General features: G+C 39.7%; 6 protein-coding genes across 8 annotated transcripts in view; 3 read left to right on the top strand and 3 right to left on the bottom strand.

The window, feature by feature from the left end:
* PDLIM3 (PDZ and LIM domain 3) overlaps positions 1–2,716 on the top strand; it is a gene marked incomplete at both ends in the record, with an annotated part of 20,050 nt that extends 17,334 nt beyond the window's left edge. For both annotated transcript variants that reach the window (XM_080343750.1, XM_080343751.1), the window contains 3 exons: positions 320–450; positions 1,584–1,695; positions 2,527–2,716. In XM_080343750.1, the coding sequence (XP_080199876.1) occupies positions 320–450; positions 1,584–1,695; positions 2,527–2,716 (433 nt within the window). The remainder of the gene's footprint in view (positions 1–319; positions 451–1,583; positions 1,696–2,526) is intronic.
* An 11,592-nt stretch (positions 2,717–14,308) lies between these two features.
* Positions 14,309–24,377, bottom strand: CFAP96 (cilia and flagella associated protein 96). Its single transcript, XM_080344177.1, has 7 exons — positions 24,242–24,377; positions 22,983–23,202; positions 19,118–19,255; positions 18,954–19,029; positions 18,357–18,536; positions 16,205–16,377; positions 14,309–14,371 (listed from the first exon to the last, which is right to left on the bottom strand). Exons 1-7 carry the CDS (start codon positions 24,336–24,338, stop codon positions 14,323–14,325), a joined length of 933 nt encoding a protein of 310 aa, XP_080200303.1. The 5' UTR covers positions 24,339–24,377; the 3' UTR covers positions 14,309–14,322.
* Positions 24,378–27,066: 2,689 nt separating this feature from the next.
* UFSP2 (UFM1 specific peptidase 2) lies at positions 27,067–39,814 on the top strand. 2 transcript variants are annotated; one of them, XM_080343810.1, is made up of 12 exons: positions 27,067–27,117; positions 28,884–28,962; positions 29,066–29,246; positions 29,324–29,390; positions 29,723–29,874; positions 30,654–30,846; positions 32,308–32,454; positions 32,901–33,065; positions 34,359–34,483; positions 36,598–36,674; positions 37,238–37,362; positions 38,829–39,814. In XM_080343810.1, the coding sequence occupies exons 1-12, from the start codon at positions 27,076–27,078 to the stop codon at positions 38,913–38,915; spliced, it is 1,440 nt and encodes a 479-aa protein (XP_080199936.1). In that variant the 5' UTR covers positions 27,067–27,075; the 3' UTR covers positions 38,916–39,814. The 2 variants fall into 2 exon arrangements, with proteins under 2 accessions (XP_080199936.1, XP_080199935.1); XM_080343809.1 differs by having other exon boundaries at positions 29,717–29,874.
* A 254-nt stretch (positions 39,815–40,068) lies between these two features.
* ANKRD37 (ankyrin repeat domain 37) lies at positions 40,069–42,313 on the bottom strand (the record flags this gene model as incomplete). The annotated part of the gene is made up of 4 exons (XM_080343595.1): positions 42,123–42,313; positions 41,637–41,789; positions 40,838–40,929; positions 40,069–40,297 (listed from the first exon to the last, which is right to left on the bottom strand). The coding sequence occupies exons 1-4, from the start codon at positions 42,147–42,149 to the stop codon at positions 40,069–40,071; spliced, it is 501 nt and encodes a 166-aa protein (XP_080199721.1). The 5' UTR covers positions 42,150–42,313.
* A 4,424-nt stretch (positions 42,314–46,737) lies between these two features.
* On the top strand, positions 46,738–54,960 carry LRP2BP (LRP2 binding protein; the record flags this gene model as incomplete). The annotated part of the gene is made up of 7 exons (XM_080343371.1): positions 46,738–46,842; positions 47,998–48,111; positions 49,502–49,644; positions 49,718–49,823; positions 50,302–50,525; positions 52,897–53,062; positions 54,895–54,960. Exons 2-7 carry the CDS (start codon positions 48,058–48,060, stop codon positions 54,958–54,960), a joined length of 759 nt encoding a protein of 252 aa, XP_080199497.1. The 5' UTR covers positions 46,738–46,842; positions 47,998–48,057.
* A 2,044-nt stretch (positions 54,961–57,004) lies between these two features.
* SNX25 (sorting nexin 25) lies at positions 57,005–141,761 on the bottom strand (the record flags this gene model as incomplete). The annotated part of the gene is made up of 19 exons (XM_080344120.1): positions 141,527–141,761; positions 129,138–129,210; positions 119,945–120,161; positions 107,084–107,256; positions 106,040–106,226; positions 100,675–100,745; positions 90,162–90,352; positions 85,963–86,094; positions 83,735–84,010; positions 79,725–79,880; positions 75,996–76,127; positions 69,656–69,796; positions 68,951–69,064; positions 68,285–68,449; positions 63,480–63,597; positions 62,201–62,267; positions 59,074–59,255; positions 57,841–57,941; positions 57,005–57,079 (listed from the first exon to the last, which is right to left on the bottom strand). Exons 2-19 carry the CDS (start codon positions 129,157–129,159, stop codon positions 57,005–57,007), a joined length of 2,520 nt encoding a protein of 839 aa, XP_080200246.1. The 5' UTR covers positions 129,160–129,210; positions 141,527–141,761.
* Positions 141,762–144,179: the final 2,418 nt, after the last annotated feature.

Genomic DNA, 144,179 nt, shown 5'->3' with positions numbered 1-144,179 from the left:
TGCAACTGTGTTGAGGTTAAACACAGGTACCAGCTTATTTCCCAATGCTGTAAGAGCCAGAACAGTAGTTATTGAAATACTTTCATTAGTTTGTAGATTTATTTTTGTAACAATTGCACAGATATTTTTTCCAGCACTTTTTAGACCTAGAGAAGGCTATATAAAGCGATGCTACCTGGAAAACAGAGCCTTTTGGTAGCTGTCAAAACACATTGTCTTAATGTTTGTTTCCTGAACCACATTCTATGCCTGGTACAGCTATTGCTCCCAAGTTACATTTGCTAAACTGCTTTATCTGCTCTTTGTCCCTATGATACAGTGACCCACCTCCAAACGCAGTGCCTCAGTCTGATGTGTACAGGATGCTGCACGCCAACCAGGAGGAGCCCAGTCAACCTCGCCAGTCTGGCTCCTTTAAGGTGCTCCAGAATTTAGTCTCCGAGGAAGGTGGTTAATAATGACATATCCTACCTGTTCAAAGTATTTCTAAATGTTTGTGGGAAGGGGGAATCTGAGAAGAAAATATGAGAGATGAGAGCTTTAAGAATTTCTGAAAGCTCAAGTAATTCTGAATCTTCTAGATAGCACACCAGCCTCCTAACATTTTTCACCCTTGCTTTTATAGTTAGCAGTCTCCTGTGTGAATAAAATGGTAATGTTAATCACATTTTTCAGAATTTCTTCTCAGATTTTAAGGTTGTTAATGTAAAAGTTGACTTAAACTGAATGATAATTTTTATGTGAGAGAACTTTCAGGACAAGCTGCCTACACTCATGACACCAAGAAAGAAACCACTCTCTTCCACATCCAGGAAAAGAGAAATTTAAACCAACTCCTAAAACAGGTTTCACTTATCCCCTCTTCATTCTAAATAAAAATTGAAGAGGACAATATAATTTACAGTCATATTTCCTTCAAATGAAGACATTTTGAAAATAGCATTAGTAAAGGCTGCAAGTCTGTTATATTTACAGGAAGTGCACATAACGAAATACAACCAAAATTATTCTAAAAGGTAAACATTTAAAATTTTAATTTTTACACCTCAATATTTACCAAAGAGGTGATAAATACATCTAATAATGTATAGATATATATATATAATTGTGGGATTTTGCTTGGCATTTTCTTGTGTTTTGCTAATAATTTTGTATTCATATCATGTTACTAATCTTTCTGAATTTGTTGTATGGTTAGTTATATGAATGCAAATCTAATGATAGGTCTTGACTATGTTATGTTGCTGTATTAAAGCTAAATCCTCCTCCCTCTTCTGCTATATGCAAGACCTACTATCAGAGAATTAGATGATGTCATTGAGACAGAGAGCACTATGTATATATTATATGTACATATGTATTTGTATACATATGTATATATTCTTGCTTTTTGGCTACAGCTACACAATATTTTTTCCAGTTCCAAAGAGGCGGAATCTGGCCCAGTAAACCTGTAGAGAGAAACTCCATTGTTTGTTGATACAAGTGGAAGCCTGTAAATACATCCAGGAGTGTATTTACAGGAAAAGTATTTAACTGCTTTTGTATTAGCCTGCACGTAACAGGATTGTTTTGATTCTCAGAAGGACGCCCCATGGGTACAAGAAGTGTGAAAGCTCCTGTAACAAAGATACCTTCTGCCATGCCTGGTGCCCAGAAAGTGCCACTGTGTGACAAGTGTGGGAGTGGGATTCTGTAAGTTGTGTCTTTTTTAGTTTTAGAAATCTCTAGTTCAAGCACATGTCCTAAGACACCACTGCAGACTACAGGCATGTTTTCTCAGTGGTGGTCTCAGTCTCCATTTGCACTAGTAGAAAAAAGCTTCTAGAGAACAGAGATATAAAAAAATATTGTTCTAAATCCCAAATTATTAACTTGCACCTAAGAGACTTTAGATACAGATTATTTCAGTTTCAACAATGTACCGTCAATGCTTTAATTAAGATTTCTCAGGACCTCTTACAAGTCAATCTTTAACACATACATAATGAAACCAGCAGTTACCCGTGCTGCATTGTTGCAGGCTGTGAATTCTCAAAAGTTTCTTGGTAGTGTAAAGCATCCTTCCCTCAACCCAGCAGGAGTATCCAGAAAGCTCTGTGGGCCTGTTTTAAAGCTACCAGATTTCTATTTGAATGACATCACTAACTTCAGCAAAGAAGATAGATACTGGTGAGCTCAGAGAACAGAGTCACTGAGGAAAATAAATGTGTTTTTAAAACTCATTTTGTCACCATTTTGATCAGTTAGACTGTACTTTCTGTGTTGCGACAAAATGAACATGTTTCTTCAAACTCTTGTTTTCTGATGAACTATGTGATCAACTCTACAGCATTTTATGTCACTTACTCAAACTCAGCTTCCAACCTTAAATTATATAGTAGCTGGCAAAGCCCTGAGATGAACAACCTAAAAGCCTTAAGATAAATACAGAGGAGCTTACTTACTTTGTATCATACTGTAGTTTCTCCTCACTTTCAATTTATATGAATTAATTGTTTTTTTCTTTTCATTGTTTCCATACAGAGGAACAGTGGTGAAGGCACGTGATAAATACCGGCATCCAGAATGTTTTGTGTGCTCTGACTGCGGCCTCAACCTGAAACAAAAAGGCTATTTCTTTGTGGAGGGCCAACTATACTGTGAAGCTCATGCACGAGCTCGCATGAGGCCACCAGAGGGATATGAAACAGTTACCGTTTACCCGAAATGCTAGTCTTACGTTAACACACAAATCTATGCATGCACACAAAAAGCCACTAACAGCTTAGAACTGCAGTACAAGAGTCAGGACTTCTGCCTGATTCCAAAGTAGCAGCTTTTAAACCTTTTCTTCTGGGATTCTGAGGGAGGTGGAAGTCCCTGTTAGGCAGCAGTAGCATATTTATACCAGTAAAATTCTGCTAAAATATTATCTTTGAAGTTGCCAAAATAACTCAATGAAGTATAAGCTAAAACAACTGTACTGGACTAAAGAAACTGAAAAAGCTGAGGTAATACATGATTACTACAGCATATACATAAGTGCTCTAATCAAGACATTATTTTTAACAGAAATTAAGTATCTGTGCAAACACCAAAGCCATCCAAGTGTTACAGGCTGGGCCCTAACAAATGTAGAACTTTTCCACATGATTAGAAAAGCAGATATTTTACATGGATAGTACAAAACAAGCAGTTGTTCCTGCCCGCTTCTACCATCCATTATTCAACCATTAACGTACGCCAAAACCAGATTTTGCTTACTCTGCGTTGAATTTGGGATTATATTGACTTAATTTTCTGGTGCAAAAACTGTGACAAGGAATAAGTACCAATTCATACAATAAAATGGCTTGCATAATAAAGACTGTTCAGTAAGAGGCAAAATAGAAGTTCTACATTGTTTTAATGATTTGCAGTGAAATCAGCTTTCACATCACTTAGCAGGAAATTGTTCTGAGGCATGCACACACATGTATTGGTTTTTGGAGGAAAAAACAAACAAACACACCAACCCATGTTCTAATAGGAACTCGTATGAGAATGAAAGTAAATTTTAAAACTTCTGCAGAAAATGGTACTGGTTTTTTGCATCTTCATCTTTCAATTTCCATAATAGAAACAATGGAGAAATACCTTCATAATATCTTTATTGCTGGTAAATTAAAACTTGGACAACTTTAAAAACAAATGTCAAAATATGAAAAGGAAAGATCTTTTTAAAAAGCCTGGTGAAGTCCTAAGAAAAAAAGGCTGGAAGAAAACATTTTTTAAATCCATTTCTGAAACTCTTTAAGGGCTACATTGCTTTCAGGTAGGTGGCAGCTACGCACCTGAATGACAAACTGAACCACAGCATTTTCAAAAAATATCAATGCAATTCATAAATGATTTATTGGGGTATTCTGAGTCAACTTTAAATAGAAAAATCCACAAAATTTTCTATCAAGTCTACAAGACTAGCAGAAATTAACAACTTGGTGGCAAAAACAATTTTACATACTTTTCTCATTCTACAATGAAAGAAGCTTAAAATGTAAGAAAATGGAATCAAAACAAGAAGCTGTACATACTTTAAATCTATTTTTAAAATTCAGATGAGTCCCAAAGCTTGAAATACAATGCCACATATTCAAAGACTTTTAAAAATGTCTTCAAAGTATTATTTCAGAATTTAAATGTTTTTAAAATGTGTGTCACTGCATTTATAATTTATGTCCGCATATCAAAAGCAGACATAAAGAAAGTGTTGCACCCTTTCAAAGGTTATTTCCCAAATCATTTTTGGACACAAAACATAATTCTGCTCCCCATGTATCACTGAGGATATGTGTAGAATTTATAGCATTTATATTTTTTTCCACTGATAAAGCCCATAATCTGAAAATTCTTTTGAAACTGAGAGTGCATATAATGCCTATTTTTACAAACCTAAAATGTCATTTGTGTTTTAAAATATTTGCTTAATGTTCATTTATTTGTGGAGTAACTAAAGATAAAAATAAATCTACATATGACAAAGATTCTGTATTTCTTTTCAACTGGTATGAAAAATGAGAAAGTGTGAGTGTCAAGTGACTTGATAATAATAGAAGTTTGGCATTTTCAGCCTGACAGAGCAGTATGCTTCAGATTCACCAAATCCCTGGCAAGAATGAAACTCAATTTTTGTATGAGGCATTTGAGTATGTAATCTGGGCAAAATTAGCTTTCTTTTCTAAAATTGAATGAGATCATGTGCTTTCAAAACTGAAGACCCAAAACTGTTATCTCTTTAACAGGCCAAACATACCAATGGTAACTGTGGGTAAACTCTCCATAATGTAAAGATAGGCACCGTTAGGTTAAAATAAAGTAACAGAACATGACCTGTTGCCAAAACTGGGGACAGTGCAGTGGTATTGCATCATCACATGGTGCTATTTTGAGAGGTTTGAGGTTAGACATGACTTTGACAGAATTAGAAGGTAAACCTATCTAACTGCAAGTACCAACCTATGTGAAAACCTTTACAGCAATATAACATAAAGGAAACGAAGATTTTTATTTAATGCAGATTCTAAAATCCTTGATCCTGATAGAGGAGAAAAATAAGAAATCTCATCTTACAGTCCCTTCAGTCTGGGGGACTTGAATATAGAGATTAAAATGCAAGAGAAAAATACAGCGATTCTCTCTATCCCATGCTCACAGCCCAGTTCTTTATCTCAGCAGAGTGTCAGTGGTTCCTGGCACAAATCAGTGTCCAGCTAAAGGACTATCTGCTTTATCTTCTGGCTTAAGAATGGCACAGCCATTATATCATTATAGCTTAATGCTGCTATGCCTCTCAGCTGTGTCCGGACTTTTAATATTTATTACAAGCTGAAGAGAGCCATGGCATTTATTTTTAGATGGAGAGAAAGATAGTAAGTGTGACTTCACATGCTCGTTATCTCAGCTCTTCAGATGTTGATCAACAGGTGTGAAAAGCTTTCCTCAGCTATGCTACTGCTGCATAAACAGAGAGGCTCTTCTGGGAGATGTTAAAAACTTACATGAAACTGTAATTGTCCAAACGAGCAAGGCAAGAATTACATCTGAAAATACACACGTTGATTTATATGGTACTTTTGTATCAATTGTTCCAAGACCAATGCTTTTGGTCTTTTCAGTAATGCTAAAGTGCTGCCAAAAATTTGAAACCTAAAAAGTTCTCTGAAGTATTTAAAAGAAACTATGTTGTTTCCACCAACTCAAAAACATTTTTCAGTTTTTTCAAGCACATTTTGTCACTTAAAAAAAATCAGACTAGCACTTTTGTTCAGGTCAGAAGTATGCTATTGAAAGAAAACCCCCCATCACTCCCAGTTCCTGCATTTTGGTTCACACTACACAACAGCTTTGGAGTACACAAAGTGGTTTACAATGAAATTCAGGTGGAAAATCATCTTTGAGAGGACTACTAATGCACACCAACCACAGATGGGAATCCAGCCCATAGAATCAAACTAAAGCTAAATAGCTCCTCCCTGAAACACAAGTTAGGTAGATGCCAGGTCCTCAGTGCCAACTGATCTGCTTCTACTGCACCACACTGCCTGCTTGAAGCATTTCTTTCAACTTTCATAGTGAAAAAGTTTCTTAACAGAAATTAAATTACTGACTGTTTAAACCCAGAGATACACCCACTATTTGTACCTGGCTTCAGATGTTCCAAAGCTCAGAAGTGTTTGATCAAGAAGTTTGGTTCTAATTTCTATAAACCATATAAAAGGAAATAACTGGGAAGTTGGGTATAGTTCTGACTTGCATTTAAAATACATGCATTTGATTAGAACTCTATTTTGGGGGGACGTTTTCACAAGGACAAGATTATTATTTACCTAGTGGATTCAAATATTTATAATAAAATGGTGGAAATAAAACACATTTATTGACATCAATCCAGCAAACGTTATCTCCAAAGGCAATCATAGTCTGCAGATTTGCCCTTTTGTGTTTCTTTTTTTATATCCTCTCATCCAAGCAAACTATTCAGGTAACTTCTTTTGAAACTGTTAACAAGAAACATCCACAAGCCAATTATTCCTTTTTTCTTAATACATGAAGTTTTAAAATAAAATGCATAAAAGCCTTCAGCCTATCCTCAACACCACCAGCTAAAATCTTTGTCTCCACAGCATATACTTGATAAGTAATATTACCCACACACTGTCCAAGTTCACAAAGCATTTGCTTTCTATATATGGTAAAGCTCACATTTGTGTCAGCACACTGAGTGAATGTTTTTAGTTACATTTGGTCTACCTAATCCTCCCCCTCCTCACCCTAGGGCATGATCCAAAGATCAGTAAAGATTTTAGGAAAGTCTTGCAAGATTGTATATTATATTACTCCGAAAAAAAAAAATGCTCACTGGCACAGGCTAGGACAGTTGTCCAAAATAAACCTTTGAAGAAACATTGTTACATGCAGTTCATGTGCTGACAAAAGTACAGCTGTGCTGGAGTGACCAAGCCAGAAACACAGAACAGAAACAGTGGAGTTGTTAAAAAGTATCGTTTATTACTCAGAAAACCAATCATTCAGTAAACACCCAGAGGGCTCTGAGCAAGAGGAAAAATCTCTTGCAAGTTTTTCAGTCTTGGCTCTTTCAGCAGCCTATAAAATCTAAATATTAATTAGACCAGATACACTAAAGAGATATGACTGGAACAATATGTTCAATGGAAAACAAAACAAAACAAAACAAACCCACAGGTTCCATATTACCACAAAGAGCAGTGTTGTTTATGATTTCACACAAAACCTGTAAGGTGTCAGTAAGACCTTACACTTCCACCACAAGGTACAGAAATATTCAATCCATTTGCAAATAGAAAAGAATCTCAGTTTCCCAGCGCCAGCTTTGCAGCCAGTGCAATTACAAGGCGCCTGCAGGTTGTGCAGACACCCAAAGCACAGGCATGGGTAGTTTCCTTCCAGCAAGAGATCTCAGAGAGAACCTGACTGCACAAATCACAATCAGTCTTTCAGTCTCCTTACAGCTAACATAATCTGTTCAAATACAAATTAGTGACTACACAACTTCAGGGATTTCAGGAGATGCCTTGATCCTAATACAGGATTATAATTCTAAAAACATCCACTTATTTATTTTCTAACTCATAATTCACCCATCCTTTTCCATTCTCACTATGACTTCTAATGAGATGCTTCTCTATGAACACATACATCACACAGCTCTGATAATTCTCTTTCCTACCTAATTCCTATTCACTTCTTATTAACAACCAGCCTTCCTGAACCAAGAGCTACTCTCACCATTGACAGAGTATGAAATGACGCACCGAGATACAGTGCCATCTCTCCTTACAAGTCCACAAAAATGCTAATGAGGTAAGCCCCTTTATTAAGAGTGGAGTTCTAATGACCCTGTGACATACCGGCTGTTCTTTGAAAGTCACACCTAAACACAGATGTAACTTCTTATGTTTGTTGGCAAAAAATGTACCAGCTATTGCCCTGCTCTAGATAGAAGTAAGGATTGAGTAAAATATGCTTCACAGTGGTAGCTTCTGGGCAAATAAAAAGCTGTCAAATCAATCACGGTTCTACTGTGGCATGTAAGGAAAAAAAGCAAAACCTTTGAGGCATTCAGAGTGCAGTGCTGCACTGGATCTCATTGCTATTTCCTAAAGGCCATTTCATGGCAATTAAATTTCCTAAAAACAACCCTTCCTCCTGAACACTGAAAGGGCTCACACTCATGTTCTCACCACAAAACAAAAGATAATACAAGCTTTTGAAAGTACGAAAATCTCTTTTTTTCTCCAAATTCCAAGCTCAGACAAAAATGTTAAGGGTCTAACCTTACATCTTAAGTACCTATAACACAGGATACTGGATAAATGGTAAAAAATAATTAGTAGACTACAACAATATAGTAGTTACACTCATATAGATTCCTACACATAAAATTGGGCAGGTTTGCCATTAATGGTGACAAAATAATTCTCTTTTGATTTTATATCTTAAATGACTCTGCTCTTGATACTTCAGGTGTATCTGAAAGATGTCAATTCACATAAACTGACAGTAGCTCTGACTTAGACATTGTCTCTCAAGTTAGAGAAGCAAACTGACATCTCCAAATATTTAATGTATTCTGGCCCTATGATCAGCCTGTCACATCCCAATGCCTCACATACTTGAGTACTTACTGCTATCGTGTTTTAATAAACCTGTCTAGGTTGCACCTGTTCAAAGGTCTGTAGAACATGTCCACTCATCATCTTCACAATAATCAAGAGGTGACAGCTGTCCCTGTAGCTGATTCTAACATTTCTGTCATATTTAGGGACACAGACAAATTCAATCAGCTGTTCATGTTTAGCCCACATTTCCCCAAGAAGACCCATGGGGCTATAAAGACCTGAGCCATGCAGTCTCAAGACAGGTTGGCATCTGATACTGCAAGTTATGAGAACAATGGACTGTTGCCAGATATGTCTCTCTCCTTTTTTTCTTTTATTTTTAAATAGAAACAGTGAATGCTGTTGCTCACTCTTTCTGTGAAAGCTGTCTTTAAGAAAAAGACAATCAATGCCAAGTATCACTTATGGAAAATCCTAGTAATCCTCAGTAATTTTTGCACCCTCATATTAGAATAGTAATGCCTACCATTCACCTGACATTTTACATTAGATGATGTTGAAGTGTTTTGTGAAATAAATCAGTATTTTTGCAATCTTTTCAAGAGAGGGGAATGTGTTCAGCACCAGGTTTTTTTTTTAAAAAAAAAAAAAGAGAAAGAAAAGCAGAATTCTCCTTATGTCTTCAAGAAGAAACAATTTACCTTCCCCTTCAGTGAATGGCTCTTCCATCCTAAAATTACTATCTCTAAGAGATAAGAGAAAGACTTAACTGAAACCATAAGTTGAAACACTGTTTCACATCCCTGGCTGTTAGCGACCTCTTCCAAAGGTTTCTTTTTTCTGCTTAGCTCAGCAACTCAAGACAAGGGCTGAGCAAGCACAGGCTTTTTCCCAGGCAAAACATTCGCTCAAAATATATCACTTGCCCTTCCCCCAAAGATGAGTGTTTTTATCCAATACACATTTTTCTGAATATTGAAAATGTTTAGATGTTCACAGCTAAATGACTATAGTTGGAAGAGGCAAGAAGTTGTTACATAAAGGATGCTTGCTTTCTGCTCTGCTGAGATGAGACCTGACGTTTTCTCCCATCCCTTTTCTCTATCTGCTTTTGCACAATAAATCCACCAAGGGAGTAACTTCATGACAAACAACTGACTACTTTGTACATATGTTTATCGAAAAATACATTTTCAAATTGATCTTCCTCACTTATTGGAACTTGTTCTACAGTTTATACACTCTTCTTGAGGCCTGGAATAGGTACACTTTGTCAAAAAAAATATTTACTTTCTCTTTTCAAAGTCAGGTTTTACCTCCATATCCAATTCACTTATTCACAAAGCAGAAATTACTTTCCTGTGATGTGACCAAGCAATTACATACTTTTATGCTATGACTTTTTTTTTTTCACCAAAACCTTTAACATGAGATTAGGTATCACACTCACCCATTGTAGCACTCCCATTCCAAAGGGGTCCAGTTGGCAGCCCTCATCTCTTAAGGCAAACAATGGTGACTGAGATGAGTGGGACACCCTAGGTACCACACAAGTATAATGGCATCCACATGGTCCCGTTCAGAAACTAATGCCAAAACCATCTTCTGGGGCACAAACGGTATCTCCACTACCTGTACCTGGAGACTGGGACTGTGCAACAAGGGTTCAGTTGAGAGATTTCTCCCCTGATCCTGCCTTGGTGGCCACAGAAGTCCTGGTCTGGCAAGCTCTCTGAAGAACATCCATGTCCTGAGTCATGGGAGAACACAGGCAGCTGGGAGGTCTTGAAAATTACCCTTGAAATACGTCCTCTCCATCGCACAAGGTGCTGTACATTGTTTCTTTATAGGTTTGTGCTGTCCTTGTTTGTGGGCTTTGTTAAGATGGTTTTTGTTCTTATACATACCAACTGCTCACTGTGTTTTTTTATTTATAAGACTTCCATTAAGTGCATGCCAAGCTCATCCCTAAAGTGTAACTGCTGCATCATATCATCTCCTCTTTGTAATTTTTGCTTTGCAGATTTTGTTTTCTTTTCCAAAATTGCAATTTGATAAACTCAATTTATGAAGCCTGATAAATTCCAAAATATCATCTTTAAAGTGAACATGAGGCTTCTTCTACCAGATTTTTCCTCATTTTTTACTCTCTGTTCACCATTGAAATTTGAGGCTGAATTAAGGATTCTATCAGCTCTTCCAAGTTAGCTCAACTGCCTGAAAATTGTTAAGAATGCTTCTTAAATGTCTTCATATTTTGAATCTGTCATACAAAATTGATACCTTTTGGAAGTAGTTGGTGTTTTTCCTCAAATATTATATTATTCCCCAAACTTAGTAATAGTCTCACAACTAATAGCCTTGTCCTTACTCAGGTAATGGCATGCTGCTGAACAAATCCTGTATCTCAGAATTCGGAGTACTCCTTTCCTCATTTCACTTGTCAGTGCTTCCTGGATTTCCTCTACTCTTTGCTATGCTTCTGGCCATGTTCAGATGCACTGAATTTTTAGCTGCTGCTCTATTATGTCTACTCCTGTCCTTAGTTTTCAGTTTCTTTTCCTTCCACATCTCTTGTGAAGATCTTTGGTTGTTTTTAACAAGAAGCCTTTTGCACTGCAGTTGCAATTTAGATGAGACTTTATCTTAAAAACAGGTAAACAAAATATTATGGAAAAGAGTTCATGAGAGAAGGAAGGACAGCTACACATATCTCCACTGGCTGCTAACACAGAACTAACACAAACTGACTGAATCAATTCTTCATTTGTAGCCAATCACCTCATGGCACACTTGTTTTCTGTGATTTTGTGCAGTGTTCAACTTCCTGGTGCTTCTTTCTGCACTGGAAAATCTTCCTGTACATTCAATAAGAAATCCAAAAAGAACATTCTGTTATTGCTGGAGAAAGAGACAACCTCTTATGGGTAAATTTCCAGATGTGTTTATATAAAATGAAGTGCACAATATAGTTTCTTTCTAAACAAAACAAGGCACTGGTCTTGTTTCAAATAAATATGTACAACAGAATTTAACAATTATCAGATTGTTTTCAGGCCAAGGCTTCCATACCTAATTCTCCATTTATCCCAATTTGTGACTAGATGCTTCTCTCTATTTAGGAAGCTGTTTTATTTTCAGTTTTCAAATAGCTGATCTTTTTATTTAACTGCAAACAAGAGCTGACAATTCCAGAAGGTTTTCGTTGTCCTTACTGGCTTTTCAGGAATCTGGGAAGCTCACAAGAACATACCAAGAACAGTCTCTATAGCAGATACACCCTCTGATGGTGCAAACAGGCAGCAGAATACCACAAAAAACCTTCCAACTTGTTATTTTTCAGAATAGATTTCATTATTGAGAACCTTTCTTCAGTCTTTAAAATGGTAGTATACCACATGATTCACTCTCCACTGACTGAGATTCAAACATAGACTCCTGGTAATACTAATTTGACATGTTGTATAGGTCAATTCCTACACGTATCAGAGGGAGAACTCACTGGTCTTAATGGTTCTGACAAAGATGATGTAATATTCTGAGAATTTTCCACAATTTATACCAGAATCATTAAGGGGCTGAGCCTGAAAATTATTTTTACTTTTACTCAGTTTATTTTTCTTGCATCACTAGTTCATTCTTCTTCCTCTTGCACTGCTTGGCAGCAAAGCCTTCTGTTGTCTTACAGATCTTTCATGGTGTAATAGTGTCTTCCACAACTTATAAACAATTTGTAAGTTATCTTTGATAAAACAGCCCGATGTAAAAAAAAGCCATACTTGATTTGCTAGCATAGCTTAAGGGCAAGCTGAAATGCCTGTTCAAAAATAAAAAATATTAACTATTAAAAAGCCATTCTCAAAACCTTAAGGGCAAATTTCTCCATCAGTGACTCCCACTAAAAGGTTCTAATTCTAGTTCACAGAAGAGTACTGAAGAAACCCCTCTGGAGACAACATTGTCACTAATGTTAAAAAGGATCCATAAAGACCTCAAAAATTGTAAACAGGGAACATATTACAGTGACAGATTTCATGTTCTGTTAATTACAGATTGTGAACATAAGCCCAAACTTCTTTTTCCCCTTATGATGCCACAAAAAATGAAAAAGAAAAAAAAAAATTGGGGTTGGAAGGTAACTAGCTAAAGAGAAGATTTATTTTTGTTGGTGTTGTGTAATACTGCTGGACTAATCCCAGCCATGAAACTCTTCAGCTGTCCCTTGACAGGTGTAAAGTGGTTTCACTAACTTTGTACTTCTGCAAAAACACGTTAGAACTATTTGGAGAGCCTGAAAACCTTGAATATTACAGCTATGCCATTCTTAAGGACTAAGAGTCATGATCCCAACTTAGCCCTTCTATATACATAATTGCAAACTAACCTTGCAAAATGATGTTCAAATGTACCACTATCAATGTTTGTCTCAGCCGGTGGAACTATAATCTTCCAATGCCATAAGCACACACGTAAACTTTTAGCATAAGTGTTGAATGACAAGTCCCATGACTGAAAATTAAAAAACTCAAATGTCTTCAACATCACCCACAACTAAACTATTTAGCCAACTCTATTATAGATTTCACCCACTCACTCTCTGCCCACCTCCCCAAAAAAAGTTAAAATAACTACAAACAATTTGAATGCGAAATATAAAGGCTGAGGCTTAGTTTGTTCTCTTATCAACAAATCCAACCAGATCCTTACCTTTTATGCAGTATTTGGTTTAAAAAATATATAACTTCTACCAATACACTGTCATACAAGCTTTAACTTAAAAACCTGACACAAGTCAAATTTAAAATAAAATTAAACCACTTTGACTTTGGCAGCACTGCTTTCCAAAATAATGTCAATGACAAATGTTAGCAGTTGCTTTTGCAACCAAAGGCTTCCCATGTATGTTGGCCTTACAGGTGCTTTAGGAGAAGCAATGGGGCTTAACAATCTGTGTCTAATTTACAGACTTTATTCACCTGAGCCCCCTAATTAGGTGAGGAGTCTTTCAGTGAGTCTTCTCACATAAATAGAAGTTATTCATAGTGAGCACCTGCTTTTGTACTTCAAGCACAGAAAACACAATGTATATTGTTCATATATATTTTAGGAGCTCCAAATATTTAGGTAGGGAAACCTTTTTTTTTTCCCCCAACAGGATGAAACTACATTCATTGCGATCTCTTTTTAAGCAATGTATGGCAGAATATTAATTTTCAAATGCAAATGATAAAAAACGTATCACAGATAAAACTGTCGGCGGTGATTCCGAGCAGGCAGCTGGCGCCGGCTCCTCAGTGATGGGCGAGTCCCCCCAGGGGCTGTGGCAGCACAAGGGGCGGTGGGGCAGGAGTTCCTGCCGGGACAGCCCCTTCGCGCCCCCTCCACCGCCCCGCGGGCTCTGCAGGGGCTGGGAGGGGGTGGCCGGGGCCACCTCTGAGGGAGACACTGGGCGGGTGAAACGTTAATTCTCGGTGTTCATCATTCACATTTCAAAATCGCAGTCAAGCAACAGAGATGAAAATTTGGACTTAATAAATAAATTATCTTAAATTATTTATTATAGCTTTATATTTAGAAATAAAAGATCGCACCCAGAATAATCAGACTGGATTGCCATATATAGTTGAATGCCACTTTGCATGTTTTTATTTCCTTTGTTGACAGCTCACAGTCTAAAAAATGTACCCTTCACCTTTTCTATTTAATAAAATGTCAGCTGTGGATTCTTGTAGTTGTTTGAATTTAATGATCTGAAATGTAAATGAAGAGAAACGTATTAGATTTTTGTAGAATACCACTGTAAGTTACGAGAGTTTTTGTAAAAATGAAAAACTGTGGTACACACACTCCTGCAAATAGATTTAATTACTTGGATGCTCGGGAAGTTGAATTTATTTCAATACAGCTCTGTGTGAGAACAAGAATCTACACTAGCAAAATCCAATTATAGGATTACGGTCCAAATATCAGAAGATTTCCATTGGAAAGTACATAGAGAACTGTAATTCAGTGGGGAAGCAGATGCAGTGAAAAATGTCTTACCATGTTTCTTAAAATCTGTGAGCCTCATACTTAGAGTAAATTCAGTTCACAGTTCTCATTTTACTAAACCTAGTAATAACCAACCAAAGATAAATACATTCCTTGCAATTATTAGGAAGGAAATAGTAGTGCAGAATTGAAGCACCAGTTTTTATTTCTCTCTGTGGAATTTCTGTTGGATATGTGAGACTTTTCTCTTTAAAAACATTTTTAATGTGTCCATCATAATTGTATCAGTGAGCAGGTGCTGATACTTCACAATCAGTCCCCACCTTTCAGTTTTGAAACCTATTTCACATACAGTTAGGGTTTTTTCCAATAAAAACATTTCATTTGGGAACATGAATTTTTATTCTGTTGATAAAACAGTAATACAAACAATTATACTGATAAGAAGGCTACTCAGGCCAAGCTACCACTCTTTTTTCCTTTTACTAGTTTAATAACACCTGTGCACAACTCATGGCAGGTTGTGTTTTCTTACATCAGTGTTGGTAGTTACTGTGCTTTTTGGTGTACTAAGAAGCTACTTTCAATTCTTTCTTACTTTCCATTAGTAATGAAAAACAAAGTGGAGTAATATGTAGCTTCTGGTTCTGCCTTGTCATTGTAAATAAAAACTTCAAACCACACCTGCAACTTAAAAAAGCGATTATGCAAATGCCAATACATGGTGAAATAAAGGAAATAGAACAGCAATGGGTGAATAAGGGAGGTGCATATCTTGGACTTTACATATGATATGTAAAAGGTAAATCACAATGTGAAGCAGATTCCTCTAAGACAGTTTTTCAAATTTTAATCAAGTATTTCTAAAATATTTCATGCTACTTATGGAGTATGCAAAATAATACGCTTAACTGATCTACATGCAATCTTAGAAGTCTGCATTTGAAAGTGATTTCTCTAAATAACTAAAGAACAGTCTTGATTTTCTGCTTGAATTACAACAGAGCCAAAATCAGAAAATAAATTTAAGTACAAAGGTTATAGCTTAGTAAGATAAAAAAGCAAAGAATTATGTGCTTATCTATCTAGACACATACACTGTGTACTATAGATCTTGTCTAACATTGCACAGTGAGATGTTTGGAGTTAGAAATCCAATCTGAGTGCCATTGTTTCAAAAACTTCCCAGACTTAGGGAATAACACATTTGCCTAATAACACATTTGCCAGCAGAGGGAGCCAATCTTATTCCATAAACTTAAGGGAAGAAAAAAACAGATTTTGTTTTCAATAGGAACTTTCCTGGTCTTTTTATATTTATCAAGTCAGAAAAGAATAAAAAACAATTTTTCAGTGACATCTGAATAGCATGACCTTGAAGGTCTCTATGATATGTATAGCCTTATAACATAACCTGAATTTGCAGAAGAGAGCACAAATAAATTTTGAAAGCCAAGCACCTTATACATTTCTTACCTTTTTGTTAATAATTCATTCCTTCATTTACTCAATTATTTTAGAGAGTAATAAAGAGCTGTGCTACAGACTTGTGGTAGATAGCATACATGAAACATGAACTCAAAGGAGCTTACCTTGTGACATTCAAAGCTATTACGCTTGTAACAGGTCTGCTTTTTGGGCCAGGAGAAGGATGAAAAATTTTTCGTTCTGTACTACTTCTGAAAGGCTGAGTTTTTTTAGTTATATAAGGTTCAGCTGAATGACTTGGGTAAGGATCAAATGTGCCTCCTTTCATGCCTCCTGGCTGAAAAAAAAAAAAGACCTTTTCAAAGTGCCAATCTACAATATAATTGAGATGATTAAATATTTTTCATGCAAAAGCAAGTAAGAATACTGAATAACAGACTACATCATATTATATATTAAAAAAAAATCTTTAAGTCACAATGGCAACTTTAAGGAAAATTTTAGTTATTATTTTGATGAATTCTTAGTTTAAAATGTTCTTATCTAAGTCTAGATTTTGAGGAAAGGATCTTGAAAATGTGACAGAAAAAGTAAAAACATAACTAACTGAAATGAGCTATGTTAAGGCAAAAGAAGGGAATTCCAGTGTCACTATTAGTTTACTAGTACACCTCCATGTTCAGTACTGGTACAGGGATTTTAACGTACAGCAGGGCTCAGGCATTATTATCAACATGCTCTCTGACATACAGGATTGAATACAATATTGGCTTTTCCCGGAATGTTACATCCACTAGTACTACAAGAGGGGCAAATTTTAATTAAAAAACATGCAGATACCTGATTAATTCTTTGCAATCCCCTAGTACAGCTAAACCCCACAGTCTGCTGAGGCTGCATTCCTGAGAAGAGCAGCAGTAAGTGATTCAACCAACAATAAAGCAATTTTCCCTGTAAGAATTTATACAACATAAAGTATGCAGCAGCTTGGGAAGTACAGCTAATTTAAATATACGGGAAAAGCATATATGGTAGTGAAGGATGTGGTGCATGGAGCAGGATCACCAGCACTGTCAGCCAGACGAGGTGCTGACTTGTTAGCAGCTAACATTTCTGAACAGATTTCCATTCTCAAAGATCTCAGCTGCCTCATCTATGAAGCCAAACACCCAATACACTTATTCATGTGTAAGCATTTTTGCTGTCTTTTTCTGAACAATTATATTTTCTTTGCTTTCATCATCTTCCTCAGATGAATTGATGTCAGTCAAGTCAAGGGTGAAGGACATCACAACAGGAAAACAGTGGTTAGCACAGTATTAAATGATTGACAATGGAACTCCAAAAATGAAGAGCTGAAAAGTGACAGATTAAAGGCTGTTACTGTATTGAGTATCTGGAGTCACTGAAGAGAAAGATATTTATGCAGCTTAAACCTATTTCAAAGTGAAATTAAGGTTTCACCTAAGGAGAATGGCATAAACGGAGTATCTCATCTCAAAAAAAATATATCGAGATGGAATGTTTTATGGAACGGGAAAATATCCATTTAGCTTTTACAAAACAATGACACTAAACAACTGGAACTAATGAACTATGTTCCTATATAACCTTCATAGTAACGCCAGTCTTTATTTCTTATGCCCTCTAAGCCCTTCCACGTACATTTATTCCTACCCTTTTCCTCCTTTTCTCATAACTACTGAGGAGTTGGCAAATTCTAAAGTGGATTCCAAATTTGTGTCTGCTGATGAACAAGCAACAGGTAACTCCTGAGTTTATTGTGCAGCCTTTCCCTGAGCAGAGGGACCAACCTGAGCTTTTCTGCTTCTTCCAGCCATCCATTCCCACAACACTTCCGGGAATTCTCTTTTAAATGCTTGTCTATATAGACTGAGAGCAATTAGCAGGTTCAAAAATAATATGAGTGATTGACAAGATTCCAAAATAGGACAGTATTTAATTTTGCTACAGTAATCTAGTCTTACTGTCATTTATTGCATAACCTTCTGCTTTGTATCTCTTTATGGTCTATGCAATCGATTAACTGTATGTTAACCGCACTACACAGATTTTTAAGAGAAACACTTTTTAGGCTACATGAAAGTGGTTAGTAATTGTTGTTCGGTCTAAAAAGATTCCATTGCTTTGTAAACTGAAAACAAAGTAAATGGAATAATATCCTTTCTAATAAAAAGAAGACATTATTAGCAAACCCAAGGATTTATTTCTATCTTATGTACTGCAAGCAAAGCTTTTAACAGGAAATATCTGAACACTTATCTTTTGCCTCCAGTAGCTAAAAGACAAACTAACCTTTTTAGCAGGAGAAGGTGGTATGAAAGGTGCTGCAATTAGCTTCTCTGGAAGTGGTTTCTTCAAAGGTGGCAAAGGTTTGTCACTAAAATAGGGATTCTCATCAAAATACGCCTGGGGATATAGATTTAACTTGAAAGGCCCTCCTTTAAGCAACCGTATATGTTCCTCTCGCGCTTTCTGTAAAACAAAAACTTTGAAAGAAACAATCTTGAGGATTTTTACTCTAGGTTATTCTAAGAGAATAATGGAAAGCATTGGAATTTAGTCTTGGAGAATGTTCACTCTAACTTTCTTCGCTCTTGTTTGATGATGGAGGTATTTTATATACCCACCATGTATAACTGAACATAGCTTCACTGACCAGGAAGCACAACAATCACTATGAAGGTATGGTAGGAAAATGTCAGGAAAAATGCTGTGCATTAAACATGTGTCTAACAGTATTGTATACCTGTATCTTGGGCATATACACATACAGGCTTGAAAATTCTGTCTGCCTGCATCCCAGCTGCTCACACTTGGGTGGGGACAAACCACCAACTTTTAGGTTAACAGCCAATTACACTAATATATAATAAAGACAAATATTTTTACCTTTGCATTTATTCTTTCTACTTCATACTCATCAGCTGCATGAGGATATTGTTCACCTATGGTAAGGTTCGGGTAACTGTAAAAACGAAATGAATTACTTAGATGTTCAAAACTCAAGAAACATTTAATAAAATACTCTGCAAGAAGAAATATTGTGAAGTTACCCATATCCAGTTCCTTTCTTTCCTGGATTAGTATAAAAATTCTTCCCAGGAGGAATGTATTTTTCTCTGCCCCTCAGTTGTGGAGTAAAGTATGGAACTGGACCTCCTATGGTTCCATAATAGGTGCCAAGTCCACATCTAAAAATAGCAAATGAACACATTAATTAATGTTTTGCAAATATTTCAGGCTTTCCATATCTAGAATGCTAAACCCAAGTAAGTAGAAAACCCAAGCAATAAATACATCTCAAGAGTTAAACATAAAACCGGATGGGGTCCACTGTCCATGGCTCTACTACTACAGCAATTCCGTGTGCAGTATTATGGGCAGAAAAGAAACAAGATGACAGCAGAGATGGAGTTTTAAGGAATCGTAATAATATAAATACGCTTAACAAAGGTTGTTTTAATTTCGCACCAACAAGGTGAAGTAACAGTGGTAGAGACAGATTCACAAGCAGAGACTCAGAGGACAGGTTAAACAGGCTTGATGCTTGATGACAAGAGGACAGTCTTTCCTGGAAGTTTACAGAGAACAGTAAGTTAGTGTGATAATGGAGTGGCAGGCAACATTGGGTACCTGTCTGAAAGGGTATTTTTCTGAGAGATGTTGTTAGTAACAGACATTAAGCGCATAATTAGTCAAACAAATGCTAGGAATAATCGCATTTTCAGTATCCTGAGTAGGAATTATGCTAATCCTATATTTGATAACCCTCCAGCTTATGAAGAGGCACGACTGGAACTATCACACCTGAAGGGAATTACCAATCAATAATAGCAAATGAATCAATAATCAAAGAAATTGATTGAGGTGAAAATGCATTGTCTAAGAACAGAAAAGCATTTTCAAAGGGGGGAAATGTTAGTAACAGAACCAGTTTTACAAAATGTTCCTGAAAGGATGAATCAGTTTTGTAAACTGTCCCTGAAAGGATGTTCAAGCATATCGTGTTCGAGTATACTCTTATCTTAACAACCTAGCTTTATCTTAGCCTAAATACGCATAGAGTGAGGAGAAGTACATGCAGTATCTCCGGAGGTTGAGCAAGTCAGCAGTTATCTAGCTATAGAAGTAGTACGCCTGTGCAGTACCCAAAGGTGAAAGGGACAGAAGTGATGAAGACTACTTACTTCATCCTGAAGACCCCCTGAAAGACCACCAGAGGACACTGCACATGATCAAAATAGTTCCAAGATGTTGCAATCAATGCTGAGTAACCGTTACGTATCTTAATGAATATATGAATATGTGTGTGAATGGACTGTATAAATACTGTGTAACTTAAACTGACCAGGGAAGCCAGCTTTGGGTGCGAACCCCTGGTTTCCCAGCGCTGAAATAAAGCACCGCATATAACTACGCCCGTGGTTATGTGTCCTGATTGCTAACAATGTTAGGACTAGTTAACTTTCTGTCTTATCACAGAAGGAAAGTAAAAGGAGGCATAGCTCATATAGAAGAAACACCTCTGCCTACAAAGCTGCAGGAATTTGTAAAGGCTGTTTTTCAAAGACCACTCTTGGAAATCAGTATTTGCTGACAAGCGTATGACGTACTCTCAAAGTATATGATCATACAGCTGCTAAAGGAGAAAAGGACCAAGACAAACTAATGAAATAGCTGAATAGCAATTTGGTCCACTAAGCTGCAGCTACAGTGGTCAAAAAATCTCCAACCAGCCAACCCTCTGTCCCCATGTCCCAAAAACCCAAAACAACAGCAACAACAAAGTAACAGGGGCTACTGTATGAGATCTGGCAACTACTCCAGATAGTTAAGGTAATCTGCTTTGCCTGTACTGTCTCCAGTTATTGTGGGGAGAGAGTAAAGTGTTTCAATGAGTTCCTACTTAAAAGGGCAATTAACAAATACTGACATGACTAGGATGCCAAGATAACCTTGTCATCTTTGCACAGAACACTAACCTGCCTGTTCATTACCCTCTCTTTATTTAGGGACTTCATATATCCATATATAGAAAAAAACAAGCAAACTGACAATGCACAGACAATCTTTATCTTTGTGTTACGCAGCCCTTAAGCTCATTTCATATTCTTTAAATGTCACTTTTGTGTGTAGGCTTTTTACATGCCAGTAACAAAATAACAGATATATGAAGAAAACAAAGGCTCAGGCTTCAAGCCACATATCCAGATTACAGCAACCTTTACATTTGCAGCCAACAACAAACGTGGCTGCAAAGTAAAAAGAAAGATTCCCAAGAGCTGCGTATCATTCAGGCAGCCAAGAATAATAACTCAGTGAACAGCAACAGAGCTCTGCACTAGTTCCTTAGTTATGATGGGAGTTCACTTTGGATGTAAGAAACATATAATCACTCTCCATAATGGCTTCAGGATTCCAGTAAAAGACAACCTAACCACTTTCTCAGCCTCTGCTTTGTACTGCTCAGCCACTACAGATTATGAGGAGGATAAAGATAATAAAAAACCTGTCTTAAAGTTCACATCCAGAAGAATTCAAAAGTCTTACAACAAGAAAAAGAGCACTAGCTGTTGCATCCACAGCCAACAAGTGCATTTGTGGAGGCAGTACATGGAAGAGAGTGCATTAGCAGGTCTTCATTGTAAGCGAGACTCGCACTTTTGGACTCAGAACACAGGAAGTAAGTAAACAGGACTCTCACTGACGCAGATTTGAAATCAGTGCCTAGCTGTTTCTGACAATTAAGCCTTTATAAATAATTCACTGCTATAAAGTAAACCTTTAGTTGAAAGAAAGTTTTGAACACAGGGCTCAAACATTGTCTGTCCCATCTGAAATAGTGCATGAATATCCAACAGAAAGCCTACACACTATGTCTTACATTCCTATTAAAAGCTAAGATGCTTCTGTAACACACACCAGAACATACCTAATCCTTGCATCCTAACATACAGATATAAAATAAACAAGAGGTTACTCTCCAAACTTTCCGAAAGCAAAGCTGCAGAAAGGTATGACTAAATATCACCATGAGACTGCAAGAACTAGGCCCTGTACACAGACTGAATCCTCTTGTCTCATATTGCAACAAGAACAAAACAAGATTGTACAGTTATAAATGTCTAACCAGGCTCTGTCTGGTTTTACATGTGAATTATAATAGTTATATGACATCAATTGCACTAGTGTAATTTTGTCATGCAATTAAGGTGGTGCAAATAGCAAAGATGCATTTATTTTAATATTATCCACATATTCCTCAGCTCTGTAACATCTTCTGATCATCTGACAGGATAACTGGTATTTTTTGTAGCAAAAAGATAATGGATATGGATTTGCTGAGAGGAAAACATGGATAATGGCGCCTTTTCCTAATGTCTGTGCAGTATATACACCATCTCTATTTTTGAAGGCTCAGAAATGGGAGGGAGAAGATATTATATCTGACAAGCTCCAACAGATTTCCTTCTAAATAAAAATGAAATATTCATTTGTTAATTATTCACACCCTTTCCCCATAGCCACCTTCATTTTCATTGAAAATAAAACACTAAAGGGTAAGAAAACTGCTTGCAGGGAAAAAAAAAAAAACACAAACAAAACACACAAACAAGAAAAAAATCACAAACAAATAAACAAAAAAACACCACCAAAAAACCCAAACAAAACCAAAACATAAACAAACAAACAAACAAAACACCCCAAAAAAATCCAGTAATTACAAGCAAGCATCAGGACCTGATTTCTACCTGCATTCAGCCTTACCTGTGTTGCTGCTCACAATTCTTTGCTCAGCACTAATGCTACATTGTATAAAACAATACTGTAGTCTCATTACAGGCTTTATAAGAAACAATCTGTGAAAATCACCTTTAGCATACAGAAAAGAATTTAAAACATTTTCACAACACTTACGGCCATTTGTCTCCATTACTGGGAATGAAAGCTTTGCCCAAATTTTTCTTTGCTTCTGCCAATCTATAGCGTCTCCTTAGCTGAACAGGGTCTGAGTAGGCTTCACCTTCGAAAATCCTCACAAACTCAGGATCAAAATAACCTGCCTGCAGAGCTGACATTGTTTTGGTCCCTCCGGGTAGCATCTGTCTGTTCTTGGTCGTAGCTTCATTAAAAGGGCCTTTAAAAAATAAGCACTGTAAATAACTGTTCAATGTTAAGTGCTTCTCTTGGCCTGCATTAAAAAACCAAGGTCTGGATCTGGGCGGCTCAAAAAATACGCTACAGAGCATTTTACTTGCAAATCATGCTTGTAAATGGTTGTGTCTGAAAGATGATGCTTTGAGAAGGTATTTGTAGCACTTAATTTTAGTTTTCTAACCCCTGCACTTGCTTTAAGGCAATGGAGAGAGACTGGTTACTCCAGACTACAACCCACAGCTAGAGCTGATGCCTATATACATACTACGAGTAATACTTCAGAGGAGCATCTCTCCTTCCCACTGAGCACGGCCGAGCAGAATAGATGAAGTGCCTTTGGTTGGGTTTTGAATGCCCAGCAGCTCGGTGTGGCAGAAGCATATCAGCCAGGGTTCTGGTGGACATGTTCATCACTGACACAACAACACAGAAGAAATGTCTGTATTGAGAAGCCAGGATTATTTTGCTTTATCACTTCAAAGCAGCTACTGGGGGCTAAACTCCATAACCTTACTAATTGCAAAAAATACCTTTCTCCATGGGTATTTCAGCTAAGCAACAAGAAAAGGAGGATATTCTTTAAAAAGACAAGATGGGGAATCTCACGCAAGTCAGCTCAGAACAGAAAAAAAATTGCAACACTAATTTTAAAATACTGACAATGTAATTGCCAATAAAATAAAACCTGCTGAAAGAGCACACAAAAACCACTATTTTTTTCACAAAAGAAGGAAAATACTGGCTACTTGCAGATAATTAATATTAAAAATAAATGTATACACTAAAATATTTTATCAGCCTATTATGCATATGTATTTTTCAGTTTTACTGGATTTTTTGTTTCTTCAACATATTCATTCCAACATATCAAGCCTTTCTCTTAATAGTACAGACTTGAGCAAAAAATATGCATGAAAAAACACTTTCCTCTAGCAAATAAAAAATAAAATTAGAAAATAGTGATTCTGAAAGTAAATGGATACTAGGGCTGGTCTTTATCAGTGATTAAATGTACTTACGCATATAACATGATACATATTTATCTCCGATGGTGACATAACTCATTTCACTGAAGAGGCCAATCCTCTCCATATCACTTTTCCCTTCCACAGGCATGGCTGGATCTGTGTGACAGTGCACTGCACTAAAAAGCGTTGAAGTATCTTTGTTTATTTGTTCTGCTGCAAAAGTCTATAAGCAGTCCACACCTGTAAACAAAAAAGTTTATTTAAGTAAATTTTGGTTAACAGTGTTAGCAATAAATATAATTTGAAGAAAGTAATCTACAATATGATTGACAGCTTTGGTGCTCATAAGACAAATGGACTATTTGGCCTGTAGACACCGTTGTATCTCCTCTATTAAACAAATTCAGAACATGAGCAAGAGAGAAAATCAAACACATTTGCAATAGAACTGGAACAACTTCTTTAATTCATATAGTTCGGGTCAAAATTTTATAACAGGTATCTTCATGAAGAGTACTAAGATGACAGAGTTTCATGGCATTAACAGCTAGTGATAAAACATGCTGAGCAGCCTCCTTCTTCATCTTGTGGGTTGCCTCTAGCAATAGTTTTCAGTCACTTTCTAATAATGGTACAGAAGGTCAGTGTATGGACAAACCTGGGGTAAAGCATAAAAGTGCAATTTTGGAAGCTCTCTAACTACTCCAAGACCTGGTCATGGTAAATATGTCCAATTTCTTCTTGTTTTTAATGCAAATGATTTATGGTAAATATTAGGTTTTCCTCATCATCGCCATCATTGGAGTCTGACAGAACTAAGGAAAATGCCTGGTCAACAAGTGTAAGGAGCTCAAGGGCTTGAATAGAGAGCAAGCTTAGTACAAGGATTATCAGGATCTGATTCCCAGAAGCAGAGATGGGAATTAGAATCAGCTAGAGGATGAACTGCCTTGAGGAGGAAAACAATGATGTATGGTAAGTTCACCAGGAATGGAAATTAAGTTCAAAGAAATTGGTTAACATGCTAGGAAAGCTATTTTTGGAAAGTCATGAAATATAAGAATTATCCCAAAATTCAAGGTTATATGAACAAAGAGCTAAAGTATCTGTGTCCATACAGCTCAAAAGAGAGCAGGGAAGTTAAGACATTAGGGTGGAATACAGATTAAAGACAATATAGATTGAGCCCCATGTTGGTATTAACTATGGGGGCAAAGGCAAGATGGAAGAATGAAAATAACTTGGGCAGCAGAGAACTCTGAGAGATTAATATTACACATTAGCTGCACCTGGCACAGGAGCAGAGAGTAGAAAAGCAGCAGCATAGCAGTTGAAATATACATAATAATACAGATTTTATGTCTCTTATTATATGGAAGGGTTAGCCACATTTTGCTTATGCTCAGCACACAGGATGAACAGCATACAGAAGTTTTAAAAAATTCGGAGCAATATTTTTTGCAACATGCGGAGGTTCGTGCAGCATAAGATGCAGCATACCTTCATTAGGTAAAGTCAGTACTGTTCTTTGATTATTGGCAAATCTACACGTTGAGTAAGGACCCAAAGGGCAGGTAATAACTAATAGCACTGAGACCACAGAAACCTGACCCTTGGAAACAAACTTAAGGGTTCATTGTTATGTAGTTAGTTGGCATTAATGAGGAAGCTAGGAACAATTTATTAAAATTTATCAAATCTATTAAAAAAAAAAATAATAGACCTGGCAATAAATTCCACAGCGCAATGCAAAGATTGCTGATCAACGGATTAATGGGAGGGATTTTTGGACCTCAGCAGTTCAGAGCGACTGAGATGTAACAAGGTGGACGAGCCTGGCCCTGAAGCAGCAGTATGGTGGGGCAGCAGGAAGGCTGGCACCAAGCTAGAGTGTCTCCCAAGGAATCTGTAGGAAAAGTGAGGAAATACCAACACTTTGCCACCAAGCGCTGATGCCAAATAAATTGGATTAAGTACAGCTGTGGTTGCCCAAGCTAAAGAAATCTCAACTCTGCACACTGCCCCACAGCCCAGCAGTGAGTGCAGCTGCACCACAAGGTGTGGAAGGCCAGTCAATCACAGAACAATGGAATTGTTTTGGTTGGAAAAGGTCTTCAAGATCATTGAGTCCAACTGTTAACCTGTCACTGCCAAGTCCACCACTAAACCAAGTCCCTAAGAACTTCATCTACGTGTCTTTTAACCAACTCCAGGGATGGTGACTCCACCACTTCCCTGGACAGCCTGTTCCAATGTCGGACAATCCTTTCTGTGAAGAAACTTTCCCCCACGTCCAACCTAAACCACCCCTGGCACAACTTGAGGCTATTTCCTCTCATTTGTTACTCAGGAGACCAACCCCCTCCATGCTACAACCTCCTTTCAGGTAGTTGTAGACAGCGATAAGGTCTCAGCCTCCCTTTCTCAAGGCTAAACAGCCCCAGCTCCCTCAGCCGCTCCTCATCAGACTTGTGCTCCAGACCCCTCACCAGCCTCGTCGCCCTTCACTGCGCTCTCTCCAGCACCTCAATGTCTTTCTTGTAGTGAGGGGCCCAAAACTGAACCAAGAGGGCACCGAGCGTCTCGTACTTGCCGGAGCCGGTACCTCCCGCGCACGAGCACGCGGAACCGCCGCTCGCCCTCCGTTGATGCCGGTTGCTCAGGAGGTGGGAAAGTCCAACCGGCGGAGGGGGGGCAAGTCTCTCCTATTGTTCCCCCCCGGCTCCCTGCGTTGGTACAGGCCAAGGCAATGTCGACTGTACGGAGCTAAGGCGGGGCGGGGGGGGAGCGGCGCACTAGCGGTTTCAGCTGTCACGTGATTCCCGTGGCCGCCTCTGAGGAGCGGGCAAGCTCTCCTCCAGGTGGGAGCGCGCATGCGCTGGAGGATGCGGGCGGGCCCGGCCCCCGCGGCGGCGCTGACGGACGTGGTGAGTCCGCCCCTCCCGGGGCCTCGGGCGGGGCGCCGCGGGGAGTAGGGGTACCCGCTTGGGCTGGGCTAGCAGCGGGGCTAGAGCTTGACCTAGAGGTTTCCCAGGCCGTTCCTCCCAACACCCGAAGCGCCCGCGGGGACCGGCCTATGGCAGCGGCTGCCGCTGTGGCGAGCGGGGGGGGCTGGGCCCGCCTGGCCGCTCCAGGCGGGTCCTCCGCAGCGGTGTTCGGGCTTACAGCCCCCAAGGACACCCGCGGGGAGGTGTCGGGGCCCCTTGGGCAGCTCAGGGTGCGAGGCCCGGGGCGTGTCAGGCGGGGCTGTGACACCTCCCGTGCTGCCCGGTCCATCCCCCCGTCTCCTGTCCACCTTGGGAGTCTCAGACAGGGCTGCGTGGCTTTTGACAGGGATTTGTCAGATGACGTCATCATCCATGCTGAGCCGCTATCAAAAGGCCAAATCCTGCCTTACTCTTTTTGCAGAGCTGCTATTTTAATTCGTTAACCTTATGTTGTAATCATTCAAATAAAAAACATCTTTTGCATCAAACCAAGTTAACTGTTTTTTCACGATGGCACTTGTGCATCCCCCACTCAAAGACCTTTCGAATGTAGATAACTCCGTTATTTAAAATAATATCCAAAACGTTATGGACACTGCAATCTTGCCTTTTTTGTTTATTGGAGTAAACTTTGGCTCTCCAGAGTTAGGGAAACTTGAGAATCTTTCAGCCAAGGTTGAAAGCGTAGATGCCTATATATTCACTGGACATGCATTATGTATTTCTTTTATAATACTTTTAATGGAAAGAAAATTAGGCCTACATTTTGATTCTTTTATTTCATTAATGACAGCATTGCATCTGGAAGTTTCCCATACTTTGTAAACAAACAGTTATGTGACAAGCCTTTCCAAAAGGGTTTCATGTGATTATTCTTATAGGCGTCTGGTGGGGTTTTTATTTAAATCTGTGAATGATTTCTTTTGTGGACTAGTAGATTAAGCAATACACACCTTCTTCTGGGCTGGCACTTCTTATTCCTCCCTGTACTGGCAAAACTGTTTTTGGAGTGGTGTGTTGAACTTGACTGGGAATTCATCTAGCTGAAAAAGTCTTCTCTCAGTAAAAGGGTGGTTTTCCATCCGCACGAGTTCTCTGATGAAGTTCATGTTAAAATGTCTGAAATGAGCAGCAGTGGGGACACAAGGCAGGGACTTCAGAAGGTGAAGGAAACAGCTGGATGGTCCCTGTGCTGGCATAAGCAGCTCTTCTGTCAAATGTGAAACTCAGTCTGGGTTCTAGAGGTTGTCCCTTCCCCCCCACCCTTTCCCTGAAGCTGTGATTTCCTAATCAAGCTGAGTGCACACTTACGAATGTGCTTACTTAGCTTTCTGTTCTAATGCTCAGAGCGGTCCTTGGTTTACTTGAAGGAGAAGACGACTCATAAGATGGAAAACATATGACATTTGGATAGAAACAATGATGTTGTAACCAAAATATTTCTAAATGATGAAAGTATAGAATTAAGACTGTCTTGTTTAGGTAGGAAATGTGTTTTAAGGACCATTTGTACCAGCACTTGTGTAACTGAGGTACAGGCTCTGCAAATATGTGCTGCTGCACTGCTTGGTTCCCTGTTTATTCACCTTGAGCAGCTGCAGTAACTACTGGTGTGCGCCTACACTGTGGCATAACAGCCAATTGTAACTTCAGAGAAAACATGTTGAAATAACTGTTCATTTTCATGGCTTCTTTTTTCTCCTTAGGTAATTCTAGAAGCTATGGACATAATCTTTAGAATAAGAGGAGGCCTGGATCTTGCATTTCAGCTAGCAACTACTGATGGTGTGTCTGTAAGACAATAATAGATTTCTTAATAAGTATGCCCAACAGCTATAACAAAAGTGAGGGAATTTTCTATGCTAATTGTATCCTTATTGTATTTCAGAGGCATCAACAAAAAAGGCATTAGGATATGTTTTCAGTGATCTTGCAAACAAACTGTCCTCTGATGTTCTTGTATTAAGAATTTGCCACAGTTCAGTCTATGTGTGGCCTAACAATGGTATGAGCACTGTTCCAGAGCTGACTGATGATTCTGCTTGTAAGGAGATAAGACGATTCATACAGTGAGTATATTTAATTATTTTTTTTTTAATAGATCAATTTCATATTATATAAACTTCTCTTTCTGTTGATACTTCAGATTTGATCAAGATGATGAGACAAAACGAAAGCTTGGCAAAAAGAAGGATAAAAAGTTACAAGATACGGTATGTGTCTCACCACACTGATAAATTATATCAGACAACCTATCATTTAAACATTTATAGATCTCTCCTCCCTAGGCTTGTCTGTACACAAATGGACATTGACATGATTTAAAATAATCCTTTTAAAGTTGTTGAGGCTCAGCATGAATGCAAAGTTCCATTTACAGTAGATCAGCACATAGAAGTTTGTCTTTAACATTATGAGGTGTTGTGGTTTTTTTAACCCAAATATTTCATCACTGGGTTTGATACCAAATATCAACAATCTTGCCTTCTTGGTGGATGTGTTGTTGGAGATGTACTATTGGTGTCTTTATTCTCTGCAGCAGCAGATAGTCAATATAGACCTCATGCTGGAAATGACGTCTTCCTTAGCTGCTTTGGCTCCAGTCATTGAAAGGGAAAATAAGGAACACCATTACATTAATATGACGTTACCAGTTGATGTTGTTCTATCTGTTTCTCCAGAAGAAACATGGGGAACGTAAGTGTTATCCTGAACTTGGAATTTTTCAGCTTCATTTCTGCCTTTTTTTTTGTTGAAATAATGAAGTAAAGCTATATCATTAATCAGTGTAATGAAGTGGCATATAGTATTTTTGTAATGGAATTTAACTGCATAAATTATAAACGCTCATGTAGATAGCTGTTAGCTTTAATGATCTTGAGACACAATCCTTTTGCTGTCTACAAAAAAATCTGTTTATCCATGACTGATAGATTTGATAACTTGTAACCATCGCTTAGCAAGGAATTGAGAAAGTTTTGTTCTAAAAATTCTTTTAAGTACATGAATATGTGTAAAAATGAGAGTTGGAGGGTATTTGATGAGCCTCTCAGTACTACGTTAGGGGCTGAAGTTGGGTAGGTGAAGATGGAAAACATTCGTCTTCCTCTGCATTTTTTCCATAGGATTTGACTCTGAAGGATGCTTAATGAGGTGAATAAAATGCAACAAACCCCCGTATAGTCATATATGTAACTTTAATTCCAACAAACTCTAATAATGGTTGTGTTTCTGACCAGGGTACCTGTGCTTTGAAGGGTTAAATCACTAGGGAGTAGTTTCTGTGTATGGACATGGTTTGAGTAAAGCACAGTGAGGTTCTTCTGTCTTTCTCTGTGAGAGTGGAAGCGTGGAAATAATTTCATCAGACCAGGTGCAAATATGCATATAAGTATTGTATAACTATTGGACCTGTGAGAGAAAATGATCCACCGTCACTGTTCTGCTCCTTAAATATTCTCCCTTGTATATTGCAGGGTACAAAATCTCCTGGTGAAAGCAATTCACAGGCAGTTAACTGACATGGAAAGATGTATCATGAAATACATGAAGGGAACATCAATTGTCGTGCCAGAACAATTTCATTTCATGTTACCAGGAAAAAATCACCTTGTAACAATCTCGTATCCTATGGGTATTTCAGATGATCAACTGGAAAGTTACAGAAAGGTAAAGCCAAGAAATACTAACAGAACCTTATGGGTTTTTTTTATAATTACTAATATTGTAACCAAAGCTGTGGTAAAGCTTTTCACTTAGCCAACATAGAATAAATACTAACAGATACTGCTATTTTAAAAATTAATTTTTATTATAACTGACGCAGTACACTGACTGTGGAAGCTTGATTTATTAGAAGTTACTTTATAAAATGTGCAAGATCTAAATTTTGTAAGGGAATAATAGAAGCTTTAAAACTACATAAGATTTGTTTTAGATAGGTTTTATCTAAATTATACTTCTGGCGCTGGATTCTTTGAATTTCTCCTCTTCCGTGGTAGAATATCAGATTACTTGTGGCGTGTTAGTACTATCAAGTTTTAATATGTGTCCTGAAAGGATTAGGCTTGGGGTTTTTTTTGTTTGTTTTGGTTTCTTCCTTGGGGTTGTGTGTTGCTGAGGTTTTGTGTTTGTTTTCTGAGGGCTGCTTTTTGTGGCTTACAGCTGACCAGCCTGAGCTAGCTTTTGTTAGGTTGTTTTTTGCCTTCTGGGCTGGCACAGCTAGAGAAAGGAATATGGGTGAGGTGGATAAGTGTTCAGATATGGCAGTCCTTTCAGATGGAGACGTGTATCTGGCAGATGGCACCTGAGGTCCCATAGTTACACATGCTGAGTGTGGGGAGTGCATCTTCTGCTGCCTTAGAGGTGTAGAAGCCACAGGGATTTTTCATCTTCTGTTTAAAGCATTACTGGGTATATAAAGCCTAATCTATTCCTTGCACTTGCAGAAGCCTCAGGCGATGGCACATTGTCTTTCCTGCTCTCTCCTGTTCACTCCTCTCCACTGATTGCCCAGTGTTACTCTAGGTTCAGTGTTGCATCATCTGCGTAAAATACATTACCTGTGCTACACACATCATCGTCGGTGATCTCATCATTCCTTTCACTCTTAAGCTCTGTGAAGTAACACAATAGATCTCTTTAAATGCGGCTGCTGTGTTGTAAACAGTGCTTCAGAGATTAAAAATACACAATCTGCTTACACCATAAGTTTAGTGTCTTTGTCTCAGTACACGGTATTTGTATGTCTTCAGTAGCATTTAAGATTATAATTTAGAGTGTGTCTGTCTATACTAATGCATAGATAAAACAGTAATCCATTTCTAGTATGCTGTATTTTATCATACTTCCATAAGACACTTGTTGCTCATGATCTCTTCAGCAGGGCTCCAGTGGCAGGTGTTATTTAACAGAACTGCACAAAATAGTGAGCCCATTAGCTGAGAGCTAGGCCTGCACAAGGGGGGAGGTGCCATAGTAAATGTACATGCTGAATGTTTAATTAAGCATATTTTAATATATTGATTTGCTAAACTAATCTCTTAAAATTGTTTTTTACTTACAATGTGATGCTTCTTTTAATCCAAAATATGAATTATGCTCTTTATTTTTATTCTAACTTACATGTAGGAGTTGCATGGGTTATTCAATCTGCCTTGCGACAGGCCATATTTCAAGAGAGCCAATGCTTATCATTTTCCAGATGAACCATATAAAGACGGATATCTTAGAAATCCACATTTACATCTTAATTCACCTGGTATGGAGTCTGGTATGGTACGTGTAAATTGAAACATTTGTGAGGAAGTACTTTTATTTTACTTGAGATTTATTGAAAGAAGTAATTTAGAGAGTATTGTATAGATGAGAACGTGAAGTAACTGACTTGGCCTTTCGAGCAAAAGGGCTTCTTTGCCCCAAACAGCATTGCTTTAGCTATATTTGTCCCAAAGAAATTGCATTTTCCTGGAAAACAGTGTATACATTTTTAGCATGTGTTTAAAGAGTTTCTTAGAACCAAGAAAGAAATGAAAACTATGAACTGAGATATTTAGGAGACAAAAACAGGAGGAGTAATCGTGTGAATAACAACCCTTCATTTCTTCCAAAGATTTGCAATTCCCACCTAAAAGCGCTTGCAGTGCAACTGATAAGTTATGTGTCTTCTCTGAAAATTGATGCGAGTGTGATCAGGTGCATTTGTATTATGTCTTCATGTGCAGGTTTATTTAGTGCATGGTGTATATAGTTATCACCACTATATGCAGGATCGGATTGATGACAGTGGTTGGGGCTGTGCCTATCGGTCTTTGCAGACAATCTGTTCTTGGTTCAAGCACCAAGGTTACATCGATGCCCCTATACCAACGCACAAGGAAATCCAACAGGTACAGAACATTTAAGCAGATTAGTAGTTACGTATATGTGTCCAGAAAAGTTTGTATAGATTACTTTTAAAATACCAAATGCATAGTCTTTGGATTTGCATGTTATTTTTAATTTATATCTTAAGATGAACTACAGCAGCTCTGAATTACTATTTTTAACAAGTTTTATTACAGGAGGTCTTTCTCCAAATGTTTATTAGTGTTGGGTAACATTATCTGTACAAATAAGACTCATTAAAATAGTCTTCTAAATATTTCTCTTGATTAATGTTCTATTAGAAGCTCAGATTATGATATTTTTACGGCTTTTACCAGATGAAAAAAAACAAAGAACCCAATGTGTCATATTAAAATCAGTTTTAATACTGACTTTTGTATTCAGTGACAGCTGGGTTGGTCCCCAGATGCTATGCATTGATTCACTGCTTGCTTTTGCAGAGTTGCTTTTGAGAGTAGTGGGCTCTTCCTTTTTCTTTTTCTATCATGAATTCAAATGCATACCTGAATATGTTCATTTCTGTTAATAGCACTGTAGAAAAGCTGTAGGCTTGGGTAGCTAATTTTGTACTCCTAGCAAGAAATACTGCAATTAATTTTCAGTCTTCTAAAAAGTTGTATTTATTCAATGAACAATTTAAGCAAAGTTTGATTTAGTCCATAAACCAACTTTGATTATACCTAACAGGGATGTGAGCACTGAAGTTGAAAACTGCATTTCCTGAACATTTCTGAGTTCCACACTTAAAAGCAACTGAAGTCCATATGCTCCCATAGTATTTTTAGACATCTAGAAGAGCGTGGTGGCCTTCAGGAAACTTTGTGGGCTTTGTATCCTGAGTGGAAAAGGCCCCTCTCAAGTGCTGCATATAGCATACAAGCCTCAAAATGGGGAAGAGTTTAAAATAAACCACAACCCTCAGTGTATTTCAGTGGCCTCTTCCTCAGCGCAGTATTTTATGGATCCTCTTCAGAGATATGTTGAATGGGACTCCAGGTACCTCAGTCTGTGGAGTGGCCCCTGCAGCACAGGCGATGCAGCCCAGCCTGAGCTCTGCCCGTGGAGCTGGGGTTAACACTGTGCTTCCAGGCACTATTCTGTGGTAGTGTTCAAGTGACGTTTCTGAAACGGAACTGGAATGAATAAATTCAACATCCATTTGTCTGCTTTTGACTGGCTAGCTTCAAAACGTGTTCCCATATATATATAAACCAACTTCGTTCACAAAAAATGGTAGAATTGCCAACTATATGTTGTTGATGTTTGTTTTCCTTGTTCATCATGATATTGTGAAGGCACTGGTTGATGCTGGAGACAAACCTGCAGCGTTTGTTGGGTCACGGCAATGGATTGGTTCAATTGAGGTACAGCTTGTTTTAAATCAGCTTTTTGGAATAACATCAAAAATATTATTTGTCAGGTAAGAATCAGTATCTGTTTAATAGCTCAGTAATTATTAAAAAGACTGAATGCCTTAAAATGCAAATTACCATTATAATATGTGGAAAAATAGGATAATAAAAGAGATAATAAATCTTTTAAGGATTCCTTGTTCATAAACCCTTTGTTCCTGCCTTTGATTGTGCTAAGTGCTTACAAATGAAGATGTTGCTAAGTTGCTTGTGGGCTTGGGGTTCCAGTTTGCAATTGCTGTAAATTGCTTAACGATATGCAAACTGATGTGGAATTCAGCCTGTTCCTTTGCCCCACAAACATAATTTTTGAAGCAGGCACACAGTCTGGCAGTCATAATGAACAGAATGTACACTGGCCATGAATTATTACTTCATCTGCAGAGCTAACCTGTCAGCTCAGGATTGAAGAAAATTGCTGAGCAGCCTGGAAATATTGTTCTCTTTTGTGGATTTGTACGACAGATAAAACAAGGGATATATTTCAGTTCTGACAATGTGATGGTCTCATACACAATAAAGAACCTGATGATGATGTATTTGGGAGAAAAAGAATGAAGTTCAGCATCTATCAGAAGTAAAATTACCAGACTTTTAAGATTTTGGGCAACACTAAGCAGGCTAACAAATCCCTGAACATTTTGTAATAAATACAGTAATGAAATAAAGATACATGCTAATGCTGCATATATGAAAATTCTGGTCTAACAAAATACTACTTATGAGTTGTATTTATTTAAAATAAATTCTACTGTAGATATTCTAAAAGAGCATATGACCATGGTGACAGTGATTCTAAATGGTAGGAAAATGGTTCAGTTCTTCAATATTCTGTCAGGATTTATATAGAAATTTAAATGGGTTTTTTTGTTCCAGAGCTTATATTTGCAGATGATCCACCTATTGTTTATAGCAGCTGCAACAGGCCCTGCCAGTATGATGGTTTTTGTTCCTGCACATAAGACTATAGAGTAGATTCCTTTGTGGACTGAGTAAGGTTGCTCATAGTGCTGCTACAAGGAAGCACCAGTGTTTTTCGGGGTTCTGAAAAGCCAACGTAACTAACAGGCTAAGAAGTGTCATGCATCTTTTTCAGCTGGTCCCTGGCAGTGGACAGCATTTCTGTCTTGGGCTTATTTCCAGCTAGCACCTCTAACTCTGCATGGAAATAAGACTTCACAGCTGCACCAGCAACACGAGTACTGAATCCATTATTGTAAATGCGCCAGTTCTCAGAGTTGCAGTTTTGTGTTCTGTCTGCATTTAATCTGTCTCTCCAGGAACTTGAGAAGCAGGCATACAGGCTTTCTTTGGGTTTTCAAGAGAAATACAAAGACCAGATATTAAATATGTTTGTATTAATTTTCTGCCTAGCTTCTGTCACCACTTTGGGGAGTACTGTCAGTCTTCTAAGGGACATAGGAGTCTCCATCACACATACTGTCTTCAGCTTTGAATCCTGGAGTGTGTGCATATATTACATGCGTGACTTTCTCTTCCTTGTAGACTTTTGTCTGTGTCTGGTCTCCATAGTTGAAAGCAGGGAGGTGATAGCAAACTTAGTTCAGTTTTGCTTTGAACAGATTACTACTGTTATTTGAGATTTGATTTTTAAAGCCAGCTTGGGACTGAGTACTGCAATTGCTTGTGCAATTACAGTGGAAACCTATCTATCTTAAGAGATGTAATTATAAACAACTTTATCAATACCTTATTTTTGTTATATTTCTGATAAAGTTCTGTCACCGCAGGCTCTCCCTTGCTGACAGACGTAGTCCGTCTGTTTTTCAGCCACTTTAAGGAAGCCAATGGGGTTACCAGCTGTCCCCGCTGTGGGAGACAAGCAGCAGTCATGTACAGAAGCTGGTGACTCCAGGTGCTCCAGTGGCAACTAGGCTTACAGCAGACTCATTGGTCTGACCAGAATCTGTAAGTTGCATTAAAAAGAATTTTTTTTAAAAAGAAAACACTTCTTTTCAGATTTTCCCAGGATGTTTACACAAAAAAACTCTGAGCAACTTTCTAATGAGTTACCTATGCACTTAATGAGTATAATGGATAATTAGAGAATTAGCCTAAGCCTAGTGAGGATGACCAACCTATTATTGTTTTTCTTACCTAGCCAGGGTTCTGAACTAGCATTGCAGGGAAGAGAGCTTGCTAATCATTTCAAGACTGAAGGAACTCCAGTTATGATTGGTAAGTGCTCATGTGTTGAAGAACACCAAGGAAAGTGTGTGGCCTCTCTGCGCTGAACTTAATTTCAATTAGAACTCATTCAATTTACTGTACAAGAGTTAATCAAAACTCTAACTGAATTAAAAATTATGCTTTTCCCAAGGGAGACAGGAAAGTGATACAATTTAGTCTGGCTGGTATCTTTTCACTCAATATTAAAGCTGCTAAAAAAAAAGTCCATCTCAATGGTGTTCTTAAAAGCTGCTGTGAGCAAACCATCTCTTTGAAATATTCTTGACTTCATCTGGTGGAAGTGCTGAGGATTTAACCCTCCTTGCTGGCATGGAAAAAATTTGGAAAGTAAATTCTTCAGTTCTAGTGATTAAAATAAGTAATCTTCTCTAGTTGAAGTAAAGATATGTTGTTTAAGAATGTGAAGAAGCTTACATAGGACAGCTTCGGAATCATTTTGATAACCAAGCTAATCTGATAGTAGAAAGTGTTGATGTACTTTTATTTTAGGCTTGCATATTTAGTCAATCTCAGTGAAAATTTTTTAGCAATTTGTGTTCCTCCTATTTTAGGTGGAGGTGTTTTGGCTCACACAATACTAGGCGTGGCTTGGAATGAGATGACAGGGCACATAAAATATTTGATTCTAGACCCACATTACACTGGAGGAGAAGACCTGCATGTTGTTTTGGAAAAGGTGAGACTTGATGCACTTGGATACACACACACACACACACACACATATGCATGTATACACGTATATTTTGGCATTACATAAAATACAGCCAAGTATGAATTGGTCATTCTGTGGCTCTTCAGTTCTGATCCCAGTTAACCTGCATATATGCTTCTTATTGTTAGTTACTCACACTTGGTATATTTGGAGAATATACACTGAGTCAGCAACTACATAAAGTTATTATAGTACAAAGAAATGTTCTTTACTTCCACTGAATTAAACCATCTCCCCTTTTACCCAGTAATATATACAATAAATGTGTTTAGTATTTTGGATGGAACAGAAGAATCTGTTCAGCCTGTAAAATGCTGTTAACTGAAGCAGGGAAGATAACTATTTATTTATTTTCAAATACAAAACATAGACATGCTCACATCAGGCATTAAACTAAGGCAGGTATTGGGTACTGAGCTATTTGGAAAACCTGGGAAAACTCTGATGAACTAAAGGATATGTAATGTTATTTCCCTATTTAAAGCTACTGAAAGGGATGACAGCACATGAGAAAACAGTAAACGTAGTGTCAGAAACTTAAACTCTGAAGGTGGCTAAATCATCCTGTAGGTGTTAAGCAATCCATTTCTTCTCTGTTCTTCATACTAAGTTGCAAATACCAACTTTTATTTTGTATCTTGGATACCCTTGGGTTGGGCCCAACCGGAAAAGCTGTTGAGGAAACATTTTGCTAGTCCCAGAAGGATCAAGGCTTGAAATAAATACAGGAAGAAACAATTTACAGCGGACATGTAGAACCAAAAGCTTTTACAGGTACAGGTTGTTCAGGAGTCGTCCAGGAGGATAAAATAGATGCTGAACTCCCTTTCCTCATCAAAAGTGGGAGGTGAGGGGAAAAACTGAGGTGGACTGTTAAGTTTGTAGCTTTTCTTCTTCAAAAACACCTGATACAGTTATGTGGCATTATGCAAACTTCAGAGCTTTGCTAGACTGTTTTTCTGCTAAATCATCATCAACACCCCACCTTCTGATACTACTTCTGATACTGATGTTTGGCTGTGAAATATCAAGTTACCAAAGGCTGCAAGGATTCTTCAAGACAAGAGAAATGGAAACAGAGAATGGTAGATTCAGAATATTAGTTTCTCTGTAGCAGCAGAAGGTAGTGGGAAGTGGGGAAACAAAGAAGGAGAAAAAAAAAACAAATGGAGAGAGATGCTACTTTTTAGAAATGGGGGCAGGGCAGGGAGAGGGCAGTGAGAGAGAGACTCTGTGAAGTGTTTCCCATTTATGTGTTTCCAGGCATGTAGAGAAGTTTCTGAAAATTGTGTTGCTGCATTCTATACACATTTTAAAAGAATTCATACAGCTTAGATTAAAATCGGTAAAATAAATATATCCAGTAGTCGTAGATAGGAAAATTGGAATTTGTACTGGATTTAAATGCTCTTTTGCTTTTTCTTGGACAGGGCTGGTGTGGATGGAAGGGCCCGGAGTTTTGGAACAAGGACGCCTATTATAATCTTTGCCTACCTCAGCGACCAAAAACTATTTAAATTCCACTCTTATGCTGGAACATGCTAAGCCAGAATACTAGCTGATCTAGATATAACTGTCTTGTTATTTATCAAAATAATGCTTTAAGTCAATCAAAACCCATTTTGAAATATAAATGTTGCTTGAATAATTTGTTTTGTTGTTTGGGTTTTTTTGTTTGTTTGTTTGTTTTTAAATGAAACCTCTAAAAATAAGAGTTATCTGATGTGAATTATATTTCTTACAAATACATTTAGTAGGTAACTAATACTCTCTTCTTTTGGCTAGGACAACTTTATATAGCAATTTTTGTTATGCTAAAATCTTTACAGATTCAATGTCCATTCCTTTTATTTTATATAATTATTTCTTGCCAAAAATGTAACTGTCCTCTACCTTTCAGGTTCCATACAGCCAGTTGTCTTGTGCACTATGAATCTGTTGCTGCAGGTATTGTTGATAACAGCATTTTAGAAGAGGAGTCGGAGAAAAATGGCTAGATGTACTAAATTTTATGAACTCTGTTCTTATATTTACACAGAAAAAAATGTGAGAGAATTGTTACATGCTTATTTATTTATAGCTGTATGAATACATCTATGCTAGGGAAAAAACCCACAACAGTCTTCTGTAAGAAGTAAAAATAAACAAGCTTTCCTCCTTCTCAGAAGGAGACAATGTATCAGCATCCACCTGTCTTCTCAGTGCACAGTCCAATCATATTTCTTCAGACTTCAGATTCCCCTCGATTTCATTTTGGGATTACAAGCTGTTTCTTTTGTCAGCTAGGAGACAAGATCTGCCATATGAAAAAAACAAGAATAAGTCTCTATCTGTGCCATCAAAACATGAAGATAAACCTGTGATGTTGGTAAAGATGTTGTCTTTGTGAACTACACCATTAGTACATCAGTAAAAGTACCTGTGATGCACTGGGTTTGTGGGTTTTTTTTTGTTTCCACCCCGCTCACCCCCCATTTTAAAGTCACCTTTTCAGTGGCCGTCCCCATGTACAATCCTTTTTTGACAAGACCATAACCTTAAATAACCAATGCAAGTTGATCTTTATTGGGAGGCTTCTAAATCCAACTTCTGTCTAACACCAAATTTACTTAAATGCCAAAAGCATTAAACAAATATATATATATTCTGAATTGCAGTAAGCAAGTGGTATTACACACCATCTGATCTTCTCCTCTTCCTGCTTATGCATCTGCCACTTTGTTCCTGTGCAGCTGGCTCCGCTCTCAGCAAGCCACATTTGTCACTTAGTGAGTAGCCAGACTGTCCTCTCAGTTTCATTGTCTGAGTGTGCTCAACTGTTGTGAGGAACTTGGCACATTCCAGAAAACCATAAGCCAGTGCAAGGTCTGCTGCTGTTTGCCCACTGTTGTTGCACAAGCTGAAATACAGAATTAACAATAACCATTCAATTAAAGTGGAATATATATGATGAGCAAGCATTCATCAAGATTAATTAAGTGGTAACTTTAGTCTGAAGTATAAAATTTAGTATGGGCATTCAATAACAAGACAGCTTGTCAAGGATAGCATGGGGCTTTCCTCATACAGAGGGCTGATGTTAAATGGAAGAAGGAATAATTACTTTCAAATAAATTTGTCACTGGACTATGACTGGCTTAGCATATCAGACAGGCAAGAGGAAGGTGAGCACAGCATTACTCAGAATTGAAAAGCAGCAAGGAGAATTAATGCTCAGGAATATTCTCTTAGCAGTTACTATTAAGGTCTTGAACACGGAACTAAACAACAGTGTATGATCTGTGCTGCTTTGGTCTTTATGGCAATTTTTAATACTGCTGTTATTACTATAGACATGGTATACTTACAGTCATAGAATTTGTTCAGGGTGTGCATGCTGTTTAAAATACATACATCCTTTGACACTGTTACTGAAGTGACTAAATGCAGTTCAACTTACTCAATTCTGGCATCACCAGCAACAAGAAGAGCAAGACATTCCAAACTCCCAGCTTTTGCTGCTTTATGAATCGGGGCTTCTCCGAGGCAATCCTAAAAATGCAATTTATATGTAGCAGTTATTTGAAAGAAGGGTAATAGGATGTAGCTATCTTGTTCTCCGCCATGACTGTTTACAGGGTGTTACTCTGTATACTAGTTTGTTGTGAATTGGAGAATTAAATTAAAGGAATATAGCTAGTAAAGTGTACTCAGTAACTGCCATTAAATGTTTAGCATATTCATCACAGCAAAGGAGAAATACTGTCCCATGCACTACACACTGTTTAACCTTTACTTTCTAAAAGATTATTTACACAGAATACACTCTGTACACTGATGAACAGCATCTTTCAGCACTGTTCAGGGGAAGGCTGTGACCAACCAGCTCAGAGGTATAAGCAAATTAAACTTTGCAGCTAGAGGAAGGATCCTTACGTTTACTGGAAGTAGAGGCAAAAATTCAGAGGAAAAAGGAATACTCATTTGTGTAAAAGAATTAAGTTATTTTGACATCTGCATGCAGCACTGTGAGTGTGGAAATTGTATTATACGTATTGAATGAAATCATTAACACAATATGGATAGAATTTCTGGTTCACACTGTAATAAAGTTACACTAAAAGAAGCAACCCCAGATACCTTATGCACTACAACTGTGTATCTAAAGCTTCTCTTAGATAAATTATGTATATAATATTAATTGGATTTACAGATGTGCCACATTAGAAGTGGGAGAAACAAAACTTATGTACTTTTACCTGTTGGTTCAAATTTGCCCCTGTTTGCAGTTGCCAAAGTAGGAAAAAGGCTTCACCACCACAAGCAGCCAAGTGAGCTGGAGACTGACCAGAGGCATCTGCAGGTGCGTTCACACCAGTTCCTGCCTCCAACAGATCGCTGACACTGCCAGACTAGAATAAACAAGATATTACAAAAAAAATCTAAGCCAGGGCTAGTTAAAGGACACTGCACCACAGCAGAAAACATCCCCCTCGGAAATCATTGGAACTTTACGTTCCTTGAGACTGCCCTTCTAAAAAAAAATAAAATGAGAAAAACAATTTTAAAAAAAAAAAAAAAAAAAAGAATCTAAGCACGACTTTTCATCTCTTCACCAGAAATACTGATCGCCCCGGGCAGTGCCCCACCACATCTCGCAGCAGCGCAGGCAAGCTGCAGTGCATGGAGTTCCGTAGCTGGCTCCTGAGACAGAAGCAGCCCGACCCAGCGCAGCGCTCACTCACCTCAGCGCTGCACCCCAGCGCCAGCATCGCCGCCCTGCTGCTGCGCGCTCCTCTCACGGCGGCGGGGCGGCCGCGCTGCGGGGCCCGCCGAGCAGCTGCCACAGAGCGGGAGCCCCCGCCCGCTGCCGGCAGCGGCACGTACACAAACAGCAGCACATGGGCGGAAAGCCGGCCGGCCGGCCCTGACTGGCCTCCCCGGGGTCGCTGCGAGGCCGCCGGCCCGCCCAGCCCCGCCTGTGCCCGGCGGCGCGGTGCCGGCAAGCGGAGCAGGGCTGGCGGCAGGCGGGGCGGCCATGGCGCGCGGGGGGCCCGGCACGTCCCTCACAGGCGGGCAGGGCGGGAACGGCGGCCCCGAGCAGAGCGGCCGGGCCCCGGGGAGGCGCCTGTGGAAAACTCCTCACGCCGTCGTCATCAAGCGGCACACGGTTTCAGTCGAAAGCCAAGCCCTGGGCCATATGTTCATCATTTTATTTGCCTCGTTTGTTCGTTTGAGGGAGCTGGGTCTTTTCAGCTTGGAGAAGAGGACACTGAAGGGTGACCTCATTAATGTTTATAAAAAAGGGTGAGTGTCACAAGGATGGAGCCAGGCTCTTCTTGGTGACAACCAATGGTAAGGGCAGTGGATGCAAACTGGAACACAAGAGGTTCCACTTCAATTTGAGATGAAACTTCTTCACAGTGAGGGTGACAGACACTGGAACAGGCTGCCCAGGGGGCTTGTGGAGTCTCCTACTCTGGAGACATTCAAGACCCACCTGGACACCTTCCTGTGTAACCTCATCTAGGCGTTCCTGCTCCAACAGGGGGATTGGACTGGATGATCTTTCGAGGTCCCTTCCAATCCCTGACATTCTGTGATTCTGTGGATGGCAGCTTCCACAGTGGTTCTGCCAATCTATGTTAACACTGGTTTGGAAAGTACACATCGAGGCAGAGCAAAATATAGAGGATTAACTTAAGAGTTTTTCCCCCAAAAAAAGCCGAAGTCGGCATGAAGAAATCCCTGCTATCTTCCTGCCCAAGCACGGCCAGGAGGTGAAGGAGATGGAGCAAGCGAGACAAGTGTGGCCGCCCATGACCCGCGGGGCTCCTGTTGGGTGCAGGTTACAGCAAGTTCCTCACCTGTCTGAGAGGGGGCTGCTGATCGCAAAGGTCGAGAGAGTCGCCTATTAAACCTCTGTTCAAAGCAGCTTTGCAAAAATTGAATTTTCATTTTCAGTTCCTTGAGCACTGAGTATCAGAGATACAGTCAGACATACTCTATGGCCTTTCCACCTATAGACCAGTCTGTGCTGGAGACAAGAACCAGCCACATTCAAAGACAGTTACCACCAAAAATAAGTGCTTGAAATCTCTTGAACGTGGTGACAGTGACGTTTCATGGCAAAACCAGCTTTTCCCTCACAGAGCTCCAGTACTGGTGTCCGTGGTGGCTGGGGAAGGCAGGGGTGGAGGAGCTGAATGTCCGTGCGCAGATAAACCACACTCCCCATCATGAACTGCTTTCAGTTTTCAAAAACAACTGCAGAACTACATTTTGCATGGACACAGCCTTTGCCCAGATTATGTTTAAAAGCAATTGCCTGTCCTTTCCATGCTATAAAATCCAGTTTAACAGAGGATTCAATTACCAGTTAACACACCTCGCCATTAAAAGCCTCACGTGAAGAGCATCTTAACCCAGTGTCCACGGCATACAAGGGTGTTTCCTTAGCACTGTAGTGTGTCAGATGCCTAGATGTTGCATATGGAAGTTACTCATAATTGCTACTATCATTTTGAAAAAAGGAATCAAAGTCATGTTAAAAAAATCCCATGGTTTTGATAAAACAGAGTTAAGGGAAAAGAAGCTTAACAGTGTTCCTTTAGGGTATATATAGTTCTGAAATAAACACACAAATGTTATGAAAATTACCTCCTGCTTCACCTTTGGGAAAGCAAATATAAATTATTTAGGTAGTGGAATATGAACATACATTATATAATTTTTAAAGGTGCAAAAGTCCAGGTAAATAGGCAACGTATAAATGCAGCAGAATTATTTCAGTAAGTGACAGTCTTCACCTTTCCTTTCATATGGAAGGAAATACACCTGAGTAATTACCAAATGTTTCTTTTTCCTGAAGAGCTAGCCAAGCAAATTAGTTAATAAACAAATAAAACCCCAACTCTTCTACCTGTGCATTGTCAGGGATTAAATAACTCTGCACAGATGCCAGAAATCCACAGTCATTGTTTATGCAGCTATAAAAACTCTTCTGAAAACACACATATCCAGAAGTAGCTTAAGAGTAAAAACTCTTGGATGGCCCCAGAGGTATTTTTTTATTAAAAACCCTCCTCCCCTACATTACCTCAACAATTTGGAGGTTTCAAGCTGCACCCCAGGAATCCTGTGTTTCCAGCCTAACCACATGTGCAAACTCTCACATCCTGCTAGGCACAACTCTCTTCAAATTCTTGCTATTAATTAGTTCTTGAGCTTCATGTCACATTTTGCCCAGCTTGTTAGCACCTGCCAAACTCTTCTGCCTCTGAAGAACCGATACTTGTATTGGCTATAAACACAGCTGCAACAGTTATTTTGTGTGGCCCAGCCCAAGTGCCACTTAAGGTCGAGGCTTCCAGGCCGCAGCTGTTCTGCTACAAAACTGGCTAAAAATTCCTCTGTGCTTCATATCTCAGATTACTCATCTTGCATGGGTACCCAGAAAGTGAAAAACTGGCCCTAATAAATCCATGCAAGCAATCGGACAAGCCCAGGTGTGCTGTTGAATCTCACGCCTTTCAGCATCAAAAGCAGCAACCCAGCCCGGTGTTAATGGCCTTTGCTGAAGGGTATTGCTCTTCACTCTGCCTGTTAAATCAAATAATTCACTGATGCTTTAAAAATAGTTAATTTTCCTGTAGACTTCTTAGGCTGTGTGACCCCCACAAAATGAATCAGAGTGAGTTTTAGGAGTTTTTTGTCACTTAAAGTCAATTGGGACTGTTGGAAAACATCACGCAGAGCCCACAGGTTTAACCGCACCAATGTGCAAGCATTCCTCTGCTGTTTTGACTGTTGCCTCTATCCCTGTTGCTAGAGAAACAGATTGCATAGCCAAAAATGAAAGGATGATAATCATCTGGGGGGAAAAAAACCCCTGGGAATGCAGCTAAAGATTAGTATTTACAGCACTCTCACAGCATTTTGGTGTAATCTCCCTTTTTATATGAGAGACAGCCTGAAGCTGTCAACAGAAGTAGAAACAATGCCTTACATTTCAGGATAAATCAGCTTCAAACAGCATTTTCTCTCAATTATGCTTCTAACTTTTGTAGTATCTATATGGGGAAAACAAACTACATCACAGCAAACAGTTTGTGGTCACTGGCAGTAAGGAAGTCCCGTCTGCCAGACTGAACTTTCATGGCCTGGTGCCTTTTTAATGGAATGGTGCTCAGAGTTTCTGTCATTTTCCCCTATATTTGCTTTCTCACAGCAGAAAGGCTGAGGGAGCTGGGTCTCTTCAGCCTGGAGGAGACTGAGGGGTGACCTCCTTCTCTGGAGACATTCAAAACCCGCCTGGACGCCTTCCTGTGTAACCTCATCTGGGTGTTCCTGCTCCAGTGCAGGCACTGGACTGGATGATCTTTCAAGGTCCTTTCCAATCCCTGACATTCTGTGATGCTGTGATTTCATGTGCAACAGGACAGGCAGCTAATAGGAAAGCCCCTATGGATGCCCAAGCTGCAGCCCGTCCTATCCCGTCATGTATTTTCACATTTTTTGGCACTGGCCAACACTAGAATTTTTATTTCCACAGACTCCCGGCCTAAATGACGCTGTCACTTTGCCGTCTGTCGGAAAATGAACCCCGTTTTCCCACCTTGTCGAAGGCTGTGGGACACCAAGGCCCGGCTGTGGAGCCGTGCTTGTTGCCGCCGCAGCCCGGCGCTCCGGGACAGCAACGGGGACAACTGGGACAACGGCCGCCACCCGCCACCTGGAGGCGGCCGCCGCTTCACTCGGCGGGGCGGCCGTCGGCACGGCCGGGACTCGGGTAGCCCGACACCAGCAGGCCCGAGGCGCCGGCGCCCGGCGGAGGCGGCGGGGCGGACCCGGGATCCCGCCGGCCGGCAGCCCCGGCGGAAGGAGCCCGCTCAGCGCCGGGGCGGGATGGAGCTGCGGAGCGAGCGGCTGCCCCGGGCCTGCAGCGCTCGGCCCGCCCGCGGGCCGCCAGGTACGGAGCCGGCAGCGGGGCCCACCCCGCCCCTCAGCCGCCCCGCGGGCCGGGTCCTGAGGGTCCCCCAGCCCTGTTGCTTCCCAGCTGGCATGGAAAGGGGGTTTGTGGTGCGAAGACCCCCTCTTTTGTTTGGGTTGCCTTTTAAGCTTTTCCATGGAGAACTGAACGTTCACAAGGGTCAGATTTTTATCAAATAGCCCTTTCTTTCAACTTAGTCTTTTAAAAAATACTAAAAAGGGGACACCACCAGCTTCAGACCTTTAGTGTGCTTATTGATGCCGTTCCACCTGTTTCGGGGGGGGGGGGAGGGGAGGCTGGGAAGGGCAAGGAAAAACAAAACAAACCATAAACCCCAGATGTATGTCTATTTTTAAGCAGAGAACTGCAGCCATGCTGCTTTATTTGCAAAAGCAGAAGAGCTGTTGGAGAAGAGAATAGCACGTGGAGATACTCTGGCACGTTTTCTGAAAGGACAACTGTACTACGAAGAGGTTGTTGTTTCCTTCTTTTAAGTAAATACTATAAAGCTGATAATATTTAATACCATTTCAGTGGAAAGAGACACCTTAAAAAAACGCAATGACGGGGTTTTTTTTCACCATGAAAATCGTCAGGTGTTGCCCCTAAATGCATTTTTCCTACACCTTCCCCAAGCATCTAGTGGTGTCTTCCAGTTCCCTCCCAGGTCTCATAAGCAGCAGCCTGTCCCTACAGCTAACTTCCAAGCTGAGCTGGTTTTTAGCCAGCTGACTGCCCAAACACAACACACAGTGTTTTCAGTTATGTGGTACTTGGTCCCTGCCCAAAGATGCAGCTTTCAGTCTTTGTTCGCCAGCTAACTACTGGTTTTGGTGAAACTCATTGAAAAATGTTATCTTGGAGATTTCTGTACCTGCCTACTTAAGCTAAAATTGGTTGCCCCTGTATTTGAAAGTAAATGCTCAGGAAACAGTGTCTGTCTGACAGGTTACTTGAACATCAATTTACTGTGGAAATTAGAATAGCTCAGTTCAAGAAGATACAAAAGAATGTAGTAAACATCCTTTCAAATGTGACGTGCATGGATTCAGTACTGTTTATAGTGCAGAGGTGGCACAGTGTAAATCACTTTCAGGGTTTGCAGCAGGAGCAGAATTAACTCACTCAGGGTTTCTGCTTCCTGGGCCCTGTTCTTTGTAATGTTCTCCTTAATGAATTGCCTGATTTTGGCATGATCAAGACCCCATGGAGCAGAAGACCTGCCTGTTTCTTGATGAGCTGGCTTGGATGTCTGTGTTACATATTGCTGCCCATACATAAAAAATGACAATACATTTAAAAGATGGCATTTTGAGGGAGGGGAAAAAAGGTTATTGAAATGTCTTTTTGTTTCAGAGATGATGTCTGTATACCACTACTTATATGTAAGGGGTTTTAAATATATGTAAAAACAATGAAAGCTAGTGCATCCACCCTATCCAACTTTCTTGGGGTTGTTGACTTACTCGACTTCTGTTTTCTGCCACTTCTGTGGTGGCAATTTTTTGTTATTTGCTCAAGAGGAAAACGCTCCAGGTTGAAAAACTGTAAGAGTACATACTGGAGAGTTAAACTGCCATATATACTCTTTGTTCTGTGCACTTCATTGTTTATTGTGTCTTTCCTAGGGGCTCTATGAAGAGGCATTAATACAATTTGAAAAAATCAAGGATACAGACTTTCAAGCAATGTATCAGCTCGGTGTAATGCACTATGATGGACTAGGCACTAGAGAAAACCCTGTGAGTAATCTAGCTATACACTTTTTACTTTTCATATTAGCTGATAATTACTAAGAGCTTCTTTGTAAACTTGATTAAATATTTAGTTTAAAATAAACATGTCTTTGCTTTGGTTTCATTAAGTACAGATGTTTATTAAGTGTCATTTATTAAGGGTTCTGAGCTGAAGAATTTCTCAAAAAGTAGCTACAATAAAATAGGTTTATCTGAAAAATATGATCATTTGTATTTTAAAATATAACTTATAAGGGTTTGTGGAAACTATGTTTAAAAATTGCTATTAGTTACTTTCTAATAAGCAGTGTGTAGAAATGAAAATGTATAAAAATGGAAACAACTATATTTCAAAGTGTAAAACATCTGTTGCACAAAGACCTTTTTTTAAGGTACTTTCAATTCTCTTAATATGGGTGCTATAGCAGATTGTGCTTCTGCCAGTGGTTGGCAGTAATATTTTTAAATTAGACAAATGAAGAATTACATTTGCAAGAATTTGAAGAATTAAAATTTTATAATTACACTACAAAAAAAAATAAATAAGGACAATAAAGCAAAGAATTGCTGCAATAAGAAGAAAAATAGATGATTTATTGGAGAGCATGACCTTAAAGAGTGGTAAGAGGAAAGAATACAAATAGGGTGAAAGAAAGGGTAGATAACAGGATCGGAGGACAAAAAATTGAACCAAACAGTATATTAGCAGATTGGGCTTGTCTGGGGCTTAGAGGATTGTCAGCAGAGCAGAAAATATTCTGGTGCTTTTTAGAGGTGGTTCATTTGTTCTGTGTGCATGTATAATTACCACACTGGTTTCCTTGCAAGTAAACATTTTAGTAATTTTTTTCTTCTTTTGGGATGTGAATACAAGAAGAACCTTTCATGAAGGACTATCTCTAGTGTATTTTAACAGGGTGTCCATACTAAATCCTAACAGTGTAAATTTTGCTTCCAAAATACTTATGAGGTCCTTGGATGATACACTATACAGCTGCTCATACGATTTCAGATACATTGTGCAAGATGAACAAGTTACAGAAGTCTAAAATTGAAAATGTGGCAAGTTTAGGATGTCACATTCATTTATGTAAGCGAAAGAATATTTTTGACACAATATTTATCAATGAAGAGTAATATAATATCAGATGACCCTTTATAAGGAAATGTTTCACATTAAAAATATATTGGAGTCAAAGATCCAGGGGCTGTCTGGTAACCCAAGATGAGTTGTGCTTTGATATGATGCTGTTCTCCAGACTGTCCTACCAGTATGCCTCAGCCTTTCTTCAAAGTGGAAAAATTACCTGTCTTGCAGAAGTTAGTGGATTCTCAGGTTCTTTAATGACATCCTCTTTGCAATCTGAATGTTATAACTAAAATGTCTCCGTTTTAGGAAAAGGGAGTGGAATACATGCAGAAAATACTCTCTTCTGATTCTCCGAAAGCAAGACACTTGAAGTTTGCAGCTGCATACAATCTTGGCAGAGCATATTATGAAGGATGTGGTGTTAGGCGGTCAACTGAGGAAGCTGAGAGGTAACAGCAGTCAGTAATTCTCCTGACAAATATAAGATGCTGTGTTACTTAAACTTTATTCTCTTTTCCTTAGGTTGTGGCTGATTGCTGCAGACCATGGGAATCCAAAAGCAAGCGTAAAGGCCCAGAGCACTTTAGGACTGTTTTATTGTGTGTCAGTTCCAAAAGATCTGAAGAAGGTAAAGCCCACTCATAGCTCTTGAGTTTCATGAGTCCAAATTAGTTCTGAATTTCACAGAAAGGTTACGGTGATGCATTTGACTCTGAAAGCTGCATTTTAAGTACTGCTAGGCATTATCATCCATTTAAGCCTGTACAAACAGATGGCCAGAATCCCTCATTTTGACTCACTTGACACTGCTCAGGAAGGTTTGGTTTTGGGTTGGTTTGTTTGTTTTTTGTGGGTGTATCAAGGAGAATGATGGAATAGGTTGAAGTTTTGTCAGCTTTGGTAACCTTCAGAAATCAAGCAGGTGTCACTGATTGACAGCTCTGACTGTAAATGAAGCAGGTTCAAAAGCCTTACAAGGATTCCACTTTCTTTTATGTATAAGCACACTTCTTGCAGGATGGGTGATACAAAAACTTTGATGGAAAAAGTATGCAAGAAAGACAGCTGAAGTAAATATATCCTCCAACTTTGTGCCTCTTCTGTAGGCTTTTTTCTGGCATTCTGAAGCATGTGGCAATGGAAATCTGGAATCACAGGGAGCACTTGGTGTTATGTATCTCCATGGACAAGGTGTAAGTCAAAACACCAAAGCTGCTGTGGAGTGTTTGAGAGAAGCAGCAGAATGTGGAAACACCTATGCTCAAGGCCATCTTGTGGAATATTATTACAGTAGAAAATTTTACTCAACAGCTGTTGCATTAGCCAAAAGGTGAAGTTAATTTTGCTTTATTTTTTATTATGGTTCTTCATGTAAGATCATGTAACTTGGATTAAAATGATTAAGAAGTTCATGCTCTTATCTCGCAAAGTCAAGAATTACAAACGCTCATCTTTAAAGAAGGAATAGCAAATCACAGACAAAATTAATACTAAGAAGTTTTTAGTTACTCAGTATAGTTGGACTTTTCTTTCTGATCCTGTGGAGCACAACAGCCTTTAACCAGAATGCCACACGCAACTCTGCCTTCCCATCTCCTCAGTCCATGACCTCCTCCAGGCTCCTGCCTCCACCGTTCCCTTTTAAACCCCTACAAGTATTATTCTGCTCTCCATCTCCCCCATCTTAGTGTCATTTCTACCCTCTGTCTTCTACTCCATCACTTCCTTGCTCTGTGGCTCAACGTGCTTTGGTCCTGTTCCCATGTCCTTTACAGGAAATGCAAGCTTTGATACCAGGTATATATACTGGGTGTTTCTTAGTACATACAACCTGTATATTCAACTGCATAGCAACAGCTCTAGTAATTCAGTAGTTGGACTATGAATGCTGTTTGTTCCACTCATTGCTGAAAAGGCTTGTTTTCTCTCTGAACTGCTGCTTTTCTTTCTCTTGCGCTGTAAGAAGACTGATGGCTATTCAGTCTAGTCCAGCTTGTCTTGCTTGGAATGCATCCCCTCCAGTCAATGCTGCACGGTAGATTATTCAGACAAGTGAACAGCACCCTTCATCAGCTGCAATTGTGACTGCAGAAAACAGCAATGGAATTCCCACACTGCAGCCAGCAGTGACAATTTCTCAACCAAATGATGCTGCCACCGGACTTGAAACAGTTCCACCGAACTGGGATTGCAGTTGGCCTTGAGGCAAAAATCTCATAGCAGTTCAGCTAGTTGTATCAATCACCTTTCCTGCTAAAATTTGCTTGGCCTCCTACGTTCATACCAACTATGTAGGTTGTTCCATTATGTACAAACATACAACCATTATGTGATTATGTACAGTACAACCTTGCCTGATATTTGGAGTCTGGATTAGCTATTCACTTCAAGTAACAATTATTTCATCCCATACAGTTCTACTTACCCATTGCTAAGGTATGTTCTTCAAGTCAGTTGTGTTGCACTAGAGTTGACTGGGTATTGTTATTTGCATCAGCATCCCCTTGTGCGCCTTTTGGAAAGGCAGGCAAAAATGCTATATTGTCAGGGAAGATAAAAGAGTTAACAGGTTATTGTTATTATATTTGAGTGTTCCTGCTAATAAGCTGGGGGTTTTTTTTGGTAGGTTGGTTGGTTTGTTTTTTTTTTCCCCTTTTTTTCTGTTGTGTTAATGTATTTGTTAACAGGACCAAATTAGGTGGGAGAATATTCCTGTCAACACATTCAAGTGATTTAGCAGGCACTGTCCTCCAGAGGGTTACTTCAGAATAATCTTTCATAAACACCGATTTGTAGGGAGTAGCTACAAACTGAAATGACTTGCACTTTTCTTTCCTTTTTTTCTGCAAATATTTGACACAACAGCAAACTAGAATGATGTGTGAAGAAGCATATAATTACTGTTTGGCATCTCAAAAGGATATGAGGCTTGCAGGTGTCTGTTTCAAGACAATAGAAAAAAAATCCATTCACACTTAGAAAATGTTGTACCTAATATTAGGTTATTACAGCCTGGTAGTTAAAACAATGTTCACTGTGTCCCTCTGATTCTTAAAATGGTTCTTAGTAAAAACAACATGCTAAAAATAAGGTGACAGCAAGCAGATGCATACAGAAGAAAGAAAATAATTGAGCTGAACTAGATGTAAGTGGTTGTCGTAAGTGGGTCTTATAACCTGAGGCTCTGGAGTATGTTCAAGATCTTCAGACTACTATGACTTGCCAATATCCTAGTAAGAACATGAAATTTTAGAATCACAAAATCATAGAATGGTTTTGTTTGGTCATCAAAAGATCATCTAGTTCCAACCCCCACACTGTGGGCAGGGACATCTTCCACTAGATGAGGTTGCTCTATTATATTAAGAGCTTTGCCTTTCTTCCACATAAATATTAGTTTCCATGAAATATTTTAATATAAACAATTAGCATAAAATATGCTGCCTTTTATAACTCTCATAACTATATCAAAAGTGACTGCAAAAGTAACATATTTGTTTGCTATTTAATATCACAAGATTCAAATAAGACTAAAATACTGAACAGAAGAATCCTCATCAGGCTGCTGAATACACATAAATTTCAGCTTATTTTGGACAATGATGGAAACGGAAAGCAGGCATTGTCAAGTCATATGTGGCCAACTTAGATGATTGCTCGAAATAACATTATCTGACCTAATGCTGCAAATTCCACAACAGGGCTACAGAAAATGACGACATCGCTACGCTGGCAAAGATCACTGATTGTCTTCCGACATACGTAGCCAAGGGGGCTGCTATGGCTGCTTTCTACCTGGCCAGGTGCCTCCAGCTTGGCCGTGGTACACAGCAAGATCAAGCTGCTGCTGAAAAATACTATTCTAAGGTAAGCTGGGGAAGTCTGTATCTCATGAAATTGAGTGACACCTCAGATTTGAATATTTAAATTTACTGTCTGGTTAAAGACTCCAACATTATGTTAAAAAAAAGAAATCTGTGCAAGAAAATGAAGAGTGATAAAATTACATTGAAAACATCTAAAAATAGCCTTGAAAGGATACCATCTGCCCACTTGCTTAATGAAACAATGCATTCTGCCAAACAAACAAAAAAATCTGTGATAATCATGACAGCGCAGCTTGGTAACCTGCAAGATGAATTAGCTGAACTATTTTAATAAATTTTTTTCCCCAATTGATTTGCCATCTGTCATTCTCTCAAACTGAAAAATCATAACTTATGTTCTACTATAGATTCTCTAACAATTACAGCCTTCATTAACAATACTTAAGTCAGTCATAACTACTTGTCATGCTTATTTTTATGTTTACATTTTTAGATAGCTGAGGATCTAGTGTTACTTGATATACGGGGGGGAAAAATAGGTCACATTTTTTGAAAGTTCTGAAGTTGAAGTAAGATTTATTGCTTGAGGAAGAAGATCAATAATGGCTTGCAGAAGATGAATCTGATAAATAATATCAGTGATGCCTAAAGGTACAGTCAAGGCAAGATGATTATGCCAACTGAAGGGACTGTAGCAAGACTAGATCTGTGCTTCAGTGACATTCTGTGATTTCTGTGCATGTAGACACCATTTGTTTCTGCAAGTAGAATACTTTGATGTCCAGCTTGGTGCAACCCAAATAAATAGAGAGTTATGTAAATGATAAGTTATCAAATAACAGTTTTCATGGCTCCTTACTCAGTGAAGCTGCTGATACAAGAGGCCTGGCAGAGCAGGTGATCCTCTGAATGCGGACACTGCAAACATTTTGTTCTCCTGCTGTGACAAGTGTTCTAGAGGACAGGATGAGGAAGAGACCACAAAAGGAACACAGGCTGGGGTGTTCCAAACACTGTAGCCAGCACTCCAAGATAAGTCTTTGGGAATGGAAGGGCCCACCAGGCTTGTGCTGCTGCATGGCTTTGTGAGAGTACAGCCCTTCCCATCATGTCTAGTGTAAACACTGCAGCTGAACGAAAATTACAGCTTCCACTCATCATTCACTAGTGGTACATCTGAGACTGGTCTAGGATTGTCACTAGCTTAATACAAAGAGAGAAGATTTCCGTTGCCTGGAGCCACGCACCTCTCCATCAGCAACAGAAGCAAAGGGACAGAAAAATACATTAAGCTATCTGACACAGTAACTATAAAACAAGTAAAAGACAAAAGCTGTGAGTGTGTTAGGTTTCTTTTGTATCTGGAAAAGAACTCTCATGTTAACTGTACAATTATATACACTTAAATGCAAGTCATGTTCGCTTTTTTTAATGAACTGCTCAGCTGCATGGTTGGCCTCCCGTTCTTAGATCCGGTCAGTTTTGAAAGAGGCAAGAAAGAGAAGATGGGTGTCCCAGAGGGTATTGAGGTAGATGATGGAAGTGAATGAAAACCATCCAATCTGTACATAAATTCATGTCTCTGACTGTAGTACCAGCACATGCCATACCCACAAATAGAATAAAAAAATAAAACTAAGCCTAACATTACAGTCAAGTATGCTCATTTTAAATACTGCGTTTTTCTTACGTGGCATCAGAAACGGATTTAAAGCTGAATATATTAAGTCTTTAATATTTTAACAAGTCAATTATCTGAGATACTGCCAACAAAACTTAAAGAGCTTATTAATGTTATATTGACAACATACAATTTTATTTTAGCTGTATACTATTAATATGAATAGAACTCCCTATTCTTTGTTTTCAAAGGCATGCCTTCTGGATCCTGGTGTTGCTTCTGACCTTCAACTGGCTGCTAATCTTGGAAGAATTTAGTGTTTCCTTGAACTGCAGTATATAAATGCATTTCCAACAATAAACCATCTTTAATCTCCAGCAATTATAGACTGCTCATCACTTACTGTTTGCTCTTCAACTTTCTATAAATTATTACTTAAAGCAATTTACTGATTCTTTTTTATAAAAAAAAAAACGAAAAAAAAGCAAAAAGCTCACACTCATCCTCGTCCTTTAACTGAGTAGAGGCAAAGGCAGACTTTTAAAAATGCTATTGAAGACTTCAGGTTTATTAAGGACATTTTACCGGGACAGATGTCCTATGTTGTCTTCATGTCATACTGCTATATAGCACATGAATCAAACCGAGACCAAATAAAAATGGTTGTTTTTTAGTATTTAAATGGTTGTTTTTTTAGTATTTAAATTGTAAGCTAAAAGCCTGAACCCAAACTTGTCTAGTCTTCTCATACAACCCACTCACAGATCACAGCCACTCTTAAATCTTCCCTTTGTTAGCAGCGTGTATACTTCCCTTTACATGCTTTTCTAACACACCTTGATCTACTTACGTGTCTTAACACATTTTACTCTTGGACTGCAGAGATTCAAAGTTAGAAATTGGCCTGTATGACACTAAGCTTCAAACTAGAAGATAACTATTTACAGAACTGTGTAAAAAAACATGAGTATGGAAACATCCTACATACATGTCCTCTGCACAAAGCCCATGCTCTTCAATCCTTCTTCATATTGCATTTATACTGCCTCTGCTTGTACTACAAATAGTTGACAACCTTTTGGCTATGAGTGTGTGTCCCTGAGCAATGTTGTGCTCAATCTATTATCCAAAGATACTTTGATTAACCACTAGTAAATTTTGCTGATTGCTATGACAGGTTTGCACACTTTTAAACATCTGTTTACTTGTAAAACTTTGTATGTGCAAAAATCAGCCTGTTTCTTAGGACTCTGGCATGACTTACACTTTTTTGAAACTGTTGGAACAGAAGGCTAGATGTTACTAAAAACATTGATTGAAAGACAGCATAATGGTTTTATGTACCTTAACCTACAGCCAGTCCTTACTGCAAGCAGTTTTTCTAAGAGCACAACTGTACTGAATTTAAAATAATGAGTGTCATCTAGGGATTTTTGATGATGTTTAATTATTTAGATGTGCATTAAGACCATATTTACATATTTTTACATAAATTAAAAAAACCACCAAAGACATAGTTTTCTTTCCTTGTATAAAATAAGGGAAAGATTTGAAGGTTGTTTGAAATTGGAGTATTTGAATAAAACAGCCCTGAGTAATATCAGGGAAGTTATTAGAATGGTTTAATTAAATGTCTACTTAATCATTCATAGAAGCAATTCATAAGCACTAATCTCTGAACTAACATTTAACACAGGCATTCTGTTAGGACATACCAGTTTACAATACATATTTTTGACACAGACTTCAAAGTAACGTAAATATTCCTTACAAACCTAGTGCTGTCAAACTCATTCACTAGTTGTCAGTACAGCTTCATTATCAAGTACTGCAATCCAGTTGTGTTATTTATTGCTTACAAATGCTTCAAACTACAGGAAATCTTTGGTAAAAACAAAATCGATAAAATTCTCACGATAGCTTTACATGTAGTATTGCACGAGAAGCTTTTTCAATACACAAGAAAAAAGGAATGCTCAAATCCTCAGTGAGGAGATTAGAACTGTACAACATTCATTAGTTTACCACTATAAGCAAAATTTCTTTTCATAAATGTTTAAAATATTTTCTGGTTTCTTTCAGATTATATGAACATTTATTTTTCAATCTATATTTGAAACAGAAGAGTAGTCAAATAGAACAATTTAAATAAAAATTGGCAACTATACAGCATTATCTTGTCTACCCTACTACAGCATCAGATCTTTTCAAGTCTGTTTACTTCACAAAAAACTCAAGAGGAAAGAAAAATGCTAAAAATAATCATAGTCCTCAGCCCTCTATGGAAAAGAGGAAAATAAGTTTCATGTCTATTATTGGACATAGACATTTCTCTAGTGGTCCAACTGTGCAGATTCAAACCTAAGTGGCATTAAGCTGCTCTACGTGAGCTCTTAGCTCAGGACACAGTTCAGTTAGCAGCAGTTCCAGCAAAACCTGAAAAACAGAAAGGAGGTAAGATCAGCGTGAGCACCAAACGAGAATTTGTTTTTCCCTTCTGACGCATTCGGAGCATCACACATCGCAGAGCACGCGGGGCCACTCTATGCAGCATTCACACAACTACTTTTCTTTCACCCCAAAGTAAGCACGTGCCCTACAGATGACACGGGGAGTGTCTTCAGGCAAGTACCATGGGCAGCTGCTTTCACATGGGTATTTGCCACCCGGTATAAATTGGTGCTGCTCTGCAGCAGCCGCAGCGGCCACACCAGCATCGGGCACGTGTGGGCTGCAACAGTCACTGGCTGCTGCGGGACTGCACGTGGATCCAGTCCCAACCAACAGCAGGGGAGCGGGACTTCTGGAGAGCGGGCATGTCCAAACTGTGAGGAAGTCCTGATGCTCTCCTTCCCTAGGGCTCCCCAAGGTATGTTTGTTATTCTCAGCTGGATGAAGGAATTAGTTTGCTATTTACAAAGTCAGGCAAGTTGGATGTGGTAGAGGATGTCTCTTGGACAAACGCAATACTGTTTTTAAACTTAAAACAGCTTTTTGTTATTCAAAATTAGTTAAATGATGGAACCCAGTATATTTTGTCTGACTTATTTTAATACGAAAAATGTTACTTGCACACAGAACAACAGTACAAAATAAATCTCTGCAAAAACACACACCCCAAGTTTTAATACTGAGTGAGCAGAACTCAGCAATTAGTAGGATTATAAAGTTAAAAGGCTACTTTTCTGGTTACTCACATAGAGTAGATGCTTGTTAGCTTTTCTTTCTTGTAACGCATTGAACACTTTCACTACACCATGACGGGCATTTTGTTGTCCAACAAGACTCTGCAGAGTATCTGCAACGAACGTTACTTCAGCTTATCTTGTTTCACTCAAGCTGGGCAGAGCCCAGAGCTAACACTGCTACCAACAGCGCTGCCCACGGAGCAGCGAAACAACCACCCGCTCCACGGCCCTTGGTTACGAGATCCACTGTCCCCATCACCAACCTTTCAAAAACACACAGGTAACTCAGGTCACAGGTTGAAAAGATACTCTTATTCTCAAGTAACCCCAGTTAAATAATAGAGTATGCATCTCTGTGACAACATTTTAAGTGTTTTGACATGATACATACTATGTTCATCTCACAGAGCGATGTCTAACCTCATACATTATTAAACCATTCACCTAAATATACCTTCAGCCACAAAGACAGAATTCCTACAACACTTAGAACAGATTTAGGCCAATTGTGTCTCAGTCTTTACAGAAAATACTTCCCACAAGTACAGCAGATAAGAGAATTCGAAGTCAATTATTTAGATTTTGGATTAAATTAGAGAATAAATAGTGATCCAGTGCTTCGTGATTGAAGTGCGTTCAGCAAAACCACAAATGAACTATGGAAGGCTATTCTGGGTAAATAGGTGAGTATATAATAGGGAGAGCAAATGGAGGGTTGTTTACACATCAAATGACAAATATATTGCCCACATACGTTCTGCTATTTTTGCAGTAAAGGCTGATTAAACAACCTAATACAAGGGGTATACAAGATATCTCAGTGAAGCCATAAAATAGCTCATTAAAGTGCATTCTATACAGATAAAAGGGAAATAAAAAGCATTCAACCTATGCTTAAGCACATTTCCAAGGGCTAAAGGGAATGAACTGTGTTTGTTCCCTGTTAGGTGCCTTTGGATTTACAGGTTCTCTGAAGAGTCAGAATTGCATAGCTGGCCTCCAAGGCACGTGCTGAAGATGACACTGCTGGGGCTCGGGAGACGACAACAGGCTAAGGGAAGTGCTGGAAACCCCACTCAGTCCAGGACGCTGAGTAAGGCCCCCAATTATCCTTATTTATGCAAATAACCGTAATTTACAACTCCACGGGGAAAATCTAAGATGCAGCAGAACAGTGTTTGATTAACCAGCTTCCTTACTAGTTATTAAATCTGTGACTAAGCAGAATGAAAGTGATCTCACCTGGAATGTTTTCAAGTAGTTTTTGCTGTGCTCTCTGTTTCGTCTCTTGCTTTTGTTCGTCGCTCTTGGCTCTCGGTGGTGGCGCTAACTTTCCATTTGGCCAAAAAGCATCTCTAAACACCCCAATGTAGTAAACAAGCATTGGTTCACTGAACATCCAGTGTACAGTGTCACGGATTTGCCTGTAAAGAAGCGTAGAAGGGAGCACATTAGAGCTCGTCTTTCCCATTTTATGCAGATTTATTATTTTTACTCCTGAAAGAATAAGAAGTGATGCTCATTTTCATCCCAATTTGTCTAAGCTGATTTCACCAGCATCACAGCAAGTCTTATTCAGCACGGTGTGCTCTAGGATCTGGATCACTGCAGACACCTGACTGAGATGTGGAAAAGGCTACATTTCAATGTAATTCACAAACATACACTACAAATTACAAATACTAGATTGCCAAGTCTTGGGAAACGGGAGAGGTGCCCAAGGATTGGAGGAAAGCAAATGTCACTCCAGTCTTCAAAAAGGGCAAGAAGGAAGACCCGGGTAATTATAGACCGGTCAGCCTCACCTCTGTCCCTGGGAAAGTAATGGAACAGCTTATCCTTGGTGCCATCTCAAGGCATATCAAGGATAAGAGGGTTATTAGGGGCAGTCAGCATGGCTTTACCAAGGGTAGGTCATGCTTGACCAACCTCATAGCCTTTTATGAGAATGTAACAGGGTGGATGGATGATGGCAGAGCTGTGGATGTGGTCTACCTTGACTTCAGTAAAGCCTTTGACACAGTCTCCCACAGCATCCTAGGTGCTAAGTTGAGGAGGTGTGGTCTAGACAATAGAGTAGTGAGGTGGGTTACAAACTGGCTTAAGGAGAGAAGCCAGAGAGTGGTAGTCAATGGTGCGGAGTCTAGTTGGAGACCAGTATCTAGTGGAGTGCCTCAGGGGTCAGTACTGGGGCCAATATTATTCAATATATTCATTAACGATTTAGACGAGGGAATAGAGTGTACTATCAGCAAGTTTGCTGATGACACTAAGGTGGGAGGAGTGGCTGACACGCCAGAAGGCTGTGCTGCCATCCAGCGGGACCTGGACACGCTGGAGAGTTGGGCGGGGAATAACCTAATGAAATTTAACAAGGGAAAGTGTAGAGTCCTGCATCTGGGCAGGAACAACCCCAGGTTCCAGTATAGGTTGGGAAATTCCATATTAGAGAGCAGTGTAGGGGAAAGGGACCTGGGGGTCCTGGTGGACAGCAGGATGACCATGAGCCAGCACTGTGCCCTTGTGGCCAGGAAGGCCAATGGCATCCTGGGGTGTATTACAAGGGGGGTCGTTAGTAGATCAAGAGAGGTCCTCCTTCCCCTCTACTCCGCCCTGGTGAGACCACATCTGGAATATTGTGTCCAGTTCTGGGCCCCTCAGTTCAAGAAGGACAGGGAACTGCTGGAGAGGGTCCAGCGTAGGGCAACCAAGATGATTAAGGGAGTGGAGCACCTCCCTTATGAGGAAAGGCTGAGGGAACTGGGTCTCTTTAGTTTGGAGAAGAGGAGACTGAGGGGTGACCTTATTAATGTTTATATATTTATAAAGGGTGAGTGCCACGAGGATGGAGCCAGGCTCTTCTCGGTGGCAAACAATGATAGGACAAGGGGTAATGGGATCAAGCTGGAACACAAGAGTTTCCACTTAAATTTGAGAAAAAACTTCTTCTCAGTAAGGGTGACAGAGCACTGGAACAGGCTGCCCAGGGGGGGTTGTGGAGTCTCCTAATCTGGAGACATTCAAGACCCACCTGGACACGTTCCTGTGCGACCTCACCTAGGCGTTCCTGCTCCAGCAGGGGGATTGGACTAGATGATCTTTTGAGGTCCCTTCCAATCCCAAACATACTGTGATACTGTGAAATGTGTATATGTGTATGTCCATCCATTTCAAGGATGGACAGTACAAAGGCTCCACTGGGTAAAGCTATAAAAATCAGCTAACTAATTGTAGAGAACTCCTAACAGATGTGCCTGGTGGGATGAAAACAGATGAAGTTTTGTATAACAAAAGCACTGTAAGTTCCCTTACAGATATCAAGGGGTCACTAGGGAAGGGATTACAAATGGAGGCAGCAGCCTCTATGCCAGAGCCTCCAGCACAGAGCCCCGGGCAGATAGCAGGCTCTGGGCAGCGCTGTCCAACTGTGCCAAAACTCTTAAAATCAAATACATGTAAAAATTCAACCAGCTCAGGAAAATCTAGACAGCCGCTTGGCATGCGTGCTGTGCTCACACATACACTCTCTGTCCTCTCTCAGGTGTTATCAGGAGCGTGCAAACAAATGAACCGACGAATTTAAAACTCAGCGAACTGAACTGTTTTAAAAGCCATGCTGGCCTGGGCAAATTTAGTCATTGACTGGCCAAAGGAGCAGCCTGGCCTGTTGGTAGAATACTCTTCCAAAATTTTTCTGACCAGTGACACAGCTTTCCACGTGTGAAAGGTGCGAACAGCCATGCACGCTTTCTCGATAGCCTCAGCCAGGCCTCACTTGGCAGATGCCTTCAAACGATACAGAAAAATACCTTTATGAAAATACATCACTGTTACACCTGTACAGGTTTCATGCTATAAATTAATAGTTCTCATAAAGTTTTTACATTACACTATTTTAGTCACTGTAGATAAATATGTATTTGATGTGAAAGAAATTACTTAAAACTGAAACCTCGGTTCAGATCTGGCAAAAATTCTTCATGAGACTGCAAGATAAAGCACAAACTAACAAAAGCCATTCAGAGCCAGGCCATTCAGAAAAATAGGATAGCAATTAACAATTTTTATATATGTATGTGTATATACATATATGCAAAGCTGCTTCACTAAAAAGAAAGAAGTCTCTTTTTATAATTCTGCCTCCCATAAAATACTGTGTTCTTCCAAAAGCAAAGCCCTCTGTAGGGGACAAAATAAGGAAAAAGATAATTCATGTATCTGTGTATTGTCTAATCAACATAATGTATTTGCAAATTGAGCAGATTATGATATACAACAGAACGTCCAGATAATTGTTTTAACCATTCTGCTCTCAGCCCTTTTTTCACAGAACAACGATGCACGTTCAGTTAAAGTAACAGCTACTTACTTGTTGATAGTTCTTCCAAAAGTGACTTGTACTAGTGCAATTAATGTCTTTCTGACCCACTTGAACACTAGAATAATGAAAAATAACAGAAAGGTTAATAACAAGAGGTTAATAACATTAGGGAACTCGTGACCATATACAAAACCTTCCCAACCTGTCCTCCGCAACCCCCCCAAAACACAACCCACCCCTACAGTAAACATATCTGTTAGAATCCTAAGATTTCACTAATTGTACATGAGTCTCATTTTTCTTCACTGCTTTCCCTGTACTATTCGCTATATGGTTTTTAAATCCTGCAAATTACCTAAACATATCTGTAATATGCATTTGTAGTTTATACTGTAAACTTATATGTTTAAGACTATTTCAAGTTTATTGAACCTTACAACTACCCAAGCCTCTTTCTCTGCTGGAAAAAAGAAAACCCCTCAAAATTCACATCCTTTTCATACCTACTGGTACATTGTTGTACACACAGCAGCAGCATTAAAATTCTGAAAACATGTTCACTCAAATAAACCAAGCAGTTAGCTTTTCAATACAAATAAAGGAAACAAGTGTGCCTCCTAGCAATTATTGGTTCTTTCATGCTGTTCAGCATCAGCACAAGAAAGTCTATATTTGGGAGATACATCTGCCATTTTTGGAAGGTGCTGCATTTTGTAATAGTTACCCTGTAAATAATTTTATAGGGCACCAAGTGTGGCTGCACATTCAAATAGAAAAAAACCCCTGTTTTCTTTATTACCATCATTCAGTTACGTAAAGGAAGAAAAGAAAAATCTGGTACTGAAAGACACCAGAATTCTAGCATCTTCCCCATTATACAAATTTTCCAACTAAAATGAATACATAATACACTTAAAATGGACATTAGAATTATGTTGCTTTGTCAGTGACATGTTCTATGATAAAGCCATCTTTCCTTCCTCATAATTCATACATTCTAACATGCAGCCTATTTACAGAAAACATGCTTTTGTACTTCTGTTTTTTCCAGATTGTTTTTTTAAATGAAAAACTTAAGAACATTGAATGTAAATGCTCTCCACTACCAGTTACATTGTTATTGCCATGTTCTATTGGACTTTAACTTTCGAATAAAAGTTCTAAAGTTATGAGCTACTGAACAGCAGCTCTGTTCCAAACAAACTGGTTATAATAGATTGCAAGAACGTTTCCACTTATTGAAATAGCAGAAAAATCCAAATTACAAAGCGCCCCAGATTTCTTGGCCAACGGATTCCACTAGTAAATAAGCAGGTTTGCAGCTTACTTCCTCGCAGCTCAAAAATCTCTCCAATCAGCATGAAACATGGTTCAGCAAGAGAGTCCCTTTTCCCATCCATCTCCTCTCCGTAGTCCGACAGGTCACTATCCTCTTCTGTTTCTTCCTGGGAAGAGACACAATATGGGTATGCACTGCAGCTCCCCATCCTGATTCCAGAATGGATTTAGGTATTGCCACACTCTCAGGAAAGGGCACTGGAGCCAAAAACTCTGCTGCTGGCAGGATCTGGCAAACGGGAACATCACCAGGCAGTTTGCAAAGGGACTGCACCTCCCACCACACAAGAGCTGGAAGGAGGAGATGGCACTCAGAAGCGTTTGTGATTGCAAAGCCTCCTCCGACACAACACCCGGGAAGGACATGCAGGATGGAGAGTGAGCCAGCTGGAGCTGTTTTCAATGCGAGCAGTGAGGAAGAAAGGGGGAGAATCTGGTTATGGCACAGGGAGCAGCAGGCAGGTGTCTCCCCTGGAGAGCAGACTGTGCTCAGCAGGATCAGGCACCAGCCAGCTGTCCTTGCAGTAAAGCCAGGAACCCAGCCTGGCAGCAGAAGAGGAACTGGCCACTGCAAAGACAAGCACCATTAATGGGTACCAGTCACAGGCAGAAACATCACATGGTGGTACTTAGTGACCTGAGCCTGAGGATACCCAGGCTTGGGACAATGAAGGGAGTTATTCAGAACAGACCCACAGGAGAAGAATGGATTGAACCACCTCAGTTTTGGTAGTACCATTTATTCAAGAATAAAGCGCAGACACCAGGTTGTTTCTCAGTATTGTCAAGATCTGCTTCTGCATCAGGACTATACCACCGAGCATTACTCGTGGCAGCCAGCACATCCCTTTGCTTTCCTGGATCTTCCCCTGCCCACCGGTGCTTAGAGCAAAGCCACACTGAGGGAGACTCGACCCCCACAGAGGCCGGTGCAATGTCCCAGTCTGCTTCATGGATGGTCACAATGGCAAGCGGACAAATTTTCTTTGTTCAACCCTGGTTTTCAAAGAAATCTGTCACCTCTTCCTTTGCCTTCCTTACCATTCCATCATCTAATATTGCTTTCCCCTCACCTTACCATCTAGACTGGAAAACCATGGCTCTCTTTCTCTTGCATTATTTTGGTATCTTTCTTGGCCTTATTCTTATGGTCACAATCTTTAGTCATCCCTTGCCCATCACTTGATCCCTGCTACACAGGGAGTACCCTACAGTATCTCAGCTATACATCAGTTTGTCCTACTCCTTCCTCACAGCCTCCAAATCCCATCTAAAGTGCATCATTGACTTTGGGTACATTTTCAGTCCCTGAATCTTCTCTAGGCACAGCACTGCAGAGTAGTCTATAAATAAATAACCCCACAGCGCCGCGTACTCCAACACTTACAGATCCTGTAGCCCTCACTCCCTGTGTCACATTTGGCATTTTCTCCAGCACTGCTCGAGATGTTTCTTCTCTCCTCATAACCAGAAAAACAAAAGAAAAATCCCCACGGCACTGAAGTGCGCTGTTAGAAGTTAATGCAGACTGCTGTTTACTGACTGCCGCAGCTTGATAACTCCCCAGCTTTTAAAAGTTTCTCCTAATGCTAGGCTAAAGCTGTGACCAAGGGCAGGGAACAAAAAGCCACGCTATACTGACAAGAAATGCCACACAAGGAAACCACAAATCATGACCCATCTTACCACACAGGCACACAAATTCACTGATGATGAACACAGTTTTCTCCAGGGACAGAGTCTAGAGCAAACTTCCTCTGGTCAACAGGCTTCTTGGCCCTTCATCATTTTAATTATTCAAGAAATAAGGTTTTACTTAATTATTCACAGTAGATATCGTTCCATATTTTCATTAAGCGCTTCAGCAACAGAACAGAAAACTGAATTTGCAGGTGAGCTTCCTGAATGTGTAGTTGAGCCCACAAGGTGCAGTTTGATAAAGTCAGATGCAAAGCAGCAATAACTCACCATGCGAATGCAGGAAATAGAACAATTGATATTGATAATACTAAAGAAAAAGATCACAGGGCCATACTGCTGTAGAAAAGGCAAGTGTCATACCATGATGTTTAAGCATTAACATAATTTCTATGACATACATATATAGATAGAGAAGTTATTTTCATCCATGGGAACAGGAAAACCTAGTGGGAGTCTGGTGTTTCAAATTTTAGTCACCACATTTCTGAGAAAAACAGGGATAATCAGATAAGCCCAGAGAAAACCATAAGAACTAAATAAAACACAACCTAACAAAAATTAGGAGACACTGGGACTGCTCAGTTTAAGAAATAAAAGAATAAAAGACGAAAGGAAAGTAGTGACTCCTGATAACCGAGATGATCCTAACCCAAACTGCTCTGCGTTTGCTGCAGACAGGGCAAGAGATTGCTGCCTAAAGAAGGAAGATTCAGGTTAAACAGTAAGGAAAGGTTTCTAACCACAAAGACAGCTGAGAAGTGGGATATGCTGCCTTGCTCAGCTGGAGAACATGGGATACCAGAGACTTAAAAACACATTAGACAAACGCGTGCCAAGAATTTTGCCAGTACAGTTGAGTCTGCGTGGAGCAGGAGAGGAAACCCGACAGCCTCTCTGAGGTCTCTGCTCTATTTTTCTGCTGTTCAGTGAATCCCCCGTCATTTAGAAAATGCAATGAGAAGTGTAAATTATTACACCGCAGTATCTTTTCGTTAATATTTCATAAACCTAAAAGCCCTTCCTCTAGGCGATATCAGCTGCATTTTTTCCTCTGATTTGGTTTTGGTCTTGAGAACTAAATAAGTATGTTCCGAAGCTAGCCCTGTCTAAGGAGCTGTATAGGAGAGATCTGAAATCGCTGCAGTATCAAATCCTGAAAATAGCTCTCAAAGAGTTAATGTTGTTGCTCTAACGCATATTTGAAAAACGTGAGGTGAGAGGTAAAAGGCAAAGAGAAACCTGTATGAGAGGATTCCCCTCCACAAAGTCCAAAATATGAACTAAACCAGGAATTCTTAGTTACAAAGAGGACACAATTGTAACAGCTTTGTAATGCCTGGTTTAATATAACTAGCTCCATTAATGACCTTGTACCAAATGATTTAACCCTAATTTAACTGCTTTAGTAAATTATCCAAAATGTTGTCTCTGGGCAAGACCAAGCTGATCTAAAGCTCACACTGAAAGACAAGGGTAAACGACAAAAATTAGAGCTGATCCCAGAGCACCTCACAATTCCCCTCCCTCCATTTAATTTTATAATTATTTTTAAACCAGGACAAACATTTGCCATACTGATTCAGAGTCTAACAGTTTCCTCTTCTCCCTCCATCTGTATTCTGTTGTCTCACCTTATGTTTAAGCTTGGGGAAGGAAGGGAGAGGAGCAGGAAGGTGAATGTGAACCAGGAAGGTCTTTGCATTTGCACAGTGCCTGGCATAATACAGTCCACCCAAAATGAAGCTCCTGGTCCCACAAGTAACAAGTAAGAAATAGTATTAAATTTAAACTAAGAAGCTATGTTCCGACCCCTCTGCTGCCACATTCTCTGGGAAATTTTGCTGTGCTTCCTTCAGTTTTTCAGTACCGGTTCATTCATTTCTGCTTCATTTCGTTGTTCTCTCTCCTTTCTTACACTTACTACAAACTCCCTTTCCTTCTCCCATATTTCCTATCTTCCTATGCACTCACATAATACAATATATATATGTGCAGCCTGGCTTTTTTCTCAAGTATGTTTTTCAATTACATAGCAAAATACAAATAGCTTCATGGTTTATGTTTTTATGCTACTTATACCGAAGAGTCACTTTTGTGAACACACTTTTATTTTTAGAACTGCAGTACTTCTACCAAAGTGTAACATCAGTTTCTTAAACTTTCTTTGAATTTATTAGCCTGAAATGAGACACATGCATTCAGCATCTAGGTGCAAATACAGTGCATTTTCAAAAATGAAAATATATGGGATTTTCTTAATCCCATGAGATGCAAGACCACCTTTTTTCCCATTAATCAGCTAGAACTGCACAAGTTCTCCAAACTCCATTTATCCCGCAGAAGACCCGTCTGCTGCAGACAACTACAGCATGTAAGAAAATAATTATTCATATAATGTATAACTAAAAAGGGGAATAGTCACAGTTCCTCGGAGTCTGCACATCTGCAGCATGAATGACACAGAACAGAGAGCCATGGAATTGTGGTCACATTTAGCCAATGAGCTATTTTAGTCACTAATCTATTCTTCACTGCATTGTGAAAGACAATGGCTTTTTATGGCTTAGTATCAGATTCTCCAACTGGTTTGCCCACATGGGCTCCCACCTGTATCTGCAAATTCCCTTAGTGAGCCTGTACCATTTTCTGACATTCTTTGTCAAAACTGGCTTTGCTTCAGAAGTTGTCCTAGAAATTATTAAGGACACACAGCTGTTGCCTGCCAAGAGAAGCTTCCTAAAAATAATTATTTTTAACAGATAAAAACCCTCTGAAATATGCATGTCAAGAGCACAAAAAGTAGGAAATTCTGCTATAAAAAATAAGCAATCCCACATCGACTGTAACTGATACGTTACACATTTGCCTATATATATTGAGCAAAGAGCAGGAAACTTTTTTTATTAATAAACACTTTTTAAATTTGTAGACAGCTGTTATTTCTGACTCTTTGTTCACTTACAGTAGATTAAAAATGACCTTTGGAAATGCCTTCCAATATTACCTGCCATTCAAATGCAATATATTAATGTCTCTCCCTGCTTAGTTTGGATAAGTAATTGAATTTGAGACGATTGCTTTTCTACCACTTACCTCCTGATGAGAAAACAAATCACCAGGAAGTCGTTCTAGAAATGAGGAGAGTGAAAAAGACGACTTCTTTCCTTGCACATCAATAACTTTGAGGTGCTCTGGGGAAGGGCTCAAGAAGGCGTAAAGTGCTTCACTCTGGCAGAGTCTTTCATCAGAGAGCAGTTTCTATGAAAGAAAAACAACGACACAAACAACACATCAATTAAGTATTTCTTGTTAAGGAACAAGATGTGTCATGCCATCCAATAAAACCGATTAAGACTTGGCTCAGAGGTAGAGTGAGAAAAAACCCCTCATGTCTCACAAAGATACTTCAAAGACACTTTAGGAAGCTAATTCTTTCTTTCTAAATTTAAAAGTTTTAATTTGTAATAAATTTGTTGTGAAGTGTTGTAGTTAAAAGTTGCAATTACAGGATTCATTATTTACTATTTCTTAATTAATCGAGGTTTAAATTTACTTACCACTAGAGCAATGGTTACTATCAGCCAATGGTTACTATCTCCAGGCCTCTTAGACAACCTTGACATTTATAGTGTCAAACTTTACATCTGACCTATTAGTTCTAGGCTCCCTCTTTAGTCAACAGAGGGAAAACATCCACTCCAGATGAACAACTCAGTTCTCTTGCTTAGATATGTGTTGCCTTTGCCTTGGTTTTCTTACCTGCAGAAAGTTATTAAGCTGGTTCTTGGATTTCTCCATGAATTTCTGGTCTACAGATTTGAAGGGCAGCTTGCTGAGGGAAGGCAACTGAACTTTCTTTAATGATGGAAAACACTGTGTAGGAGAAAGGAGAGCTCACTTAACATACATGTGCAGAAAAACACAGGTGGTTCAGAATGGAAATGAAAATATCCCTTTGTAATTCCACCTCTCTTTCACACCCCTCTCAGCACCTTGCAAAAAAAACAAACCTTCCCTTACCCAGTACGGGCTGACACGTCTAAATCCCTTCCCTTCACACCACCATCATTATTTATCCCTTATCCGAGAGGTTAAAGCACTGTAAAAGGAAACCTTCCCTGTTCCCAAAAGCTGTCTTTTCTAATATCTCCCTGGAAGCCAGAGACAAAATCTAGTTTTTAAAGCAGGCTGTTGCATGACAGTGCAGAACACATACTATTTTGACATTGGGTTAGTCCATTAAAACAGTAATTATGAAGAAAAAAAGAAAGTAACAAGTTCTATAAGCATCTGGTAAGAGGACAGAAATACAAAGACAGAAAACTAGCTCTAAAAGGCTATAACCGAAGGCTGGCATACAAACTGGCAATATTAATGCTTTTACCTAGTTTTCCCCTCTCCAAGCATCATTCTGACAAATATTAGCAATTTGCATCTACTGCCTCCCCTAACTGAGACTCGTACCTCACTGAGTTTTCGGTGCAGGTTTTGAAACTCATTGAGCTTCCTGGGAACGGTCCAGTTCTTAGTTTCAGCTCCACCAACTTCTTGTAAACTCACCATGACAGAGTAGCAGGGCACTTGTTCTCCATTCTCTTCTAAAACCTTGTGGGGAAGAAACCAACAGACGAAGTATTACCTACTTTGGAAGCAAACAGTGGACAGGGAACTGCTGGAGAGGGTCCAGCGTAGGGCAACAAAGATGATTAAGGGAGTGGAGCATCTCCCTTATGAGGAAAGGCTGAGGGAGCTTGGTCTCTTTAGTCTGGAGGAGACTGAGGGGTGACCTTATTAATATTTATAAATATATAAAGGGTGAGTGCCATGAGGATGGACCCAGGCTCTTCTTGGTGGCAAACAATGATAGGACAAGGGGTAATGGGTTCAAACTGGAACACAAGAGGTTCCACTTAAATTTGAGAGGAAACTACTTCTCAGTGAGGGTGACAGAGCACTGGAACAGGCTGCCCAGGAGGGTTGTGGAGTCTCCTTCTCTGGAGACATTCAAAACCCGCCTGGACATGTTCCTGTGTGACCTCACCTACGCGTTCCTGCCCCAGCAGGGGGATTGGACTAGATGATCTTTTGAGGTCCCTTCCAATCCCAAACATACTGTGATACTGTGAACATTTGGGCTGGCAGGTGACTGGCTTGCAAATTCAGTTGTCATCACTGTCCCATGCTTCTCCTGCAGTTTGAAGGCTACACATGGACCAATACTCTTAATAGACTAAATTTTACCCCGAATGCTCTGTCAGTCCTGAATCGGCCCCCCAGCTAGCCACTATTACACTTCACATAGAGCTTTGCAACGCTGTCCACCAGCAATCGAATCTCTCTGACATCTCTTTCAGTTTCTAAGGCACCTACTGCACAGCTTCCTGCTTGTCCACCAGTACTCCATCTCTCTCGCCTGTGTTTTCCTGACTGTTCTCCCACTGTTCCCATCCTTCTTCCCCAGTGCTGGTACCCGGGCTCACCCAGACGCTGGGCACAGCAGCTCCAGTTTCAGAGCAATTTCTCTGCTCACTCGAGCTGCTCTGCGTGCACAGAACATGCGCTATCCACATGGCATTTATTTCTGAGGGGCTCGCAACTTTACAAAAATACTAATAAATCAACAGCAGCCAGAGGAAGGGCGAGCGACTAACCACATCGTGCAAGTGGGATGGGGAAGGTACAGCAAAGAAGTTAAGTGATTTTTCTCGAGACAACAGCAGCAGTGTGACCATATTCTTTCTTAATTTGATGAGCCACCCAGAATTTCACCCTTATGTCCTAAAGATAACAGATTTTTGTTTATTTATTTTAATGAGACGGCTAAACAGATTATGAAAGGCAAATAAGGGACACGCATAAAATACACAGCTTTTTTTGGCAAAGCCAAACTCTCAAACACTTGGTTTAATATATGCGCAAATAACACAAAGGTAATTATAAAATACCACTCTCGCACAATCTTTTTGAGGAAAGTAATAATTTTTAAGCTTTTGGGACTTTTTTTTTTTAAAGAATATTTAACTAATTAAATTACAGTAAGAATAAACTTTAAAATTCATATAATTATGACACATTTTCTGAGAAGCCTGTAAAGGTCTGACAACACTTAATGCTAGTGACAGATAATTTGACGAGCAGCTGCATCACCACCATAAAAGAGACACAGCTAAATGTATCTTCATATTTTATGGCTGTTCAGGGCTGTATGTACATGGATAATATTCCCTGCACTGCACTCCTCCTGAAGCTCCACATGGACACTCAATCTGAGGCCTGGGTTTCACATCTCTCTCTCAAAAAAAAGCTGCAGCAGCACCTGGACAGAATATAAAGCACGAGTTTGAATGGCTGAAAACGTGCCTGGTCCCCAGCTCAGCTGTTTGGGGAACTGCCTTTCTCCTGCTGCAAAAAGAGACACCTGAATAGCCTCAAAAACGTAGGTCAGAGGGACCTGGCACAGAGCAACTGGGATCTCCTGGGACAGGCCCTGTCTACCCCATGCTAGATTGGATTTGTGTTTGTAGGTGACACAAACACCTCCTGGCAGCTGCTTCTGAACAGTGGGAGATCAGAGCTGAAAATGCTGATTTGCATCACCCGTATCATCCTCCATTACACATTTGTCCCCAGGGCAGGGATTCGCATGTGTGTAGGATCACCTGAACTGGAACTGTCAGGAGAAAGTCATCCCCCTGGAAGCACAATCTCAAAATGGGAGGACTTGGTACTCCTGCTGCTTCCAAGTTAGCATCCATGTGCAAAATAATTTAAATTCTAATTACTAGATGGAAACACATTACAAATTCCTTCAAATAACCTCATATAAATATCTGAAAGTCTTCAGGATCTCCTAAAGAATGCAAAAGTTTTCACCAACTTAAGTACTTGTACATTTGTTTTTCAAAATTCAGGAGTCAACTGGAAAACACAGAAAAATGGGATGTTGGGAGGTCTTCTAAACCAGGAGATCTCATCCTTTGCTGTAACAGGCACCATCTCACGCAACTGCTATTCTGAATTAATTCAAACTTGTGAAACAATTGTTATTCCATCCTCGTTACACTAAATGTCTGGTCTAGACCCTCACCCTGGTCCTCGGAAGCTTCCTTTCAATTTCTAAACTCATTTCCCATTTGTTTCAACAACTCTTCACCCCTCCCTTTTGTTTACCCTTATCAATGTGTTTCTATAGACAGTCTTATTCCTCTGTTTCTCCCTTTTGCTAAGCTAAGCAAACGAAAGCGCTTTCACAATCACTTCTCATGGGAGAAGTTCCTCATTCAACCCATTCGAGTCCACCCTTCGCAAACACATGGGCCCAGCACCTGCAGAGCAACTGTAACACTTCCTCATCTCAAATGGAAACTCCTTCCTGATGTATTCCAGGGCCATGTTTGCCTTTTCCACACCTGCAGCCCACTGGAGAGGAACCGCACATCTGGCTGGAAGCAGCAGGAACACTGGTGGCTCCTCAGAAGGTGCTCCAGTGGGTCACAGCAAAGCTCAGAGCTCCTGCAGAAGGCTGAACCTCACACACCACGCTGTGAAATTTCACCGTACTTCTAAGAATCCTGTCCTAAAAATTATCCAATGCTTTGAGAACCATCCTAACCCTCTTGCGGCTCTGCTTCTTCATGAGCATAAACTTAGTGTTTGCACTCTGGTTTGGTTTTCCCAGTCCAAAGGTCCTGTGACAGCCTCAGCCCTGTCTCATAATGCTGCCATGGGCTCTCAGAATCAGCCCCTAGGATGCCATTTCCACAAGGCTTCTCCTCAGCCCTTTTCTAAGCCCCTTTCCTCAGCTTACACATGAGCCTTTCAGGTTATTTGCTGCTAATTACCTGGCAAGGACAGAATCAGCCCTCAAGTACTCAAAGGGGCTCAAGGCTATGGGGGCTTCTTGCACTGGCAGCAACTCCATGGCCTCAAGACAACATAAAGATGAATTATTTCAGAATTTGATGTCTACCAGTATGCCACAGACACGTAGTCCACAAAGGGTAAAGATTTCTACCTTCTTTATATGAGGCACAAAGTTCCGAAGCGGATAGTGATATAAACAAGAATGTTGACACACCTACATCCATTAATAAAAACTGTAAGGCGTACGCCAAACATGAGCACCTCTTACCTGGGTGTGTGCTGTGCTAACAGTAAGAGACATTCAATGAAATATTGCAAAAACAAATGAGGAACAAATATTATCAAATACTTTCCAGGAGAAGCTAAAGCTATTAGCTACAGCAGGTAAAATGTAAACTTAACATTTGCCAAAACTGTAACAATAGTTCAATAAAGTAACAAGCTGCCACAGAAAGCCCTTGAATCACCTGTTAGAAGCACTAAAGACTGGCCCAGACATCCATCAGGAACTATTAAACATTAATAAAAATTAGGCTAGTCATTAAGCCAGTGAAGACCTGCATGATTCACCAGAAACTTCTTTCAGCCAAAGCAGCTCTCTAAAGGAGCCCAACCAAGCTGTGCAGCAGTAAAACTGGGACTAACCAGACTGTTCTTAAAACAAAAAGGTCCCGCAGAAGTCTCTTTTAAACAGAAGGGCCATGCAGAAGGTGTATTGGGCACACCCTTTTCTGCAATTCACAGGAAGCTGATTTTATTAACTTCCACTGACCACAAACATCCTGAATTCCAGTATATTTAAATGAGTAGGACAAACTGTTTTTTCACCTTATTCAAATCTACAACCTCCACTCCTTATGAAAGCAATAGATTTTTAAAAAGACATCCTGTTCTGAAACAGAGGAGGTAGAATAGCTGCTACAATATGAAATGATACAAGTCCAAAACGACTAAAGCAAGTAGAACAGGTTAGGTTATGTAGCTGTAATTTTTTACATCTGCTGGCATGGTGAAACGACTCACAGAAATAGATTTGTTATCACGGGTCCCCTAACTCTGCATGTTCCTACTGTGTTTTTCCACCTTCTTCCAACCAGCCAAAACACTGAGTTTCCAAAGATGTTTTATCAGAAATATCAGTTACCGAAAGACACCTGTAGGTTATTCCATTTGCATTGATTTTTTTTAATATATTTCACACCCACACACAGCTAGTGCACGTACATGATTCAAAACTGTAGAGACTGAAAGATTCAAGCTAAGAGAGTACAAACAACAGTTTTTTCCCCAAGTTTAAAGTAATTCTAGGTTTTTATGCATTATCTATTAACTGGTTTAGTAAATCAGTTTAAAAGGTTGATGACAGGCTATTACAGTTTCAGCTCAAATCCTATAGCAAAATTTACTTTGACTAGGCTTTTCTGCAAGAAACATAGGCCCACTAGGTTGTTCTCTCTCTGAAGTCACAGAGCCACAAGCTAGGATTAGCAACAGCATCTTTAGCAGCTAGGAAGACAATGTCACCTCATGCCTCCCCAAATCAACAATGGCAGCCAGAACATTCCCGAGCAATTAACTAACATGGATAACTGCAACACTGACGTTTTCTCCAGCCTACCCTTTGAAGCACAGAGTTGCAAACAGCACAATTACTGCAAGTCTACATTTAATTATCTAATCCAGTGCTGTTTACAAGCTATAGTTAAGGCAGTAAGTAATTAGAAGCCTCTCCCAACCTCCCTCTTGCTGAGCCCACCCCTGGAGTCTGGTGAGCAGGGGGGGCTCTGGGCAGCTGCTGTTGCACAGTCCTGCCGCACACACACAGCATTGCCGGGTTTCAAAACCAGGCTCCCAAAGCTACATAAAAGTCTTACTAAGAGCCTCACTGCTCTCAACTGTGTCACCCGCAAACACCATTAAACACAAACCAAACCCAGTTGTTTACACATGGAGAATCTGGGTTTAAAAATGGCACCTTAAGGTTTTAAACTGTTGGATTTCTATTTATTTCTTCTTTTACAGACGAGTTTAACTGTTGACAGACCTGCCAATAGCTCACAAGACCTCAAGACACAAGTAAATAAACTCAATAGGATGTAATGTTTTTCCTCCAAGAAAAATTACTTCAAGGAAACTGCTTATTTAAGGAACATTTTCTTAACAGCACAGGAACACAAGCCAGTAGAAATCAAATCAATCTTTAATTCTCTGAAGTGATACTGTCAGGAAGATTGTTTATGGAAGGTGTGAGCCCACAGTTACTACATAACAAGCATTTGTTGGATTCCTTTCATGGCACATGATAATAGAAAGCCATGGGATGGTAACACTTTGTTTCCATTACAACTTTTTTTAAATTCATTCTACAATTGTCTGTTTATGCCCAAACAGAAGAGCAGAACAAGACAGAAAAAAAAAAATAAAAAAAGAAAAATTTAAGTTGAATTTAACTTGTCTCTCAACTTACAGATTTAAAGCACCTTCTTTCTGGGTATTCCAGTCCCTTGAAACTGTACTGCCATTAAGTATAGTAATACAAAACATAAAAAGTTTAAGTACTGCATCTTTGAGACACAGCAGAGACAACTGCACCCAAGTGTGATAACATGGTAATATAACAAGAGACAATTCTTATTAAAAACAATGCCCCTAAGATAGCAAATTACTTTACTCAATGCCAATGCCAGTTCACATACACGTAGGTATTTTTGTAACTCCACTACAACAGTGTCTGAGGACTAGAAATGTTGTTTATGCCTCATAGTAGTCACTGGGGAAACAGAGAAATTCAGAAGAGGTTGGGGTTTCCTTCCTCCCTCAAGCAAATAAGAAATATACACAGTGTACACAAAGGTATAAGGAAAGTATACACAGGTTTTTATTTTTCTCTTCTCGCAAGTTTGAACTGACCCAGAAGATAAAAAGCCACAAAAGCCCATACCTCGCCTGAGACAATGAAGGCTTTCCACATGCCAAGATTCTCACACCACCAGTCTGTTCTTGCAATGTGCAGCTGAAGGTCGCTGTGCTCTCTCTCCATCAGAGTAATTTCATCCTTCAGCTTAGAAACAATCTGCAGAGAAAAATATACTGATTACAACGCGTAAGAAAAAGCTTGTGTAACACAACTAATTGTGTCTTTAGGGACACTATTCAGAAAGGAGAAAAAGCACAAAAGTAAGGAGAGAAAGAATAATTCACATTAAAAAAAAAATCCAAGTCAGAGAATCTGTGATGCCCCTTATGAACTTGTAGGACACACAGTAAGGTCAATCCCGACACTATAATAAAAAACAAGTTAGAAGGATATGCTACTATCACCATAAAAGGCACTTTAGACAGGATTATATATTATACATTATATGTTTTATACAAACTTGTAATTACAATAACTGAAATATGGACTACTGAAGACATTCTCCTTACCATTTTCAGATGTACATGACACAACCAAAGAACCTAGGAATAGATTTCATTTCTGTGACTTAGCTATGATAACAATCACTCAGGAAGTTACCACTTAATTCATTTTCGTTTTGGAAAGGGAACAATTTATTATTGTGGAAAGCACACTTTTAAAAAGATGTTCTTATCAATACATAGCTCACAGTCATAATCTCATAAAGGAGAAACAGTGAACCTCATCACCTCAGCCAGAAATAAGAAAACATAAATACTACCAGCAGACAGTATGACAAGAAAAGGTGGAGGTACACATAAGATGTAACATTAGAAACACAGCAAAAGCAGCTGACACTTTTTTAAAAATTATGATAAGATTTATAAGACTTAGTTGTACAACTTGAACCACAAGTGGTATGTTTAACAAAGCTAAAGAAAATCTTTTTCAGAATTTTTGTAAGATGTGAAATACTATCTATATGACAGCTATGTAACAACCTTCTAGCATATACTTAACCTTCAGAATAATTTTGTCTTTAATTTTATTTACTGTTGACATACTGTTTTCTCTGCAGTCACCTTCCATGGACTTCTGTAAGTGGCATCCAGGAACAATCAATAAATACAGAAGAACTGGTAAGGTTTCATTGTAAGTTAATAGCTTCTATGCTTATAAAACAAATATTGAGACTTAATAAGGATACTGGATCCATTTTATTATTCTGTTTTAAGTAAGTGTACATTTTCAAAGACAAATAATATTTTAGGAGAAAAAAATAATACAAGGAATTCTACTTTAGAATACGTACAATCCCCACCTCCCCAATAGCTTAAGGTACAGAAAGAATATAACTATTATTTCTCAAGAATGCAAAGGGAACATTCAAGTGGTACATCCACGTAAATGCAACAATATATAAATGTTTAGTTATATAGCATAGTACTTTTCATATCAAAGAAGAAAAACCAAAGCTATAATGCTACAGAAACAAATGCACACCCACTTTTGTTTAGTACTTGTTTTGTACTTCTGTTTTTACCCATGGTGCATATTTTAACTGAAAACCTAACTGGTTATAATAGCACCTCTTACAATTTTTCACAGTGAGTTTTATGTTAATTCCTGGTACAGCTCCACTGGAAATGCAAAAGATCTCAACCATTAACAAAAATCCCTCCAGCTTCCACATAATTCCTGATATAGACAGAGGCACTTTTCTATTCAGTAAAGTTCCATTTAATTTCAATAATCGCGTCACACAGTTTTGTTTGAAAATACAGCTTAGAAAGCTAAAGAAAGTGCTCTGGGTGGAGAACATTAAGGTTTCGCCTTGCCACTGAGGATGACAAGACTGGACTCTAGAAGGAATGTGGTCCCTGCACATGTACTGTGGCTGCACAGGATGGCAGGAGATGTCACAGACCCCAGGGAGACAGACACTGAGCTTCAGGCAGGAGACATGCAGCCAAGGTGGCACCACAGTGACAGACCTCCAAAGGTGAAGCCACCTTCTATGGCAGTGGGCCTTGGACTCCAGAGACGCTGCCTGAGACTGCTTGTCGTCTTTTCGCATCATGTTTGCTACTCTTTATATTCCACAGAAAGAACTGAAATAAGACTTCCCCCTACAGAGCATTTTCTTTTAAAACTAGCATCATTCCACAGGCAACTCAAATGAGCAGTTTTCTTCCTTGACTGTCTGGCATCTGAGTCACAGAGTCCTAGAAGCCACTTCAGATGTACATACATGTTTTGTATGAGTCTCATGGCAAAGGGATTTCAAAAAGAGGGAAAAAAAAACAACCCAGGAAAAGCTTGAGGTTAAACATTCTCATACAAAATGTGCAAAATGTGCATTGCATTTATCTTCATATGGCACAAAACTAGAATTTTTAGAAACATTTTTTTACTTCATATGACCAAAAACCAAAAATGTTCACCTGCCACATCCACAGGAGAAAAAAAATAAAGTCCCTGTCACAAGGTGGTATTGCACTGTCTACCCTAAGTGTCCTTTTGAAAGTTCCACAGGTAAATGCTACTGCAGTAATACATGCAAAGGATACATCTGTGCTTTTACCACTCTGAACAGGAGTGTGGTAGATTTATTTTCTGTCAGCTGAGAACACACACAGCAGAGCAGCTGTGAGAGGGACACCCCAGAACAGCTGTGGACACACTTCCAGTTGTCCAGCAACCTCTGGCAGCAGGGGGATGTGGAAGGGACAGAGGGAACACAACCAGCCAGGGTGGCCTCCAACACCACCATCCACATCTTTCTCTTGGATGTAGCTACCCCCAGAGCTGGGGCAGCAGAGAATGAGCAGGGTGGCCACTTCCATCCAGACCAGCACCTTGGCACTCACCGTGAGCACAGGAACAAATGTACAAAGAACCTGGGTGCTGAGCAAAGACTAATGCCCAGGTACATTTTTGCTGTCTCTACCAGGAGGCCGTTTTTAGGGAGACACCTTGACTACTTGATCATCTCACCCACCATCTCCATTTGCAACCAGCCCTATTACACCCAAAAAGCTTGGCCCAGCTACATCTGAACAACAGTCATGCAATATCCTTGTTAGCAATGCAAACCAGTTGGCCTAAGCCAAATGCAAATCACTCGCTTCTACCTGAATATGTTCTTATATTGCTTAACTGTTGCAATTTGCAAAAATACATGGTTTTGGTTTTTTTTAATCCAAGTCCAGAGAGCTGAAGACTCACACCCGTTAGAATTTTTATTCTGATGAAAGTGTGCCCTGCAGATTTCTCCTAGCTCCTTACAAAGGAAATCAGCCACTTCTATAGGTTTGAGGTTCCCCCCCCCCCGCATTTGAGAAAGCCCATCACAGCTGTGGAGATTGTGAAATTGTGCTGTAGTGTTTCAAAGCCAGCAGAGGGAGTAGCAGTTGAGCAGCACAGCCCTCCGCTGCAGTGCTGCAGATGAACAGGGACATGAAACCATCTGCCTTAAAAAACTATCCAGACACAGGTGGGTTGGGATGGAAGGAAGAAATGCTATTTGCCACCAACCCAGGAGCAAGACCACTGGGAGAGATGTCATTATTCTATGGCAAACAAAGCAATATAGATCTTATTTGCAATTTCAGTTGTAATAGCTTTAAAACAAACTAACAAACAACAAAACCAAACCCAAACAACAACTAAAACTAAGCTCTGATTTCATTTTCTATAGTAGGCTGATTGAAATAGCAATCTGTTCTGTCTAAAAAAAAAAAAAAGACTGAAGACACTAAAGGTACTTACCTTTTTGTCTGGTTTTGGTGAATTACATATGGAATTTAGAGCCTGTTTCTTATACTCAAGTTTGTCATTTAGCTGGCGAAGTTTATTTACAGCATAACTGGCCTGTTCATTGATTCTTGTGCTGCATTCTTCAGTAGTTTCTTGACAACCTTGGCTCTAGGAATGGAGGAGGGGAGTAATTGCATCATTAATGTAAAAAAAAGACTTATTTGCTCGATAAGCATTTTATTTATAAGAATACTTATTCTTGATACAGACAAAAATGTAGATATAACAGATTCTAACAGATATTTCAATCATGAGATCCAACATAAAACAAAATCTGTTAAAAACAAACAAACCAACAGACAAAGCCTCATTACCATTTATACTACACCTCTTTGGCAACTCTTACCAACTATGTAAAATGACCTTTAAGCCAAGGCTTTAGTATGAATGAGAGGAAAAATCAAAGTTTATTTCAAAAGCAACAACAGCTTAATCTTTGGAGCCAGGTAGAAAAGCAAATAGTTAACTCTGAGCTGAAAGATATTGAGACTGGGCCAGGGGGGGACAAAACATAAAAAAACAACCAAGCCACCAACCCACAGTTCTAAGAAACAGTCCTGCCTCCCACAAACCTTCACAAAACAGATTTATCAGCCTGCAGAACAATCTAAACCAAGTCCTTTCTCTTCATAAACAGATTATACTGCTGTTTTTAGAAGTGTTAATAAAAATGTGTTAAAAGCACATATGCATTCCCCTAAATAATTTTCTTATATTCATTCAGACTAACCAATAGCTTCTTCCATCTTGTGTACTACAGACATGCAAAAGAAGAAAAGAAAACTTCACACCTTTCAGTGACATTCTCTTTAACATCTTTTGGCATTTGCCTCAGCCCCCTCTTTCTTACTGCACTTGCCCAAATCAGCATGAAGACCTTGTGATCCAGCAAACGCAGCCCTGTGATGTTACTGTTGCCATGTTCAAAGATCTTTGAGGTCTGCTTGTGATTGAGTAAATTTTAATTTATCTGTGGGAGGCTATGAATCTAATCTCATGAACAGAAGCTCTGTGTTATTTAATGATATTCCCACTAAGTAAGCTGTATCTTTATATAATTAACAAAAAGGTAACAGAAGGAAGCCTCACAGTCTATTAATTCTGTGAGTTTTAGAGACAAATCTACTGTAAATTCTGCAATATTTTACATATTAGTTAAAAAAGTCTGAGATACAGCAGCAACAATAATTAATCTCCTTAGTGTGATCCTCATAAGGGACGGCAAGGTAATGCAGAAGGCAGGAGTTCTAGGCTAAGAAATCCATGCCCTTTTCCAGCTCTGCATTTGCCTGCTCTGTGGCTGAGTAAATAACATTAACCCTATGCCTCATCCCTTCTCCTGCCTGTTCTGCATGGACAGTGAACTCCTGAGGTCAGAGGCTGCCTCCAAGCTCAGCTCATGGAAGCTTGCTGCTGTCTCCTGGCACTACAATAATACAAAGAATAATTAGCAACACTGGGTGTTATTGAAAATGCTATCGAACACAGCCATAAAAAATAATAAAACAAAGGTCAAAAAGAATAAAAAAATGCTATTTTCAACACTGAAGAATTAAAAGACTTTTCATATGAAGTCTGGTTCTAGTAATCAGAGGGTTGCAATTAATTACCAGTCAGTAAGGCTCTGCTTCCAGAGGCAGGCTACGTGATTTCTTTGTCATTAACATTTCAGACAGAGCAAAACCCACTGCTGAATCACTAGGTTTACCACAAAGGTGCCAGAATTACAAGATAACAAGTTACCTGTATTCAAATTATCAAACAACCAACCAACACACTCAAAGCTGAGTTCATAAAGGATTGTGCTATTTTCCCCTGCTGGCCGAACTGATCCTGACTTCCATTTCTATGAGCACTGCAGAACGCAGACTTGGGGCTCATTTGACCCTCTTTTCTTCAAAATGCTGAATGCAGGCACTGCTCGCTTCAGTATTTTTATGTCTACTCATGACCTTTCAGAGGAGGTTTGTCCAAGGAGCAAAAAGTGATGACGGATTGGAAGGAAGAAGGAAGAACAAAGAGCTTGTTCCACGTGCAGCAGAACCAGCAGAGTTCAGCCTTGCCCCGATTCCTATCTTCTGATTTGATCTTTGCACGTTTAATCAGGGCTCATCCTTTTGTCCTCCAGTTCATGAGGACAACCTATCCAGTTGTAACAGTGAAATTTATAGAAAATTAACATCGGTAACTCCCACAGTGTCCCAGGAAGCGAGGACATAGACCTCCAAAACACAAACTGAAGTGAAAACAAGTAGTATTTGCTAACAATATGAATCCCTTCAGAAACATCAGATTTATCAGCTGTGATTTCCTACAAACAGGGAGGAAAAAAACCCAGGGATATTAGCCTGTAGTGCATTTTTGCCATCACTTGAAAGCCCACTGGAAGGTTCAGGAAGAAAAATTTCTTTTAATTTATTTTCACCACAAAGACCCTGAAGCATGGCACAGAGCCATTATAATTGCTCTGTTCGAGAGATGCTCTAACAGTATATGCAACTTGAGACATGGTTTGTCATTAAAAATGCAAAACCACTTTAACCATATAAGCAAACCTGGCAATGTGTTAGCCTTTAAGGTTTCACAGCAGATGCAGCCTTCAAGTCTGGCATGTACATATCCAAGGACTCAGAGGAAGGACAGATGATGCTGATGTCAAAAACCTAATTTTTCAGCAGCTATAGTAAATGTTATCTGACAGAGGACAGCTAGCCCTCAAGTGTTGTGTCAGTTTTCTTAGAGAAATGGTTCTCTGTTAGACTCCAAATAAAATATATAAAGAGATTAAAAAGCACAACGTTGTAGACAAAACCAGTAACAGTCTTCTCTCAAAGTCCCAAGGACTGCAAACACAAGGACAGAAAGTCTTTGAAGTACCTACCACCCTCAACACGCAGCTGAGTTAGCAGTGAGAAAAGTAGAAAATGTGTCTTGAATCTTTTATGAAGGAAAAGAATACAGGGAGAAACAAACAATGAAAAATTCAAAAAGCTCTAAAAGTTTGCCTTGGAAGTGATTTACCTATAACAGCTCATCTCTGCAGACTACAGAAACTATAATAGCTCACATACAGAAATGAAAGTCATATTTAAGCAGTAAATACTGCAGCCTTAGGTTCTGGAAAAATTGTTTCTCAATGGCAGAATGTAGATTAGCACCTCTGGATTCTGCTTCTTATTTACACGTTTAGATCCAGTTTTAGACAAATTATTACACATTGTGTTCTGTCCAAGTTCACACGTAAAATGAAGATATTCATGCTGATCTGAAGCAGCAGCCTGACGGAAAGATGCTCACTAGTCTGAGAGATGCTCTTGTCAAAATGTTCTTGGATAAACATAATACAAGTTGCCTTGACATGACTGATTTAGAGAACTCACTGAAAAACCCTGCCCCAAGAGAGCTGCCATTGGGTTATTGCTTATGACATTTTGAATGCTCGGGTTTAGTATTTCCACTTCTAGTGTTATTTCAATCAGTTTTATCTTCCAACATGGCCTATTAATTTATTTAATAAATAAAAAAGCATTACTTTTTCTTCTATTTTGTGCAACTTTTAATACCTATTTAGTACCTAGTTAACGCACAATGTCTAGATAGAAACCTACTGATGTTCCTGTGAGGCTTCCTTCAATGAAAAGCAGAGTGGTTGATCTCATATGAGGTGTGTTTTGTATTCTCTTGATACTAAGGAGCATAACAAAAGACACAGAATACAAAAGGCTTGGAAATCTGAAATATCTACTTGAACTAATTTAAAGTTTAAGCAGTCAGTCACAGAGCTTGTAAACATACAAGGTTTACCTGATTTATTTGTAAATATCATCACTCCTGTAGTTTCATCAGAAAAAAAAAAGAAAAGTAGTCCAAAGCTCAAGGACAGTAGATGCTACTATGCTTTTCTTGGGATTGTCTTCAGATCACCTTAAATAACAGTGAAAGAAACTGTCCATGTGACTCACCACTTCATCTTTGTCCTCAAGAGTTAGCTGAGCAGAACTTCTTTCTTCTTCCTTCTTGACTGATCTTTCGTACAAATCACTGACAATGAAGGAGGGGTAGTATCTGTCCTTTAGAGTTTCGTAAACATCTGCCTGAATTCTGTAGAATACTTCAATGCCTTTATTTCCCACGAGACTTTGCTGTATTTCTTTATAAAGGGATTTTTCCACAGGTATTTCTCTGCTTTCCACAAAAAAATTCTGATAAATTTCACTCACTAACTGAGGTATTTCAGCCTAGGAAGTAAGAAGGGAGAGGGAGAGAGAAAAGTATAATAAAAATATGTTAAAAATATCAGGATGACTCAGAATCCAGGTGCATAATTTGAAGAATAATAAAGCTAATTTCACGCCCAGATGTACGAGAACACATCTGTGAATCTCTTACTGAGATCAAGCACTCGGCTGCGCACCAATGCTAAGCAGTCAGTTGCACAAGATAAATATCGATATTTGTTAGGTGAAGAAACAGCTGTGCTGTAAAATCACCATAGCTCCCACATGCACAGCTTTTAAAAGTATACTCCAGAAGCTGTTATTAAAAGAAAAATAAAGTGCTAGAGCAACACTGCGGTCACCATTTTAAGTTCAGATTGTGGAGTTCAGCTGTATCGGCTCTCCTGTCTTCTGCTGGATAGGATCAATTCACTTTATGTGTGACTGTGATTTTTAAGGGTGAAAAGAATAAAAAAAAAAAGAAAATCGAAAAAGCATACTTGAAGACGTTTACCAGTACATGAGGCCAGGTATTCCCAGTGAGCACAGAACAGTGCACAGGATTGAACTTTGCAGTAATAGAACAGGAGAGAGCCAATGCAGCACAGCCCGTGATCATCATCCCTCTCAATTATCATATCTCTAAACTGACCCAAATTAAAAAGGACCCACTCCCTAAGAATGGCACGATGTGGCTGCCTGCCTTATGTGGCAATACCACAGCCACATGGCTGCATGACGCCCCTTTTCTGTAATCGAAACTGCCCCTGTAGTGGCAGAGAACTCTCACGTTCTGTGGAGCAACAGGAGCACAGAATGGTAGAACCTCTTTAAAAAAATGGGAAGTCTTGAATAAGGCACTCTCTTGAATAAGGCACTCTGTTTTGAAAGCAAGGAGAGAAATCACAGCTGAAAGCTCAGAAAATGACTTATAGCACCTTTTTCAATCATGAGCAGTTTGCAAATCAAAACTAATCCATCCAACTCTCCTCACAGTGCCTGACAAAGCCTTTTTGTGAATGCCTTCTAGCCTGAGCTGGTTGTTCACCATTTCTTCAGATCATGTGAATGGCTCACTACTCATGCTCCACGATTGGCCACTCTGGCCACAGGATATTATTTGTGTTTTTCAATGGACTAGAATACTTTTACATAGAAGAAAATTACAGTGAACAAAAGTTAAGTGATACTTAATAATTAAATTTGTATTTCATGCCAGTGTGAACCCTGGAAATTAATGAAAAAAAGTTTCTACCCAAAATCCACCCCATTGCTCACAAGCAGCAAATTTGTCCTCTACGTTCTTGCTCTGCACCATTGCTCCAGGGTACTTCTTGCAATTTCAAGCGATATTTCCTATCCTTGTTTCAGGGTTATCATTACTACTTTATTTTTGCACAAATTACAGTATAACATTGTTTCTTCCCTCTAGCAGCATTCCCAGAGAAATGTAGCTGCTTATACACCAACAGAACAGGGAGAAGAATTGGTCTTTTAAAGTAAAATTTCTTTTTCTAAAGGATTTTAAAACATATATACACATTTTCTCATGGTTTTGGATTGAATGGGCTACCTGTAATTGGCAAGATGAGAAGTTTATGTACAGACTATCAAACAGCAATGTACTTTTAAGTTTCACATGAACTCATACAACTAAAGCCAATACATTACTGCAAGTTTTTTCTCTGGTGGAGAGGGAAATAATTCTACTACTTTTGCTCATAAAGTATCCTTCCTACAGGTCACGCTGCTACACAAAACAACAGTAAACCATCATCACAACAGCCTACAATTTTTAGTTGCCACATTATGCCCAAACTTTGACAGGAGGAGTTAAAAAAACCCCTAAATTGCTTAACACCCATTCCATGCTATGGCTGTAGATTAAACATCAATACAAAGACATTTCCTAGCAGCGAGATCACAACATGCAGAGATTCCAGTTAATGCACAAGCCACATGGACTTGCAAACCTTGTTAGCGTTCTTCAGATGCTCCACAGACTCCCAAAAACAGATAAGGGCCATCTTGTCCATCCTTTCCATGTAGATTCGGAAGTGCATTCGGTATGAAGGGTTGGCCAAAATCTCTTCGAACTGAAGAATCTGAAGAAAGGAAAATGAAGAGTAAAATCTGGGAAAATACCTAACTCCAGCTTCTCTCCATTCCTTACAGAGAAAAATCTTTTTGCTTGATGTGCCTCCACAGCACCGTGCATCCCACAGACACGTGAACTGCACTAAATTGCACAGACCTTCTACAGTAAGATTTTTTCATTAAAAAAAAAAAAAAAAAATATATATATATAAATGCATCTATGCTCCTACCAGATAGAAAATGTTTCCACATGTTTTCTGTCCAAGAGGTAGGACTACCTTTCAAAGGACTAAGATAGCATTTCAAGTCACTCATGAAATGCCATTGTCAAAAATGTAACTTCCAGTGTTTCTGAAAGGCAGAGGAGCCAAGCTGAAAGCTAACTCATCTATTCTTTGCTTGATTCAAACAAAGAGTAATACCAGTGTGGTTTCCATGCCACAGAGCTTTGATACATATCTCTGTTACTCCCAGGAACACAGAAAAGATGGAGTGTAGTTCTTTACCCTGGCAGCTGGGTCTTTAGTGGCCAGTTCCCATTAAATGAGTGTTATTGAAAAGCATCTATCAGAAATGCAGCCAGAGAGGAGTATGGGCTGTGATATAATGCTCAGGACCCATCCTGAGGTGAGAGAGGAGGGTGTATGTCAAGCAGAAAAGGAAATGAAACACAGACTTCCCACACGCAAGCAGATGCTGTACCCATTAAGCTGATGGATTAAAAAACCATTATCGCTTCCTCATCCTCTACCATTGTTGTCAATCTAGGCCTTTTCTTTGAGACAAACACCTCGAAAGAAAACACTTCCCTGACAAAATGAACAGACCTTCCCATGTTGAACAAAATGAATTACCTTGTCTTTTTTTTGAAAAATAGGACCAATTTTCAAAACACCCTATCAAAACCAAACACCCCGTCCTCTCCAGCTTTTCAGTCTAGCAGCTAAACCAGTTTTCATGTAGCTCATTTAACGCCATTACTTATATCACCAGGAATCTAAGCACATTTGAGTGGTCTTGGTCTCTTGCTTTGTACCTCACAGACACCAACCAACCCACACTGACTTCTTGGAGAAAAAAAACAGGTACCAGGGCTAATGAATCTCAACTTCCTATGACTTTGAATCTTACAGCAAAGATAGTTTGGTATGGAGCAAGACATGTATTCCAACTGAGAGTGAGGCATTAATAATTTCTCTAATATGGACTTTCCAATACCCAATAATAACACAATTCAGGTCAGGTATCAGCATCTCTCTTTCTGGGAAGGTTCCTCGACATACTACCTGTGAGACTCTACTACCAGATTACATTTAGGAAAAACAGTTTGCTGGACTGAAGCTATACAGGAGGAAACCACATACGTATGTACATACACAACTACTGGCACGAGTCACTTCTTCAATGAACCAAGCCAAAGAAGGTTCTTTAAAAACTGTAGCCATGTATGTTTTATCTGAACCAGCTCTCCCAAATTTTGGACAGTGTAAACTGCATCTGCCTCAGCTGAAACATTCATTTTCATCTTTAAAGTTCCTCAGTGACACTCATGTGCCATCCCTCTCTTCATCCTTTCCCATACCAGTATCATCTGGACATGGCTTGCTCTTAGCTTAAGAGCTGTTCAGGCATATGAACATAAACTCCTGCCTTTCAGAGCCCACTGTATAATACTCATTGAACAGCACAGAGAGGCTTGGTGAAGCCAGGCTTATTACAGCAATGGTGATCAAACTGCCAAAGAGAAGAACAGAGATGACAATTTGAAGACCAGTCTATGTTTTGGCCTCATTGTTGTGCATCGTCATACTTTTTATTCAATCATTTTATCAAGGAAAACTATTTCAAATACAAGTGGAAGAGGATCTTTCAGCCTCTTGAACAGAGATCTTCACCATCTCCAGGACTGTCAGCTCTGTAAATGACAGCAGAGGTAATAAATCACTTGCAAAGCAGAGTACGTGCTGTCACTTCTTGAGGGAGAGGTCACCTTGGTCTCTATGGCTCTACCGTCCAAGGTATCCCCCCCCCCCCAATACAGGCTCCCAGCAAGGAAGGTAATTAATTAACAGATCAAACAAATGGTCTGCTGAATAAACACAGACAACAAGAACTCCATTAATTACTGCAGTATGGTGCAGGTACAATTCCTAAGAAAAAGGACTAAAACTACACTGATCATAAAAAGATAAGAAGAGATGCTTTATATATTACACTAATTCAAGCTGCATTTTCTCTGAAAGCAAATCTAACACCCAGGGCAGAGTATAAATCAGTATCAGAGCTAATGACAGAATTCGGATTCAGAGAGTAGCTGAGGTCTGTTTGTTTATAAACAAATTATTATAATTCATATACTGAGGATTTCCCTAGAGAACCCAGATTCAGGATAATGAGGTGAGTGAAACATGTGCAAAGTCTATAGAGTCCCCTGACTTTTATGTATTTATTAAAGAGAAAACTGACACTGTTTTATAATTAGCTTCTGCTGTGAAAGGAAAAGAAAAATATTCCAAAGCACACAATTTTTGTTTCTTAAATCGCTAAGAGGAGAACATTGGTAGCTCCAAATAATCCACCACCTCCACATCCAGCCTTCCTCAACCTCTTTCCTGGAACAGAATTGGGGACAACAGAAAAGAGAAGCAGTTTTCTTATTTTCTACGCTGACATGGGTGTGGATAGGTTCTAGGGCTTCCTCATAGAAATACATCAAAAGCTTAGCAGCAGTGCAGCCCCAGGTCCTGTTGTTTCCACCATCACTACAACAAATGCCTGTGCAAGAAGTCTTTATTCCTATTAACTCAATATGGAGCTGCTCACGGGTATATTTGCATGATATAACCCCAGGTCAGCAGCTTCCACCAAAATCCATCAGGTCATAAAACATGCAACTTTAACATCAAGAATTCCTCTGATTTCAATTACAATAATATCATGTTTTATTATATCTCTGACCAACCCCTGCTCCTCTCCAGTGCAGCTTCATTAATTGATCCCACTCCTGAACAATCTCATGTCACCATGTATCTATCCTGGAAAGTCCGTAATATCTCAGCAGGCACCGAAAGTGGCATCAGTGGCTCATGCGGTGCTGCCATACGCTTCCCTCTTCCCTTTTCTCCTCGGCACCCCTCACTACACCCAGCTCTAGGAAACAGAGCAGGACTGCCCTGGCACAATCTGTGGCACACCACCTGAAATCATGCTCTAAGGACGAGTCAGGGGTAGGAAATTGCTCTCTTTCAGACCTTATTCAAGAAAGACAAAACAAACAGCATGAATGATTTCTCCATCACACAACTTTTTCTTATGTGCCATTAAATTACTGTTATTATAAAGACACATGAAAATTAAAGATCCCTGAATGAAGAATTCTCTTCATGAAAAAGATAAAATCTTCTTTCTAATTTGAATATATCAATTACTGTGCTTTGCCCAAAGGGGACAGAGTAGATCACACAAGGAAATCAGTAAACTTAAAGCTGAGCAAGGATAAGTACCCATGGTTTAATTTTATAGATGCTGGCTAATACAATGGTAGGTTTTTTAATTCCAGACTACACTGACGTTGAAAGCCAGCATTTAGTCAACAGCTTTACCAGAGTTTTTCTTCAGCAATTGCTCTTCATTTTGTCAACTGCCTTCTACAAGTGTTTGCCTCTTGAATAACTCAGTACGTGCAAACCCCACAGGTATTTCCTACAGTAAATACAACAAGGGCCAAAGAAACATTGCACATATTTTAGCCATCTCTTAATTGAAAGCAAGTTGCTGCCTTCAGAAGGGCCACAACCATGTCCTTGTTGACTCCCTACATGCAGTATGTCTGAAAAAATCACCCCTGCTCATGATCCACTCAGTCCCTTATGAAGTTTCACATTTAGTGATATTCCAAGCTGAGTGATCAATGTGTCTTTTTGAGTACTTCAGTGATCTTTTCCCACGATAAACAAACTATGCAGCACTTAATTTGTACTTGCCTCCTGGGTGAAAGGAGGGATAAATGACAGTGAAGCTAATATGATCCAGTTAGAGTGACCTTCAGAGGATGTATGTGGTATTCGATTTGTACCTTCTGACTCTGAGGGCCATCGCCTTCATCAGAAATGCCATCTTCCTGCTGATCATAAGCAGGCCCTCCCAGGAGCCTTATTCTCTTCTCACATTGTTTCTTTGCCACCGTCAGCTGGTTAATGTACCTCTTCACATTCCGAGCCCTCAGTAGGTCAGCCTTCATTGCCGCGGTTTCTTTTCCTTTTGAATCTAAGAATAAAGCACACCAGAGACAGTCATTTACAACATGAAAACATCATCGCACCACTGCCTGTGTGACCTGCCCCATCAAAGCATTAGTCATTCGGGAATCAATTACGTATATAAGCATAGATAACTGGAAAGTTTGTATTTGAAAGAGAATGACAATTCTGAAACATTCTCCAATGATACCTTCAAGGGTTTATACAAAACTGTTGTCCTGTTGTCAGCTGGCAGAGAGTTTTTTCCTAGTAGCCAGTATAGAGCTGTGCTTTGGATTTAGTGTGAGAATAATGTTGATAACAGACTGATGTTTTAGTTGCTACTAAGCAGTCAAGGACTTTTCAGCTTCTCACACCATGGCAGGCACACAAGAATCTGGGAGGGGACGCAGCTGACCCCAGCTGGCCAAAGGGATATTCAATTCCTTATGACATCATGTTCAGTATGTGTTTTAGGGAAGTTGGACACGGGAACCACTGCTCGGGAACTGGCTGGTTATTGGTTGATGGGTGGTGAGCAATTGCATTGTGCATCACTTGTTCTATATATATTCTTTTATTATTATCATTGTTACTATAATTATCATTTTCCCTTTCTGTCCTATTAAACTGTCTTTATCTTAACTCACGGGGTTCACCTTTTCTCCAATTCTCAACCCAATCCCACTGCAGGGGGGAGCGGGATGAGTCTGTGTATGGTGTTTAGCTGCCTGCTGGATTAAACCACAACAGTGATTCAGAAAAAAATCCTTATTCAAAATGTCCAGTGAAATCCAACCTCTCTGGCTCTTTTTCCACAGCTTGCAGCAAGACACAGGCCCAAGACTTGTACTACAGGGTATACATTCATCAGCGGGCATTAGGAAGTTACCTACAGCCATGGCATATGATAACACATGCAGCTGATGGCTTGTGGACCTTACTGAACATAACACGGACTGCCTGGAGTCATGAGGGACTGCACTAAAAACCCTCCAGCCCAGCATCACAAGCTCCCACGCACCCCATTTGCAAATCCACATTTTTTTGAGCCTGATGTGAACAGCACATGATACAGCGTGTGCTCCAGACAACACCACAGACCAAAGCTCACTCAAAAAGGTCAGATGACTAAGAAAAATTTTAAAAAAATAAAGAAATAAAAATCTTATAATGTCACATCAAGATGGCACAGTACTGCTAAATAGTGAAATAACATGAAAATGATAGTCATTTGAATAAGACTTGGTAATAAAAGGTGTAATGTTTGTGTCTTCTACATTCCAGCCTCTTCAGCTAATTACCAGGGCCTACAAAAAGAAGCAGCAGATAAAACAGATTAAAAAACCCTATTGTGTAGAAATCATTATTGTTTTATATCTGCAGGATGCAAGTGATTCACTTTATATACCGTTTTTATTTTCCTTTGTTCAGTAATAATACTCTCACTTTTGCAGGCTGCAGCTAGAGCTCGGTAGCAAAGTACCTGGTTTGTGCTCAGCTCTGGATTAATTCATTGCTCAGGCATAAACGATGGAGATCTCTTCTAGTGTGTTTTCAAAATATCAAATGCTAGTAAAATGATGTAGATGAAAATGGCATTCCATTTTCAAAACAGTTGCTGGAAAGAAACAGACAGCTACATTTGTGAATGCATACACAGAAAAATGAAGTATGATTTTAAATAGCTATTTTAAATGCATTTCTAAAATATTATGGCACCTTCTCCTTTTAGGACTGTTTCATCCTTTTATTTCCCTCTCAAAGATACATGTAGCTACTGTACACGACCATAAGTTTTGTCACTTGTATACTGAAGGACAATGGAAGTTATCTGGAGCTCCCTGAATTTCCACACATAATGTGAGTACAGATATTCTCCCAATATCTTTTCCCAAATTTTTAATTTCACTTTATTCTCTGCATGTATTCATGTATGCTGGTAGGGAACCTTCCTGATTCAAAGACTGTTAGTGTTTTAATGGATAAGTATCATTTCCATCTGAGCTGCCACATAACAGTGAACTACAGAGATGATACTTGCTGAAGCAAAAGATAAAATGAGTTTACCATGGAAAAAAAAAAAGCCATCTGTTTTCCTGGCATGTTATCTCCACAGGGAAGTCAACAGAGCATTTAATTTAGTGTTTCAGTTCCCTGACCGGAGGTACTAGTATTAATGAAAGAAAAAGAAAGGAGAAAACAAAAGGCAGGAAAATACCTTAAGGACAAAATAGCTCTTCCCCTCAATTTAAAACATTTACAGCTAATACAAATACATAGACAGTAGTTTAAAGTGAGGATTAAAACCCAACATTTCCCCTCCTACACTTGACTCTAAGATGATTCTTAAAGGTTCTCAATCCTCTTAATAGTTTAAATACTTTGGGCTCAAAATGCATACCTGAAAACCCACACGTCGAAAGCCCATGATCAGTGCTACATGATGACCATTCAGCCTTCTTAAAACAGAAACACCCTTCTTCATAAACACAAGGCATTCTTGGAGAGTTTTCAAAGTAAGCATGTCTATTTTACCTGAAGTCTTATCACCCTGCAATTGCAGCAGGCCTCTGGGAGAGACTAATGAGCCCTTTATCCCACCTGCTTCCGCTGATTAATTACTTTCTTAACAAAGATCCTTCCAAAACATCTGCCTCACTCGGCTCTTCAGACTCATAAGGAGCCACTCCATGTAAGAAACAGCTGATGAAGCGCAGCTGGCACGGAGCGCGGGTGACGCACTGCAGCGCCCGAGGGACGGCATGGGAGCATGGACAACGCCAAATACGACTGCCCCCGTCCCAAGTGTGAAAGAGAGCCCAGCAGAAGTCAGGAGGAGCATTCTCATGTTATCTGAGGAACGTCAGGAGTATCACTGGTTTTCTCCTAACTCTAACCACCTTCTGAGATTTTTGAGAATTCTCAGAACTAAACGGCTCTGTGGTTGTTGTTGTTTTCTCACATTAAGTCCTATCAAAAAGGTATTTTAAGCTATAAAGAGAACTTATCTTTTTAATCTGTTCTTGCCTGATTACATCACCACTAAAGTACTGAGATATGAAGACCTTTTTTTGCCATTTCTGCATATCAGCAGAGATGTTCACTACATTCATACTGTTGCATAAGCTAAATAAAAACAGAAAGTTACAAAAAAAAAAAAGGTTTGCCTTTATTCACATACCATTCAGCAAGCTCCAATAAAGGGAAAAGGAACAAATACATCCTACTAAGTAAGACATTGTTTCATCACTATGCAAGAAAAGGAAATGCATCCTTTGTATTTTTTTTTTGGTTTTTTTGCTAGTAACAACTTTACAGTTTGTGGATTATATTATTATCACAAACAAATCAACAAAGCCACTCCTCATCAGCCAAACAAGAGAGATGCTTCTTTGGTGCCTCCTCCCCACATGAGTTGCACAATTTCCAAGGACATTTGAGCAAGGACTTCACCTCCAAAGGTGGAGGCTTTTAGCAACTTCTTCCAAAATAATTCTCCTTATCAGCGTGAACTTTGAGAAGACATGCACTGCCAGGGTGGAATTTCAAAACCCAGAGGGGTACTGTTGCACCCTGCCCAAGGGCATCAAAGTGCAACTAGTACCAAAAGCAGAATTTCAAACTCTGCTTATCTATCCACAGCTGCAGATAATTCAGGTCGCACTGGACAATATTAAAATACAAACGGTTCAAATGAGCTCAAACTTGGCAAACTGTAAAAGTAAAGATATCTGTGCAAATCTTTTTTACTCCATCCGCTTTTGCACATCTATAGTGATTTCTGACCAAGCTTCGACATTCTCCTCTGCATTATGCCTAACCACCTGGATTTGAACCATGCCAGAAGTGGCTCCTAGAACCCACAAAAACCATTTCTGAGAATCGATTCCTCAGACCTAATTTTCTTTGCTTGTCTTTTTCAGTAGTTCTGCTACTTGGTCACTAAATACATTGCACTGCAGCATGTATTCACACCATCTGCGTTTCAGTCAGAATGCTGGGCCTTGCAAACAATAGTCATGCCAACAAACCCCACACAAACCTTATTACCACACACCACAGTGAATGATACAATGTAAAAATAATGTAAATGAAGACAAATACAATACATTACGACTGCTTAAAGCACAAACTACATTGTATTGTAGCACTTCCTAAGTTGTTCCTTCTCTTGATAGAAGCAGCATAAAACAAAGAATTCTTAACTGCAAAGTTATATTGCAAAAACCTGATTAAAGCTGGAAGTACAAGTTCTCACTTCTTCACAGCTGCAAGAACTACAGATTCCTGACACATGGCAGCACGTACAACAGCACTGACTCATCCGAGGTGTCTCGGAGGGAGCTGTGTGCACACACAACATCGTCTGCGTTGCTGCAGGACTTTTTGCGAGAGCCGAGTTAAGCACCTGCAGTGCCCACTTAATGCTGCGCTCAAGTATTTAGGGAGCAAACACAGGTTTAACACTTGCATGTAAACAGTAACCCTCACGTCCTATATGTAATTTACCAATCACCACAGACCTCTCTGAACTCTCAGAAACTTGGAATTACACATTTACTGTGTAATTTCCACACAGGCCTGGAAAAGTATTCGTTGAATTCTGCAAGAGCAGGTTAGACTTTGAGAACAACAGTACACGCTGTTCTTCTACTGCCCATAGGACAAGCAAAGGGAAAACCAGCTCTATGGTCGGACAAGTGAACGAGTAAAAAAAAAGTGCCAAATTCCAAACACTTCAGGCAACAGATCTGGTGGAAAGGGACTTCAATGGAGATCATGGGAGAATTTGGGCACTGATCATTAGCAACACATGGTGTAACAGAGCTTCCCACATCACAGCCACAGCTGAACAAAACAAAACACAAAGTGGCAGTACGGTAAATTTGAGTATGGCAGCAAGTATGTACTATATAGTAAAATAACATCCACCACATATAGCCTCTGTCTGTAGGTCCCTGTGTCCCCCTTGATCACTTCTGTCTGACCGGTCAGCTTCTGCTCTTCCCCTTTCACTGACGGGCATCTCCCCAAACCAACTGTGGACAACAAACATTATCATCAGCAGCACACAAAGGATCTCAGGAGGAGAAAGGCAACCTTCCTCTATGGAGCCAATCTGAAAAAAAATCATCACAAATCAAAACAAACGAGCCTGCCCCAATCAGGGTCACAGTAACCTTCACCTGCATCCACGAGGATTCCCTCCACACATATTGCCTGAGCACAACCTGCACACGCAACAGTAGCTATTTAAGCCTGGCCAAAAAGCTATGCAAAAATAATTGTGTGTGTGTGTTTATCCCTGTGTGGAGGATGGAGGGGGAGGAATCATAATATAGTTTGTTAAAATTAAATTAGATGGCACCTGTAATGCACTGGAACGCAGAAGTATCCATTTTACTTCACTCTGAATTGTCATCTTGGCAAAACCCACACATCGCAACCCACACACCTAAGTTAGCTTGGAGCCCCAGTTTCTAAAAGAAAAGTCCCTTTTTACAGTGGAACACTCAAGCCTCTTTTGGAACCACAGTACCTAAAAAGCCTGCCCACAGGCACTTCTGCTTCTGTACCACTCGGCAGCTCCACTTATAAAAGCAAATATCTAGATGCACGGGGGGAATGCTCAGCAGGAAAAATCTTCCACTGCAACACAGCAGATCTCCACATACAGAAATGGCTGCTTATTCCATCTGTCTTGCAATCCCTGCTTGCAAAGGAGCAGTTTTCTTAACAGGGATGCCCTGGGCTCGACTGCAACGTGGTATCTGAAAAGCAGTCCCATCCCATCATTGGAGGGTGGTTTCTGGTCACGCTGTGAAGTCACATATAAGGTAAGAAGGCACAGAAAATAAACCAAACAAATCCCTTTAGAGTGTTGCAAAAGAGAAAAAAAAAAAAATAAAATAAAAAATCTGTTGACAGATTTGCCCTGTTTTACCCCAAGACAAGGCACATGCCTTCATGAGTTTTTGTATTTATTTTAAACAGCAGCTAGTAAAAATAGATCTTTGCTCAAATTCTTGTAGGATCCTGTAATATTGCACTAGTAAGACAAGAAAAAAATGTTTCTGTTAAAATTAGAGCTAGTGTATTTAAACAGTTTCTCATTCATATTACAGCAAATATCAACATGGCAACTTACTTTTGTTTCTATTTCATTATTGTTTTTTGAAGCCTTTTCATTAGAAAAAATTAAGATCTACTCTTGCTTCTAGAAACTCAGGTCCTCTCTCACTCATGCTACAGTGCCCCATCTGCATAATTGTCCTCTTACATACAGCTTTACTAGATCAAAATGCAGCAAACGTTTTCAGATAAGCATTTCTAGTCCTTCAAAATCCCCAACGTATAGATTTTGTAAAAACACAAAAACCAACAACAACAACAACAAAAAAACACCAACCCACAACAAAAAAACACCACCGTAACCTAAACCACCTAAAATTTAGCTCAAATTTGGTTCAGTACTTCCAAGGAATCTTTATCAGAGCGCAAGATGAGGAGAGAGGTTTACAGTTAGGTACATAGAAAGATGTGGTTTTTCCAACCAAATATCAGTTAAAAAAAACCCCAAACAAACAAAAACCCCACAAACAAGACAAATCACCAAACCAAGCCTCCTCCTACAGTCACTGCTGGAGCGAGCCAGTCTGTTTTGGAAGAGGATACATGGGAGGACCCAGTTTGGAGAAGTAACACAGCCAGAGGTACACATCAGACTCAGCACTTCTGTGCAAATGAGGGAAGCAGCGTAATGTCAGCATGCAAGATAAGTGCTTCTATTTACAGCGGCCTGTACTGCTCTGAAATAAACCATCAACACCTCTGAAAACACTCATGCTACATTAGGTTTCTTATTCAGCTTTAGCAATGAGCAAAAGCAATTCTCCTGGCCACAGAAGTTATATTATCTACCCACAACAGGCATCGTACTGTAGATGTCTCAAATTATTTTGTGTCTCAACCTTTTAAGACATTTGACTCTCGGAGTCAAATGCAAAACTTACTGCTTAACATGAATCAGATGCTTGTATGTTTTTGTTTGCTCTCCTATGCTCACATGCCAGAAGATTCAAGTGACAGAAATCTGAAAAGAAAAAAGACCCTATAGCATGACATATTTTATGACAGAGGGTTTAATACAATGAGGTTTAGAAGTACTGCAATGTACTTTATTGCTTTCATTAGAGGGCTTTAACAGCTAAATATTTTGCCAATAGGTGGCACCAACACTAGTTAAATCAAGTGTAAAGAACAGTGTCCTTGCTGAGGGCCAAGCCTTCCACTCTAGTCCCTGTGGGAACCAACTTTAAAAATGTGTATTTTGGTGTCACCAGATAAAATAGTAAAATAAGTCAAGCAACTGTAGCTCATATGAAAAGTCATCAGGCCAAAACCTGGTCCTCAGGCTATTAATCCTTTAATAACAGACACCTAAATCTTTTTATAAACTAAATATTTTTGGTCAGATTTACAGACTTAATTATGTCTCCTCAACCAATAGCGAAGGTATACAACCCTGCTCAGACATACTTATGGTTAGTCATGTACTTGCACAACACTTACATGCTGAGACTGCAGCTAAGTACCCACTGCTGCAGAGTACTGGCCACTCCTGCTGCACTAAGTGTTCCTCACATTTGTTGTATCTTTCTCTATAGAAAACGCTGCCTCAGGAAGCTCCCATGCCTCAAACTGATGACGGCTGAGACCATATTAATGTACATATTATTCTGCACTTGCTCTGCCCTTATAGTCTGAGAGCTGATATCAGGCTCAATAGACTGCTGGCTGGCCAAGGTTCAGCAGCTCCAGCTGAACACCCAGGCACTAAAGCAGCACTTAAATTTTCAGGATGCGACTTTGCCATGGGAAAAAGGAAATAGCTACCAGTAAGATGATGTCTTGCCAGGCTGGAATTGAAGGTAAGAGATGCTCATGAGACAAAAGGCAAGAGCTCACATACCAGCAAGGATGGGGAGACTGTCCTACACACCAAACACCCATGCTCACACACATTATTACAGGTATGCAACAGGTATTAGGGGAACAGATTAAAAAGAGAAAGAATGAGAGTGTGCAGACACACTTCCATTTTACATAAAGCTTACATTTAGTTATTCACCATGAAATCCAACTGTTGTAGGGGTAGCAGTATGCTGTGGCAACCAGAAAGGGAAACATCAAAAGGTGACTTAAGTAATGTGGTGGTCTGTTCTACAAGAGATCAGCAATGTTTGTATCAGCAGTGAGCTGTGCTGGGTGTTTTGTTGGCTTTGTTTTAAGGAAGGTAGCATAGGATTTTCCTTAAACTTTTCTTTCTAAAATTCAGGAACATATTAGACTCATTACCACATTTGCAAAACGTCTCCATCTACTTCAGGAAAAACAAGACACAAAAGAGGCTTCAGAACTAGATTTTAACCCTCTACAGTTTTAATAGCCCTCCTGAAGTTTACTGTAAATAGGCTGAGTCTGAGAAACTTTGGTAGTTAAAAACCTGAGCAGAACGACTCAGATTACAAATCTGCCTTACGTTTGTGTGAATAAGATTATATTGTATGCTTCTGTTGGACATACTGTTCCATACGTGTTAAGCAAAAAGTGTCACCTTTTTCTCCAGGCACAGTGTGAACAACCGCCGGCTATTTAATAAATAAAAGGTTTAGCCAAAATAGCCCCATTGGCTATTATAGCCAGCAGTGGTAGTCAACTCATAAATGAGATACAAATTTGCCATAGGACTACACTAGTAATAAAAGTCAACACCTTAACACAAAAGCTCATCGCACCAGCTAGTAGAATTTCTGTTTTTTAACACAGGTAAAGCCAAGAGCCCATAAAAATGCACAACCAACTTCACCACAGAATAAGGGGAATCATACCTATTTCAGCAGAATAAATAGCAGTAATCTTTTTATATCTATTCTGCAGTACCAGGCACTGGTAGCTTCAGAAAAACATCTTGTGTTCAGGGTTTAGAACAGTGAGTGGATAGTTAATGAGATAAACTCAAGTGAGAGAGAGGAGATTGAGACAGTAATTAGTTGTAGGAACCTGAACTGTACAAAAATATTCCCCAAATCAATTCTTGTCACAACAAAGACCAATGGCAACATAAACAGAAATACAGGCTTACGAAGATTGATTTTTTGTAATGTGTAATATACTCAGAGTTAACTTCCCTGTTCTCTTTTTATTACTTTATTAAGCAGACTTTCCATTAAATTAACTTTCATCTGAGAAATATTAATATCTCTTTCTGTAATGTACACTCGAGCAAAAACCAATGCCTCCCTCTCCTTTTGCCTTGGTTTGACACAAGTAAGTGATCCTATGGGAAGGCACATCTAGCTCTATTTTAGAACATAAAAGGCATATCAGTGTTGACAATCTTGTATTTTCAGAAACCTGAGCATAGAGCCCAAACTCTTCAGAATGACCAAAGCTTTTTCCCCACCCACCACCCTCATGCCATGTTTATTTTCTGTTTCTGGATTATTCATTACACTTGAATCACTTTTAAAAGCTTTTCTTCGTGATACAAGGAGCAAGAAAATGATTTATTTTTTTTTTTAACCTGACAGAGATTACATTATAAGCTAAGAGCAAGATCTTTCAGATTAGTTTGTTTACAAGCAAATTAATTTATATTGTCCAGTGCTTTTTATTTTGCTTTGGTATACCTTAAGTATACCTGTCCAAGCAAAAGTGTGGTCCATAATTTTGCAATCAATATAATCTCCTGAAGATATACCATGGTTTTGATACATTATGAGAACCATAAAAAGCAGTATATATAATAACTTCAAGTACAAATGCAAGATGCATGTGCATTTTAAAAGGCCGATGCTGACTACACATTGCAGAAGGATTTAAGAGCACCCTGTATTGCGACATAAAAACATAATACAATGAAGAGTCAAAATAAAGTCTGACTGACAATTATGCCGTATCATTCCTTCTTCTGTGTTTTGAAAGGAGAACAGACTGAGACTTTAAAGAATAGATTGCATGAAAAAGACAGAGGAAGTGAGATTCTCAGCATACAAATTTGTAATGCCAAAAATCCTGGTTGCAAGCTCTGAAAATGAATGCATCATAGATATGACCTTTCTCATGATCCATCAGCTTAGATGAAGATGAGGTGGGGGGGATAATCACACCATGGGAACTTCTGGAAGAATCAGACAAATTATACAAAACTGAAATACTGAAAACATAGCATTCCTAAAATCTGTCTAAAAATCCCACACACACTGATTGCATATGTATATAAGGAGTTCAAACAGCTTTTTGAAATGAAAACAACAGATGTGACTTAACAAAATGGAACCTTACCTTTCTGCCTCTTCACTTGGGGAATATTGCTGATTGTGGTCGCCTGAACTATTTCCACTACAATCTGATACCTAGTTTTAAAAACAGTGGGGGATAAGGGTGAAGAGGGAGGAGAGAAGAAAAAAAGAAGTTATTAATTTTTTACAATGTATTCTTCATACAGCACACTTAAGAATTAACAAAAATGAAAACACTTCCACCTTGTTGTCACCTGGAAACAGAATAATTTCTCAGTATATCTGCTACCTAAGGAGTAGTGTGCATATGGAGTAGGGAAATATAAAAGTTTATACTGAAACAAAAGGAAAATCTCCAACTAAAAATAATACCACCCCTTCTCTCAACTGCTGGCACTGCATAGTCAGTTCATAATATTCAGTGAACACAATGTAAAGTCACGCTTTTAAGTGAATATAAGTTATCTGTAGGTAACCATGATAGGAGTTCGGTTCAAAAGCAAAGAGCTGTTTGTAAGGTTCTTCTAAGCGAATACCCTCAATACATATATGGAGCATACAGAACTTAAGAAGAAAAACATTATTAAACTAAAATAACTAAAACATTCCAGAAACCACCCAGATTTATCTGTTTAGCACCCAGAACTATACTACATGTAATAGAAGACAGCTAATGCAGTTAGTAAGCTGAGTTTTAAGTAACTATCAGACACTACGCACTGAGCAAAGAAAATTACTCCTAGTTAAATCTTTCATAAACATCAAAGTTCTCATCATAAACTCTGAAACCCCTCTCTGTGCATTTACTTTGGCAGCTACTGATCCTAGATGAAGGCTGAAGCCTCCTACCAAGTCTGCTATTTCCATGACTACTTATTCTCTGTTTAAGCAACTGTCTATGATCTTTAAGATCTATTCTTTCTTCCATGTACACTCTTTCACCAAAATTATTCAATTCGCCCCATTCCTCTTGCCTACTAGAATTCTCTTAGGATTTTGATTGTCCCTGCTTCTTGTATGTACATACAGTTTTACACACATAGCATACACTCGCAGTTCTCCTGTAATCTTTATTCTACTCAACTCCTTCAGTTAACAATTTGAAACCTGAGAACCTGTTTGCAAAGCTTTATTTTTTCTAACTCTATTTCCTTTTGCCATCGCTGTATCTTGGTCCTTTCCACCCACCTCCACAGTTCTTGCCCAGTCCTTCAGAGGAAGAACAGCCCTGTAAGTGAGGGTGGTTATTTTGGTGACCAGAAGTCCACAGTTAATTCTCTGCTCAGACACAGGCTTCTCAAATGACTCTGGGCAGATCACTTGGACTTTCGGTGCCTTGGTTGTGTCATCTGTAAATGCGTTATAAACAGCATTCATTCACCCCACTCAGCCATTGGACGGTAACCGTGAGCATTACAAATTTATCAAATAAGGTATGGACAATCAAGTAAATACTGCACACGGAAGGTAGTTGCCATTTTTACCTTGCAACTTCTTTCCTTCCAAATTTACCCCCATTTGTTCACAGTCACGGTTTTACATGTTTTTACTATCAATACTGTAACACAGCACCTCTTTGTTTTTGTTCCTCATTACATTACCTCAACTAAGAGAGATGGTCTGAGTTACATTCTCAAAGATGCTATTTAGTCTGTTCCTCCTAAGCACGGAGCTCTGGCTGTAACTACTCAATGAGAGTGCGGTATCGTATAGCCTTGCTCCACCAAAACACCAGCCCTGCCTACACTGTCAGATCGTGATCCCCTCTCCCTGAAAGACTGCTCCAAATATTCTAGCTGCTACATATTCTGAGGTGCTGGTGAGTAAACATTTAAGGACATTTTAAATGTGATGTATTAATTTTATTTTCAAGCAGTGAACTGTACTTGATAAACTGGTCCAATCATGGGTTCCCATCCAGATTACTTCTACCTTCCCACTCTTACCTCCTCCCTGTTCTTTGTTATATTCATCCCTTTCCCTCATTTCTTAAGTAAAAGATGACACAGAGCCAGTGATAATGGTCCTTCTTACCATGAACTGTGCAGTGACCTTTGCTGCTATTCTAATAAATACCAGAATAATGTGATCTTGAAAGCAGAATGAGAAGTATCCACCAGTGTATTTCATTATCACTGTTTTTTAACTCATCATGTCTTTTATCTCTAGTCTTCTTCTGACAGAGCAAGCAAATTTATTTTACACCCGTTGTGGAAGAATTCATCTTTTCTTCCTTATTTGTAGCAGATTTCCAATTTATCCACACTACCTTAAATCTAAGGGGAAATGAAGGTGAAATTTCACTGCCTAACTTTTTCTTCTTCAAAGAAATAGGGACAACACATTTTGTGGAGACCTGATAAAACAGGAACAAAACTCTGCCTCCCCCTTCATGACAAGCAACAACAAAGATAAATATTCTGAAGAGTGACTTTGAAGGATGTTTGTAGATAGCCACACAATGGTCCCTTCTCTGCAAGCTTTGTTGATTTCGTTTTTTTCCCCCCCAAACAAATCCAAATTTTCAGAACACAAAGCTATGGGGAAAAAAAAAAAACAACAAAATAACTCCTCAAAAATCAGCAAATGCCTTTTTACGAAAAGAAACATCAGCTCCCCAAACGCCCCTTTTTAAAATTAAAGGGAAGTTTCCACAAAGAAATACAGATAAATTCTTGTAAGAGATATAGTGACCACATGTTTGAGGCCCACTATATTAACAAAATGTACACCCAAAAGTATCTCCAAAATTAATAAGTAGTTCCTGCATCATTTGAATAAGTTTTAAAAATAAAATCCATAAAAGCAATGCAGAAAATCAATACGATATTTCTTCTTAAGGTAATGCTTCTAAGCAAGGAGAGAAATAAGATTTAGAAAATCCGAGTATAATAGATAGTAATTAATCTGCAAAGATAAAGCATGGCAGGGATGTTTCAAAATAAATTATTTTCCCATCAACTGTAGTGCCTTGAGATAAATTTCCCTCAAAGCTAAGCCGACACAGAAAATTGTTACTACTTATATCTGCTCTTTACCAAGATGCTACATGGCAACATTAGGAGTAATGGGAGGATGCTTACAGTTCATTAATGTCTGGCACTGGCTTAGAACAAGTACTGAAAAATGATTTCCAAATAAAAACAAGAATAGGAATTTTCAACAAATAGAATATTACGCAGAATAGCATCTACCTGGGAAACCTGTTCAAGTACAAGTTGCCAGTGATTTATTTTTTGCAGGAAGAGAACACTCCAACAGACTAATTGTGTTTCTCAGTGATAACTGCACAATGACTTATTTGTTTCTTCCTTCCTCTTTAATTCCTTCTATATAGATTTTTCCTGTGGTTGACTGTTGTGAATTACAACCTGTAATATCATTTATTTTGCTCACCTAAAGTATCATCCTATTTTTCCAGCCATACAGAGACCACTGCTTGGTTTCCTTGACATAAATCTGTAAACTTCCCCTCGTACATAACTTGGAGATGACCACAGGTTGGCCCATCTCCCTCTAGGTGCTCCTGTAGTGCTGGAGACCAACCAGAACAGGAATCCCTCCTCCCGCAGGGGAACGCTCTTTAACCATCTTCCCAGAGATCGACTTTGGAGACAGTGTTCTTCCTTCCCCTCTTTGTAAAGAGCTAAACACTATTTCTCTTTGAAAAGAAGATACATTTTCTCAGACATTTTCCATTCAAACACTGATCAGCTCAAACTGATCAACATTACACAGGGTGTAGAGGAACACATTTCAAGATAATGGTAGTGGGACTCCACAGGCTAGAAAGGAAAAACCTAAGTGCAGCCAAAATCACATATTTCATAAAGCAAATTTGCTAGCTGATGTTAAAGAACACAATTTAAAGTGACCTATCAGCTAAAAAGAGAGCACATTGAGCACTAATGTGCCTGAACAACAACAAAAGACGACTTGGCTTTCTTTTGAAACAAGCAGATCCATTAGTGTGATTATGCTAATAAATACGATGTCAATTAGGTTTTAGATGGAGTCTAATAGAGACTAATTTCTGCTCTCAGGAAAGGCACACTGGCCCAGAGTAAAGAGCAAATTATACAGCAGATGAACAATAAGTAGCCAAGCAACAAAATCATTTTACCGTCACCTGAATGCATTTTCCCATCTCAGAAATGCAAGTGGTTTCAGAATCAAAGAGAAGAACAAGAGAAAGTAAGAAGTTATTTATGCAACCCACATACTCCCTCTCTGGAAACCATCACTTGAGCTGATCAAGCCAACTCTATTAGAAGGTCTGGGTCACAAGAGATGACACAGAGTGCACCAAATGGGATCGATGTGATCGTGTCTTTCAGATGTTGCTGCAGCCACCCAGGAAGAAGGAAAGCTGACCTGCAGCAACAATTTGAAGGGAGTCAGAGAAGAGTAAAAAATACCAGTTCTGCTTAGAGGTAAACAGGTTAGAACAAACACTCTGGAAATTACTTCAATAGCTTTGGTCTTCTCAACAAAAAAAACCTCACAGACATCTACGGGGAGCCTACAACAGTAGTATCTCTTCTCCCTGCTTCCCAGTCACTTGTTTCTTATCCTTTCTTTAGCCTCTGATTTCTGATATAAAACAGCTCAGCTATAAAAGAGGTCAAACACAAACACCTTGTACTTGGGCAAGCAGACTTGAGATGCAAGCAGCATCTTAGGTTATGACGAAGATGGAAGGAAAAAGAGATCAGATTTTTGTGAAGTGGGGAATTAGAATCAAAGTGAGCAGGTGCTATTTGCATTGGAAAACAGGACCATCAAACAAATATGTAGGAGCTCAGTGTTTTCTTCTGGTCTTTAAGGAATTCTTCCGAGTTCATTGACATGTTTAAGAAGGATGCAATTGGGAAGCACCTCCCTGCAACAGTCCTGGAAAACCTCTGATCCAGTGGTAAAATGTGCTGGAACTCAACCCCCTCTTTCTGTATCACAGAATCATAGCAAGCTGCTCTGAACACCCAGCGTCCATAGGGTCACTGCAGTTCACAGTCACCACACCACCATGGGCCTCCATGCTTCACAGAGATAATGGACGTAACCACACACTAGTGGAAATTCAGCATATTATTTCATCCAACTCCACAGAGGCAAGCTGTAAAAAAGGCCCAGTATGCCTTCCAACAATACAGTCATCTCCAGCATACGACTAAGCGGAATTTGTTAACATTTTCTGCCATTGAACTAAAAAGCTGACTATATTAGAGATTTAATGAATCTTCTGCCTTATCAACCTTACTGCCTCTGCTTCACCAAAAGAAAAATAAATGTAAAATTGAATTTAAAAAGAAAAAAAAAAAAAAATCACAATTCATTCAAATCTCAGTAATGGGCTGGTAAAAGAAGCATGTTTAGTTTTGAATGAGCTACAGAGGGACATTAAATACCTCAGTTGTTTCAGGAACTCAACATCGGAGCTGCTGTTAATGAGCTTGATGAAGTCCTCATAAGATGGAGCATATGTGTAGTCTTTCTTCTGTTGCTCATTCATCTGTTCTCTGTACTCCAGCTGGCTGAGGAGCATTCGGTTAATATAATCTGGATCACTCAGTAGTTCCACCACTGGTTTCAGTACTGGAGAGGAAAAATATTTTAAAACAAAATCCTTATGCTGAAGAAAAACTGCTGTCCTTCAAAAGAAAATTGCAGATAAAAGGCAAAACTAAATATGCAAGTTGTCAAAAATCCAAAATCAGTCTTCTGGACCACACAGTACATTTGAGATTGCATGTACCTTCTGTTTGTTTATTCTATCACACAAATTCATGTACATCAACAAAACTGAGCTCTATTTGGAAAATTCCAAGTGTTTTTATTCTTTCTACTATGTGCCTTGAAGGCTATGACATTACAGCCACTATAAATGAAAAGTAAACTGAATCACATAATACACTTGAGACTTCATGACTTCTGAATTTGACTTCAGTGACATAAGAAATGACTAGTGTTTTATAATCAGATTCAAGTGTAGCCAATAATATAAAAAGCAAACCAGAAAGCCCTCAATTAAAAAAAACACACTAGATAAATTGAAGTCTGAAAAAATGAATTAAATCTGTTATCATGATTCAGTTATAACCACATCCTTAAGTCTATGGATTCCATGTAACTGAATAAAACATAAAAGGACAGAATTATTCATATAATCACCAAGAATAATGTCATGGAAGATTGGAAAAGTGTTCCTCTATGAAAAAGTGGAAGAATTGAATGAAAAAAATCATGGTTTATCCTGAAAGGTGCTCAATAGCTTGGCATCAAGTTAGGAAAATCACGTAAGTATATGCTTTATTTTGAGAATATATAGTGTGTTACTGATTATCACAGAAATCAAATTTCAGAATTTAAAAATAGAGCATCAAGACATATATAATGAAGTCTGTAATCACTAATATCGTACAGATGCAAATGGTTAATCATCACTGATCTACCTTTTGTTGCAAGTATTTCTGCAAGGACTATGCGCAAGCTGACAGACTGGACATCCTTTGAGGGTAGGAGACAATACACCAGAATTTGGGAACATTTTTGCAGGAATCTTACTTCTTCATCAGAGCTCCTCAAGCACGGGTGCAGCAAAAAAGGTCTTGGTGGATCTTCCTGCCTAAGGTGAGGAGTGCAGGGGAGGTGGGGAAGAGAGAAAAGAAGGAAAGAAGAGAGAAAACTTACATACCACTTATACCATAATTAGTCGTTAATTGATAAAATATCCACAAGCCATTATCAGGTAAGTAACTTCAGTAAAGAAACACTTTAAACCATGTATATTTTTCAAATCCTGCTAATTTTTCATAATTACGTTAAGATACATTTCCAAATTCCTTTGCCCTGTCAATGCTTTCACTTGCCAAAATAGAAATACAGTATTTTAAAATAGAGAGAGCCCAGCAAGTGGGAGGAAAAAAGTTTCTCTGAATAAACAACCTAGTTGTTCCATCACTGAACTTACAGTGAAATCTTGTCCAGTTTTTCAGAATAATCAGACTCTAGCAGCAAATACGTTATCGTAGAGCAAACTAATAACATACCTGAACCTATCATAACCTGTTTGAGAAACTGGTCTACCTGTTCGATACTGAAATTACCATCTTTCCCAGTAAATAACTGGCCTGTTTGACATGACTTCTCCTAGAACAGCAGTTTTCAACTTGCCATCTGCAGGCTGCATCAAATTAGTCTGTGCAAGATACCTATATAGTAACAGACTTGGCATTATCAGCCATCTACACTGTAAGTGCAAAATGAATTTAGAAAAAGATTTAAAAAAAAAAAAAAAACACTCACAGATTTAGAAAAAGGGTGGAATCGTGACAGCAAACAGAGAAAGGTGAATTGACGCCCAAATGGCAAAGAAACTTGGCAAGACAAGTACCCTCGGGAATTTGACAAGTGAGAACCGACCATATTGTTACCAGTGGGGTATATAAAGCATGAAACTGGAAAGCATAAACTGTAGGGGCTCAGTGTGTGTGTGTGCAACCCCACCGCTGGGGCAATACCCCTGTGGGCGGCATGCTCACCCCAGAGGGGATGAGGGGCCCTGGACTTTAAGCTCTGCTCAGTCTCATAGGTCTGAACCTGCATCTTTCAAGTCCCATCCAAGTCACCTCTCAGCTAAATCACACATTTGGTGAGTCACCTCTCAGCCAGATCAAGTAACAACATTTGCTTGGATCTGAGCATCTCAGGCATGCAGAGATCACAGAGCCATTCAGAGCAGAGACAAGAGAACTCGCCTCAAGCTAAGTCTTCTGATCAGCAGGGTGAAGCTGGAACATGCTCATGTTTTATACTAATAAATCACAGATCAAAAAAAAAACCACTAAAGAATAAAGTCAGAGTTTTCCTCCATCATTCTAATTGCTTCAGAGTTCATCTTGCCTGCCTTCAGTGGAGTCAGATCCTTTCCTTTGGCTAATTCTGGTCCAGCTTCAAGGCGAAGCATGAGAATATTCTCAGCCAGAAGTCACTCTCAGCCTGCTGGGGAAGGCATTCACTACCATCCACTAACTGTAAGGGTTGTGCAAGCTGGATACTAATGGATGGAGGAAATTCAAAATTTCTTGCTGGTTTCAATTTGGATTGGTGAAAGAACTAGAATCCTAACTTACAGAAAGTACATCATGCCTGGAGTTCACACAGGTATAGTGTGCTGTGCTTTACTTTATAGTAATGTATTATACTAATACACTCCTTTTCCTGCCATCAAACAGGCAAATAAGTCCTCCTCAATCCTCGCACTTATGATAGGTGTATTTTGAGAAAAGGGCATGACAGAGTCTTTCAGAACCACCAGTGATGGGGTGGTTGTGCCTTTGCTGCAGCATGAAGCAGAAGGTGTGCGCTGAGCACCACTGACCAGTCACAGCAACGTGCAGCTGGATGGGCCACGACAGCACCCAGCTGTGGGGTTTGCAGACTCCCCACAAACAGCTCTTCTGATCACAGCTCTGAAAGAAACAGGCAGCAAACCTCTCCCGCCTTGATTTTGTGCCAAATACCAACCAGTTCATTTCCTCATAGGTGCCAGTGGTTTTCTGAACTTCTCAGAACACGTTTGACTGGACATGCCAAGGGAACTCCTTAGTACAGGCCACAGCAGCACCTTTTCTTTATACAAAACCAGCTGTAGAATCAGAGACACGGTGCTCTAGCAGTTCGTTCAGAGCAGTGTGCTCCAGTCACAGATGTACAGTTTAATGGCAAGGTGACCATGCCAGTGGTTACAGCGAGACAGACACAGAGTCAGCCAAAAGGCACCCCGGTAATCTCCAAAGGCAGCCAGGACTGGTCTGCAGCAGAAGGCTCTGAGGTGTTGCAAAGGTTCAGATGTCACATCTCACCCCAGTGCCTCCTCCCGCAGTCTGTAAAGTCTGCTTCCTTCCCAGAGCTGCTGTCCTGGTTAGAGTCAATCGACTCACAGAGCTGCTGCAAAAGCTCATTGCCTCTGTACATGAAAAAAAGTGATCAAGAACTGTACCCAGTCAAATCCAAAAGTTTTCAGTTACACACAACTATATGGCTGCTACTGACAGGCAGCATTGTGTAACTACTGATTTTTGCCAGCCAGTCCAAGGAGAAAGCAAATATGTTGGAATAGTAACAACACTCTAATAGCTTTAATTGTGTTCTAACAATACAAGTAATTTGTCTCAAGGTGATGCCAATAATTTTTAATTAATTTTCAGAACAACAGGAATGTAAAGATGACAGTTAGTTCTGATTGGACTGAAGACTCTTATTCAATCCCAAATCAAATGTTTTGTTTTCAAATACGGATCATGAAGAGGGTTTAAGTTGTTACAAAACAAATTTCAAAGCACGTCCCTTGGATGTAAACACTTTGTTCTTCTGAGGAGCAGTGTTTTATGAAGATGATGTGTAGTCTTCATTATCAACCAGGTGGTGCAGCTGATGGAGCTCAGAAAGCTGTTTATCTTGTTCTGGTAGGATCTTTTTCTCTCTGGCAGCTGAATACCCAGCTATTTTCCTCAGTGCATTTCCATTTCTCTTGCATAGTCCAGACATATCCTACAGCCTTCTCTCTACACTGCATCAAATGCTCCCCATCACATGCTCTCCCTAAAGGCATTCATTATTTATCCAAAACCAGACACGTCCCAGGCAGACTACTGGCAGACAGAAAGTCTGGGTTGTTCATGTACATTCACATCTCATTGGGGAAGTAAAGTCTTCCTCTTCTGGACAGGTTGGTCCACCCAAAGTCAGCCACTTAGAAACACAGCCAAGAGCATATGCAAGATGCTAGCAAACAGAATGGCTTACACTGAACACCAGCTGGCCAGCAGCAGATTAACCTCTCCCAATGACCGATTACTGTGTATTAACAAGATGGAGTTAGAACTAAAAGCAAGTGGTGACTGCTTTTTTTTGCCCGTGACCATGCAACATCCCCCCCATCCTTTTTGGACACTCTTACCTTATTTGTGGGGCATCCTGCATAATGATTAGATCAATCATTTTATAATATGTGTATATATAATATTTTATAATATGTGTAAAGCACAAAGCAGAGCCATAATACACACATAATTTCACTAAACTGAGATTAGTCTTCTTTGCCTTCCATATCTCTCCACAAGTCTCCTGCAGAATGCCAGTCTGTTTGGGACTGCAAACACCCTGCAGAATTTACTGCACCTATACTATCATCCATGCAGGAGAAGTCATTTCTCATAATCTTTGCCTCCTTATTGTACAAATTTATTCTCAGTCCACAGCCAATACATACAGCTTGGCTGAGTTGGATATATGCCAGGACTTTCCTGATACACACTCAACAGAATACAAACAGAAAATGGAACAGAAATAAACAAGTAGGAAGGCAAATATTTGATTCTTATCCTTCTAATTTGTCTAATAAGTTCCTGCCTACAGGAATGCAAGGGGGGAGTGGAGCTGACAAGCCATTTAAGAAGAGTTTTGGTTTTCTCTGGAGTTATCTCCATTACTTATGAAGACATGACTGTCTAGAGGAGCAGTTCTTACAATTGTTTTCCTAGCTAAACTATACCTATTATGTGATCTAAACAAGCAAAAGAGAAGTCACAGAACCTCACCAGATTTTTACAAAAAAACCAGAGAAATAAAGTCTTCAGGAAATTCAACTCTAAACAAGCCTTGTACATCATTGCAAACGGTTGTGTTAACAAATCTCACAGTTTTCATTGCTGTTTGGCTAAGGGAAATAAAGGGGACACTGAAAGCAGGAGAGGAAGCTTGAGGAGAGATCTAACAGCTACAAGATAAATCCATATGCCAGTGGTAAAACAGACAAGACATCCAGGTTTGTATCTTCCTTTACATTTACACATGAAGCATTACAGTTCTATTTGCCTCAATATAACCATTGATCAGCTTGCAAGGAAAATACATTGTATGCCAATGAAAACTCTGCCCAGAAAACAGCATCTTTTGTATCACAGGCTCCCCATTCACTGATACCCACTAGAAAAAAGGTGCAGTGAGCAATCACAGAAGTATTAATGCCACTGCCCAGCTATCGAACCATGCCTATTCTTAAGGCTTGATATAAAACCTAAATCTTCAACTCTGTCGGAATGTGAAGAATAAGGCACCATTCATTTTGCAGAGACCAACAGCAAAAGCAGAAACTTAACTGCAATCCACATGTATGTACACAAAGCAGAGTACTGCGACATCTGTCCAGTGTCAATAAAGATACTGAGCACTATTAAATAACTCAAATAGTAACACAGGCATTATTTCTCTTCCTATCCAATTTTGAACACATTATTAGGACTGTGTGGCTGGATTTTCCAAACAAAAGGGCACTTACTAATCACAAAAAACTCTTAAGTAAAGCTGTGTGCAGATCTTTATTTAGAGAGCTTTGAAAGCCCAGCCAATTATCCATAAATTCTGAGTACAACTGTGTGCAGTGAACTAATATAAATGTGGTATTCTAGCAAACAGTTCCAAAACAGGCACGATCCAAGCTGTGTAAACCAGGCTCATTTTATCTGCTTTAGGTAACAGAAAAATAATGGCAAGTGACAACTCTAATTCATTTGTGTCTTCTTGAACAATCAAGACTGAAGTAATAGTGACACATATTGGTGTATCAAGATGCAGGTGACTCCAGTGATTTAAAACAGTAGACAGAGCTCATGCTTTACACAGCACGCTTATGGGTCATATCCCTCTTCACTCCTACTTAACCTTGTGTAAGTTTCTTTTCCGTAATTTTCATTTTATGAAATCTTTAAGCCTGATCTGCATTTTTAGCACTATCTAATGCTATTTAACAGCATCAGAACACAAAGGGATCTCCTTCAGCTGCCTCCCAAACCAATGGAAGATCAGGCAGCAGCCTGTGAATATAGACCTATAGGCAGGGCTGCCAAAGCGAGTTCCTTTGTACCTCATCTGCTCCAAGCAGGTGCTTTTCTTTGGGAACAAACCGACACCGACTGTAACTACCACCCACTCCAAAATCACTTCGCGCAATCACTGAGCGTGTATCCTGCTGAACGCCATCAGTACTAAGATTACCCCTTACTGCTGCAAACCTGTGAGTTCATCCAGCACTTTGCAAAGGAAGGCAGAACGGCAGATTTGCTTTGGTGTCCCTGAAGACAAGGAGTTAAAACGTTACCAACATTATAGAAATATAATTATTTCCTTCCCATGCTAAAACTGAGCAATTCTGAGATAGTATCAAGACCTCTTTAACAACAATTCCTCACTTCTTAGGAATGCAGGACCCACTGCAGCTCTGTAATACTGGACTATCATCTATGACTGGGCTCCCAGGCTTTCCAACACAAGGACCTCATGGAAGTATATTTTTTATCTAGGATCTACTTTAAAAAGCTGAAGTTTTAATCAGGACCATCTGGTAACTCCCTGTACAGACTCATTACAGTCAGGAGTATTAAAAGCTCTTGGTAGTTGTGGTTGGCTACACACTCCTGACAGGAAGTATTGTCTTTATACAGTCTCAACTCTGATGATGGCATGGAAGAGCTTTAAAATGAATCTTAAAGGAGTGAAAAAAAAAGTAAAAGCCAATCCCAAAGTTATCGTTTACAATGTCCACGCAACTCGTGACTTTGCAAGTTTGAGGTTGGTGGTACCACTGGTTCAAGGGCAAGAAACCTCAAAATAAGTACCCTGATTAGGAGACATGCACAAGCAGGAACTTAATGATGATGAACAAGATAAATCTGTCTGCTTTGAAAATAGGAAGCAAGCAAATAAATTATATCCCCCCCACACCCCAAAAAAAAACAACAAACAAACCAAGAAACCCAGGAGTCCGTAAAAACATTAACAACAATTCTACAGGAAACTGTAAGGGTTCTTTCTCTTTAAATAAATAAATAAACCACCAAACGTTCCTTTTGGCCTCGCTATTTCTTTAATTACTCTTTCAAGAGAGTGTCTTGCCGAGTTACACTTAAGGCTCAATCAGTGCAATTGTGAGCTGAAGTGCACATGTAACTCACTCTAAATGACTTTCATCAGTACATTCAACACTCACCAGGCTCTTTCATTAAACTGGTTCTGAGAACTACCAGAGCCATATGCAGCCTGCATCTCTTCACCTGCATTGGCCTCAGTTCTCTAGGCTCCTTAACAATGCAGCACAATGAAAAGTGCTTGAACTTTCTAAGAAATAAAAGAAACAACTTTATACCCTTACAAGCCAGCATCATAAACACATCTGAAAAAGTACCTAAAAAAACAAACAAGCTAACAAAAACACACAGAAAAAACCAAAAACCAACCAAACCTCTGAAAACAAGCCACACCAAATCCAAAAAGCACAACAGAAAACAAGGACAAAGCCAACACCACCATTTCCACAACTGTCAATTTTATCAAGATACATCAGCAAGTTTAATAAATCGCTTTACCCAGCATTACTGTGAGGATAACCATATCATGTATACATGTCACAGTTACCTCTTTCAGGAAAAAGTATTTGACAGGTCACGTTGATAACAGACCCACAGAATGTATGAATGGCTTACAAGCTGTGGTATGATCACATCAGCACTAAGAGGTCCTACTGCTTATTGCGGTGTCTGGGTGATACTCAGTCATTAACAGGAAACCCAAACTCCCTGCACTGAAGCTTGAAAGCAACAGTGAGCTTTAGACCAGGTGCTACCCATGAGCTCACTTTAACAATGTGCTCAGACCTCGGCTTTTCGTGACTATTTTGTTCTCAGTACTTTCATGCAGCTGCTCCTATTTCAACAAACCTCTACAATTTCATACTAATCCTCTTGATACTCTTTTCCAGAGGCTGAGTGTGGTAAGCAGTTCTTGGTATTCCTGGTTTGTGGGTGGCAAACAGAATTATAAAAGAAAAACAAGAACTGTGGGAGGTGTTAGTAGCTATCCTGACAACTTATATTCATCTATAGTATTAACCAAGTTAAATCTCAAGTGCCTAAATTCCCTTTGCATCAATCTGCTGTCCATCAGTTTGTGGTGGCAGCATCTTTTATTTTTACTAAGTATCTTATCATACTACATATTGTAATCACAAAAAATACAATAGTTATATATCCTCTACATGCAAAGTCATCCACATGAGCCAAGAAAATTAAGAACTGAGTTTTTTCTCCCAACCCTGTCAGTAACACACAGAAAACAAAAACATGCACAATACAAACTTAAATCCCCATATTGCTTGTCACACTGATCACTCAAAGAGCAATCTCCCTACAGTGTTCCCCCCAACTCAACTTTCCAAGAGTTCTGAGCCCTTAATTAAATGTGGGGTTTGCATCAGGACTGGGAGTAGCCTGCAGCCCCCAAGCATCCATTTTGTTAAGTCATGACTTATGCTGCTGTCCTGGTTTCAGCTGGGATAGAGTCAGTTTTCTTCCTAGCAGCTGGTATAGTGTTGTGTTTTGGATTTAGTATGAAAAGAATGTTGATAATACACTGATATTTTGATTGTTGCCAAGCAATGATTATACCAAGCCAAGGACTTCTCACGGAGGAGGCTGGAGATGCACAAGAAGGCGGGAAGGGACAGAGCGGAATCCAAATTGGCCAAAGGGCTATTCCATACCATACAACATGATGCTCAGTATATAAAGCTGGAGGAAGAAGGGATGGGGCAATGTTTCAACTGATGGTATTTGTCTTCTCAAGTTACTGTTACGCATGATGGAGCCCGGCTGTCCTGGAGATGGCTGAACACCCGCCTGCCCATGGTGAATGAATCCCTTGTTTTGCTTTACTTGCATTTTTAGCTTTTGCTTTACTTATTAAACTGTCTTTATCTCAACCATGGGTTTTATCACTTTTACTGTTCCAATTCTCTGCCCATCCCACCAGCAGGGAATGAGTGAGTAGCTGTGTGGGGCTTAGTTAGAGGGTGGGGTTAAACCGTGACAGTTGCAAATCCAGGCACAGGCACACACACACAAACACTTCTGAGCATCTCACCGGATGTCATGTAGCAGTCAACTTGTCAAAGCAGCCTGCCACACCACATACCCATATCTGCAGAAGCCAATTCTTCCTCTACCTTTGGGATCAAGGTGCCCCAGCTGTAGGTTAAAGACAAAAAGAAAACAGTCCAACCAAAAGACGTAGGGATGGGGGGTGCAGGAAAGGGGGGTGGAAATCAGTGTCACTGTGACCTCTTCTCACTGGTTTGTTCAAAAGGCACAGCTTGTCAGCAAGTTCAAAAAGAGCCAAGGATTAACCATCTTCAAACCCCATTTAACCAACTTATGCAGGCAAATTTCACTTTGCCTACACTGCAGCTTAGAGGCCACCAGCACATGGTGTTATTTATCAAATATTAATAGTTCCATAGTAATATCTGATGTGATTGATTTTAGCCCACAAAGAGTGTAAGGGAACTTGCTCTTCCTTTCATGCAGGCAGATTCACAGAAAGATGCTTACTAGTTGCTTTCACTTATAAGTCCCTCCCATGCTGACTGTGCATTTCATCCCCAGGAATAGCTGCCTCTTGCTTTGAACAAACACATCATGTTACCAGAGCAAGACCACATTCCTGGGCTCAGGTAATTCTAGCCCCTGGAAGGTATACTGCCACCACAGACAACGCTGTACCCACATACCAACGTGAATGCTTCCAGCATTATACACCACCTTACTCAGCTCACAGTCTGTCCTTGATCACATAAAATGGCATTGCCAGTACTCAGTTTGCTTATATTACGCTTAAAGTAGCCAAGGAAAGACACTTGTACAAGATACAAATGAATGAAGGGCTAAATGCTGCTATAAAACAAGAATGGCCAATACTGCCTGTTCTACCCTGCAGGATGCACTTGGCTAAGCTTGTTATCAATGCACTCCTGATTCTGTACAACATAGGGGAAAAGGGCAGCGGCTTCTACCAATAAATCCAATGCTGATTTTTCTTCCATATCCCAAACTCAAACTAGCTAACAGCGGACACAGGGAAATACCACATTCCATTTCTACACTAAGCTAATATTAGGAATGAAACTGTTTCCTATCTAAAATATTCTGCACCACCACAACTTTTGTAACTGAAAAGTGACAGGATCATTTGGAGCCCCAGCTGGACCTCAGGGTATGCCCCAGTGACACATGTCAGATGAAAAGTTGGGAGTTGTCTCTGTGTTGTGCTCTGTGTCACCCCAGACAATTCTGCCCATGGCTAGAGGAGCACCTCTGCCCTTATTTCACTCTGTAGAAGTGTCTGCCAGGTGCAGGAAAGACAGTTGCCATTAAAGAAAGCCAGAGCATAGAATATAAGGGGAAACAGACTTAATTCTACCAGGCTCCTCCCTCCTGATTCCCTGCGTCCCACAGGCCAGCATGAAAGTGGCCTCTCCTCTTTTCATGCTCTCCCTCATTCAGGGAAGCTTTTTTCCTCATCTGTTGGCCATTTATCTTGAGCTGTTTATTACTAAGTGGAGCCTCATGATGACTAAGATAAGACAGAGGGAAAGAGGAGCAAAAGGAAGGGCTGTAGCATCCTTCCTCATTCTGAAAGGTCGCAGTCTATTTTCATTCCTTTGGACATCCCGATCTGTCATATATCACAGGTCAAAATTAGTCAGTGAAAGCAGAAAAGTGATTTCTGTGGCTGATGTGGACCCAGTGACAAAACACATGAACTTCACACTGAAGAAAGAGACATCTCTGTTCTCCTGGGCACAGACAGTTTCTTTCTGTTACTTCAGTGAATTTACCTGTTGTCATATAGGAAAAATGAGACAAAGTGGCTTAGTTGGCAACCCCTCCAGAGGTGGTACAAGAAGTATTTACCACCAGATAAGAGACAAAATGCCCTTTGCTGTCACTCAGCAGCGGAAAACAGATGCAGTGCTCCAACAGGCAACACAACAGGAAAGATACCGTGCCCTGATTACAGTCTCTCTTCCAGTACATTTATTATCCAAAACTAGCTTGATTCATTATTAGAGACAGAGGGAAATACATTAATGCAAAATTAAATGTACTACCATCTTTAAAACTTCAACCTACCTTTGTTTTCTGTTAACAAGATCTCTGTATTCCCTACCTCAGGAAGAAGAATTTTCTGTGTTTGAACTGTAGCAATATAGGAATGAATTGAAGGATTTCCAAGAAACTCTACCTTCCAAACCAGAAGTGACATACTTTGTAGTTCTCAGTCAACAGCTTAAAACGTCAGCAGGTTCTAGCACAGCAAACTCCACAGCAGTAGGCAATTTAGTACAAAACTCAAATTATTCTTAAAACCACAAATTCCCTTAAAAAGAAAACAGTATCACGGTCTTTGGCTGTGCTTCCAGGTTTATTACATGCACGCTGAGATCAACTGGCAGTACAAATTCAATCTGTAGCATATGAGCACAACATCACGTTTCTGCTGACTTTGCCATAGCACACACATTGCATTTAAGCCCTCTCTCCATCTGCCAAGAAAAGGTGAGCCCTGTGCAATTTTCATAAAGCTTCCTGGACTTTTTGAGCAAGTCTGGATGAGCAGCTTGAGGATATACTAGTGCATCACATTTTGCATCATGCTGCTCATCTGCTGTTACGCATCTTAAAACCAGACCTGTCTCCTTGTGAATTCACAGCCTTGTAGCTTGTGAAAAACAATCAACAGGTCCAGTTTCAACCTATACCACATCTGCAATTACTGCTCTGCAGTTTGTTGGGGTTTGTTTGTTTGCGGGGGCATTTTTGGTTGGGTTTGTTTTGGCTTTTTGCTTTGCTGGTGGTGCTTTGTTGTGGTTTTTTTTTGAACATACTATCACATTAATTCTTAATAGGATTCTTCATTACCATGTTAATGCAGTCTGCCTCATCCAGCATTGACTAAGGTGCATTTACCATGCCAAAATGAAAAAGTTAATTGGGAAATACCCAAGAGAATTTATTTTAGTTCTATACAGCAGACATAACAATTCAACAAAGACCTAGAAGAAGCGGTCATAATTCTCAGTAGATGAGGAACCTCATCAAGAATGAGCATGAATAATAATCAATAATTCTACAACAGTAGATTCTACAGCCCCAGCTTCAAACAGGAAAACATTTATACTTAAAAAAAACCTCAAAACATACCATCCTCATCCTTTAACTGTTGAAATCAAACTCTTGCCAAAAGCAAACACTTTACTGCCATAAAAGTGCAAGTAAAATGCTTAAAAATCATGGAGCACAGTTAAGAGCTTTACCTGACCAAGAGATTTCTAGCACATTTCAGGGCTGAAAGAAAGTAATATCTGAAAGTCAATGCAAAATCTATTGCAATGTGCATACACTTTAATTTCCTCTTTTCTTTAATATATCCTTTAGTTTACTTTTTGTGTATATTCCCTACACATTAGTTTACATAAAGCTGGCATCTACTTCAAATACATTAACTCTATTTTCTGCTCCAGAACGCAAAGAAGTGTGAATGGCAATACACAGACTAGTCACTGACAGAAAACTGATCTTTTTTCACTGAAGGAGTGCTAAAATATGTGGACCTAACTGCAGGCAAAACAACTTCACAGCATAAAATGTATAGCCTAAATCTGAATGACCCAAGTGTATTTCAATTAGAATAACTGAAATGCAGGTAAGTGCAGACACAAGCCAAAATTCTATGCACAGTTACACAAATTGTGCATTCAGATGTGGGAAATGCATAGGCTAAGAGTTCCCATTTGCAATTATTAATACAATTTGTATGCAACTCTAGCATTTAGTGGATGGCTGACCTTTTTAAGTGGACAAAGAAAGCCTTGCCAAAAGGAAATTCATGGAATTAGCAAGATAACCTAAACAGAGAAAGAAAGTCTAGCCAGCATTTTTCTCCAGTAGAAAAATCTTGTTACTGCAGGACAGGCCACTTACAAATACCACAAGGCTTTGCCTCCCGGAGGTAGAAGAAATGGGAAACGGAATGGAATTAACCTTGGTGCTATTTTTGGAAAGGTGCAAATAACTATCTTCTTGTTTGTTGACAGTTCTGACAGCACCTCTCCATTCCCTTGCAGGTCCACGCTGCTTGCAGGAACTACTCACACACCTCCTACCATGAGCAAAGGATTCAAGGACGAAATGGAACAGCAGCGAATCCGAACTCTGAAAAAAGGATGACAAGTGTTTCCTTCCACAGGTCTTATAGATGCCCTGAAGCCTGCTTGATCTCTAAAACTGGTCATAAGCCTGAACTTCTTTCTTTATCAGTTGCCTACAAAGGCGTTACACTTTTCATTGCTTTGATACAGCATATCTGAAAGCAAAGAGAGAAGCAGAAAATTCCAATGAAATGCAGAGTTTTGGTTTTACCTGGCATTGGCTCCTTTAAGGTCACAGAAGTGTGAGAGTAAAGCTTTCACTACATCATTGCAGACAACTTTAACTACATCAATGTGACTCAGCCTCTGTCGCAGCTGCTTGGCAACCTCCCAGAAGTCTTCAGATAGCAGCTGGTACAGCCGCCCTTCATCTCTGCTGAGGTGCCCATACCAGGACAGGATGTAATCTCTATAGCTGTGGTCAAACACTGAAAGGAGAAACAAAACAATAAATAGCAAAAACTGCAAAAGGTGACACATCAAGATAGGAAAAACATAGCCATCCACTCTTCTCCTCAAAAATTAGATGAGTAATAGATTTCAAATCTTCTTCTCTGGGTTTTAAGTTCTTGCCAAAGAAAGTAAGGTTAGCAAAGTTCCAGAAATCTGCACCTAACAGGTTACTGTAGGTCACTTTGCAAAGCAAAGCCTGTAAGTGGATTTGCTCAGTCAGGTTACTAGCTATATACTAACCTCCAACTAATACCTGTCTCTCAACAGTGGATTTGGTTATACAAACTATCATATAATCTGACCGTGGCTAGGCTGTTGCAGACTGAAAACAGCCTTTTTTCATAGGAATTCAACAGTCTCTACTCCAAACCCACAGTTAAAGGGGGAGGTGGTACAATTTTTTTATTTAAAAAAGTCATATACAGTACTGATGAACACTGCAGAAAGTACATTATAGGATCAGAAGAGCTAGAGATAAGAAAGAACAAGTGGATTAGTAAGACAGCATGAACTTCAAAAATTACGAGGTATTCCAAACCATATCTACAAGCAATAACCAAGATTACTGTAATTACAAGTCCCATGGCAACACCACCTTCTGCCATTCTGACTTTTATTTTTGACATTTGTCTGCTGCCAGTTTTATTGATGTTTCACTACAGCAGATGTCCCGGGAGGTCTAGGAGGGAGCAGGAGGGCTCAGGGGGCACGCATGAGCCATGTTTAGCAGTTACAACAAGACGGGGAAAAAGTTGGAGTAGAAGGGTCAGTTTGCATCTACCAGAGGGATAACAAAACAAGGAAGGGGAAAATAAGGCACGTGCCTGATGATCTGAACAGCTTCTTTACTAGACATTCTGATTTCCGACTTTTTGTATCAAAAGTACATCTCATTTGTCAGTGTGAGCCTGTGGTGCAAAGTAATTGTGTGACCCCACTAGTTCTTACTTTCCACTTTGATAGAGGTGGTTTGTTTGGCAGCTTAGCAAGCTATAAAAAGCTCCCTGGCACTGCAACAGTGAACTAATAACATACTGACAGCAGAACAACTTAGGCTGAATACTTTTGCCTGCCTGAAATACCAGCAGACATCATCCAATAAAACATTCTGAAAGAAAAGGCTAAAATTTATAAAAGTTTCTAGTCAAGTGCTTCATAAATGAACTTCCTCAGCTTTATAAAGAAAGAAACTGAGTCACTTCATCGAGTATGCTGAAATAGAGAGTTAAATGCCTTTTGCTAAGTCATTTCAAGGCTTTTAAATTAATTATTAATTAAATAAATAAATAGAAGTTTTTTCTGATCCAGAAGAGAAAAAAATATGCAGAGCCACATTGCAGGATGGGTACTTCCAATGTTGAAACATATCCAATTTCATTACTTTTCTAAAATCATATTTTATTGAAAAACTCTCAGCACAAATAATACAAAGTGATAAAAACAGTTACAAAGGTAGTGGTTTTCTGATAAGCAAGCTGAAAAATAATCCCTTGATACACTGAAAAGCAAATGGGAACAGCATTTTAAAACTGAAGTTTATTACTTATCTCAAGTCTCCCATCACAAAACACATTAATTATCTATTTTTCCACAGCTGTCCCCAGGTCCTTCTGCAATCACCTTTTCCTTACAGCTTGGTTACTCTCTTCTGTTGCAACACCTGAAATGCTGTGGAAAGCTGATCACAGCACAGATTCTTCCCTTTTATCTACTGTGTAAGAGACCCATAATTTCTCAAGTGCATTCACAACGCACTGCATTGTGGTATTTGTTATCATCATTACTGGTAAACAATGATTTTTTCAGATTTCCTTACAGACACTCTACCCTTTGCAAGGGTGCAAAGTAGCATATTTCAATGGCATCTTTTGCCTAAGAAGCCAAGTCATGGTATAGACCTACGGATATCAATTGGGTGGACTCTACAAAACAAGAGTACAAGAGTAAAACTTCCATCTCAACCCCTTAGACCACATTCTCTTTCAGAATACATATCTATTCCCACCAATCCTTAATTTATAACTGCATTTTTAGGCAACTCCTCTATAAAATGAGTTCTGTTCCTCGTTCACTCCATAATCACAATCACATCCAATGTTAAGTCTCTGTGCTCTGGTAAAATACAACATTCAAACATATAACAATGCTAATTAGTAAAATACTATGACAGTTCAACTCTTGCAACTTTACTATACTCTCAGTTGAAATACCTGGAGCAAGACCTATTATGGTGGGAAGACTCCTGCTGAGACTCAGCAAGGTGATGGTACGGTTCTTCATCTAGCTGCATCAACATAAAAGAGCCATAAAATCTAGCAGCAGTATCAAACTAGAGACAAAAGATCACCTATCATCACCAAAAATTAAGCCATGCAATTATGACAGACTTCATTTGTGTTTCTCTGCCATTTACACACTTTCAACAGCTTCAATGGATTATCCCACTTTAAACCATATTTTCCTGCACCTGCCTTTATAACTCTCTTGCTTTATATGCTTTCTACAGTTCCCTTGTCACTTTTGAGCCTTGTTACCCTTCCTGCATCACAACAGTTCTCTATAAGAATTGCGTACTTTAGTGCCCAGAATGTATGCTCAAAAGATAGCTTTTATGCCTTAAAAAAAATTATGAAATTTTAAAAGGACACAAGCCACAGACACTAAGCAGACACTGCCTCAGCCACGTGTGTCATCCTGGCAATGATGCGCTGCTGCTGCTTTGGTTACATGCCTATCGATGCAGCTGGTGCCTCTTTCAACACTCTAAAGAAATACAGAAAATAAATGTAAGAATTTTATAGAGCACAGCTTGCTTCCTTCAGTGGAGAAATCTGCTCATAAATCTACTCTCATTATTTTTACACTGTATGTTCTCTAAAACATTGAAAACAACTGCTCAGAAGGCAAAAAAGGAATAAAAAGAAAAGCAGAACACACTTTCAGGACAATAGCTTACTACCACTAGCTCAGCTGCTACAAACACGAAATAAATTCTTCGGATCAAACCAGGTGCAGCAACAACAATGCGTCTGGTGCAGAACTGTAGAAACTTCTACTGGGTTTTCTAAATTAGTTCAGAAGATCCAAGTCCCCAGTTGTTATAAGCTGATTAAAAGTCACTTCTGCACAAACATGAAGCTGAGCCTCTTCCATTACTCTTAAAAGATTGTAAACTGAGAGAGTGTTGGAAATAGAGAGCCATGCTTGTACTGAGGTTAGTGAGGACACCCCTCCAGACCTTTCCTTCATTCCTAACTCCACTAGGTCTACAGCAACTGCTACCCCCTCTTCTTCCACATTCATTCATTCAGAAGTTCAGCAGCACCCCAAGAGCCAGTGGGTCAGAATGGCTTCAAACCTGCCATTTACAGAGTGTCACTTTAGACAGGTTTTATGCTGCTAAGATTCATTACCCAACTTTATGAAAAATAACACAGAAATCTGAGCAACAAGGACTAAATACCTACCCATTTTCACAAAGCACCATTAAAAAAACCAGATAAGAAATATTCTCCCTCTGCAAATGCAGGCACAGACTTCCAAGTTTCAAACAAGAAGTAAATACCTTTTTCTGAAAGCACCAGAGATACCAGAACCACTACATTAAGTTACGGTCAAATCCAAAACTCTCCTGTGACTACAAGAACAACAGAAGAGAAGGTGTAGCAACAACATTGGCTTGAGTTAATCCACACAGCAAGCATTGCAATCCATAAAATAGAAATGCAACATTAATATGAATTGTGTAAAGTGCTGGATCAAGAAACCACCAAACAGTCAAGAAGTATTATTGTAATCCTGTGCTACTACAGCACTCGATTTTACATGCATGATACTGTTATCATAAGCTATACCCAAAAGAAAAATACTTTCAAGAAAAATTTATCAGAAAAATATGACAGACTAAACCAGTGTTACGTACCTGACAAGGAACAGTTCTACAGAAGTAAAGTTAAACACTTAGTTATTTGTTAAAGCTACCGCTTGCCCCACCCTGCCAAAAGCCAATTCAATTTAAAAAAACAAACCAAACAAACCACCATCAACAAAAACCCAACAAGTGCCTTATTTTCGTCCTCAGAAAATCTGCCTCAAGTATTAAAGCCACTATGTTGAAGTCCCTAAAAATTACTAACAAATACTCTGAAGATGGAGCTCTATCATTTCCAATACATCGATTTCTAAATTTGAAGAGATAAAGGCCATTATTCACTTAATTGTATTTTAGATTTTATTATGTTTTAGCTACACAACACAAATCAAGATGAGGTTTTATACTTAACATTATTTATTGAAGTTTCCCATGCTCACTAAATCTTTATTTAGACCATGAATGAACAAATGCTGTGCAAATGCCTGGACTTCAGTGAATGGGAACCTGCCCCAGTCACCACCAACAGTGATTTATAGATTTCAGTTCTCTTGTTAAAGTTTGTGCTTAAAAAACACTAGCACTTCTTTTACTTGCATTTTACAAAATTATTCAAACTCTACAAAACGGACATGTTTAACTGACCAGAGGTTATCATTGTGCATAAATGGACAGCCCCTGTGCAAAGGGATTAGACCCTGACAGTCTCACATTCCACACCATTTATTTTTAATTAAAACTTTCTTGACATTTGCTTCTTTAATAATCATTATGAATGTGCAGGAAAAACATGTAAAGATGTAAAATAAGAGAAAAAAATGTGTTAAAAAGATCTAGGAAACACATTAAAAATATCAGGCAGATTTCTGTTCAAATAGTTCTGCGCATGTACCCTTGGCCAAAAGTTCTTAGCTCCAAATGTTTGAAACCCAGTAGCAGAGAGAACATGAATTCAAATTAAATCTTGCTCATATTTTGGACTCAACTCATTTTTGGAGAACTGTGTGTGGGTAAAAAAAAAAGACAGCTTTTCAAATAGGGGCAGAAGCTACTGCATTCTTTTTTTTTTCTAAATGTCAGTGTGTGGATCTTAAGTTGGGAAACGAGACAGGGAAAAACTCCTGTAAAGGCAAGTCCTGCCTTAAATCCCTGAGTTCTTCTAAAGGGTCAACTAGAACACAGACAGGCAAGATCTGATCCACAGGTACAATCTAATTAAATTCCCAAAATATTTCCAACGAGGTCACCTCAACACAGGGTTGAAGAAAGATAAGCCACTGTGAAAGATGAGGTGGCTCTCTGGCATTAAATATTTTAAGAGCTAGGAAATACAGGATATGAATAAACAGTTTTCACAGCAGAAGAATTTCACCAGTGGAGTTCTGCTGGGATCCATGCTACGGCCCATGCTGTTTTCCTTACTCGTAAATGATCCCGTAAAGCAGGTAAGCAATACAGAGACCAGCCTTCCTGGCACTACTAAAGCAGTAGAGATCAAGTCTGCCTGTGAATAATAATAAAAAGACCACAGAATATGGGACAATAAAAATTAAGGATGAAATCCAGTTCCTGGGAGACTGGCTACACACACAGCAGGTAACCCTGACAGCTACAGCCCTCAGCCCAAACCGTGTGCTGAGCAACAGCAGCACAGGTCTGACGGAACACAGGCTCTCTGAAGGGACACAATCCTAAACTACCACCATATGACATGGGCTGAAAACATGAAGTTATTACATAAGCAACAGGAAGCATTAAAAGGCTAAAAGTATTTGTTAAAGTGGGTCTTTTTTTTTTTTGCATAAGATAAATGAAGGGCAAACAAGAATCAAATCAATTTATCAAGAAAAAGCATGAAAAAATACTGAAAAATCCCCAACATTTCAGTGTTAGTCATTCAAGTACTGAAAAAGGGACTCAGGGGTTTAAAACTAAAACACCTGTTCTTTCTGCCATATTCAACAAGGAAAACCTCTTTATACCATTACACTTGTTCTGGTTTTGAGTATTTAGATTTAATAAAACACACCACACAGTAGAAGGGCCAATCCACAGCTTTCCCTCACCTTGTATCTACAGCTTATGCTAGTACGCTGTAATTAACAATGAAGTAGCACTCTGTATCACCATCCTTTTATATTACTCTCTTGACAATGGGAAACAGGAAAGAAGTTGAGAACTGAGCTGTAAACCCACATAAACACAATTTCCTTCTTGGTGGTGCTTGGTGACCAACATTGTATAGTAGAAGGAAAACTCCCAGCAACTCTGTCACACCGGTTTTTGCCAGACGAGAAGCTGTCCAAAATACAAGCAACTATTATCAGCCAATGACCATCACAGGAAAACTATATAAGCACCATAACATTTTTAAATTTATTGAAACAAGACTGATGGTTGCAACGGAAACAAGCTCAACTCCTTCAGTTAAAACTAAGGATGATCACTCATCTCTGTCCTTCCATCCACATTAACAGACTGTCATGAGAACATCAGGAAAAATGCAGTAAAACTCGTGACAGCTAGTCAAGCGAGACACACCACAGAACCTCAGGAAAGATACTCTAAACTCAGAGAGAAAAGTCCCCACAGACTGGCTGTAACACCAGTAAAACTCGGGCATGACTCGGGGACCAGCCAGCAGGCAATTTGGGAGGGATGCAAGGTAGTCAGCAACTACTAGTATTAACCAAACTAACGGTATTAACCAAAGGGCTGTCTCTTCATAACCAGCCATAGCGTTTCTGAAATTAGGTGATGCTGGCTCCTCTGAAAATGTTACCTTTCATCTCTAAGGTAATGTAAATAAAATCTGATTTAAAAAAAAACACTGCCAAACCCCATCAACTGTGATAATCTGACAACATTACTCAAAACCTAAAGTGGTGGTATGAGACTGAACTGGTCCCCAAGATTAAAACCTCAGGAGAACTGAAAGTCTCTGAACTAAACAAATGAGACTATTTAAAGCATTTTATTGAACAGCCTATTAGATCTAGACAGCAAGAAGCTGGCTAAAACTTCTTGTATCTACAAATACTTTAATCCTCATAAGTTTAGGATTGATTAGCATTGGAGTATGGCAATAACGAAACAGAAATGCAGACAGTATTTTTTATATCGTTAGTAATAAAGTTTTATTTAACCATAAACTTGTAAAACTTGTAAAAATCATTTATAATATGAAGACAACTACAAATTTCTGAACTGCCACAGGACAAGGAACACGTCTTGTCTATTTTCAGGCAGACCAATCATTTTACTCTAATTAAAAAAAAAAAAACAAACATCATTTATTTTTGGTACTCAGTATCTAAAACTTAAGTTGACTTGGACACTTTCTAAAACCAAAAAGTTTGCTCAAGTCTACATGTGGTAGAGTGAGAAGTACAGTCTCATCCTTGTGAAACTGCATAATGGAGGAGAAGCTGGCTTTGTTAGTCACTACAGTCTGGAAGGAATACAACCAAATCTGACAGGTTTGCTCTCCAATATTCAGAGTGAAAATGGAAAGTAAAAGCTACTCTGAAAAGAAATAGGGGAAAGGCAAGTAAGCTGTCACAATAGAAGGTCCTCAACTCAAAAATGAATCACTTCAATATTGGTAACTTACTTTCAGCATTACTGAGCAAGGATGGACTCATGCATCCAAGTGAATGACCTGCAGGATAAATACCTCAGAAGAAGACGGCTCTGTATTTTTTACAGACACGAGGTACTCCTACGCACACGTAACAGGAGGGAAGCGTAACACAACTACTTTTCCCACAGTATTTCACAATACTTGTTGTCTGTCTCCAAATAACCCACTACCTCGAATTCTGTGCCGACTATGTCAAGGCTTCATTTCAAATTCCAAAGCACGCTATCCGAAATATAAACTACGCATGTGAGAGAATACAGCAAATAACTTGGCCGTGCTCATTTCATATGTGTAATATTTAGATGCTACTTTCCTTTTCACCTCATCAGGAATCCTATAATCTGACTGATTCCAGATGAAAATGCTGCCTAAAAACAAATTATGATACAACGGTTCACCTTCACAGAAACATGACATAGTATATAAAGTGTTCTAATTTAATGTGATACTGTGATACTGTAATGTTAGCTACATATCCTGCTAACAGTTATTCATAAAAGTAACTTTAAAAACATCACACATCCCACAAAGTTTTCACAAGACAACCAACCTGTTTAAAGCAACATTAATTTTCATACATACTTTCCATATGTGGGAAAAAAAAAAGTAATAGTGCTGCAAAGAAATCTTAAAGGAAAAAAATATTCAAAATTAGATAGAATATTTACAAAAAGACTGAAACAGCATCAAATTTTATGAATATATTTTAAACGTACACAACTCTTCATATGTTTTCTTCTTTTAATATACAAGCTAGATCTTCCCCCCAAATCGTCTTTAAGTTCCAATCTAGCATAACTTTCAAAGTAATAAAACAAAAACTTTTTTGCTTCAAATTCTGACACTATCCGAAGTTCTACAACATTCTGTACTATCAGGAGTCAGTTAAAAGACATGTGTGTAGTAGTAGTTACTCTTTATTTTAAAGAATTGTAAACAGGATATTTTAAATCCATATGATCATAGTTCACATTTTACAATCTAAATCCCAATGACTGTACTGGTGATCCACAGATTTCATAGACTGTATCAGCCAGAAATACAAACGCTGATTTTAGATTCAGTTTTCATGGCAAGAACTACATTAAATGCAAAGACTGTTTGCAAGAGTCTACAGGATTGATCGGTTGAGGAAAATCCAAAGAAGAATCTTTGAAAAGCTTCCCTTTTGGTTTGTGCGCAAGTACTAAGGACTCTACAGTAATGTATTTCTGTAAAACACAGACACTACAATAACTACATACCAGTTACACTGCAAAAACAACATCACATTACCTACTACAGCAGACCTCTTGTGAAGACAAAGACCTTGCACTTTTATTTTATATCAAGGAAGAAGTCACGGTCATATTCTAATATCCTGGAATATTGTGCAGTTTGCTAAGAGGACAAGAGATATTCAGAATCTAATGCTATTTTGTTCAAGTTAAGACTCACCTTCTTTCAGTGCTTTATCCATGTTGTGAGAAATGACCACTCTCTTTGACTGGACTGAATCAGACCGATTATTCTGAAATGCAAAGAGAACATTCATCATAAGAAGAAGGAATAAACCAAAAATGACAAAAGAAATAAAACTGGAATTCAAGGTGAGAGTACTATATCATTTGGATTTCATACAAACATTGTCACCCCGTATGATTAAAACAGATGAGTGTCAACTGTCCATGAGATTATTATACATTATTCATTAAGCACATATTAATACCCATTGTCGTTTATTGTACGCTGTACAACTTGCTCAATTATCTCAAGTTTGGGTTTTTTGGAAGAAGTGAGCTGTTATCCATTTGCAATTCAATGCACTGAGAACAGGACATGCATTTAATAAAACAACTGGAATTCTTCCATTCAGTATTTTCACAGCTTTAAAGGATCTCAAATAGACAGCCCAATAGCAAATAGAACAACTTCATAGCCAACTGTGATGATGGACTTCATTTAGTGTCATAAACCACTTTTAAAATAAAAGCAAAACTCTTCAGTCTCCTACAGTAATTTTCATTCACATTCTTTTGGGCTTTCTCCTTTCAAAGACACTTCTGGCCACTGCATTTTATGCTGCTGTACTGTAGAAACATCTGTCTATTTTGAAGTATTAGCTCTTATAGTGTTCAAACAGGTAGGTAGACCAAGAAATGTTTTTCAGGGTGTAAACAAAGACCAGCAATTCATGCTGACCTTATACAGAAAGGAGTGTAGTTCAAATCAGAAATAGAAATTGTCCCCAGTGCTACTCTGCTTACTTTGCTCCCCTTGATGGGAGCTCAGAGTCTCCTTGGTGAGGAGACCAAGCTTCAGAAACATCCAACGTTCACCAAATAGAGAACAAGAACAAAGTTTAAACTGTAAGGGGGATTTAAGAAAAAAAAACCACTCTTTAATGTTTTTAAAGGTAGCATGCCATTATGTCAGCCAATTTGCAGGCTAATACTCGGTGTATTTTGGTGTAACATGTTTTCCCGCTACTGCAGATATATGCACATGGAGTCTGGTAAAGCACATCTAACAAGACACGGATGAAGGAGTTTAAGGACTACCACAACAGCAAAATAAAGCTCTTCAGACTCACACGCACCTACCACACAGCATTGCCACAAATACTTTGCAGGCCTTGAGTGCCCCCTTTCCACTCACGCTTATTTTGTTACAGCTTTGGGGCGAGTGCATCAACACCTCCTAGACTTATTCCAGTCACTACCATGGCTGTGGTCTTCTAACCATTTTCTTCCCAACTTGACAACACTATCAATGGCAAAGAGCAGCAAGATTTCAGCGTGTTTGCCTCCATTTGCAGCCTGCTCTTACTACCAGAATGATAGTTGAGGAGGAGTAAAACCAGAGCATTATCTGAATAGTAAACCACTACAGATTTTCATGGCCCCTTTCACTTGAACACGATGCTGGTAAAAGCTAGAGCCGTACCCACCTAAATGGCTGCAGAAAGTATTTTTGCTGTTTAGAGGAACACCTAATAACAATATTTGCAATGCTGCAATACATCACCTCTGACTGCTAATGCTGCCGTGCTTCCTCCACACAAAGCTGTGTTAATGCTAGTCACACAATTACTGGAGGATTTTTCTGCTTTATTTGCAGCAGGAAATTGCATGATTCATAACCACTCCGACTTAAAAAGAGAAGAGACAGACTCACAGAGACATTAAACATCCCAAATACATTTGGGGAGGGGCAAGGGATTCAGAAAGCCCTATTAAGCAAAGTCACTCAGGTCTTTCTGTGAAGAAAGAGCTCCTGAACATGAGGCCACAATCTTGACTGAAGCTCTATGCTCAACAAACTCCATCTTCCTTAACCCCCATGTTACTGTGCGCATCCTACAAGACTAAACTTTCTGTTAAACCCATTCCTATCTTCAGAGAGGTCGGTAACCTCAAGCCCCTAACTTGGGCAATCAACAGTTCCCGTTTGCACCTCGTTTGCAGGAGTGGTTTTGTACAGCCTAAACATCAGTAAGCGCTTTCACGAAACACTACCCAAATTAGTCCTTTCCAAACTCGTTGAAGCACAAGCTGGGATAAGAAAATTATAAAAGCTGAACTCTGCTTCACCTCACTACCTGCCTCTGTTCAGGACTTCTTATCAACTGAGGGAATACAAAACAAATGCCTTCAGATGGGATCCATGGTTGCAAGTAGCTCTCTCTACATCACCACACTACAATGCAATCTACACAGTTCCACAAAGAAGGAAACAATCCTTTTATGTTTCAATCTTGAACACTCATGTTAAGAACATGACAGACTATTGCCTCAGTGAAATGCTGCCTCTTAAATACAAAGATACAAATTCACATTTCAGCTTGCAAGAATATATTTCACTGACAGCATCCTTTATAGTTGGTATGTTTGACTTTGAAAAAGCACCAGCTTTTCATAAAAAAAAGGAGTAGCATCCATGTTTGGCAGGGGAAACTTCAAGTAAAACAAGTGATCAAAAAGAATATAAAAGGTAAGAAGTGAATACCACCACTGGCAATGATGATTTTGCTGCTGCGCAAATGTAATTACTGAAGAGCAAAGGAACATAAACAGTATACCGTATTTTCTGAGAAATTTTCCATACTCATACCGATATTGCATACAAGACCATGAATAAACTGAGAGAGAATTGCAGAACAAGAAATAAACCTTGTTTAAAAACAATATTTCAACTTTGTTTAGAAATAAACTTTCAAGAACAGATGAGACTCTAACATTTGAATAAATGGGAATTTTTAAATGCATTGGAGTGATCTTGGTTGGGTTAGTTCAGGCATAAGAAAAAATAATTCAGAGAAGACCTTACTGATGTCTCCTACTACCAAACAAGAGGGTACAGAGAAAAGGGAACCTGGCTGTTCTTGCAGATGCACAGGACAAGAGGCAAAACTACTTTAATTATGAAGCTGGTCAAATCCCAGAACGGGTGGGCTGAGAGGCTGTGGAGTCTCCATCCTTGGAGATATTCAAAACTCGACCAGAGAAAGCCCTAGCCCACCTTACCTAGTTGGACCCACTCTGGGCAGCAAGGTGGACTAGATCCCCTCCAGACATTCCTTCTAACCTGAACTATTCTGTGATTCTTGAAGATACCTCAGAGAACTGTGAACTTAATTTAGTGACTGATAATGGACCAGATCTTAAATTGCCTGCTTATCAAACTCCTGTTTCAGCCTTACAAACTTGCATTCAGCAGAATGAAGTCTTCACTCTTGTTAGCTTATATCTGCTTTTAAAACATTCTGTTTCTGTGACAACAATAATGATGAACTAACTAAATAAGCGGGCACCACCGAGTTTGATGACAGACGGCAACAAACACCTTAAACCCAACAGTAACATGGTAACATGGGTTTACCAGCACCTGTGATAACCGAAAGATTTCAGAAAATTCACAGTCCAAACTCAGCTCTAACAACAGAATGAAAACTCCAACAGATTTCACTGTAAGATTTTCTTCCCACCCCTGCCTCAAGTCAGATGGAGGGTGTATGCAGAGAACAGGTTCAGCTAGAAAGCCTAGATTTGAATATTTTCACATTTTTCTTCATGTTGCTCATCTAAAGGAAAATGGTGCTACATTTCATGAAACAGTTGGCATAACCCTGACTGAGCCAGAAATGTTCATAAATGGATTTAACAGTCAAAGCTGCAGCTTCTCTAGCTTAGATGTTCTTTCATACTGATTGAAGCCTAGTATGTTCCCATTAGTCCTGACTTGCTCTATCACAGCTCCCAAAAAATGGGCTTCATTCTGCAGAGTTTATTGTTGAAGAATGTCAGAAACCAGGCTGAAACTTCAATAAAGCTTGACAAAATGACTTGAAAGAGCAGGGTGGAGCACATTTGGAAGGCACATGCAAAGAATGAAGTTGCTAACAGGGAGGCCTGTTTCCTGGAACAGCTGAAGTTTTCCCCAGTTTTGACTTTGTTTATAGGCTGAAAAAAAAGAGGATGTGTGCATTTCCTGGAGAATTCTAAATAACAGCCATTGTTTGATACTTTTGAGAATTATTTCAGATGCAGACAACAACAGTCTGAAAGACCCAGGAAAAAAAAGGCAAGGCTGGCATTGAGCCTGAAATTTTGTCTTAGGTTCAACCTCCAACAGAAGCAAAAATGAAGTTAATGCCATTTCTTAGTTTAAACGATTTAAGTAATTTAAAATTAGTTTTGAATAAAACAATAAATGTTAAATGATAAATTAAGGTGTTTCAGCAACTACACTGAATAAACATTAAAGCATTGAGAACACAGGAATACCTTCCACCATCAAGAAATCCATCTGCAACACTCTGTCATCAAATGCAATTCTTAAAACGTAACAGCAGAAAGCCAGGCACATGTTACAGGCACGCCACACACAGACTTACTCTGCTATGCCATTAAAGCCAGAAGCAGAGAAAAATTAGCAATTATTTCTATTACATTAACTCAATTAGAATAAAACTAGAACAGAGCTCGGGACAGACCCCACAATATAAATGGGCATTGTGCATGAGATGCTCAGTTTATTCACTGATCTAAAAGGCAAAGACAACATCTAATTCAGCATACAAGAACCATCCAGTTCCTCACAGCCACTCGCTCCACCTACTGCTGCCCTATTAACTTTCTTCTTTTCTTTGTAAAACATCTATTGACTTCAGATTGGAATTGGATGATAGAGTCACAGCTTCAAATAAAACTCCACTGAACTCTCCATAAATTCAGCTGTAACTGATCTGGATAGAGGTTTTCTTATAGTCTTAAATATTACTTCAAATTATGATGCAAAAATAAGTCTTCTATTCACAGAAGAGTTAGTATTTTTAATTAATACCTATAGTTCTATTTTAGATTACAAAGCATGTATGTATTTGTCACATTAAGCATTAACGTACACATATTAAGGAATACCATAACTACCCATTTAAAAAGAATCAACATACTTAAAGTATGTTAATCCTATTATGTTAAGAATCATTATCTCAATAACATTTTTATAAGATCAGCGTATCTTATTTCCACTAACACAGTGGCTTCTGGAATATGTAAACTGTGTTCATTATATGGGGATCTTCTATCTTCAATGTACCACAATCAAAACTGACAAAACTGTGGTGGTATAGAAACTTTATATTCAGGGCAGAACTTCCTTCACTTGAGATTTCATATAATACTAGACAGATAAGAATATGAAAATGAAACTTTTCTCAGGTAATACTTCCATTCCAAGCAGTACAGCTAAGAAATAATTTGAAATTAAGCATTTCAATTTCTGCTCAGCAAGAAATACAGCATTATTCTCTGGTGGGATCTTTAATGTCACCATCAAAAGGCCTATATGAATTCTCAGGGTATATGCACAGCCCCAGCCTACTGAGCATCTCTACATTCTCCTCTTCTGTTAGAAACAGAGAAGAACCTATGGTCTACACTTCAAGGCCAAAGGAGCCATATGCTGTGAAAACTGAATTGCTGCCAAGCCAGAAAAATCTGCACAGGCTCATTTCTCAGCTGCAGAGGCTCAGCTTGATGACCAGAGAGGAACTCCTGCCTTGCCTATTGCTATCTCCCCCCACCCCCCCCCCATGACTTCTCACCCTACAAATGTAGGGTGTTCTATCTTTAACAGAGCATCGCAAAACATGCAGAATTAAACTTGTTCTCTTTCACTGTGCTCAGGAGGGGAAAAATCATATAGAATTATTGATCATATAACTCTCCCATGGACACAACAAAAACTTGTTCCCCTTACAACTATAGAATTTTTTTTAATCATTTAACAAGGTGGCAGCTTGGGAAATTACATAGTGTATAAAGGCATAACTGCCTTTTTCTTGGGTAAATTTTGCTGCTCTCCTTTGCAGAGCATGAGGAACCAAAACCTGTGGCAGTAAGAAGGAACATGATCAGATTTTTTTTTTCAAAATGTTTCTGCTACGTGTGTACAGTACTTTCAATCCCAAAGCATATCTTGAATGTAAGAGGTTTTCACTCTTGACCTTGCTACAGAGGTTTTGGTTCCACCTTTAAGACTCCCCTGCCAGAGACTTGGACAGCAAGAGCCCCCTGAGCCCACCATCTGTCTTCCTTACTGACTGGCCATGGCTCCGTTATCAGAAGTAAACTGGCTCCCCAGATACATTGTCTGTCATAAAACACTTTAGAAAAGCGAGGAGCAGTCTCTACAAATGTAAAAGTAGCCTGATCCACGGCAAAATATAAAATGTCAATCTACCACAATGTTGAGAAAATTAAATGTCAAGCACAATACAATGCAGAGCTGAAGACGACACAGGATACAAAAGAAAGAAACAGAAAGGGTTGCATGACAAAACAATAAAACTCTAAATATACATGGTGGACAAAAAACTGCATAGAAAACTAAGTCTGCTCATCACTAAGGAGTTATGGGACAAATACGTGAGACACTGAATCTGAAAAACATTTCATTTCCTGAGATCCGTCTCCTGTGAGAATAAAGTTATCACTTCAAAGTTACACCCGCAGGTAATCAACACATACAGTCCTCATAGAACTTCATTTCTGAAAAAGGTTATAAATCCATAAGGATAACAGATATTCCACAGATCTCTAAAGATAAACTGTAGCAGAAACGTCCAGACTACAGGCCCCAAAGTGTTGCAGGCCCCCCACTGAACTGAGCATTTGAGATTCATGCAACATTACCTTAAAATTTTTAAATATCCCTGAAATTGGAAGGCAATGCTATAACATCTGTTGATTATTTTAATTTCAAGACCTGCCTAACAGTTAATTCACCCACATCATCAGAAGCTGTTAACAAGCCTATGTAAGAAATAACACTAAAACTAGAAGTATTAGACTCTCAGTTCTGTTAAAAACAAAACTTAAACACATCCTCTCCTTTTTAATCCAGAAACAAGTGATAAATTAAAAGAATGGCAGTAGATCAGACTATTTGGTTGCAAGCCCATGAGGACCTAAAACAAGCACAGCAGAAGAGCAGCAAGCAGAGACTGTAATGACTGGCAGCACTAACAGTAAAAATCCTGCAGTATCGGAGCTCTAAATACTCCGTAATGGAGCAGAGAATGACCATGGAGCATGCTTGGCTTTCGGTTGATAAAGATCCCATAAACACTTCTGAGGGCTTACTAAGGTGTAAAGATCCAAGACTGCAAGTTAGGAAGTTTCTTGTCTCCCTCACAGCTGCTTCAAACTGCTCATCACCTCAAGAACTGCTTTGCATCACCCTTGAAACTGTTGCCCACAGTTGGCAAATCTTCCACTCCCTACAGCTGCTGGGGCTGCTGCCAGTTTACCTCCACAAGTTCCATCGGTGTGAAAAGTCCAAGAATGAAGGAAAATAAAACTGGGTGTCCTTTCTCTCCGCTTCCCTTATGTTCATCAAAAAGAGCAGAGCACTCTGCTTGGATACCACGGCAAATTCTCAGCCTAGGTTAAGTTGTCATCTCATCTGAATCACTCGGAACACTTCCAATAATCCCACTACTCATCCTCCTATGGTTTAAATAAAAAACAGTACTATCTTCCAGGACCCAGAGATTTCAACGATTACATGATCCAATGAGAAAAGACTTACCCATGCCCTCCCATTAATGTCAGATTCATAAAGAGTCCATGATCAAGGACAGAGCAAGCCTTTAAGAACATAAAACACGGTCACATTTGTCTCCCTCAGAGCCAGAAAGAGTAAACTATTTCTGAAAACAGAGAGCTACTGAACAGAAGAGAATGAGAGTGATCAAATACGTCAGGAGCTGAGTTTTCAATAAATACTCAAAACTGTTGGCTACTGTTAGTCATAAGAAACTAAAGCCAGGACATTACAATAAGCTTACCCTTTTTGCTGGCAAAACACACATTTATTACTTTTCTGGTAGTACTACAAGACAGACTAGGTAGATCATTCACTATAAAGAGAACCACGCATTTAATCTGAATTTTAAATGCAGTCCATAAATCTAATAAACTAATCCTCAGATTCTGCATTATGTAAATGAAGCTGATAACCCAACTCTCTATCATTCAGAGTTTTTGCTTTGAATCAGAGTCAAAACACTATGCTGAAAAGAAAACTCTCTTCTGCCAGTTTTTTTGGCAGAGAAACAACTCACACTGGAAACGTGGGAAAATGTGTTTTCCATCCCCTTCCCACTAACTTGTTAACATGGCTCATTGTATGAGTCAAAGCCATCTCCCCTACAACCACACAAGCTAAAAGCCACATAGGGAGCAAGCTTGAATTTAAAAGGGTGACACATGTTCTAACCCAGTCTATCTTCCATATGAGCAAGTCCACTGATACTTGAAATGTGAAAATCCCCTTTGAGACATACATTTTTACAGATTTACAATTGGGTCGCCGTGCCTTTTTCTTATCTGCATTTTGCTGTCCTCTTCTACCACAAGTAACCTTAACCTAAAACAGCTCCTGAGAAGTGCTGAAAAATACCTGACAATAGCAATAATGTACAATTTCAAGGTGTCATTCGATTCCCACTATCAATGGAAACTACTTCCCAACATTATTAATGCCTGCAAGTACTTAAATTTTTAAGTAAAACAGTGTTATGAGTTGCCTGTACACCCTTCTTCCCTTCTCTTTCCAATGAAAATATAAAAGAACACAGGAAGAAACACATAGCTTTATGCAGAAGACTGCCCAGACACACTTTGCAATCAGAGCTCTCATGTACAGCAAGACTACGTTGAAAGCATACTTCACTGAGGGGATGTAAACTGCACACCTTGCTTTGCAGTTCTCAGCACATTTCAAACACTCTTGCTGAGACATCTGACTTTTATCAGAAAGTCTTCACCTTTCAAGTCCCAAAAGGGTTACACAAACAATATCTGGGACAAAGCACAGCTTCACATTTGGAAAGATGGATTCTCTAGTAGCCAGTTCAAGCAAAATGGAAAAGGCACATACCTCGCTATTCTGAAGTCTGAACTCACCACATAGCACATCCTCACCCAAGTTATTCACTTCCATGAACAGGTCCACAGAAATCAACAGCATGGAACTCACATTGTAAGTGCTTACAGAATTGAGAACTTAAAAAAACTCCCTTTTTTTCAGTACAGCATAAAGAACTCTATTCAAGTCTCTTTGAAGTTGATCAAGAGTACTCCCACTCACTTTCCCAGAGCTGAGCTTGACTCCCACTAGAGTAAATATTTATTACCAAATACTTAGTGTTTCTTCATTCTTAACCTCAACGTGAAAATCACTAAAAGAACAAAAAATGCATCTATCTGCCTTGAGTCATGTACATACAACACATGCAGAGCAAGATGCCAGCCATAAAATTATTTCCTAAAAAAAAGGTTTAAATTATTAGGCCAACAGAGGGTTCTTCCCTATTCTTGAGGAAGAGACATAACAAGGTTGAAGAAATTATAGCTTTACAGTCATCATACTACTGTCTCCCAGAAAAGAAAAGACAACAGGATCACAAGGCTCTATGAGAAATGGGAGAGTAACAACTGAATTATAATAAAGCGATGTAAATACAAAAGGATGATGTATAGTAAAAAGATTAACCTACAAATTTTTCAAATATAAATGTATGGAGGAAACTTTGCAATAAACATTTTAGTGAATGGCCTACATTTCTATATGCTGCTTATCTAGACACTATTATTTTCTTCACCTACACGTTGCTGAAGCACTAATTAAGAAATCAGCTAAACATATACAAAACTGTGTTCAAAAAAGTACATCAAAGAGCTTTGTGGCCCTGAAGCCATTTTGTATCAGAAAGAAATCAACAGAACTAAATTGAAGGCATGAGAAACCCAAATAAGATGCCTGGAACTACAGCTTCTTTTCAACATTCCCTTTCATACAGCCAGGTTAAATTTTGAGAACAGTGCAAAGAGGGAAGAAAGACAAATTTTAACTGGATCACAGAGAGGGTAAAGAAACGGTCCCAGGAAAAGGACTGCAAGCAGGTACTGCTGCTTTAGCAGTGACTTTTAAGTAACGGATTTCAATTCCCTTCTGAAACAACGAACTCATACCATAGAGCTACAATAAATCCAAACACCACATACTAGACCACAGAAAGCAAGAGCAGGTGTGCACTATTTACATAAACAAATCCAACAAACGGACACAAAAGGAGAACATCTTGAAGAGAAACAGATAGTAACATACCACAAAAAGATGGTGCATGTGGTTTAGTAACTGAAGTGATAGTTTTTGTCTCTGGACAGTTCTACTTTCTTTCCTGTTCAGTGGTCTTATGTGTTATGTTTTTCACAAAGGGAGAGAGAAAGGGAGCAATTTTTTTTTTTCTTCAATTCTTGGCTTCCCAAATTAAATGGATTTTCATTGTCTGGCTCTTCCACAAATCTGGAAGTTGCTCCTCATTGTGGCAACAGGGAGATTATAGTTATTAAGTTCATATAAAGATTTTTTTGTACTATGTATACAATACGTTCTCCTAAAAGTAAATTAACGCTCATCCACATGTTCAGATACTAGCACATAAACACCACTGGAGCTATGGCATTATGAGTGAAGTATTTAATCTTGCAAATCTGAAGGCAAAAGGAACTAATTACTGATGCATTTTTCTTTTATCTGTTTTGTTGTTGTTTCTGTTGTGTTTGGTTTTTTTTTTTTCCCATTTGGTGTAAGGTAGTTGAATGGTGAAATGCAAAAACATATAGTACTTTACTAACAAGGTGCTTATGCATTTAATTCATATTTGTTCACAAGCACTCCTACACCAAAAAACAGCTGAACAATCCCTAGCTGTACCCACCTAATACAATACATACAGGGCAGGTACCTTCTGCTTATGACTTGTAGACTTCTCGCTTCCCCTGTTCCCTCTTCTAATGCTTGTACACACTATTTATTTTTCACTCCCTTCAAAAAGCTGAGTATGATGTTGAGTCTTCAAAGCAAAGAAGATTTTAAAATAGTCTACCCAGAAGACAAAATGAGTATCACACACACACACTGCCACAAACAGATCCTGAACACACTTTTGAGAGTTGTATTATTCACTGAAGTCACCAACCCCCATATCTTCAACTGACAATAATGTTCTGCCAGATACCATTATGCAGGCCTAGAAAAAATATTGCTCACGAACACAGGTTCTTTCCCTCTCTAGGTCAAAGAACAGAGGAATAAACCACTGCTGCAGGTCATTAGCCAATTTGATTAGCAAGATGGAAAGAAGGCAAACTATTTCAGCGAGTGATTTCTCACAGGTTCTCTGTCCTGCCAGCACTCTCTGCTTTCTGAAAACTCAGCTGCATCGACCGCAACCCAAAAACACAGAAGCAACAGGGTCATCTACTTGCTACTAACAAGAAGAGCGCATGTATTAAATGCAATGAACTGGGTCAGCAGAACAGCTAGCCTGTACACCAAGGTGGCACAAATTATGCTCCTTTTTCTTTGCAAAGCACTCTTGGGTACCCTCCATGACACTACCAAAGTGAAACAGTACTTACGTGGTACTGTCTGCTGCTGCAGCACTTCACCCTGCTAAGGTCTATGACTCAGGGGTGAGGGGCCATGCACGCATCCCTGTGACCCATGGGAAGAGCAGGAGCACAAGCAGACCTTCATTTTCAGCAGCAGGTTTTTTGCACCTATCTAGGATCAGGTCTGGGGTGTTGGATGACTTGATAGGGAGCAGGGGCATGGATGGGAGGAAAGTTATTTTGACCAGCACCCGCAGTCAGTCTCCAAAAACCTTGTGCTACCAGTCCCATTCAGAAGAAACCAAAACAACACTCCTAAGCAGTGAGCTACAAAGAGCACATGGACATGAGTTAATATGTTTTAGATGTACAGAAAATAAATTTGTTTACCTTTTGCACAAGAGGTCTGCAGCTGTTTGAGAACACATTGGTACCTCCTTAAGGAATTATGATAACACTATCTAAAGCTGCCCAACTTTAAAGCACGCATTTAAGCAAAGCTACACTGGCTCTTTGGACACGTCTCCCTCTTTTACTAATGACATTTCAACTGAAGCAGCAGAAAATTATTTGAGACACAGCCAACAACAAATTGCTATATGAGCGTTCCCGCAATCCGAAGGTCTCTCTCAGAACAAAGTCTCGGTTTTCCCTGCCAGCCTGCTACCGTCCAGCACAACTTTTCTCATATAAAGCGCCGACGAGCGCAGAGAATGGGCAGGCTGCTGCGGCCGCGGGAGGACAGCGGGACACCGGGTTTGGGTGGCCCAGCACCGGAGCGAGGGCCCCGTCACCCCGTCCCCTCCTCCCGCTCTCCCGCCGCTGAGAAGGGGAGGGCGCGCCGCCCCGCCGCCCGCCCCGCTCCCCGCCACCACTTACCACCGTGACCCGCAACACCGGAGCGGCGGCGGCGAACTCCGGCGGCGGCAGGCGGCGGCGGCCGCGACAGACGAGGGCGATCAGGGTGCCCAGCGCGGCAGCGACAGCGGCGCAGCCCGCGTAGAGGGTGAGGCGGAGCAGCAGCAGGGCCAGGCACGGCGGCCCGCCGCCCCCCGCCTCGGCCCGTTCCTGCCCCAGGTGGACGACGGACACAGCCAGCAGCCCCAGCCCCGCCGCCAGCACGAAGCGGGACGAGCCGGGATCCTCGTCCTCCTCATCTTCCGCCGTCTCTTCCTCGCCGCCGCCGGCCACAGCGGCGGCCGCCGGAGCGCTGCGGCGGCCGGCCTCACCGCTGGGGCCGTGCGAACCCGGCGGGCCGGGGGAGGCAGCCCCCGCCGCCTCGGGCTGCCCGGCCGTACTGCTAGCGCTGTCGGCACCGGGGAACATGCTGCTCCTGGCGCCGCTGGGAGCAAGAGCATCTCCCGCCGCGGCAGCCCCCTGCGAAGGTCGCCGCTCTCGGGCCCCCTTCTCTCCTCCGCCGCCTCCTCCGCCACCCGCCGCCGCCACTGGCACCGCTGCGGCCGCCGGGGGAGCCGGAGCTCATGCCCGGCGGCAGGCGGGTGCGCGGCGGCCTGGCCGCTTCCTGGCGGCCCCTGAGAAGGCAGCGCTGCCCGCCGGTGGGCGGCGGGAGCCGAGCGCCGTGGCGGCAGCCGGGGAGGCCCCGCTGTGCCGCTCCGTGACCGGGAGGGGGAGGAGGCGGAGGCGGTGCCTGGCGGGCGGGCGGGCCGGGGACATGTGCGGCCGCCGCGCCGCCCCGCGGTTGGGACCGACCGTCCTGCGCCGGAGTGGGCTCCGCGGTGCTCCTCTGTAGCGCGGCGCACAGGCCGGGCAGCTACTGCGCTCGGACTAAACCAGGAGGGGGACGTGCTGCCCTGCGGGATGCCCGCCCGTTGCGGTGTGGAGCAGGGACCCGCGGAGAGCTGGGGACTGCAGGCCGCGGCGCTGCCCAGCGGGGCCCGGGGTGGTCTGGCTGTAGCACCGAGGTCCTGGAGTGTTTCTGAGGTCCAGGCCCCCTCATGAGTAGGTGCTGTACACACCCCTCTGCCTGTACCCCTTTGATCAGCCAAGGGAAACCATAAGTAACTGTATTTATTATCTGGAATATTATCTGGAATATTGTGTCCAGTTCTGGGCCCCTCAGTTCAAGAAGGACAGGGAACTGCTGGAGAGAGTCCAGCACAGAGCCACAAGGATGATTAAGGGAGTGGAACATCTCCCTTATGAGGAAAGGCTGAGGGAGCTGGGTCTCTTTAGCTTGGAGAAGAGAAGACTGAGGGGCGACCTCATTAATGTTTATAAATATACGAAGGGTAAGTGTCACAAAGATGGAGCCAGGCTCTTCTACGTGACAACCAACGATAAGGGGCAATGAGTACAAACTGGAACACAGGAGGTTTTATTTCAATTTGAGAAGCAACTTCTTCACAGTGAGGGTGACAGAGCACTGGAACAGGCTGCCCAGGGAAGTTGTGGAGTTTCCTTCTCTGGAGACATTCAAAACCCACCTGGACATCTTCCTGTGTAACCTTATCTAGGTGTTCCTGCTCTGGGAGGGTGATTGGACTAGATGATCTTTCAAGGGCCCTTCCAATCCCTAACATTCTGTGATTCTGTGTGATTTCAGATATAAAAACTTGATAGAACAGCAATTTAAATGATATAACAGAGATTTCTGCCCAAACCAGCCCCAGTACCCCAGACAAAGCCTGCAAGCATTCGCATCACTACCCCCACCTCCTCTGGTCTGATGTTTTATAACTGCTTGTGGCAGATTCTGACAACAAATTCCTCATATGGCAAAAGCTCTGCCATATTTCAGCCATGCCTGGGATCCTTGTTCACCTTGCCATAGGTGTGGTGCAATGACAGGTTCACAGCAGCTACCAACCACAGCCAGAGTGGGAGGCCTGGTTCTCTTCAGAGTAGGAGTGAAAAGACAATTCTTTCCTTGAGGAAGCCAGACGGTGCAAAAGTTGATTTATAAGTATGGATTTCATTTTAAGAGTAGTATCCCATTGGGAAAGTTAAACACTGCAAAAGTGTTTACATGTATTCAGACTTGTGGGAAACACTTTTCAGATTGCCACTACTCTATGCAAAATAGCCCTGAATGTTACCTTTTAAACAATGGCTTTTGGTGCTGGAGTTCAAGGCCTATTGATTTATTCGCATTCTGTAAAATGTCTGTATACAAAATTATTTCCATATACACATGGCGTTATCTGTTAGCGGTTTGCATAGCAATGTATTTCTTCTCAGAATCCCAAAGTAATTTTGAAGTGATTTTAGCTCCCATTTCAGTCACTAATGAAAAGAGACACTGCTCCTTAATCTGATCCAAAGTCCTTACAGTAACTTAAATACTATTTTATTACACAGTTTATTCTATTTAGTGGATATTCAATTGCACAAAGACCTTTTATATGCTAGCTCAGACCATTCACAGTGTGTCCAAAATTGATTATTTAAGTAGTGTGACTAAAGGTGAAAATCATACCGTAACAGTGAAAATACTAATGCAATAACAGTCCATTGCCATGTGAACTACCATGTGCCAAAAGATCTTGATGCTTCACCAAAGGGCTTGGGGAAC

The sequence above is a fragment of the Nesoenas mayeri genome, assembly GCF_963082525.1.
Source record: "Nesoenas mayeri genome assembly, chromosome: 4".
In the NCBI taxonomy this organism is placed as follows: Eukaryota; Metazoa; Chordata; class Aves; order Columbiformes; family Columbidae; genus Nesoenas; species Nesoenas mayeri.
Note: the sequence above shows the minus strand (reverse complement) of the source record. Positions and strands in the feature narration are given on the sequence as shown.

What these genes read in the sequence shown, in the direction of transcription:
- CFAP96 (XM_080344177.1), bottom strand. Translation starts at nt 24,338, where the DNA reads ATGCCTGTGGAAGGGAAAAGTGATATGGAGAGGATTGGCCTCTTCAGT. An exon ending in AGTAATGGAGACAAATGGCC is followed by an intron (nt 19,256 to 22,982) that starts GTAAGTGTTGTG and finishes TGCTATTTTTAG; the next exon opens with ATGTGGACTTGGCACCTATT. An exon ending in AAGAAAGGAACTGGATATGG is followed by an intron (nt 19,030 to 19,117) that starts GTAACTTCACAA and finishes TCGTTTTTACAG; the next exon opens with TTACCCGAACCTTACCATAG.
- UFSP2 (XM_080343809.1), top strand. Translation starts at nt 27,076, where the DNA reads ATGCGGGCGGGCCCGGCCCCCGCGGCGGCGCTGACGGACGTG. An exon ending in GAGATAAGACGATTCATACA is followed by an intron (nt 29,247 to 29,323) that starts GTGAGTATATTT and finishes TTGATACTTCAG; the next exon opens with ATTTGATCAAGATGATGAGA. An exon ending in CGCACAAGGAAATCCAACAG is followed by an intron (nt 33,066 to 34,358) that starts GTACAGAACATT and finishes GATATTGTGAAG; the next exon opens with GCACTGGTTGATGCTGGAGA.